This window comes from Haemaphysalis longicornis, unplaced genomic scaffold, assembly GCF_048455015.1.
Source record: "Haemaphysalis longicornis isolate Haplotype H1 unplaced genomic scaffold, Haemaphysalis longicornis Haplotype H1 scaffold_58, whole genome shotgun sequence".
NCBI classification, from domain to species: Eukaryota; Metazoa; Arthropoda; class Arachnida; order Ixodida; family Ixodidae; genus Haemaphysalis; species Haemaphysalis longicornis.
This window is the reverse complement of record NW_027526401.1, coordinates 111,923-256,101: the sequence shown is the minus strand read 5'-3', so window position 1 is coordinate 256,101 and position 144,179 is coordinate 111,923. Positions and strand designations below refer to the sequence as shown.

General features: G+C 48.0%; 4 protein-coding genes and 1 non-coding gene across 8 annotated transcripts; 1 reads left to right on the top strand and 4 right to left on the bottom strand.

Annotated features, from left to right (window-relative positions):
* Positions 1–3,818: 3,818 nt before the first annotated feature.
* On the bottom strand, positions 3,819–3,891 carry Trnat-cgu (transfer RNA threonine (anticodon CGU)). Its single transcript has one exon. It is a non-coding gene; the product is annotated as a tRNA-Thr (tRNA).
* A 33,115-nt stretch (positions 3,892–37,006) lies between these two features.
* LOC144140979 (uncharacterized) lies at positions 37,007–58,854 on the top strand. 2 transcript variants are annotated; one of them, XM_077672464.1, is made up of 2 exons: positions 37,007–37,552; positions 56,525–58,854. In XM_077672464.1, the coding sequence occupies exons 1-2, from the start codon at positions 37,211–37,213 to the stop codon at positions 58,454–58,456; spliced, it is 2,274 nt and encodes a 757-aa protein (XP_077528590.1). In that variant the 5' UTR covers positions 37,007–37,210; the 3' UTR covers positions 58,457–58,854. The 2 variants fall into 2 exon arrangements, with proteins under 2 accessions (XP_077528590.1, XP_077528591.1); XM_077672465.1 differs by lacking the exon at positions 37,007–37,552 and adding an exon at positions 49,091–49,877.
* Positions 49,888–50,487, bottom strand: LOC144140966 (uncharacterized; the record flags this gene model as incomplete). Its single annotated transcript, XM_077672446.1, has 1 exon — positions 49,888–50,487. A coding segment is annotated over exon 1 (552 nt), but the record flags the coding sequence as incomplete, so codon positions are not given.
* Positions 58,855–73,994: 15,140 nt separating the features above from the next.
* Positions 73,995–106,765, bottom strand: LOC144140976 (uncharacterized). Of its 3 annotated transcripts, none has more exons than XM_077672461.1 (13): positions 106,555–106,765; positions 106,331–106,448; positions 100,575–100,670; positions 94,401–94,517; positions 93,945–93,992; positions 93,801–93,848; positions 93,605–93,664; positions 93,442–93,489; positions 86,829–86,861; positions 84,812–84,935; positions 82,728–82,976; positions 80,510–80,628; positions 73,995–74,531 (listed from the first exon to the last, which is right to left on the bottom strand). In XM_077672461.1, exons 1-13 carry the CDS (start codon positions 106,609–106,611, stop codon positions 74,155–74,157), a joined length of 1,494 nt encoding a protein of 497 aa, XP_077528587.1. In that variant the 5' UTR covers positions 106,612–106,765; the 3' UTR covers positions 73,995–74,154. The 3 variants fall into 3 exon arrangements, with proteins under 3 accessions (XP_077528587.1, XP_077528588.1, XP_077528589.1); XM_077672462.1 differs by having other exon boundaries at positions 93,617–93,664; XM_077672463.1 differs by lacking the exons at positions 93,442–93,489; positions 93,605–93,664; positions 93,801–93,848; positions 93,945–93,992 and having other exon boundaries at positions 106,555–106,759.
* Positions 106,766–111,320: 4,555 nt separating this feature from the next.
* LOC144140975 (protein phosphatase Mn(2+)-dependent 1K-like) lies at positions 111,321–143,638 on the bottom strand. The gene is made up of 5 exons (XM_077672460.1): positions 143,050–143,638; positions 139,736–139,944; positions 135,008–135,171; positions 121,845–121,994; positions 111,321–116,734 (listed from the first exon to the last, which is right to left on the bottom strand). Exons 1-5 carry the CDS (start codon positions 143,349–143,351, stop codon positions 116,468–116,470), a joined length of 1,092 nt encoding a protein of 363 aa, XP_077528586.1. The 5' UTR covers positions 143,352–143,638; the 3' UTR covers positions 111,321–116,467.
* Positions 143,639–144,179: the final 541 nt, after the last annotated feature.

Below are 144,179 nucleotides of genomic sequence, written 5' to 3'. Positions count from 1 at the left end.
GGAGTGTCGGAGTGCTTGAACATTTTACGACAAACGAAACAAGTGTAAACAAAGGCTTAACCGTTCGTATTGAATGCAACACGGCCATAACACAACATGGATATTCTCTTACCGGAGTACGTTAAATAAAGAAAGCGTTGAAGCCCCGTGGTAATTCTCTCGTGCAATCGCAGAGAACGCCCTGAGCCGAATGCCCGGGTTTGACGGATACATTTTTTTCCACTTCAAAACAATCCAGAGATGCGTTTAGAACGAACACAACGTGATAACATGCGTTGCAAGTCCGAACCGCGATTGACAGACGATGGGTTGCCTCCTCCTGCCCGTCGTAAATTCGGCACTCACCTCGCGCGCGGTTTGCGGGGACGAACAGCAAGTCACTTAACTCTGGCGCGCAAGCCGAGATGGCTTTTAGCCACGCACACTGCACATACCCCATGCGAGGTTGAGTCGTACGTCGCTCGAGAAAGATAATCCAGACCATGGGAAGCACTATCCACCCGCAGAAGCACAACGTCGCATTTCATCGCGAAACAAAGGCGTCCACAACACACACACCATCGCCTCCTGTAATGCCAAACGCATCTCACACTTCCTAATGAGAGTGAGTGGTACGCCTGCAGTGCCCACATGTCGCGAGGTGGGGCCCCGAGCTGAACCGGGATCACGCAACCGTAACTGACTTCTGGGGCGGTTTGTGCCTTGTTGCCAAGGCAACGGATGTTTGAGATCGTCAAAGAAAGGCGCTCGCTCCAGCGCTAGAAAGCTCAGAGCCGCGCCGGAGCATGTTTTGCCAACGTTGCCGCTCTCCACCACGCGTCGCCACAAGCTTAACTGGTCACATGTTTGAAGCGTTTTGTGCACGGGTTCTGTATCGGTTTAAAATGTCTTTTTCGCATGGCGCCGGCAGGAATTACCACCACCGCAAAATAAGACCCGGCACCAGCGGGGCCACATCTGATACGGCGCTTTTTGGATAAACAGTGCGCTGTGCATGAAAGGGACCGAGCGCAAGATCCTCCCCAGCGGCTGCGAGTTCGCCGCCGATTAAAAGTCACGTGCTGCACTGCAGCAACGCACACCGCGAAAGGGCAAGGCCAGGCCACCGCACACATGCGGCCAGATTTTTCGTTCGCTTATCCATCCTTGAGCGGAGTGCGGAATTCATGGTGTCAACAAAACTTGCCCGTAGCAGACGGCAGTCGGAGGAGCGTAATGCGGAAGTACGTCACCGCTGACTAGCACAGCATCATGGGAGGGAGTGCTCGCGCGCCGTCAACAGTTGAAAAGAGGAGGAAACGCGGCGCGACGATAATGCGCGGTTTTTGATTTACGATTTATCAGCTAATACTCATCGCTTTAACAAAATTCTTGCGGGAGGAGATTGCTAATACATTGTCTTATTTGGTTACATGTACATCCATGCATCGGCGGAAGGTATTTCAGGACCCCTTTTAAAACACCATTTTTAATAAATAGCTGGCTGGATATGAACGCCAACACTCTTAATAAAAAACGTAAAAAAGTGGTAACGGCCGTAATTACCAACCCCTTACAAACCTTACTACCCCGCGGTTTTGTACGTAGACTCTGCCATGTACTAACAACTGCAAGGTTAGGAAACTAACTGAGTGTAGGAAGTAGTATGCACAAGATTAAGGTCGTGCTTGTGACTAGGTTATGCATGCCCACTTAGTAAACGCACGTAGCTCAGAAGAGTGTCAGAAGCTAGGTCTTTACTAGAGGAGGTAGTGGTACTTACTGCCTGCATCAATAAGTAACCCTGACAAGTAATAAATTTACTACTTCCAGTTACTAAGTACCTAGTGTATACTGGGACAAGCAACTTGTTAGTTTTCCATTAGTGAATGCTCCGACCTTTTTTTTTTTTTAAGAGTGAACAGTTGTACATGTTCTGACACGCCTTCGCAAATAGTTTGTTTGGAGTACATTTGCGAGTGAAACATCTGTAGCGCTGAGTTTCATCTTACTGCAATTGTTGACACAAGAAAGTGCAAAGCGGAAATGTGGAGGCACAAATAATTGTTTAGGAAACGCTGCCGTACTTTAATCACTAACAGTTGTCATAAATGCCTTAAAGGAGCCATGAAGAGAAAACACAAGTTTGGTTAATTCAAAAGATTGCCTCTTTAGAAAAATACTGACACCACTTTTAACGTAAACTTCGCTCAAAAAAGCTACATAATTAGGAAAAAAGGGAATGGCCATGCGACCCACTCGCTCATTTCCCGCAACAGAACATATGATCTCATACCAGCCAGCTCTGCGATTGGCGGAGGGCGGCAAAAGCAAACGCAAATTAGGCAGAGCTTATAAGCTGGCTGAACGAGATATTTGCGCTTAAATTTAGGGCACATCCTTTTTAAAGCCGTAAGAATGGTGGGAAAAACAGTAGAAGTTACGAAAGCACACGTAAACATAGAAGTACCGATGCGTACTGCTGTTGGTACTGCGCGCACGGTGCTTGGTTTAGCTGCACAGGACTGCGGGGCTTTGGTGTTGTCTCAGACGACACTGGCCGATTGACGCAAGCAACGGTGTCTTACGTGACCATATTTGTAGAGCGAGCGCTATGTTTCACGTAACGATTATTTTCCCCCTGAACAAAAACAAGCCAGGTGTAAATACGGCCAAAAAAAAAACCAAAGGCAGAAAACGGCTTGCCGCGGTACGGTAGCGCCGTCTAGGTTCACTAACGGCAAACAAGGCTTCCCAACCGGCTGCAGAGCGGTCGGTTCCCGTGATGTCATCGGAGACCACGAAAACGCACGATTTAGCGGGAAAATCAAAATTTTAACTTCAATTAATTAATTACTCAGTGAATAAAGTATCGTTTGCATTCGGACAAGCGCTGGGGGCACTATAAACACGAAATCTTTCGAATAACACAAACTTGTATTTTGTCTTCATGGCTCCTTTAAGCCTTGATTCTCGATAAGCGAAGTCGTTGGAAGTTTATAAAAAATGAAAAAATAGAGCCTAATTTTCCCCTCCTGTATTTTGGAATCCGTTACATTTGCTGACATAGCGCTCGGGACAACTACACTAGTTGTTAGCTGTGAAATCGTCGCAAGAGCTGCCTTATGCGGTATTCCGTTAAGTAAAGGTGGTGCCAATAACGCACTCTACTTTTACGGAACGCAGGGGCCGTGAGACTGTCGGTAGAAAATCCATTCATACACGGCATTCATTTCGTATTCATATTTATTTCATTTTTCTTCACCAGTACCCTCCTCATTTTCACATTTGCTCCGATACTACTACTACTACTTCTACTTGATATTATTTCATTTTTATTGATTTCATTTTATTCATATGCGTAATATTGTCACATAGGCAAGGACGATGCAGGTTTCTTCGAGGAACAAAAGCCTATTGGAGCGGACTACTCCTCCCCTAAGAACTCAAAGAATACACAAGCGGCGACGGAGCAATCAACCACGCGAGATGCACAAACAAGCCTCGCAGAATCGAAAGCCGCGGCATTTGACCTGTATATATTTATGTATGTATGTATGTATGTATGTATGTATGTATGTATGTATGTATGTATGTATGTATGTATGTATGTATGTACGTATGTATGTATGTATGTATGTATGTATGTATGTATGTATGTATGTATGTATGTATGTATGTATTTAGCGAATCAGAATAAGAAATGAGGGGCTCGTTGAAATAAGACAGAAATAAAGGTTGGCACTCAAGAAAACCTCGGAAAGCAAAGAGGAGAATTTGGTAGGTCATTGAAATAGATAAGGAATTTGGAAAGCCAGAAAGAAAGTGGAGAAGAAATGCCCGCCGGGTGGGATCCGAACCCACGACCTCCAGAATACGCGACTGGTGCGATGACCACTACGCTACCAGCGGGGCTATCTTCCCCTCCACTTCCTGGGTATTTATGTTAAGGCATTTTTCTTTCCTGCGCTTCGGGGTGGTAGCCAGCACCACTCGGACTACTCGGGGTGAAGGGAACCTTCTTTTTAACCCTCGGGCCGTGACTCGCGTGTCTACGACATGTCGAGAGCGGTCGACCAGCGTAGAACCCTCTTAGGCTCCCTATGGCACCAAGACTGTCAGAACAGAGGCTCTCGCTATGCATGTAGCGAATCAAAATAGCAAAAGAGGGGCTCGCTGAAATAAGACAGAAATAAGGGTTGGCAGGCAAGAAAACCTCGGAAAGCAAAGGGGAGAATTTGGTAGGTCATTGAAACATAAGGAATTTGGAAAGACAGAAAGGAAGTGGAGAAAAAATGTATGTATGTTCTGTTGTTTTTGTGCTTTTGTGCTTGTATGTAGTATGTAGGTATGTGCATGTATGTATGTATGTATGTATGTATGTATGTGTGTATGTATGTATGTATGTATGTATGTATGTATGTATGTATGTATGTATTTATGTATGTATGTATGTATGTATGTGTGTATGTATGCATGCATGCATGCATGCATGCATGCATGTATGTATGTATGTATGTATGTATGTATGTATGTATGTATGTATGTATGTATGTATGTATGTATGTTTGTATGTATGTATGTATGTATGTATGTATGTATGTATGTATGTATGTATGTACGCACCTATGAAACTGCGTCAGCGGGAGTTCTGTTCTTTTTGTGCTTGCTTTTGCTCCCGCACGTGCCGGCATTGCACTGCCAGTTTTTTTCGCTTACTATCGTGAAAATCAACCCAACGAGCGTTCCTAACTAAATGAATGCGGGCGATTCCGGTTAATTACATATATTTTGCCACAAATGTACCTTTTTCTTTGAGCTAAACAACGGGGAGATGTATGATAAGCGCCAGCTGTTCATAAGTTTAGAACGCTTATGACTGTATAAACCGCTTGGCTTTCAAAGCCTCGGGGTTACGCCGCGACGACAGCCGCTACGACGGAACACTGTGTGCCTCTAGTTGGGTCCAGCGAGCGAGCTATGACGACAAGGCGAGCTCCTAAAGTGTTCTGCACTTAAAAAAAAAAAAACTTCTGAGGGCCTCCATAACTTCACATAAGATGATTATTTTGCCCCTGAAAAGATGTCTTCCACCAATGCCTTTGTCTTTAAATATGAAGCCGAATTTAGCACAGCGCACTCCACTACAACTCTGCCTAGCTGCCCAGATTGTGGTGGAGTGCTGCTGCTGAAGCAGCTTCTGTACTTGTGTGTGTACGTGTGTGACCCCTTTTACATGTGTGCTTTGTCCTTTGTAGATTCATGTGTTGTCTATATCTGTAGTGTTTCTCTGTAATGTTAATTTTCTCAATGTGCAACTCCTTTTTTTCCTCTTATTCCCCTTTTCCTTTTTTCTCTTTTGCGTTTTATATTTACCCTTATTCCCCTTTTTCCCTTTTTTTCTCTTTTGTGTTTTATATTTACCCTTGTGCGTGTTACATGCATTGTAATGTCAACCTTCTCCACTATCCTCCTATTCCTATGTATTCTTTTCTCCCTATCCTCCCCCTCCCCCCCTACACCAGCAGGCGTTCCGGTGTCCGCCCCCTAGGCGAGACAATTTACGCCTGTTGGTGGATTTTCCTTTTCCTAAGAACGATAAATACATACATTTAGGATCGGTGAAAGGTTGATCCTTGTAAGCTGGCTTTCCTAGCTTTCCTATGTTGCGCCGTGAAGCATGGCCTACGCAGGAACTATGGTTACAGCCCCACTTTATAGTCCTCTTCGTTGCCACCGCCTCCTTCCGAAGTCGTGTAACTGCTCGCCACGCGCACATAGTTTATCTCCCCGCCCCCCTTCCATTTTTATGCGTGCTTCCGAGGCAGGGGGGAGGGAGTGCATGCGCATGCAGGTTTCATTCGCTCACCGCTGGCGTACCCGTTCTGCTGGGAAACACAGCCCCATGCTTTTCCCTTTGAGTAAAACTTTATTCTTTCCAAGTTTCACACAGTTAACTAGGTAGGGAGTATTCTTAACCGCAATGTTCAAGCAAACGTTCAAGCAAACTTTATTCTTTCCAAGTTTCATACAGTTAACTAGGTAGGGAGTATTCTTAACCGCAATGTTCAAGCAAACGTGTTTTGTTTCCTGCACCCCTTGCGCTGCGCCCAACTTCCCCTGTCACCCTCCTTCAGAAAGCGAAGCACTGTTTTTTGTTTTTTTTTTGTTATGAAATGACGACAATTCTACGTGAGATTCACACTCTGGATGCGCTTCTTCAGACATATGTTGTTTTCGCTTTACAGTACATTCTATCGTAAAATTACGCGGCAAGATATCGAATAGGCAGCCAGCACTATGCCACCCGTGAACACTTTAAGCCACGTTTCCGTACGCGCGTAGTTTGCTCGAACCCAACAGCGGCGGATTCGGTCGCAACTGATGGCTGAGAACGATAATGTACGCTCTCACGCCCAGTCTGACACGCCAGCAGAGCGACGATTAAACATATCAGACGCGGTGCCGGGCAGGGGCGTAGCCAGGGGTGTTTCGGTGTCATAACACCCCCGAAAATTTCTGAATGCTGCCTTCCCTCCCTACTTTCACGGTTTTTTTGAAATCCCACGTTGTGTGTACACCGCCTGGATAAATTACGATGTAAAAATGAGAAATAGAAGAGCGTTGGCTTCTTGACATGGTTCTTCAGAACTCTGTGCACGCTGGTATTTTTAGTGAACAAAAGAACTAGACTTGTCACTTAAATAAAGTAGAAGAATTTCTAAGATAATGTTTGGGTGCAGGCTGTCTTTCTTTTTATTTTTTTACCTGTGGCGTACAACAGCGCCCGAAAACTTTCTGGCTACGCCACTGGTGGCGGTGGTAGCGGAGTGTTACATTCGGAAAGGCGTCTCCGAACCGGGCTCCGTCGCCTCCTTCATGCGTGGTAGCGCGGTGAAGAGCGGCCAGCAAGAGTTGCTGCCTTTGTGATGACGACAAGAAGCCGAAGGCAAACAACTTGTTTACTGCAAGGTGAAAGATGAGCCGAATCAATACAGGAACAATACCCTTACGGGCGACCTTACAGCTATGCCCGAACAGAGCGACAGCATGGATTCGCTGCTGCAGAACGAAATCGAACTATCCACCGAGAATGTGGGGTTTTATACGCAAAATCTGTAACGGCTGTGCGGCTTTCCCAGTGCTTCTGTGCACACGGCCTTAAAATAGTACAGACACACACAACGCTCTTTCCGAGTTCGTGAGGCCGGCAGTAGCGGCGCTCGCTGTGTATGAGAAATGGGGTAGAGGAGATCTCGGCTGTGGCGCCCGCCCCGCCGGGACATGTCTCTACGTGAACATCCGTTGGATTCGTGTTTTGTAGCTGCAACGACTTGAGTCACCGCCAACGGGCCCCGCGCGGCAGGCTGATGATGATGATGATGATGATGATTTGATGATTTCTATTGGTTTCCCCTTTGTATCGGGGTGATGACATGTCATCTTACCAAAAAGGACTAATATACATATGTTTTACACTTTTGGTTTAATACTAGCGCTGCTTAGGGCAGGCACAAAAAGCTTATTAGGCACAAAATACTTTTTTTTCCTGTTACCGGTGGTAACTGTCCTAGGCAATATTCCCCTCTCTGCTTTTCGCAGAGAGGGAAGGCGCACATGAGAAGTGTAGGCTCTGCCACATAGCACGGGAGTACTGCGTGAAGCTTGCAGTACGCGCGAACAGAGTAGCGGCGCGCGGAATCGTAACAGCTTTGTTGAATAAAATGATTGCGCTAAAAAGGGACACGGACGGAGTGAGGACAGACACACACGGCGCAGACAGACACTCACTCTGTCCGTGTCCCTTTTTAGCGCAATCATTTTATTCAACAATGGAGTACCAACGTGCCCAGGACGCTACACTTAAGTAACAGCTTCTCCGCCGGGAGTCCAAGATCCCTATGGATAAGGGTCTTCAACCATTGTCTGGAGGGATGCTCTCGAAGGGAAATGCTGTGCCGACGCTCGACTAAAGGCCTGGGAAGAACGACACTTTGCTCGCGCTTCACCGGGCCGCTCACGGGACGAATAGTGGCTCCCCGAGAACGTCTCTGGCTTGGTCAGGCAAGCAACAAAACAAAACAAAACACAAAACAAAAAAAACATGACCGCATCGCCATCAAGTGCGAAGACAAATTTACACTGAAGCTCATCCAGGCTCTTAGTTGCGACAAAAATACGCGATTAACTAACTACACTAGTTATATTTTAGCCCAGCAGTACTTTAGCCAAGCGCACGAATCTGAAAGGGTGACATTCCGCGTCAATGGAAATGTCTCACACGGAAAATAAATGTATTCGCAAATGGTTTACTGCATGGAGAAGGGACATGTCTCTACATGAAGATCCGTTCGATTTGTGTTTTGTAGCTGCAACGACTTAAGTCACCGCCAACGGGCTTCGCGCAACAGGCGCACATGAGGAGTGTAGGCTCTGCCACATAGCACAGGAGCACTCCACGTAGCTTGCAGTACTCGTGAACGGAGTAGCGGCGCGCTGAATCGCAACAGCTTCTCCGCCGGGGGTCCGAGATCCCGATGGATAAGGGTCTTCAACCGTTGTCTGGAGGGATGATCTCGAAGGGAAATGCTCTGAGACGCTCGACTCCAGGCCTGGGCCGAACGAAAAAGAAATGTAATCGCGAAGGGCGAAACCTGCTTCAGGAAAAACAAAGCAATCGAGAAAGTCCGGCGTTTACAGGCCACTTCTCACGCTGAGAGCTGCGACTTGAGCTCTCAGCAATGCCCTGAGCTTTCCCCTTTTTGAATCGCACTTTACTGAATCGCTCGTTTTATGAAGGCTGCAGCGACATGTTGAGAAGATGTCGGTCATTCTCCGAGACGCACCTCGAGCTCCCGGAGAAAACAGCCCTAATTTCCGCCGCTCGAGCAACGCGCGCTTTCGTGCTCCTCGGAGGCCCCAAGTTCCGCGGAGGCACGGCGCAATGCGAGCGTACAGCGCCCTGTCGTGCACCGCCTTGTCCCTTACACCTTCGGTAAGCAAACACCGAAGGGTGTTATCGTTCTCTTTTTCGGCTTTCGAGGCTACACTAGATCCGTGTTGTCCGGTCTCGGAAGACTGTACAGCCTCACACGACACGGAAATATTTACGAGCTCCGCTGGCCGTTGCTCGACATCGAGTACCTGATCTGGAGGTAGGGCGCAATCGACTCGGTCAGTCGCGACATCGTCATTACTCCCAGCTACACCACGAAAACCGCTTGGGTTCTCGACTGCCACAACGTCGCTCGAGTCTGAACTCGTCTCCCAAGAAACACCTTCTCTTTCAGCGGACTCGTGCTGCCTCCTTTCGCTAGCCTCACCGTTTACGCTTTCCTGCGAAATGTCGCTATTTCGCGAACTGCGCACGTTCGGGTCGGTAGCCGTTTCCAAATCCTCCCGTGAATCTGAGCAGCCCGAACCCGACCACATTTCCGCTCGGCTCCTTACTCTCAGTTAGAGTTCCTGTATATCGCGTAGCGCAAGAGTTGCACGTCTGATTGCCACATGCCGCGGGTTCCAGTTCTACAGAAAGCCCGCTTTCTGTGCTGCGCACAGTCATTTCTACTCAACTGGACATGGGTGGTTGTGGAAGCGGCGGCAGCGGCGGCCGCTCATCCGATAAGCGGTCCAATATCGTGCGCCAGTTTTAAGTGCGATGCACTTTATAAGCGACCCTGAATCCGCCGTCCGCATTGCTCCTCCTCCTCTCCCCTAGCAACGGCGCGAGGAGCGGAGAGGAGCGTCTGTAGCAACGGCGCAGCGACGTCACACCCCACGTGACCCGCGCGCGCTCCGCCTCCCGCGCCGTGGCTGCGCGCGCCCGCGCCGGCTCCCGCACCGCTCCTCGCGCCGTGACGTCACACTCCCACGTGACCGCGCGCTGGCGCCTTTGCGTCTGCTCCCCCTCTCCTCGCGCCGTGACGTCACATGCTCTGCAGCTGGCGCGCCTCTCCCCCCGTTAGGTTTGCACTCACCCTCGGCGCGCGCCTCTCCCCTCGCCTGACAGCTCCCCCTCGCCGGTACTGCGCCTCTCAAGGCGATGGCAGAATTACTACGCCGTGTACTCTCGGCGCAAGAAATGCATTCGCACTTCCTCACGATTCCCTTCGGGGAGGTGGGGGAAATTTTTTGCCCGTCCGCTCCTCGCCACTCCTCCTCGCCGCTGCCACTGGCGCGGCGGCTACCCGAGAAGGGTGGCGGCTTTCCCGCACGACCTGGAACTCAAGATGGCGGATGGACGCGCAACTCTGCTCCCCTAGGGGAGCTGTATATACAGGAACTCTACTCTCAGTGGACTTACGCTGCCCTCTGTTGTGAGCCCCCGTTAATGCGCCATCTTCGCTATCTCTCTCAATCACCCGTTCCTCTCACAGGTGGCGACACTAGACTTAATACCACGTTTCGCAGCGGGCACAGTGGATTGCTTCCTCGGTAGCGTTTCGAAAATGCAACCGTTCTTGCGCAACAGCTGATCGACCCGTTCGAGAATAGGTATATGTATTCAGTAAGAAGTTGTGGGGATACCACCGCCTGGGCGGCCTGGGTGACCAGTTCACCAAACGGACCTCCGACGCAGACTCTAGCACTCGGCCGGCGCACGTTCCGCGCAGCTGCAATCTGTTTCACCCAAACACTGTGTCCCGTCAGCTGATCCGGTTCAACGTACGATGAGTGGCTCATGTCTACCGTCACCGCGCAGTAGCGAAGAACACGGCACGGTTTACCATTGACTACGAGCTCACGTACGTAGGGCTCCAGAAACTGCCTGACGTCCTCACTCTGGTTTACTACGTCAAATACGAGCTTGCCTTTCTTGCAACTCGCAGAGAAATGTCCCGTATTACCACAGTTGTAACACGTAAACTGTTTTCGCGCTTCAAAAGCATTCTTTCGGCGCTGCTCATGAGCGTCTGCGCACTTCTCATTTTCCGAGCCAATTTCTCTATCCGAGTCCACGACCTTGTTAGCTCCACCGTTTTCCTGGTGAGCTCTGTCTTTTGGCCCTGACTTGTCAGGCCTAGGCCTGAACTTTTTTTGGCCATCTTTCGGCTCATGCGCACCTCGACGTGCGGCGAACTCGTCCGCGAGCTGAGCTGCCCGATCCACAGTATTTACCCCAGACTGGTCCTGTATCCAGTGCCTCATTTTTTCCGGTAGTCAGCGGTAAAACTGTTCTAGACCGAAGCACTCAACCATCTTCCATCTTGTCGTGCTCTCCGAAGGCCTTTGCCTCTTTGAGCAACTCTTCCATGTTAGCCTCAGCTTATAGGTGAACTACGAGTACGACTCACCCTTAGCTCTCTCTCTCTCGGCTTCACAGAATTTTTTGGCGAAACGCATCTGCAGGCAGCTTGTACTTAATTACGCAGGAGGCTCGACTTGACTTTCTTGTAGCTCTCCTGCCTCCTCTTTTGGCAAGCGGGCCATCTTGTCGGATGCCTCAACCAACACTGAGCGTAAGCAGCTTTTGCGGCCATGTGTCTCGGCTAAACTGGGCATTTTCGCACGTACGCTCGAAATTGACCAAAAAATACCGATGTGTTCTCCTAGCCTGTAGGGTCACATTAAGTCACTCATTCGTAATGTAGGCCTCTCAGTCGCCGCAGACTGCACGCTGCTGTCACTCTCACGTCCAGTTCATGACAACTCCAGTTCGAGCTTTTTTAGCTCCATTTTTTCTCGCTCTAGTTGCAGCTCGTGCTGTCGCTTTTTTCCCTCATCCTCGACTAGAAGTGTCTTTCGCTGGCGCTCAGCCTATACAGCCTGACGTGTTGTGGTCTCCCATTCATTGATAAGCTCAATGCACTCAGCTAGCTCATCATCGTCAGCCCCAACAGCGAATATAGACTGTACCAGCTCTGGCTTTCTCTTTTGCAAGCTCCAACAACTGCGGTTTTTTCAACGCTTTCAGATTTACGGCCCGCCAAAGTACTACTTTCCCACTGTACTAAAATATTTTTGCGCGAATAACCCACGTGACAAAACACACGCCTTACCAGCTATCCTCAGAAGCCTAGTAAAACTCGGTGAAGAAAGGTCGCGCACTCACCATTGACCGCAGTGAATTCTGCGAAGTCCGAAGCCGCCTTGACGTCCGTGTTGTTGGATCTCTCACCGGTGGCACCAGTTGTTACATTCTGGAAGGCGTCCCCGAACCGGGCTCTGTCGTCCCCGTCATGCGTGGTAGCGTGGTGAAGAGCAGCCAGCAAAAGATGCTGCCCTGGTGATGACGACAAGAAGCTGAAGGCAAACTTAACTGTTTTACTGCATGGTGAAAGATTATCCGAAGCAATACAAGAGCAATTCCGAGTATCTGTATTTCAGTATTAAAATAAATTTGAAAAATGTATTTGTATCTCAGTAGTAAAATGTTTTACGGTGTATCGAATATATCGGGATACTCTGGCACGCATGAGTATCGCGTTACAAAAGGACGTAGAATGGAGCTAGTTGGGGATGTTTCATATTGAAATACGCTACGTATACTAAGACAAATGGGATGCTAACAGGTCTTCTTGTGCCTCGTCCCAGTACTGTTAGCGTCCCATTTGTCTTTTTATACGTAGCGCAATTCAATATGAAATATCGCGTTACATTTATTTTTGGGGCACAGAAGACGTCCGCTTTTTTTTTTTTGGTTGGAGCCATACCACCTGCTTTCCTGTGCCCTCTCTCAGTTTTACCAGAGTCCTTCAGTGCTTTGAAGGACTCTGGTTTTACATCTCCTGGCTTCCTTCTGTGAATTGTAGTGTAAGGTTTAAATGCCGGATCCGGCGCCGATGAAGCAGCTGGGTAAATAATTGCCACCGCAATGCGCATGTGTTTGTTCTGGCTGTTCTTGGTTCGGTCAGTCACAGAAAGGAAAGCGAGGGACTCGTCCCACCGAAGCGCCAATGGGGCGCATGTCGGCAGGGCAAAGCGCGGTGGCGACCAGTAGCTTGGCGCGCAACTCTTAATGCGTGTTGCACATGCGCCCACTCGCTACATTGAGCCACTTCGTTGAACGGGAGCGGCGAGTGAGTACAAACAGTTTTGTCCCCACTCATTTTGTGTCACTTTGTGCGGCGTTTCGGGCGGTAGCGTGATTCGATTTTGTGTATTTATTGATGTTGAAATACACAGCGCTTCATAAAAATCTATTTTATAACATGAGCTCACCGAAATAAAAAAGACGTATTTCAGTATCTGTACCTGTATCTTTTATCTGTATTCCGGAATACTTTTTTTTTCTGTGCCTGCAAAATTATCTCTGAAATATCCCGTTACGTCAAACTTAAATGCATCTTAGTATCTGTATTTTAGGCGCCCAACGCATATATCGCGATATTTGTATTCCAAAATACTTTTTGGAGTATCTCTGCCCAGTCCTGTGACGAACACGCCTTGGAAGCTGGTACAGTTGTAACTGTCCGCGGCAAGTAGATGTAGAAGAGTTTCAGCGGGATGGCGGCGAGGCAGACGAAGGGCCAAGTACGTGTCGTTTATGCTTAGTGGTGTCGCGGCTAGAACGCGTGGAAACGGATAACTGGGCATTAGCTAAGTAGGTTGCACAACTTGAGGCAGCGCTAGTAACGAACTCGACGGACGCAGGGCCGTCGGGGGAAAGTTAGAAGCAGCTGAGAGGAAGCTAGAAAGGATCGTCATTTCGCCAAAAATGACGAACACTTCGGCCCATGCGGCGGAGCGGAGACATGCACCGAGGTGGCACACACGGCGGAAGGTAGGAAAGGCAACAGCTACTCCCACGTGCTGCATGATAGGCCAGCAAAACCAGTCGACAAGCAGTACAACAGTAAAGAGCAGCACGTGGCAGATAGCTTGGTAATCCTTGCGGGAGATTCGAAAGAAGAGCTGCGCTGCCGTATAGTAACAACGGCAGAGTGGGATAAGCGTGTGAAGGTCGTGTGTTTCCCCGGTCAGACGATGCAGACAGACTGATGGCAAAAGTGAAGGGTCAGCGGGCCTTGTCCAGTAAAACTAGAAACATTGTGGTGATTGCCGCGGGGCTTAACGATGTTCTAGAGGGAGAGGAGGGAAAACTTGGCCAGGAGATAGCGAAGAGGGCAAATGTGCAAATGTGCAAATGCAAATAGGGGCAAATGAGCAAATGTGCTCCTTGCAGTCTGCACCGTGCCTGAGGTGACAAGGCAGGGCGCGCAGATCGAACGGGCAGTACTCGCTGCTCACAGCGAGATTGAGAGGCGCGGCAGGGAACTTGGGCTTGAAGTAATAGACGTGAACAGGGTAGCGGGCAGCATTGGACATAGGCAAGCTTTTCAGTGGGGCGGGATTCACTTCAGCCCCAGGCTAGGAAAAAACGTGAGGTGGCGCTTAGGTGGGAGAGCGGTAGCTTTTTTAGGGGGCCCCGCGAAGCTAAGGAAGGCACACTAGACGACAAATGAGAAGCGAGGGAAGTATGCACACTCAACGCTTGGAGGCAACCACGCCTAGAGCTAATCGAAGAACCTATAGAGACATAGCTGGGAACGTAGACAAAGGTGATTTAAATGGAAAAAATAAAGCGAACAATTTTTGAGAGACAAAACTAAACCCCGTAAGTGGAAAGTGAAAGAAAAAAGAAATGCAATAAATATTTAGTCAGCTACATAAATATGCATGGGAGGCAGAAAGCCTGATAAGTGGGTAGAAATTCAAAACCAACTTGAACGCGAAGAAATAAACGTGTACGCCTTAGCCTAGAATTACCTCCGAGACCTAGAAGCTCCATCAGTCATCGACAATTATGTCTGGGAAGGATGCAACAGGACTGTAGGAATGAAAAGAAAGGTAGGCGTTGGCATACTCATTAAACAAGGGACCGACTGGCAGAGAGTGCACGAAACATGTAAAGAGCATCTATGGGCTAAAAGCATGATAGCGAGGAAAATACATGGTTAGGAGTTGTGTATCTGTGGACCAGAAGCGGAGATAGGGAGGAAAATGAGGAAATGGTAAAGTGTTTGAGAATAAATATAAACGAGTCCAAAGATCTGGGTGAAATAATTTTGGTTGGAGGTATGAATGCCCACATAAAATATTTGGATGGATACACCGATCCCAATGGTTCTCTAGTGGTAGATCTATGTCCGGAAAACCGGCTTGTAATAGAAAACACAGAAAACAACTGTGACAGACAAATAACGTGGGAAAGCGGTAACAGACAGTCCATGGACTACAGTATAGCCTCCGATACAGTATACGAAAGGTTGCGGGAAATGAGGGTAGATGAAAACGGAACAGACAGCTTAGGAAACGACCACAAGCGGCTTACCTTGCACTTGGGAGGCGCAACCAGGACAAATTTAGAAAACGGTACAACCGGAGGAACTAATTTGAACAATGAACAGTCAAAGATAATCGCCGATATGATGGAAGACGAAATCAGTAAGTACCCAGACAAAAATTGGTATTACGACGAAATGATATGATGGATGAAGTCAAGCAACGAAACCGATGGAAAGGGAAGAAAAAGTCGAAAAGCTGGTGGAATAAGGAAATAAGAGAGGCTATTGACTAGTGGAAAAAGGCGTCGAGAGAACATAGAGAGGCAAAAAGAACTGGTATGGAACCGGAGGTAATGAAGAAAAAAATGGGATAGCTACCAAGCACGGTGTAGACACCGTGCTACCGGGGGAAATATTCCTACAACATGCTACCGGGGGGAAAACTAGAAGTGCAGAAAATTGTGCAAGCAAAATAACGCAAAAAACCGAAAAATAGATGACAGAAATAAGGAACAAGGCCAAAAGCGCGTCTAAGAAGCTCTCGAACCATGTAAAATCACTAAGCTTAAAATACGATATCCGTCAAAAATTCTTGATTGATGAGGAGGGGAAACATTTCGATGGAGAGCAGGCGTTGACGAATATTCATCGAGTGATTAGTGAGAAGTTTAAGGAAAGGAAGCCTGCACCGATAACATCAGCGCCACAGAAGACTGCGGAAAGGGAAATAAATTTGGAGCAACCTAGTTTGGAAAAAAGTTGCAGGTTACATCTGCGTTTAGGTCTTAATATGTATGACGCCATAGCTTTTCTTTGACGTGGAGGGGCCGTTTTGGATTTGAGTTCGTGCATTTACTCATTCTTCTTTTCAAGAACTGCAGTTCAGCGACGAGACCTAGAGTAGCAGCAAAGATTTTCAAATCAGTGCGGTACAGGGAAGGCAGAGGCCATTTACGCTTTTGTGGCTTAATATTTGGGCGTGAAAGGTGCCGTTAGCTGACGCTGATCTTGAGGCGACAAGCTGGCCAGGACAGCCTTGTATGTGTCGATGTTAGTGCAATATACAATGTTTGAGTTGTTCACCTCTGAGCATGTCCTTCAATATGAGCAGGTTGCGTAAAGAGTGCGTGTTTCCCTTTAATGTCGAAGGTTTTCCATTCAACATATTCGGCCATGTAGACTTGTGAATATATGTGTTGGTTTGTATCCTGCGCAAAGTTGGCGATTCTTAGGCTTTGAGATCCCCGTGTGGCACGGGGAAAGGTGATGATCCTAGGCGCAGGATTAGGAGATGTTCTCAATATTTTACGGGGAGGGAAAGGGTGGCAGTGGTTGTCAGGAGGGAGCACGGTATGCGAGTTTGAGTGGATCTTCATGGGCTGCGTCGTTCTCTTGAAGACCCTTTTGTCCAGGAGTTGTTGTGATGTGAACTTTGGGTTTTTAAGACTCCTCGTCAAGCGTTTAGGTACTATGCCTGCAGCCAAGAGACTAATGACATTTTGAGCGTGTGTAACGATGTTTAAGCATCTATTTAATTGTTCCACCAGGCGGATCTCCTAGAGGATTTCCGCTTTTCCGTTCCTGTGTGTAGGAGGGTAATGAAGTCACAGCGATTGCCGCGGTTGTCCACTACGACAATTGCTGCCGTCGTCCTCTCGCACGTCCCGGTGTCGGCGTAGACTGTGTTTTCATATTCATGCAGATTTCCTCGACGAAATTTAATCCTAGCTCTTTGCGTATTTTTGGGTGTATGTTTTTTTTTATATAATATGGGGTCTTTTCTGTAGAGCCGCTGGATAGGTGACATATTCATCATGGCGTCCAGACGTTTTCTATCTGGAGGGGCGGCATATATTCCATTGTAAGGCCGGTCCCAATTTTTTTTCCAGTGGCTCCTTTTGTGCTAGGAGAGTTGCCTCTATGATATATTTGAAGTTCTTAAAAGATACAATGTAGAACCTGTGCGGGAATCATGAAGATTGAGAGGTAGGACTGTCCTATATGCTGTTGCGATAACGGGTCTTATTTGGCTGTCTTCAGTGCGCGTGTCTGGTATGGCAGGCTTACCGATATCCGTGTCATGATCTGTGCCTACATAAGTTTTGTCGTTTCCTCTTTTATTACTGCTCTTCCCTTGTATCGGCGTTTTGCAATGTGGGCGAAATTTTCAAATATTCCCTGCATTTTGTCAATTGTTCCATCGGCTCGGCTCTGCCGCTTCTCTGTAGATCGATGTCGAGGATTCTTACTTGACTTTTTTTCTGTGATCACATACTGACCTATTAGGTTTTTTTTTAATTGGCCACAGGATGTCATTCATTGTTTGCCGCACAGAGCTTGCGGCAGTGACAGGGGCGCGAAAAATTAAAAAAATAATTAAATTTTTTTTTGTAATTAGAAGCCGTACACTCGGTTTTATTTTTGCTGGGACACATTTTATTTTGTTCCTGGTGGTAGCGTAGGTATGCCTTGTGGGGATAGTGACTTTCACGCGAACCCCTTTCTGGCTAGCTTCCCATCGCGGCCGGCGTGCACAACGCGCCTCGCTCACGCGACGGGAACCATACGGGAGGCGCCAGCAACCGGACGGTTTGTTGTCGCCCAGGTGGAAGCGTTGAACCTTTTCCCCTCTGCCTTACCCGAGAACCAGTTCTTCCTCGATACTAGCGCCACCAAAAGGCGAGGTCTGGTGGGTTGTCGGAAGACGTGAGGACGGTCTCTTGTCTTGGGGATCCGGTAGCGCGCGGACGTTTCGGCGTGCTGGTCCTGACCTGGGGAACGCGCCACAAAGGACGCGTCCGGACGAGCTGGGAGAAGGCACCCGCACTCGCACGCGCGACGCCCTGCTGCTCCGGTATGCCATCGGTGAGTCGAACCATCTCGATCTCTAGCGTTCTTTAATGCCTCGCTGCCAGTGTTACCGTTATGGCCTACGATTAGTCTGTATGCAGTGTATTTTATTTGCACATTGCAATAAATGCTGCCATTGGTGTTTTGCCCTTGTTGCCCCTGCCTTTGTCTGTCTCCGCAAACAACGGACCCGTCCGCAGCCGGCGCTCGCAAGGCTTGTTTGTTGGGCGCGGATGGCTGCGGGGTGGGAAATCACTAGTGTGTGAAAAGTAGAACCCCACAGCCTGGAATTTTGAGAACCTGGCATTCATCTTTTGCACCCTTTTATGTGAAGGTGACGCAATGTTGGCTATCGCCTCAATAAGTGTCGTTTGGAAAGGAAATTTTCTGGTGGCGTAAGTTGCGAGCACGGCTGGCGACCGTATTTGCCTAGCATGCGACTACCTATGGCACGTAGAGCGAACTTCACCGCGCAGGCGTGACTGCTTAAATCGCTTATATTTTAGGTGCGGAGCACCTTAGGACCGCAACAATGTCCGTCCGCGTCCATACGCATAGCATTTACAATCGCAAAAATTCACACAGGCACCGGCAGGGTTCTAGACTGCGTCTGGTACAGGGAGTACAGGGAGATATGGGCTGGGCGTAGTTTGAAGTTCGAGAAACACAGAGTAAAATATGTTTTGAGACGAGGTTGAGACAAATGGATCAGCGCAGGTAGACAGATAACGCTTTGAGATACCTATACAGGAAAAGCGTAGACACGGAGCGGCTAAGGAAGACTATTTATTAGAAGGCTACGATGAAATACGGAAAGAAAAGTGGAGAATCGAACTTCGAAGACAGCCAAGGTAACCAAAAAAGAAGAAAGGCAGATAGAAACGGATAAATGGAGAGAAAAAAATGGAAACTAAAACGTCGTTAGGGGTGTACAGGGCAGATAAATTGGACATCAGAAAGGAAAATTTTGTGTCAATTCCCAGGGCAGCGCTTTCCTTTTTGAGGCTAGAGCAGGTTGCTTGCGAACTAAGAGCTTTGTGGGGAAGTATTCACAAAATGATGGGGTATGCGTGGTCTCCGGAAAAGAAACAGAAACTATGCGGCACATAGTATTGGAACGCGAGTGTATCCATCCAAATCTACATGAGGGAAATATTCGGCGTCCAGAAGCCCTAGGATCTGAGGGTAGCACAGAGGGAGTTAATTTCAGGGCTGTCAAGGCGACAAAACGAAGATTAGAATGCTAATGGACGAAAAGTAGAAAGGGGCAATATTGCCTAGGACTGCTACCACCTGTAACAGAAAAAAAAAAAATTTTGTGCCTGCCATAAGAGCAGCGCTAGTATAAAACATAGATATCTTAGTTTTCAAGACGAAAGTGTTTTATTCCCGGATACACAAACATTTGAATGACGTCATATCTGTCACGGAAGTGACGCCACTACAACGAAGCAAGCGGCCTGTAAAGAGCGCACCTGTGCACACAGGGTCTTCTTGCGGGGAAGCAACCTTTAGAACCAAAGATTACGTTATACCAGAGTCCTTAAAAGCTTTGACGGAAATGACGCCAGTACACATTTGCTCAAGCGACCAGGACGTCGCTCGCCAAGCACACCCACAAAACAGCCACCGACCCCGCAAATTATGCTCAGCTGCAGATTTCGCTGCACATTTCACTTTCGTGTTTTACCGATTCCTATGACAGAGGAATCAACCACAATTTTATTGATAAGATGACGCGTTGTTACCCCGTTACAAAGAGGATAGCACTAGCAATCATCATCATCATCGGGACAGACTAGGCCTGCGCGCTGCGTGGACGAAGGTAGGCTTTCACGGAATCCGGCAGCATCGGCAGGTTGTTTTCCAGTTTCAGTCGATGTGACTCCTTTGGTCATATTGTGCGGGGACACTCGCCGGAAAGGTCCAAGATTGGCAGCGTACCCGGGATGTCACTCCGGCTACCGAGGTACGAGCGAAAAGGTCTCGTTTTGTTCCCCAAGTGACGCAGATAAGCGCAAGCAGTGGAAACGTGCGATACCGCTACAGGAAGCCTACGCATGTTCGTCCTTGAAAAACATTTTGACGCCAAAGACAGGGACATGTTGCTAGTGCAGAACAGGCTGTTTTCGGAGCACCAAAAAAAAAAAAAAACACGACCGCGAAGGGGGCTGCACTGACCGAAACCCCGATGATGCTGATTGATGATAATTGCTATTGGTTTCCCCTTTGTAGCGGGGTGATGATATGTCATCTTACCAAAAAGGACTAATATGCCTATGTTTTATACTCTTGGTTTAAAGGAGCCATGAAGAGAAAACAAAAGTTTGTTTTATTCGAAAGATTAGGTGTTTCATAGTACCCCAAGCGCTTTCCCGGAAGCAAATGATGCTTTATTCACTGAGAAATAAGGCAATTTAAGCCAAAATTTTAAATCTCCCGCTAAAATTGCACATTTCGTCACGTGAACAATGGCGTCATACGAGCCGGTCCATGAAACAGATACTTAGTATGTCGACTCCATATAGCACCCACACGCGGGATCGACCGAGACGGCGGCCATTTTAAAAATACTAGTAAAACCTAGTGCACCCGCAGCACTAGTCATGGAATCGCCTGATCCGGAGAACAAAACTCTCGCCGAGGAGCTCGGGCTTGCATTCAACAACCTCACACCACTTGAACGCTCAATGCGTCTAAGTGCACGAGCGGCAAGAGTTGTGGGATACGCGGTGGACGGGAAAGCGACCATTCCGCGATAGCCACAACAGACGAACGCCCAGCCGTCGGCACCGCTGCCTCGTCAGCCCTGTCGCGACGAACGAATACAGACTGGTACGTATGTGCCGTATTTTCAATTTCAGTAGCAGTATCGCTTATGCCAGTTGGCCGGTGTCGTGTATGGAAAGCCGTTCGCTCGAGCTCTCTGCTCCGACCGAAAGATTCGAGCGTCAATGCGCGGTGTGTACGGCAATTTTTTTCCCCAAGGTCAGAGCGCTTTGACGAAGTCGGCGACGAGCGCCAGCATGTCCGGGTCCCTGCCGTAATCACTGCCTCGGAAATGAAGCGAGCACACTCGTACTTCCTTTAGCTCTCTTTCTTCTCCGTTTGCAAAGTTCACAAAACGTAGCCACTTGCTTCGCCGAGGTTCGTCGTTGGGCAGCACATGAAAGGAGATCTCACCGGCGGGGATGTCGCACTCCCTCGACAATTTGCCCCTACTACATGGGCATTTCAAAACACAGCAACGAAATTTCATTGTAAAGTACTCGAACAAACTGAAGTTCTCAGTGGTTGTAAACTGTAAACGAGCTCGTAACGACAGCATCAAGCCAACACGACCTCCATACCGAAACCTGTGCGACGAGTGGCACTATCTCGTTGCTGCTCTGTGTTCCTTACTCCCCTTGTTTCTATTTTTACCTTTGCTGGTTGGCGATATGACGGCCAACCTCCTGTGAAGGGATTACGATACCAAGCAAGGTCGCGGCTGTGCGTGCTGGGACGGTTCGTTGGCCCCGAAGAGCCTTGAACCTGAAAATTCGTCTGCGCGACGGTGGCGACGGCGAGATGTCGAGTTCGGCTGGCGGTAGTTTCGTACGCATTGGCATACACGCTTGCGTGTTCGTTCAGAACTTCAACCGTTTACTCCACCGTTCTTTGTCATAAAAAGAATGTGCAGTATGTTTCACGGGCATTTAGCTCGCTATGCAAACTGTAAGCCCTGCCTAACATGCGTTTGCTTTTGCCGGCCTCCGCCAATCGCAGAGCATTCTCGAGTGACATCATAGGTTCTGTTGCGGAAAATGAGCTGGTGGGTCCCATGGTCATTTCCTTTTTTCCTAATTATGTAGCTTATTTGAGCGAAGTTTGCGTTACAAGTGGTGTCGTTATGGTTCTAACGAGGCAATGTTTCGAATGAACCAAACTTGTGTTTTCTCTTCATGGCTCCTTTAATACTAGCGCTGCTTAGGGCAGGCACGAAAAGCTTATTAGGCACAAAATACTTTTTTTTCTGTTACAGGTGGTAACTGTCCTATGCAATATTCCCCTCTCTGCTTTTCGTCCACCAGCATGCTAATCTTCTTTTCGTCGCCTCGACAGCCTTGAAGTTAACTTCCTCTGTGCTACGTTTAAATCCTAGAGTTTCTGGAAGCCGAATATTTCCCTCATGTTGATTTGGATGGATACCCTCACATTCTAACACTATGTGCCCCATAGTTTCTGTTTCTTTTCCGCAAACCACGCATACCCCATGATTTTGTGAATACTTCCCCACAAAACTCTTAGTTCGCAGGCAACCTGCTCTAGCCTCAAAACGCAAAGCACTACCCTGAGAATTACCGTGGAAATTTTCCTTTCTGATGTTCATCTTCTCAGCCCTGTACATCTCTAACGACGTTTTAGCTTCCATTTTTCCTCTCCATTTGTTCGTTTCAGTCTGCCTTGCCTTTTGTTGGGTTACCTTGGCTGTTAAGGATTCTCCACTGTTCTTTCCGTATTTCATTGTTAGCCTTCCAGTCTTCCTTAACCACCGCGTGTCCACGCTTTTCAAGTATAGGTACCTAAAAACCTTAGCTGCCCACCTTCGTTGATCCATTGCTCTCAACCTCATCTCAAAACATATTTTCTCTGTGCTTCTCGAACTTAAAACGACGCCCAGCCGATATCCCCCTGTACCGCTTCGTTAGTTGTTTTTCCAAGCGCGCCTGAGGCCAAACTGCCTAACGTTCTCTGGTTCCCTTCAAGGCCTGACAGAACGTCTGATTTTAGGCAGAGTACAGCATTCGCACATGGGAGACCCAGAACCATTACTCCTTTCCACATTCCTCTCACTACTTCATATTTGTTATACCCCCACAGAGCTCTATGCTTCATTATAGCTGCGTTTCGCTTTCCTTTAACCTTAAGTTGCTCCTCGTGAGTACTTAAGTAGTTATCCCCTTCGTTTATCCACACTCCTAAATATTTATATTCCTTCACTCTAGGTAATTCGCCTTGCTGGATAGACACTACGTCGGTGGTAGCGTCATTGAAAACCATTATTCCCTATTTTTCTGCGGTAAAATTTAACCGGAGGTCGGTGGCTTCCTGGCCGCTCCGTTGCATATCGGTCTGGTTGTCAGCTAAAAGAACAATGTCGTCTGCGTATAAGAATCCCGGGATACGCTGTTGTACCACTTCGCCTTGCAATATATGAGTTAGGCTGAACCCTACTTGACTTTCATCCAGTTTCTTTTCTAACCCTGCCATGTAAAGCATGGACAGTATTGTGCTCAAAAGTGCATCCCTGTTTCAGTCCTCGATGGATGTTGACCTGCTGGGTGCATTTCTGTCCTTCCCATGTAAGGTGCGCTCTATTGTCTTTATAGATCGCTATAATGAACTGTATTAACTCGTCATATATTCCCTGGAGTTTCAGCATTCTACACAGCAGTTCTCTGTTTACGTTGTCATATGCCCCTTTAATGTCCAAGAACGTAATCCATAGTGGTCTATTCTGCGCTTTCGCAATTTCAATGCCCTGCGTTATCACGAACAAATTATTATCCAATCGCCTGTCTTGTCTAAATCCATTCTGCAGTTCCCCAAGTATTTCATTTTCTTCCATCCATGCTTGAATTTCTGATTTTATCGCCTTCATTACGAATCTATACACCACTGACGTTACTGTGAGTGGTCTGTATGAATCAATACTGGCTTTGTTACCCCCGCCTTTATATATTAAATTCATCCTACTTTCTAACCAGTCCTCTGGTATTTGTTTGGTTTGTATCAGCTTATCTATTGCCCTCATAAACGATTCGTTACTTTTAGGTCCAAGCAGTTTTATCAGTTGCATTGGTATTCCGTCCGGGCCCACTTCTGTATGGGGGCAAACCTTTCGATCTGCTTTTTTCCAATCAAAACTGCTCCAACTTATTTCCCTTTCCGCAGTCTTCTGTGGGGCTGATGTTATCGTGCAGGCTTCCCTACCCCTATTGCCCTAAACTTCTCACTAATCACTCGATGAATATGCGCCAACGCGTGCTCTCCTCCTAACTGTTTCTCCTCATCATCAATCAAGAATTTTTTATGGATATCCTTTTTTGAGCTTAGTAATTTTACATGGTTCCAAAACTTCTTAGATGCGCTTGTTTTCCTTCTTCCGTATTTCTGCCATCCATTGTTCGCTTTTGTGCTTGATCTTTACTTGCACCCTTTTCTGCTAGTTTTTTTCCCCGGTAGATATCCCATTTTTCCTTCACTACCTCCGGTTCCATACCAGTTCTTTTTGCTTCTCTACGTTCTCTCGACGCGTTTCTTCGTTGGCCAATAGCCTCTTTTTTTTCCTTATTCCACCAGCTTCTCGGATTTCTCTTCCCTTTCCATCGGTTTTGTTGCTTTGCTTCATTCATCTTACCCTTTATGAACGCAATCATTTCGTCGTAATCCCAATTTTTGTCTGGGTATTTATTGATTTCATCTTCCATTCTATCAGCGATGATCTTTAACTGCTTATTGTTCAAATTAGTTCCTCCGATTGTACCTATTTCTAAATTTGTCCGGGTTGTGCCTCCAAAGTGCAAGGTAAGCCACTTGTGGTCGCTTCCTAAGCTGTCTGTTCCATTTTCATCTATCCTCATTTCCCGCAGCCTTCCGTATACTGTCTCGGATGCAAAACTATAGTCTATGCTGGACTGTCTGTTACCGCTTTCCCACGTTATTTGTCCGTCACACTTGCTTTCCGCCTTTACAAGCCGGTTTTCCTGACATAGATCTATCACTAGAGAACCGTTGTGGTCTGTGCATCCATCAAAACCTTCTATATGGGCATTCATATCCACAACTATGATTATTTCGCCCGAATCTCTGAACTTGTTTATATCTCTCCCCAAACAGTTCACCATTTCCTCATTTTTCTCCCTAGCACTACTTCCGGTCCACAGATACACCACTCCTAACCATGTATTTTTCCCCTTTATGGTGCCTCTAACCCATAGATGCTCTTTACAGCTTTCATGCACTCTCTGCCAGTCGGTCCCTTGTTTAATGAGCATGCCAACACCTCCCCCTCTCTTCATTCTTGTGGTCCTGTTGCAACCTTCCCAGACATAGTTGTCTTTGACAGGTGGGGCTTCTAGGTCTCGGAGGTGAGTCTCGGCTAAAGCGTACACGTTTATTTCTTCCCGTTCAAGTTGCTTTTGGATTTATACCCACTCATCAGGCTTTCTGCCTTCCCGCATATTTATGTAGCTGATTTTGTAGCATTTGTTTTTCGCTTTCCGCTTACGGGGTCTTGACTTTCACAAAATTGTTCGCTCTATTGTTTCCAGCTAAATCGCTTCTGTGAACGTTCTCAGTTACGTCTGTAGGTTCTCCGTTTAGTTCTAGGCCTTGCTGCCTCCCAGCGTTGAGTGTGCATTTTTCCCTCGCTTCCCTTTGTCTCCTAGTTTGTCTTCCTTAGCTGCGCGGGGTCCCCTAAAGAAGCTACCGCCCTCCCACCTGAGAGCCATTCCACCTTGTTTCCTAGCCTGGGGCTGAAGTGCATCCCGTCCCACTGCTTGCCTATGTCCAATGCTGCCCACTACCCTGTTCACGTCTATCACTTCAAGCCCGAGTTCCCTGCCGCGGCTCACGACCTCGCTGTTAGCAGCGAGTACTGCCCGTTCGCAGGCGCGTAGCCAGGACTTTTTTCGTAGGAGAGGGAGGGGGGGGTAAGGTTGTTCTCAAGCCCTCCCCCCCTCCCGCCCCAATCTAAAAAAAATCACGCCATATCCACGGAATGCATGATGATAAGTGGGGCGAAGCTCGAGAGGGGGAGATCATCGGTAACCGTAACTCTCCCGTGAAAGTTCGCCCATTACATCATTAAGAAAGACGTAAGACTGTGTGCGTAGATTGTACAAATCAACTTTTATTTTCGGAGTCAATGCTCCCAGGCCCAGACCTGGTGAAAGACCCCGCGCCATCGAGGACTACCCCGCACCTCCACCACAATTTGTCACGTAGGATGGGACACAACGGTAAAGAAAGAACTTTTATTTAGGGCGAACTTGTGCCCGAACAAGACGAGAGGAAACGAGCAAAGGTCCTTGCGTCTCGTTCGATCTCCGAGAACGACTGCCTGCGTTCGTGGCGTGATCTCTTGCGTGATCTCCCCCTCGCAGTGCACGTGCGCTCGCGCCTCCGTTGGCGAACACAGACAAGCTCGCGCTCCCGGTGCCGAGTTTGCGCTGCCGGTTGCAGCCTGTTCTTGCGCGTGCAACGCGGCCCACTTTGCGACATCTCCGAAAGCATGCGGCGGTCACGTACCACGAGACACAAGGGATGGACAGACCCATGGCTTTAGGAGCTTCGCCCCTAAAAAACGCGGTAGCTTACATGTTTGGTTCATTAAAAAGTCTGCATTGTCCTGACAACAATGATACCAGTTTCTTCAAAGGAATAATCGACATATTAAATAAAACATATAAAGCCGTAGCGAATACCCTCCCACTTTCCGGCGATTTCTGTATGACATCACAGGATCTTGTTCGTACGTTTGGCGCCCAACGACCTAAGCCACCGCCAAGGAACATATTTGCGTGGTTGTGGAGGGGCATCCACTGATCCTATCATTTGAATTCGAACGCGCAGTTATAACACACTCATAACTAGTTTTTAGGGTTGGACTATATACATCAGTACTGCCCATATTACGTCACTGCAGCGCTAAATATGAATTATTGAAATTTGTTGCATTGCTTCGGTTGAACAACGCCTGTGACTGGAAGGGATCCTGATTTTCCAAAGGCTAGTTCTATGATATTGAACAAGGTTGTATTTTGTCTTCATATGACCTCTTTAGGGTCTCTCTCATGATATTGGTGTTGATTATGGTGTTATTTGTGCCAGGTGAAATTGTAAACTGGGTGATAATCCGCAGACCGAGTGGTGTAAATCTGTGCCCGTGATACGGCACGTATTCTGCACGCACGGGTACCTTGTGCAGGCATTGCAGTAGATAGCCATAGTTTCATACGATTACTTGCTTTATTTCAACGTGTAGAGTATGATGAGTATGAGATCCGCAATAAAATGACGTAGGCCGTAAGAATAAGTTTTTGTTAAGTTGTTCTAGTTCAAAATGCAGAAGAAAATTTTTCGCATATACACATTCTACGCTGGTACAGCAGCTTTCAGTGTAAGGCCAATGAAGCTCATTCTGTGCAAGTGATGTGTAGCGCAGGTCTTCTCTTAAAAAAACGACAGGCTTTGAATTATGCCTACAAGAAGCGTTATATCATAAGAGAAAATTTCAGCAAATAGTAACCCTATATAAACACACAGACATCCCGCACACGAACACCGCTGTTAACAGCGAAAATTACACGAACATGGCAGGGTTAGCCCTCACGCAAAGCGGAATAATTTAGCCATCGGTATTTCTTAAACCATGCCAGTTAAAATATCTGCTTATGTTTTTGGTCTCAACGCAGTCCATCTTATAGCTTCTATCAGGACTCCGGGCGTGCATGAGAAGCTGGTGCTTTGTAACCTATACTCGGTGACAACTTAAGAACGTCACCGGAAGTTGCCGCTGTGCCTTATCACCGTAGCCGGATGTATCTCATCGCGGCGCAAGTAGGGCGTTACTGGGAATATTTTGAACATTTGCGTGAGCCGTTCCCGTGATTTTTTGGACTTAATATGCTTATAAACGACTCCAGTGACGACAAACAAACTGCGTGAGACAAGGCAGACGATATCACGCATTCATAGAAAACCCCTTTCAAAACGCGCGCACACTGACGTCACGGGTCCGGCGCTTTGGCGGAGTGATACACTACATGAGGTGGTGCCGTTCTTGAGTTGTAACCGAGTATAGTGAATCTGACTGACATTTCGGCACGGCCCAAATGTCGAGTCTGCTGTAATGAGCTCCCTCATGGTGTTTTGAAATAGTCGCATGATTATCTGTCAAGTATTGAATGCTTCCTGCATAAATGTCTGTCTGAAGGCGTGCACTATCCAGTAACTTTTCTGGGGCGGCTACCCCCTTTAGGTGCAGGTACCACTCCTGGATAAGGTAGGGTAAGTCACTGCAAAGTTCACCATTCAACGCTGTATCCAGCTTCAAATTCAGCAAGAAAAAATAATGACGCAAAGACGGCGGTGTCAGGCCATACTATGTGGTTAAGCATGTTGTGTGCAAGTTGAGCAAAATATTGCTGTGTTTGGAATTTCGTCGTGACATCTGAGGAAGGAGTTATAATGAGGTCCTACCATTTTAATTTCAAACTTTAATAAAAGGAAATACTTTTTAGCTGACTCGTGCGCTGCCAATGTTCAGCCGAGTACACACGACGGGTTTTAAAGCTAAGCGATAAAACAGCCTTTGCAGTGTATGAGCACGGGAGGCTCTGTAATGTATAGGGCGTACAGGAATTTTGTACTTTTCGTTAGAGACGCGGGAAATGTAAATTATATTGGGAAGCTCCTTGGGTCCACCAAAGAATGGAGCATTGGGCAGTTGTACAGAGCCAGCATGACCTTCGGGCGTGGTGCGATAATCGAAACAAGTCAGCATTTTGTTTGCCGGAGTCCACCAAGAAAACATGCGTAATGGCACGGCCTCGCATACATAAACGCTACAGACTACCGTGTTTCAACATGAAACGGACAGTAATGGCACAGTTATAGTATTGCCTTGGTTGACAGCGACCGTGATGTTCCCCTTTCAGGCTACAACATGATAGATTTGCTAAGAATTGCGAGGTTTTTTGCAGTGAAAATACCTCGGTCATACTGGTTATTAAGCAATGCTGACGATTGCTCAAAATTACCTTCATGCGACAATTTAGAATGTATACATAACACTGGCGGATCCAGGCAGAATCACACTAGCGCGCACCCGTATGGGGGGGGGGGGGGGGGGGGGGTATGGGGGGCCGGGAGATGTGCTGGTGCTCTTAGTCGGTCCTGTGGTATGTAGCCTGTTTGTTTAATTACGAAATTCTGTTGTCATGTCATACCGATTGAGCATTGAAAGAACGATACGTCTGCGCACACAAAACTTCAAAAAAGGCCAGGGAGCGCTACAGGAAAATTCTACCGGAACGGCAGGTTCGTTTCTGCGCCGCGATTACGAATGTCCTTCACTTGCGCACGCTGCATGATGATTTTAAAGTTGGGTGTAGCAATAGATGCACACGCTGGTATGAAACGCAGTAGCAAAAGTCTCGAGACAGCGGCTACTTTTCTTGTCGACAGAGGCGACAAGAAAGGCGACGGGAACGACATCGGAAACTACAGACAGGTGTCAATACTTCCTGTATTTTAAAAAGGTCCAGAAAAGGTGATGTGATAGAGAATGTCTCACTTCTGTGATAAGCTGGAATTGCTAACAGATGCTCAATTCGGTTTCAGGAAGCACGGCTCAACAGAGCTTGCACTGTTAGAGCAAAAAAAGTTTATTTTGAATGCTTTTCAAGAAAGGAAGTTGGCTGTTGGGATATACGTGGATTTTACTAAAGCTTTAGACTATTTGGATCCCTCACTGTTACTAAAAAAAAGTTAGAATACTACGGCTTCCACCTTCCGGCGTTCCCGGGAACGCCTGCAATGCTTTTAAAATCTTATTTGAGCAGCCGAATGCATTTTGTTCAGATAACTGAGTAGGCATCCGCCATAAAATCTATCTTATCGCGTGTGCCACAAGGCAGCATATTGGGTCCATTTCTATTTAATATATTCGTGAGCGATATCTCACACAGATAACCAAGTGAAATTTGTCATTTCTGTGGATGACACCCCTTTGTTATTTCCCCTTCATCAGCAAATGAATTAGTATTCAAAGCAAATGAAATCCTTTTCGAACTAGGAAAATGAGCAGATTTTAAGGGACTGAAAATAAATACCAATAAAACTAAAGCTATTGTGTTTCGCAGCAAGAATACGGAACTGAACCGCGTTATGAATTTTGAGCTGTGTGGCGCTAGCATAGAAATAGTACGATCATTTAATAATTAAAATACTACGTGTAATTTTTTCAGACTATGAAATGGAACGAGCAGGTAGAATATGTCGCGTCGAAGTAATCTCGCATTACTGGCCTTACCCTTGTTAACAGACAGATTCTTCCTAGTGCAGTGAAGCTTCTTATTTATAACTCCTTGTTTGCTTCGCACCTAAATTACTGCTGCTTAATCTGGGATTACAAAGGCGCTAAAAATGTACACAAATTACACCTTGCAGAAAAAAATATTAAGAAACGTAGAAAACGTCTCGTATGATTATCTTTCGCCCTTGTTATTTCGAAAATACGGTGTAATGCCCATTTATAATAATGTCGCGAACCATGTATGGGTTTGTTTATTTATTGTTTGTTTTTATTGCCGGGTCACGCCCGGCTGTGTTATCTGCGTTCCAAACGAAGCGCGTCTTACATTCTTTACTTTTATGCCGCACGGGCTATCACATTCAGATAAGCATACTGTTTCGCCCTAACGTCACTAGCCCAGAATAATCTTCTGTGATCTACAATGTTCTCAATGTGAATCGACGGTTCCAGAAAGACTTGCGTCGAAAGATAAAAGCCTGCAGAGCAGACGCCGCGGGATTCCATTCGACGACACTCGCCTGTGCAAGTCACTTTGTTGACCGCTGCTTCGCCGCCTCTCTATTCTTTTGAGTTGTTAGGGGAGCACAAGTTCGCTCCAATAAACTTATTTCTCCTTCAAGACAACTACGTCGTCCTTGGCTTCGTGACATCTCGTGGAGGTGCGGGGTACTAAGCCTTTATGCTCTCTACGACATCTGGAAACCGCCAAGCCAGTCCAACCAGAGAAAGCCGCCGACTGCAAGGATTGCTACACGAGTTCGGTCTTCTGCCAGAAGGGCCCAAGAGAAGGAACGCTGCATCCAACATCATGGTGCAAGAAACAACGTCGCCAATCGTCCTGCAGCAGCCCCGAGAACCGCCATCGTTCCGGGGAGCCCACGCTGAAGACCCCGAAGAATGGTTGGAGAACCTGGAGCGCGTCCACATCTTGAACAGGTGGGACAACGAAGAAACTTTCCGGCATGTCTTCTTTTACTTAGAAGATGCTGCTCGAACTTGGTTCGAGAACCATGAGAGCTCTTTGACCGAGTGGACTCAATTCAAAAGGGAGTTCCTTAAGACCTTCACTACCGTGGTGAGAAAAGAGAGAGCTGCGCTTTTGCTTGAAATTCGAACGCAGCACCCCCAACGAAGGGGTCGTTATCTTCGTTGAGGAGATGAAGCGACTTTTTCGCCGTGCGGACCCCGAAATGGCCGAAGAAAAGAAGCTCGGGTTTCTAATGCGAGGAGTGAAGCAAGAGGTTTTTGCTTGTCTAGTCCGTAACCCGCCGAAGACGGTGGCGGAATTCGCGTCTGAGGCGGCCGCGATGGAGAAGACGCTAGACATTCGAACGAGGCAGTACGACCGCCCTGTCATCGCACTGTTCTCGGAGACCATCGATGCCACAACTGTAAGCTCGGATACATTGCGCGAGACCATCCGAGCAGTGTTCAAGGAGGAGCTTCACAAGCTTTTTCCAACGACGCCGCAACCTCAAGTGGCTTCCCTGACTGACGTCATCCGAAAAGAGGTTCAACAGGCACTGGGGACTTCTACGCCTTCAGAAGCACCCTGTCAGCCCCAAACGATGACGTATACTCCGCAGTTCTTCGTCAACCCCGCCCTGCTCCGACCCGTCGTCAAGAGGCGGAGCCATACCGCCGTCCAATGCCGCCCTCCCGATGCCCTGTAGACCAATACCAGACGCCAAGGAAGACCGACGTGTGGCGGACGCCCGATAATCGCCCACTGTGCTACCACTGCGGAGAGGCCGACCATATCTACCGTCGCTGTCCCTACAAGAGACTCGGTTTTCGAGGGTTCTCCGTCGACGCCCTACGCCCCCGATACGGCCAGCGCCCTGCTGAGATCAAAGAATACCTCTCCAACACCAACCGAGGACCAGCCCGCTTCAACCGTTCACCATCGCCCTACCCGTATCAGTCACCGAACCGCCGCAGCACTGCTGAATTCTCACGTGGAAGGTCCCCCAGCCCACGCGGGGGAAACTAAAAGCAGCAACTTCGGGAGGTAAAGTTGCACAACGGCGAAAAAATGAAAACCCTCCAACGACGCAGCGACTCGCTGAAGACCATTATTCACGACATGCCCCGACCCCGGAGACCCAATCTAACCCTGACGTGACTCCCGAACACGACGACAGCAATACGGCGCGACGTGTACCCGACATGACCGAACCTGCCGATGAGAATACAACGAAGACCACGACGCACAGTGCCCGACCGTCAACACGCAGAAGCCGAGATACGACGCCACGACGCACCCGGAACTCGAAGAAGGCAGCGTCCGACGTTCAGCTGTCCATCGACGCCTTTGAAGTAGTCGCCCTCATAGACACAGGAGCCGACTACTCAGTCATGAGCGGACCTTTTGCGTCTAAGCTGAAGAAAGTTATGACCAGATGGGACGGTCCGCACATTCGCACAGCAGGAGGCCACCTCGTGACGCCAAGTGGAACGTGCACATCGCGCGTCACCATAGACGGCACAACGTATACCCTGCGGCGTTCGTCATTTTGCCTAACTGCTCCCGCGACTCTACAGACCAAGTCCATAACTTTTTCCTCCGACCACTCCATGACGCCGGAACCGAACCCCGAACACCGTGCTGCTTTAAGGATCGCCGATGATCATGTCACACTGCCACCCCGCGCAAGCTTGATGATCACAGTGTACTGTGAAGATGCTGCTTCTGACATCGACGCTATCGTAGAGAGTGATCGAAGGTTGCTTCTCGACGGCGGTGTCTCCGTTGCAAGGAGAATCGCGCGCTTTACGCAACGCCAATCCCAAGTTTTGGTCACTAACTTCAGCGAGGAATACCAGCATTTAAACAGGGGCGCTGCAATTGCGTTCCTCGAAGAAACGCAAGAAGCAAGTGACGTGATCGCGGTTGCCCACTTTGAACGCGCACCCGAAGAGACCTTCAAGCTTCCGAATCCCTTCGACGTGAATCCGGCGTTACCGCAAGAGGAACGGAAGAAATTGTTGGATTTGCTGCATCGCTACAAAGAGTGTTTTTCGTCGAACTCAAAACTACGTCAGCCACCTCTGGCGAAGCACCGAATAATAACCGAAGATGGAGCCCGACCTACCCGACAGCCACCGTACCGCGTCTCCTCACACGAGCGGGAAGCCATTCGGAATCAAGTTGACGACATGCTCAGCGACGACATTATACAACCATCGAAAAGCCCCTGGGCCGCGCCGGTACTAGTGAAGAAAAAAGACGGCACATTAAGGTTTTTCGTTGACTACCGGCGACTGAACAAAATCACCGAAAAGGACGTGTACCCACTCCCCCAAATCGACGACGCCCTCGACCACCTCTGCCACGCGAAGTACTTCTCATCGATGGATCTGAAGACCGGCTACTGGCAAATTGAAGTGGGCGAGAGAGACCGAGAGAAGACTGCATTTATAACCCCGGACGGCCCATACGAGTTCAGGGTGATGCCGTTTGGGTTGTGCACGGCGCCAGCAACGTTTCAACGAGTCATGGACACGGTGCTATCTGGCCTGAAGTTGCACACCTGCCTCGTATACCTCGACGATGTTGTGGTATTCTCTCGGACTTTCGACGAACACTTTGCAAGGTTGCAGTCTGTACTCGAGGCCATCCGTACGTCGGGGTTAACGCTGAAGCCTGAGAAGTGCCGCTTCGCGTACGAGGAACTCAAGTTTTTGGGCCAAGTCGTCAACGCCGCGGGTGTCAGGCCTGACCCGGCGAAAACTTCCGCCATAGCAAACTTCCCAAGACCGAAAGATAAGAAGGGCGTGCGGAGATTTCTCGGACTATGCGCATACTACCGGCGCTTCGTCGCAAACTTCGCCCGCATTGCAGAGCCACTCACGCGCTTTACGAAAGATAGCACCCCTTTCAGCTGGGAAAATGCCCAAGAAAAAGCATTCTGCGAGCTGCAACAATGTCTGCAAAGCCCACCCGTGCTCGCGCATTTCGACGAAAACGCCGAAACGGAAATGCACACGGACGCCAGTGATATAGGCTTGGGTGCTGTTTTCGTACAAAAGCAAAGCGGGTGTGAAAAAGTAATCGCCTATGCCAGCCGGGGTCTGTCCAAGGAAGAAAGAAACTACTCAGCCTCTGAGAAAGAGTGCCTGGCTATCATATGGGCCATTTCAAAATTTCGCCCATACGTGTATGGAAGACCATTCAAGGTTGGGACAGACCACCGTGCGCTGTGTTGGCTCGCCAATTTGAAGGACCCCTCTGGCCGTCTTGGTAGGTGGAGCTTGCGCCTGCAAGAATACGACGTTACAGTAGTCTATAAATCCGGGAGGAAACACTCCGACGCCGACTGCCTGTCCCGTGCCCCCGTCGACCCACCACCACAAGACTCCGATGAAGACAGCGCGTTCTTCGGAGTCGTGACTGAGAGCAACCTGGCCGCCCAGAAGCGTGCCGACCCCGATCTACGCGTCATGGTCGACTACCTCCAAGGATGCAACGTCGCCGTGCCCAGGGCCTTCAAGCGCAACTTACCTGCATTCAGCCTGAAAAACTCCGTCCTCGTGAAGGATTTCAGCCCCGGAACGAGAGCGAACTATCTTCTTGTCATCCCGGCAGATCTTCGTGACGAAATTTTGGAGGCGTGCCACGACGACCCATCTTCCGGACATCTCGGCACAGCTCGCACAATCGGGAAAATCAAGATGAAGTACTACTGGCCCCGCCTTGCATCCGACGTCACACACTACGTCCGGAGCTGCCGTGACTGCCAGCGACGAAAAACGCCACCGACGAGACCCGCCGGACTTCTGCAGCCGATCGGCGTCCCATCCAGGCCCTTCCAACAGACTGGAATGGACCTTCTGGGCCCGTTTCCTACATCCCGATCCGAGAACAAGTCGATTGTTGTAGCGACAGACTACATGACGCGCTACGCAGATACCGCCGCTCTTCCAAGGGGGACTGCACAAGAAGTCGCAAAGTTCTTCATAAGCCAAGTTGTGCTGCGACATGGAGCCCCGGAAGTCCTAATCACGGACCGCGGAACGCCTCTACTGCGGAGCTGATGCAAGGGATATTACGCTACAGCAACACGGATCACCGAAGAACGACGGCGTACCACCCACAAACGAACGGACTAACGGAACGCCTGAACAAGACAATCGCGGATATGCTGTCAATGTACGTCGACGTTGAACATAAGACTTGGGACGAAGTGCTACCGTATGTCACCTTTCCGTACAACACGGCTATCCAGGAAACTACGCAGATGACGCCGTTCGAGCTTGTCTACGGAAGACGGCCGACTACGATGCTCGAAGCCATGCTTCCGCACGTAGAAGACGACGACCTCAACGCCGACGTCCAAGGATACCTTCAGCGTGCGAAGGAGGCCCGCCAGCTGGCTCGAGTTCGTACAACGGACCAGCAGCTGGTGGATGCCGGGCGCTACAACCTCCGACGCCGAGACGCCGAGTACCACCCTGGGGATCGTGTGTGGGTTTGGACTCCCATCCGTCGACGCGGACTAAGTGCGAAGCTTCTGCGACGGTATTTCGGACCCTACCAGATTCTACGACGTGTCGGCCAACTTACCTACGAGGTGATCCCCGATGGTGATTCCGGAACATCACGACGACGCACGCGGCCCGAAGTCGTCCACCTGGTTCGCTTGAAACCTTACTATGCAAGATGACGGCCTTTTTTAAATGCACAGCATTTGTATAACTCACGATGTCACCCGTGCGTCGGTGTCCGAGGAAGCCAGCCTCCCCCTACACTATAAAAAGAAATAACAGTTACCGGCGCCTGATTTCGATCCCACGACCCTGCGGGCGGAACGCAAGGTACATGGTGCTCTACCCACTGCGCCACAAAAGCGACACAGAATCAAAGGCTACGAACGCGCCTTATATCCTTGACTCATTCAAACTACGTCAAGAAGCTGCTGATACAACGCATTCACTACCTGTGGGCGGAACGCGAGGTACATGGTGCTCTTCCCACTGCGCCACAAAACCGACACCGAATCAAAGGCTACGAATTTCTGTAGGCTACGAATTACAAAGGCTACGAATTTCTGTACTATAATTTCTGTACTATTCGAGGACGAGGGAGCACCGTCAAGCTAACCAAATTAGCCTTTTTTCCATCTCTTCCTACATCATTTTGTATGGAAAATACCGCAGCCTCATGGCGAACTTTTCCGCGTCGCAAATACCGCAAACTTTTCCGCGTCGAATTAACCGCCCATATTCCCCAGGTTGTACCTTGGAAATGTGTTCATGTATTTCGATGCTGTTGTATCATTTGTACCTTTTTACTGTATTCTCTTTATGCTGCAATTTGGTGTTGTCGTTATGCCACTTATACTTATTGTACCTCTGTAATATCTTTTGTATTTTTTAAGTTAGTTTTCTTGAAGCTGAGTAATACGTGTCTGCGTCCCTTATGTAATATCCCCAGGCCTTTAAGGCGTAAATAAATGAAATACAATATACACCCAAGTAATCTACTCGATAAATCGGGGAATCTCGGATAGGATGCAGCGGTGATCACGCAGCTGTTTGCACCGGGAAAGAATGTTGCAATAATTATGTATATATGGCCGTTCTCCTGAAATCAGAACGCATGCCCATCTGCTTTAGACTGTGGACAGCCGCTATAACTGATTGCACTGCGTGGGCAGTTTCGTTGTTGTTTTTGTTTACTTAGTTGCGCTTCTTATTAACATCTTTCGCGGCCGAGTACTATACGCGAGCAAGCCCGTCTTGGCGTTGTGTATATGTGCGCGATGACACGTGCCTGGCGCACTGTAATCGACAGGTATCACGCGTGTACCGTGAAGCAACAACGCATGCGTGCAGCTTTTCCATCTTGCGGACAGGTGGCGAATGTGTTTTTTAGCTGAGTACTCCTCCCCTTGTAGGAATGCGTAGCTGCGTAGTGCGGAACGAGTGCTCCGCAGGACGTCGAACTCGAGCGTCATATCAAATTTGAGGGAACACTGCTGTGTGCTGCCTCCGACTAAGCATTTAGTTGGCGCCCACTAGAAGCCTCGGTCAGCGTCGTCAACGCAAGCGGCGGACCTCGGGCGCGATGGCGACGGCAGACCAAGATCACACCCAGACGACGACCCCGGACCTAAGTATGAAGCCGCCCAGAAGAAGACGGATTTGGACATACACGCTATACGGCTTCAGCAGAAGCTTCGACTGGAAAAGCACTCATTTCCTGGCACCACTGCCTGGGAACAGACAGTGCAACTACTGCGGCCTGGTGCCTTCGTCGATAGCGCTACTGCCCTGTTGCCATCTGGTCTGCGGTAGCTGTTACTTCCAGTTCCAGGGTCGAAACTTCTGCAAGCTCGATGGCGAAGCCTTCGCCGAGCATGATGTCGGATGGGCGATGTACACCATCGAGGACCTGGCCATGCGAGACGTAAGTACTGTTTGGCGCGCTTGCGCAATTCGTCCGCTGCTGATCACGCAACTGCCAGCACAACAGGCCGTACTTCTCAAACAAAAGATGGGAGCCTCCGCATATGCGGTATTTCGAAGTGCAATTGTAAATAATGGCCAGATATAACCTAAACTCGAGCCTTCCACAGCGGCATACCGCAACGTGTAGCCTCGGGGCGACAAGCCCCAAGTATACAACTGGAATATTTCATATATGGTATCGGAAGGGCGCATGAAGATATTTGGAGTGGAACGACCGTAAATTCCCAAGCAGCGCTGTTGTCCAATACCACATAGGGCATACAAGTATACTAGCTACCAACGGCCAGTCAACCACTACAGGTACGAAAACCAGTGCTAATTTTGTTCTAGCGCTTCTGCATGTAGCGTGTAGGAGGGACATTCAGGTAATTTCTTCGTCATGCGTTCCAGCTGCTCTTTTTCTGTGTGCGTGTGGAAGAGATAGAATCTCGTGGCGTTGCGTGTCTTGCGAGAAATCTCGAGCCTGCCGTATTTGCGACCTCAAAACAGCACTAATTCTTTAAGCTAACAGGGTGCGTGCTATCTATACCGCGTTGGCGTTTTTGAGACTCCACACTGTGGCCTTAAATTATAGTTCGCAGGCTAGTGTAGCGATAACTTGACCCAGTTTTTTTTTTCCTTCCTATCTTTAGCGATAACTTCACCCAGTTTTTTTTCTTAGTATCTTTAATGCTCCTTGAAAACTGTTTTTTTGTACACCCGCCCAATTTTTTACCAATATCACGGGAGCGCCGACCGTTTGGTCGATCAGCACCGCGTGATGGAGTGGTACGGCAAACTGGACGAGAGTAGCCGCATGCGCACTAAGCAAAGGCCGCTGCTGCCGTCGTCTGCTAGGCTGTTCCAATAGCAGAGGGCAGCCCCCGTATTTTGTTATTCGCTTATCAAACTGCCTGTCGTACTCGAAATTTTTCTTGAAGGCCAGGCACGTGGCGCCAACTGAAAAGAGTAATAAGCGTTTCAGAACGCAAAGTTCGTTCAGCTCAAGGTTCGTTCGGCAACGCTGATTCCTCTGTTTTCAATTGGCGCCACGTGCCTGGCCTTCAAGAAAAATTTCGAGTACGGCAGGCAGTTTGATAAGCGATTAACAAAATACGGGGGTGGCCCTCTGCTCTTGGAACAGCCTAGAAGACGACGGTAGCAGCGGCTTGCGCATGGCGGCTACTCTCGCCGAGTTTGCCGTATCACTCCATCACGCAGCGCTGATCGACCGAACAGTCGGCGCTCCCGTGATATTGGTAAAAAATTGGGCGGGTGTACCTATGCGTATTCTTTCTCAGGTTGTAAACTCCGCTCCAACCTCTCCGGCTGGCAGCGCAGCCTTAATAATTATACTTTCATCAGTGTGTTCTTTGCAGTAGCTTTACAATGGTGCCATCCGGACTTAAACCAAGTGTAACGGACCTGACAAGGGCAACAACTCGCCGAATCGCAGCACGAGGGAGATATAAGGAACCATCGCTGTTTCTGAGGCATTTGCCGTAATACCTCCCTCACACCGGTAAATTGTTTCGTTCCGTGTACATTACGTTCCGCAATTTATTTCAGCTTGGTTCAGTATTCCTAGCTTCATCAAGTTCAAGAGTCTGCAGGAATCGCGGGTCTTTTAAGCGGTAACCTATAGACGTGACCTTTTAGACGTTTTCAAGACAAATATTTTCGGCCTCCTTTAACAGCCAGGATCACAATTAAAGGGGGAGGGGGGGGGGGGGTATTAGTTTTTACAAACTGAATCACCGCTCTCGCTTACCCCGCTATAACAAGACACGCAATTTGACCCTGCCCCCGAAGAAAAGCGGTTTTTATCCCAATCAATTCGCCTTCGGTTAACGGCACTGTCCACACTATCCACACAATTAGGTGCAATTCTTCATTTTCTTCCGTGCATCGCGTTCCTTTGCGGTCACCATAAGGCAGAATGACGATTCGATTTGCACAATTAACGAAGACCTAGCGTGAAATATATACGTGAAATATATATGAAACGACTTTTGGGCTTTGCTTTGAAAGAAGAAATGAAGCCTTTTTAAAACGCGGTCGGGTTTTTGTTGGTTTCTTCAAAAGCGATCGACCCTATTGATCAAATTTCATCTTTGGCAGAAATTGAAGCACTACGAGAACAGAAAGCAAAAGTAAGGTTACAGAACGACACAAACAATGCAAATCACGACTGTTTTTCGACCGATACATATCTGGCAACGGCATTAAACAAATACTGGGGAGGGCAAAACAACACGCACCACATTAAAATTCAAAACTACAGGTTTTCCCGCTCAATATAATTCAATAGCCATGCAATTTAATCTAAGCGCCAGCCAATTGAACCCAAGTGCCCTCTAATTTAATCCAAACGCCATCGAATTTAATTCACGTGCCAACCAATTTAATCCAGCTGTCGGAAGGTTGTTCAGGGGTGTTTTGTGCGGAATTAGGCGCAGCTTTGCGGGCTTTGTTGGGCGTGGTGTGGTGAAAACGTGGTGTTTCCTGATCCATTATGTGCAAAATATGTTACGCGAACAGCTTACCTAATATACATTTACTAACACGCGCACACCGTTGCTGTGAGCTGATCGTCTGCGAGAGTGCCGTCGATAACACACGTCAGAAGTACCGTCTGATCTTCGCGTAACAATGCCTTCAAAAGCTTGATAAAGACACATTACTTAAATGCCCTTTGCATTGTGATTTTCAATAATTGAATGCTTTTCTGCAGCGTTAAGCATTATTTCAGAATTATAATATCGTCTTCGAGATCCTCAGAAATATCGCCTGCTGGCTACATAAGTGTCTGCTCGCGCAAAAATACGCTGACAAATCTGCCGGAGTAACAATACGCGAGCAGACGATACTTCTGACGATCTCGCAGACGATCACCACACGCCACCGACGGATCAAACGAGACCGCTCTCCTGGTCTGCGGGAGTGAGTAAATGTCCATTACGCTGCACGCATATGATATTTTGCACATAAGGCATCGAGGAACACCACGTTTTCTTCACACCACGCGCTGCAAAGGCCGCAAATCTGCGCCTAATTCCGCCCAAAACACCCCTGAACAACCTTCTGACAGCTGGATTAAAGTGGTTGGCACTTGGATTAAGTTATATGCCACTGGGATTAAATTGGCTGGCGCTTGGATTAAATTGTACGGCGATTGGATTAAATTGATCGGGAAAACCTATAGATTGCGATCTACTCTCCACGCCCACACTCGGACGTTTTACCGATACCAGGCAGTCGCGATAAATTCTATCATTTCCTCTTTAGCTGACCCTCGGCACGCTCGCACATTCGTCGTCAGGCGCTTTCATCATACAACCATACGGCAGCGAAAGCTTGGACTGTCAAGTCGTCAAGCTTACAGGCAGCAGGCATCCACGCACTCTTGTTGTTTGTGAAGAGATGATTAAAGAAATGAAGGGAAACAAAGACTAAGGGCTAGGTCCGACGCTCAGCCGAAGCATAGCGGTGCGTGGTGCCATACTTGCATCGTGTTCCACATCGCTTAAAGTTGCGGCTGGAGCGGCCTATCAGGCAAGTTGGTACGACATTACACCAAGTAACAGCGCTAAAAAGGACACAAGGGAAGAGGGCACGAACACGCACTGTGAAAGTTTTTGGAGCTCTTGCTTATGTTGCGCGGCACATGATGTGAAAGTTTTATTTGCAGCGCCACTGACACGTATTAGCATATGTAGAAAAGCAAAGGAAGCTTTCGCAACGAATCGAGTGCCAACAAGCTGTTGTGTGATGTTTCCTTGTCCTGCAGCAGACAGCGCACTCAGCAGGCGGAGAGGTGACCGAACGATTGAATAAAAAAGCACCGTCGTAACTGCGATGCGTTTTCAAGCTCTAGGAAAGTTGGCCTATCACTGCAAGGTATGCAATATATGAAATTGATATCGTCACGAAGCCAAAGACGACGCAGTTGTCTTTAAGGAAAACACATTTATTGGAGCGAACTTGTGCTGCCCTAACAACTCAAAGAATACACATGCGGCGAAGCACCAGTCAACAAAGTGATGTATGCATGCGGGCGAGCGTCGGCAATTCGGATGCCGCGGCGTCTGCTCTGCAGGCTTTTCTTTCAGCGCGAGTGTTTCCGGAACCGTCGATTTACATCCAGAACATTGAAGATCAAATAAGATCTTTCTGGGCTAGTGACGTTAGGGCGAAACAGTCTGCTTATCTGAATGAGATATCCCGTGCGGCATGAAAATAAAGAATAGAAACGCGCTTCGCTTGGGACACAGTTAAAGGAGCCATGAAGACAAAATACAAGTCGGGTTTATTAGAAAGACTACTTAGTCCCGATAACGATGATACCAATAACGATAACGATGATACCAATATCATCGCAATCTTCGAACAAATAACGGAGATATTAAAGAAAACGTGTGAAGCAGTCGCGACCCCCTAGCCAATTTCCCGCAACTTTTCTATGACGTCACAGAACCTTGTTTGTGCGATTGGCGGCCGCCTAACTGACCTGTCGCGACGACACATGACTGGACGTCTGTAATGGGGCCTCTAGTTCCATTTGACCGCATTACTTGAATGCTAACGTGCAGTTAACGCACTGAAAATTATATTTTATTGTTGGCCCGTATGACATCACTCTTGCTCGTAACACGTCACTGTGGCGCAAAATTTGAAAGTTTTTAAATACTTGCTTTTTTTTCGTTAAAAAATATCTTTTGTGGCTGTAATGGAGCTGAGTGAGATACTGAATCCTAGTTTTTTCAAATTACACGAAGTTGTATTTACTCTTCATGGCTCCTTTAACAGAGCCGAGCGTGGCCGGGCAGTAAACAAACAAACAAACAAACCCATACACGGTTCACGGCAATATTCTCTAACTTTGAAAACAAAGATTTTGAAGAGGAAGATAAATGTTCGAAGCATACTCCAGTGTGTGCGCGCGCCAAGGGCCGCGACTGCCTGCTATCAGTAAAACGCTTGAGAGTGCACACGTGGAGAGGGCATCATCATCTGGTTCTGAATTTTCATGTGGGGCGGGCTCTCCCCTCAACCCTTTGTTTCCCTTGCCACATTTTTTTTTCGGGCAAAAAAAGTTGTAAATCTACCGCTTTGTACTGCACGTGTCGTTTCGTAACACCAGACTTGCTTCGTGTTTGATAGCATTTCAGAAAGAGCGTAAATGCGCGCCGCATGCGCTCGGGTTGCCAAGAGAGGCGCGGCGAAGCGACGAGAGAATATATAGTCAACGTATCCCATTCGCCTGAGAGTCGTTAGCACGGTGCAGCGCATTTTACAGCGTAGGTTCCGGTTTATCAGGCCGCGAGAGCCTGCAGGTTCTGGAAGTACGCCGCGCAGGTAGCCGGGGGATGGAACGGTGTCCGGTCTCGGCGCCGATCCAGGTGAGCAGAGAGACTTTGTCCCACTGCTCCGCCGGGTTGACCACGACAGGCCAGGATATCGCCGCACCGTATGTGCAGCCCTCAGTGCTTGCGATAGTCAGTCAGCCACGCCGTCGGGAGCGAGACCGCTCGTTTCGGTCCAGCTCCACCTGCCCCAGTACTTCTGAGGTCGTGGGGGGCATAGACGTGTGAATGCCTGAATTGTTTTCCACCTTCGCCGTACCGCTCGGTGTTCGCAGCATTCTTCAAGGTGGGCGCCGTAAAGATGCCGTGTAGTCGAAACTTGATTGCAACTGTCCGACAATGTCTGCGCCTTCACTGCAGGCCCCAAAACAGCGGCGCCGCACTCGCAACCGCAGTAGAAAAGGAACTCCTCGTGTCACTGCACCAAAATGTAATTCGGGACATGAAGCGAAACATCCGCGCATATGCCCATACCCGTCGCGACCAGCTCGAAAGCTTACTGCCAGCACAAACGTCGTTCGATAGAACTGTATACGAGCCTAAGTAAAATCCTAAGTGATCTGTACGCAATTGAACTCTATAGAAACTTCATGCCACACCCTGCATTTCTGAAAGGCGGCTGTGCTCCCGAGGTGGGGAAGCAATAATCAAACGGCAGAAGTCTGCCCCAAGCCAGGCTCTTGGTCACTCAGTTGCCTTAAATATCCTTAAACTAGTCACAATAACGGCAATGATTGAACAGAACAGAAAAAAAAATAGTTTATTTAATCAAAATGCGTTACAAAAACACGTTGATGAGCTACCTGGATGCATAGCACCCACGGCTAGTATTGAATACAACATCACGAAAGTATTTTCACAAGTACAATCCTGGGCAAAGATGACAGAATGTGGCACACAAGTAAAATAATTGGCAGGATGTTACACGGTTTAGTGTGTGTTCACTATAGTGATTCTTGCATTCAAAATAACGGTTCTGGTTTACTTTGCGGCGAGATCCTGTGACTATACGCCAGTACTTTGGGTTACGTCACCGGCGCTTCTCCATAATCACCCACTATCAGTGCTAGCCCCCCCCCCCCCCCCCCCCCCCCCCCCGATTGGCTCGGTATCATCACCTGAAAATAATCATTACCACAGCTTGGGTCCTTCCTTGGCCCGAGGGTTGAAATAAAGGGTCACGCCAACCGTCGTCTCTCAATACATACGTTTTAGGTGCGGCAAATTATTTGCTAATGTTCTGATAATTTGCTATGTTCTTCCACTTTTTGGCCCCACGAACGGTAAGAGGCGCCGACCATATACACTATGTGCTTTCGGCAGGTTAAGATTATGTTCAGCGTGCCTTGTATATTGCGCTTGGGTGTAATTAGTGTTTAGTGGCACGGCAAGTATTTTGTGAATAATTAGGCCACTTTATAGTCTCTGACTCTATCAAACGGCAATATGTTAAATTCGGTGAATAGCGCAGCTGATGGCTCGTTTCTCGGCGCTGCGGCCATTTTTCTAATGGCTCTTTTCCGAATAACACATAGCGATTTGCAGTAAGGTGTGTAGCTGAGCATGACTAAATGCAGTAAGTAAAATGGCAGAGAAACACAGCAAAGTAAATAAAGCGTAAAACATGGGCGAGAAAGTGTTTGCGTGCCTTTACTAGCGAGAAACAGCCAAATGCGAATTTCTGTGTTAGTTCTACAGGAGCCCAGTGCAACGAATGTAAAGTTATACCTAAACATTTATGGGTGGAAACCTGCTCTATTGTTTCTCCGAGGTTCAAGTTAGATATGCCGCGCTCTACTTTGCGTGTCGACGCCAATACTATAAATCTCGTTCTTTTTTTAGTGTTTAATACGAGCTTATTAGCTCTGAACCACATTAATGTGTTGCGGCCGGAGCTCCTGACTAGCAAGAAGCTCTGCTTCTTGAAAAGATTGCCTGGAGATCATAAGGGGTGTATCATCCGTGTACAAAACAACTTTGGCGTGTTTTAACGAGCTCGCAAAGTAATTGAACGCCCATTCTGGCAGCTTTGAGATTTGCTATCCGCTATTTGGACAAATTGTTTCCAGTCTACAGATAACTGCGGGAGGTGTTAATGGCTGAACCTCGCGTTCTAATTTTCGGTAGTATGTTGTGGTTCAGAGTTGGCCGCTTTTCTGATATCCAGAAGTGTAGTAACAACTATGTCACCATACTGTTAAGGACCTGGTTTACTTCTACTCCAAAGCAGTACGTCTACCCCCCCCCCCCCCCCTCTCTCCCCCTCAGTTTTCATTCCGGTGTGATAGATTTACTCGGCGCCGTTCCGGGGATCCTCCTCACCACCGCTGACACCTCTTTCACAACTATTTTCCGCCTCGCCTCAACCGAAGCTCCTTTGATAAGTTGCGCAGTCGGCAGCCAACAGCGGTATGCGGTTATCAGATGATTGCGAAAAATAAACAAATTGCCCGCTTGGAACGCCGGCGTCAGCCACTATCACTTCTTCAGGGGGCTTTCTGGGGATATTTTCGACGGCGCCTGTCACATCTAAGCACGCGCACATGACTGGTTGCCGGTTTATGCGTGCGCAGGTTTGTAGTGGAGAATAGTGGGAGGGAGGAGGGGAGGCGTGCACGCGCAGCTATGGGTTTCATGCCCGTACTGATGGATGCCATGTCCGTTGTGCTGGTGCGAGATTTAAACGCGGACATTAAACGGCCCAATGGGACCTGTCCGGATTCCTTAGTGGTAGAGCGGATTGGGTTCGTGTGTTACGCTATGTTCAGATTACCGACGCAAAACCCTTATCGTGATCTACGGACGTAAAAAAATGCCATGTCATGCAGCTCGGTTGGCTGAGACGTGAAATGACGTCACTCTTTAAAGTTGTTACGAAAGTTGCGGCAACAGTCTAAAACCGGCCTTACAAAAATAGTAAGATGCTTACGATGCGGGAAGGACACAGGCAGTTCCATGTTTACCTGCAAGAACAAAGCTTGAATCCGTCAGACGTTCATTCAGCTAATTGGCTAGGAAATATGCTCCATCGATAATTACGATAATCGTGTTTTGTTTCGTGCCCTCCGTGGACGGCGTCCAGCTTTGCAGGTCATCCGTCTTCACAGAGTGGAAGTGCACTAATTTTTTTTTCTGTAACTGCGTTAACAGCGCCATTAGCTGAGTAATTATTCCTGAAACCATGTCGGTGTTTCGTTAATGTGGACCTTTTCTAGAAAGTTTCTAACGTGCTTCTGTTGTATCGCCTTGCATGCCCTGCCGACTACGCCGGAGGCACCTCGAAGTAAACCGCATTCGCCGTGCCCCGAACAACACTGAATTTTTATTAGTCCGTGATGAGTATATACAATGCTTGTGCCAGCTGACGTCACAAGGCGCTTGCCTAGCGCCATCTAGATTACATAAACACAACTGTTCAATACAACATTTCCCCCCCTCAAAAAGAGTCACTAACAAGTAAACAACTGGAACTTCTAAGCACTTAATGTTACTGATAGTCTTTAAACCACGATGGTGGTCTTCTTTGCCTTGTCGACCGCCTCAGTTCTGGAACGTCCCTTTCAACTGGTGTCGGAACAGATGGCTGTACCGGTTGTTCCTGGTTTTCCTGCTGAGGCTCGCCAAGCGGTGTTACTGGTTCCGGCGAAGAGGTTCTTGCAACTGGAGGTGGTGTAACTGGTCGAGGGCAGGGTACCAGCCGATTCCGATTCCAGGTGCGGCCATCGTCAAGCTTGTAGGTGTCTTGGCCGCATTAGTCAACAATGGTGAACGGGCTTGAGTAGCTTAAAGCGCCCTTAGGCACGTGACCTGGCAACTTTACTCGAACCAGTTGACCTGCTGCTAGCGGAGAATGCTTCGCAGCTCGTCGACGATCAGTGTAGGTCTTACTTGCTTGTTGCTTCTGTGCTACTCTGCTGCGGACGGATTTCATCGCAGCCTGAGGGTATTGGAAAAACTGTTTGCCTGGCGCTCCCACAAGATCAAGTTTTGTTCTGGGATGACGGCCATGAAGAAGGACGGAAGGCTTTACTCCTGTGGTGGCATGCGGCGTGAAACGGTAGACTCCCAGGTACTCGGTGATAGCTTCCTTCAAAGGCCGACGTTCTCGTGTGCAGACTTGAATGTACTCTTTGAGTACCCGATTGAACCTTTCCACCTGGCCGTTAGCCTGCGGGTGGTAGACTGCTGAATACGCATGGGTGATGCCGCGTTCCTTGAGAAAACTGTCGAACTCGGAGGCTGTAAACTGAGGACCATGGTCTGTCACGATCTCGTCTGGATATCCTTCCCTGCTGAAGATGCTTCGCAGAAAGGAGATGACTGTTGCAGCAGTCACTTTCGCCGAAAAACAAACCTCCGGCCACTTGCTGAAGTAATCGATGGCCGTGATGGCAAAGCAACAATCTGCAGGCACATTGGAAAAAGGGCCCACAATATCGATCCCTAGCTTCTGCCATGGTGCGGATGGGAATGCAACTGGCTGCAGAGGTGGAGTCGACGGTTTTGCAGACTTGTCAACTGATTGGCATACCCCGCAAGATGCAATCAATTGCTCTACTTGCTTGCACAGAGCAGGCCACCAGTATTGTTCACGCAGTCGTTGCTTTGTCCTTGTTATTCCTGGATGGGACTCGTGGGCTGCGTCAAGAAGCCGCGATACGAGGAACGAAGGTAGGACGAACTTGTCTCCTCGCAGCAGGAGGTCTCCAACGACTGAGAGCTCAGTCCGTACCCGGTAGAACGGAATTGCCTCGGCAGGCAACATCTTCACTGCAGGCCATGTCGAAGTCGCCCAATTTTTGACCTGTTGAAGCAGCGGGTCCTGCATGGTTAGAGTGACAAATTCCGCATGAGTAACGCATGTTGAGACCACACAAACGCTCTCCCCGCTCTCGTCCTCCTCCACAGAACCCGGGAGGGGCATCCTTGAAAGAGCATCAGCCACCGTATTCTTATCGCCCTTCTGGAATTCAATCGTAAAGTTGTATGCCAGGAGCCTGGCATGCCACCTTGCAATTCGGAATGGACGACGACCTACTCCCTTTGTACTCAGGAGTGTGACCAGAGCCTGGTGGTCCGTACGTAGTGTGAATGGGCGACCCCAAAGGTATACTCTCCAATGTTCACAAGCCCACAAGCAAGCAAGGGCTTCTAGTTCCCCAACGGAGTACTTTTGTTCCTGTGGTGTAAGCCTGCGAGAAGCAAAATCAATTGTTGCAAGGTCATCGCCTCTTTTCTGTTGCAACACTGCTCCTAAACCAATGGATGAGGCATCCGTAATGACAATGTCACCTGCAGGATCGAATAGCTGTAAACATCCTGCGGCGAAGGAACTTCTTAGCTGCTCAAAACAAGCTTGTCTCGCATCATTCCAAGTGAATGTGGCATTCTTCCGTAGCAACTCGCGAAGAGGCTCGACAAGCACCGCATAATCAGGCACAAACTTTGCGTAATAGCCTACCATGCCCAAAAATGAGCGCAGGGTACTGCTATCTCTTGGTGCTGGCGCAGCCTTGATAGCGTCGATGTTGCTTTGCAAGGGGCGTATCCCGTTGGAACTGATCCTGTGACCAAGGAAGTCTATTTCTTGTACATTGAAAATGCATTTGTCATTCAGCTTCAGTCCCGACTTTGAAATCAAATGCAAAACGTGTTTCACATTCTTGAAGTGTTCCTCTTGTGTGCTTCCATACACGATGACATCGTCGATGTAGCACAAAGTGTTTTTGCAGTTCTGCAAAATAGTGACCATCATTTTCTGGAAAGCTGACGGTGCCGATGCAAGGCCGAAACAGACGCGTTTGAATCTGTACAGTCCACTATCGGTTATGAAGGTAGTCAATTCCCTGCTTTCAGGGCTCAGCAGTACTTGGTGGTATGCGGCTGCTAAATCAATCTTGGAAAAGTACCTTGCACCGTGCAGTTTGTGCAGTAGTTCTTCCGTGTGCGGCAGTGGAAATTTGTCAACAACCGCTTTGTTCGGTTCGCGCAGATCGACACCAATCCTTATCTTGCCGTTTTTCTTTTTAACTGCTACGATTGGCGATATCCATTCAGACGCATCAACCTTTTCTATGACATCATCTTGCTCAAGGCGCTGCAGCTCTTCGCGTACCGGATCTCGCACCGAAAATGGCAATCGTCGTAACTTAGCAGCGACAGGCGTGATGCCTTCTCTTATCTTGACCTTGTGAACAAACTTTGTTGCCAGTCCCAACTTCCCATCGAACAAATGCGAAAATTGGCAAAACAGTTCAGGATCAAGGCCTTGTGGCGCTTGCGCGATGTGAGTGCATTGCAATGACATACCGTCGATATGCAGGCGCAGTGCTTCAATGGCGTCGATGCCGAGGATGTCGGTACCTCCCTTGACGACATAGAAGAGTATCTCGGCATGCCGACCCTGGAAGATGACTGGCGCCGTGAAACAGCCCTCTGTGCTTATTCTGCGGCGAGAAAAATCGTTAAGCGACGCTAATGTCGGCTGCATAGGAGGGCATTTCACCCTTGAATACGTGGTGGTCGACAGAATCGAGACCGCAGAGCCCGTGTCTACGAGAAAACTTATGGGTACATCGAGCACGACGACTTCTCTGTGTATTCCTGCATTGCTCTGCCGGGCGAGAAGCAACACGTTGAGGTCGCCGGCTGTACTGCAGGTATCGACTTCTCGGACAGCGAGGGCCCGCTCGTCTGGCATGCCGCTCCTACAGACACGCTGAAAATGTCCTCGTTTGCCGCATTTACTGCATGTTTTATCACGCGCCTTGCATGACTTGGAATCTGCGAAATGCCGTGAAGACCCGCAACGAAAGCAAGACTTGTGCTGCTCCGGCAGCGGTAATCGTGATTCTGTACGGCATGGCGTCTGACGTTTTTCCACCTTTTGGATGCTCGTAGCCGATGACTGCAGCTCAAGTGAGTATTTCGTAGCTGCTTCGATATTGTTTGCAATAGCCAGCGCACGTTCGAGCGTCAGTGAAGTGCCCTCTAGAAGTAGGCGTTCCCGAAGAACATGGTTGCACGTTTTCGCTACAAGTTGGTCACGAATAAAATCGTCAACTTGCTCACCGAAGGCGCAACTCGATGACAGCTCGCGCAACGCCGTGACGAATGCTGCGGCGGTCTCCCCGGGCAGTTGTGTGCGTTGTCCGAACCGATGCCGCTCCACGACGACGTTCGTTTTGGCCGTGAAATAGGCGTCCAATGCAGCCACCGCAGCCTCGTACTCGTCGCTGGTGCTGCTTTCTTCCTTTTCCGCTGCAGGCGGCGTCGACGGCTTCAGCTCCGGTAATGCGTAGTAAACGCGTTGTCCTTCCACACCCAGACAGTGCAGTAACAAAGCTTTCCGGCGCGTAGGAGTGTGGGCGTCACTCCCCGATGCTAGGAGATAATTCTTGAAAACGCGATGCCACTGCGTCCAAGGAATTGCCGGTTTCCCCGGCGTCGGCAGGAATTCGGGCGGTGGGTGCAGGCTCATAGCTCCCCGCGTTCGGTTACTTCACCACTCGTCGCCAACTGTTGTATCGCCTTGCATGCCCTGCCGACTACGCCGGAGGCACCTCGAAGTAAACCGCATTCGCCGTGCCCCGAACAACCCTGAATTTTTATTAGTCCGTGATGAGTATATACAATGCTTGTGCCAGCTGACGTCACAAGGCGCTTGCCTAGCGCCATCTAGATTACATAAACACAACTGTTCAATACAACAGCTTCGCTACTAATTTTTCAAAAATATTGTTGATGCAGGATACAGTTGTTATGGGACGGTAATTGGCGACGTCATTAGAATAATCTCATTTTTAGATGGGCCCCGCACTTCCAATTTTCAACTGTTCTGGGTAAGTTCCAGAAATAAATGCCTGATTAAACATAGTTGCCAACGCTGGAGCCAGATTTCAATGTTGTTGTTTAGAATGTTAACGCTGATTGTCAAACAGTCATTGGTCATGTCCAATGGCCTTGTTCAATGTCATCGGTCTTGCCGTGCTTACAACTTCCATTATGGATCGCTTATTAACTTCCATTATCGGTTAATGCAGTTGACGAGTTCGATTCCCGGCCGCGGCGGCCGCTTTTCTGATGGAGCCGAAAAGTGAAAATGCCCGTGTGTTCGATATTTCGGCGCACGTTCAAGATCCCCAAGTGGTCAACATTAAATCGGAGCCTTCCACTACGGCGCGCCTCATCGCCTGTGTAACGTTAAACCCCACAATCAATCAACTAATCTCAACTCATCAAGTGATATCTCACTAAATACCAATGAGATTGGTTGCGGGACAGGTTAATTCTTACGATGTTAGCAACAATATGCTCATGACTCGTTAAACATCTCCGCACTCATCACCGCCTATCTGAGCACGCTCGAAATACAGGTTCCTCAGTATACGAACTACTTGAACATTTAATGGTAAATGCACAAGTTCCAAAATGGCGGAAAAAAATCGGTTCTGGTACAGTTCCGGTTCCGGGCAAAACTTCGGGTTCGGTTTCGGTTTTCGGTTCAGTTCCGGTTCGACGCCCTGCGCAAGACTGCTCATATTGTCCCTGAAGAAATGTCTTCCCAGCAATGCATTCGCGTATAGATGTATTGACGACATTAACAGATAATGGTGCACAGCAGTCAAACCAACTCTAGTGAATGCTCTTGGTAACGTGGGCTTTCCCATGTTGTTTTCGTGTATTGCAGTGAAGTTTTACTCCACTAATTGAACCATATAAGAAAGCCTAGGTCTGCATAAGGCCAGAATGCTTACCCGACATGGGAGAATTCCTCATAGAAGCTTCCTTAAGATTTCTTGGGCTACTTCAACGCACACAACTCTCTGCAGGTGTGGATGAAGCGATGTCAGAGGTCATCTTATTGGACCTTTTCTTTCTTCATCAGAAGCTTGTCTACCAAAGAAAAAGCAAGGAGCATATTGTAGTACTGCGCACAACTCGGCTTCAGACTTGGAAACTGTCTCTGGCGTTCTTGCTGTCCGTGTAGTGGGAAAGACACACTAACATTTACGGAAGCGACCATTTCACTGTCGGCCCAAATGTGTAAATAAATTCCTTTAACTGGTGCAGGCGTACTAGGTGAAAATTAAAGAAAAATCTCACCTTTCAGTCACTGCACATGTGTACGATGTTGCCGAAAACTGTTCTCCAGACCCACCGGTACGGCGCGTTTGCTAAGTCCGTTAGAACGCAAAGTTGGGCGAGTTGACACAGATTCATAGTTCCTTAAAAAGCGAGGAAACAAGCGCACAAAAAGGAGACGAAACACCTGATGAAGCGCTGCTCACAGCAAACATTTATTTGGAAGCAAGAAAAGGCGTCATCACAGCAACATTCAGTAGGCAGTGAGTATGCGATCGTCCCCTCTCCAGTGTTCTGAACATGCCAAAACATAGCATATACACTCCCCCCCCTCCTTCATTCCTCCGAGTGGTCACTCTGTATCGGCCACTGCTTGAGCTCTCCTGGTCGTCGTAGTGGGCTCTTGACTAGATAAGGTATTGTTTGAAGCCATTCCACCTGGCCAGTCTTCAGACTGTTGAACACGCAGACATGATTTTTATGTTGTACAGAATGCGTATTGTGACCCATCGTGCCGTATGTAGAGTTTACAGTATTCACCACATCGTCTTGCATGATTTGCTCACATTCTACTAGCACAAACTGCCAAAATTTTATACTCCTGTCCGTTTTGGAGCAATTCTTGCCTCGTGGCGGTCTTATCTATTAAGGCCAAAGCCTTGCATGTCTCGTCGTTCAGTCGACCTTGGCGTCCACGCCTACCGTCACAGTGAATAAAAGCGTGCTATAGCGCACCTCGCGCTATGGAACGCCTTGCAATTCTTCGCCGTCGGTCAGATACACGCCTGGCTTTTAGAAGTTTGCCTCTGAATTGTCAAACACACGCACACACGCGCACGCGCGCACACACGCGCACGCGCGCGCACAAATATCCACAGTTGCCTTCGATGACTTGCTCCCTCTCTCCGCACGAATTCCTTAACGCTTAAAAAACGCGTGGAGCCACTGGACGCCTCTAGTGAGTTAAAGCGAAATATCGGGTATTACATGGCTAAACCAATTAAGGTAAATAAGGTAAAGGTACATAGATTATTAACGTTGCTGATTAAGCTTAGTAATTACAGTGGAGAAATGTCGATGGCAACAAATTTGTGCGAACGTCAATTTGTATGCTTGCCGGCAGACCGCCACGCCAGAAGAGGAAGGTCTGCCGACAGCGGACGGGAAAATAGCTCCGCTAAAGGGAGTACACGTCTACAAATGCGTCAACGTGTGTAGGCACGTGCGAGCCTTGTGCGGAGTCATCGCAGGTCATGAAACTAAATAAAAACTGTCGTTGATTCCTCTCTCATAGGAATCGGTAAAGCACGAAAGTGAAATGTGCAGCGAAATTTGCAGCTGAGCATGATTTGCGTGTCGACGGCTGCCTTGTGGGTGTGCTTGGCGTGCGACGTCCCGCTGCCGGGTCGCTTCGGCAAAGTTGTACTGGCGTCATTTCCGTGACGGATATGACATCAGTGAAATATTGGTGTATCCTAGCCTAAAATACTTCCAGGTTAAAATATACCAGTAAACGAACAAACGAATAACGTACTCGTTAGTACTAAAGGTTGCTTCCCCGCAAGAAGACCGTGTGTGCAGGGGTACACCCTTTACAGGCCGCTTGCTTCGTTGTACTGACGTCCCTTCCGTGACGGATATGACGTCAAAGAAATCTTCGTGTATCCGGGAATAAAACCCTTTCGTGTTAAAAAAAAAAACTACAGCCGCTCTACTCAATGTGAAAGCTGTCGGAAGTGTAGAGCAGTAATTCGCCATAATGGCTGTAGAACCGTTATCCGCGAACTGTTACCACCCAGTGCAAATCAAATTACCCGCCTTTTTTTTCGCTTACGATCGTGAAAAACAACCCAACGAGCGTTCCTAACTAAATGAACGCAGGCGCTGCCGGTTAATTACGTATATTTCGCCTCAAATGTACCTAAAGTTTTCTTTGCGCTAAATAACGGAGAGATGTATGACAACCCAGTCGAAAAAAACGACAGAAATTTCTGTTGTAACGACAAAAATTCTTGTTGTAACGACAAGAATTCTTGTTGTAACGACAAAATATCCGTTGTACGACACAAGCTTTAGTCGTCTCAACAAGATTTGTGTCGCGACGACAGCTGTTTCTGTCACCCTTACAAACCCAGCTGTTGTGTACAACAGCAAATGTGTCATGACGACAGACGACAGGCTCGTAACAACAAGCCCATCTGTCGTTACAACAAACATTCTTGTAGTCACAACAAAATTCAAGTGGACTGACAGGCAATCCTGTCGTCACAACAAAACGTGGCAACAATGCTGTCGTCTGTCGCAACCGTACATTAATTCGCCATTACAACAAATGCCAGTTGTAACAGTACATCTGTCATGGCAGACTCCATTAGCAGTTTCATGGAATACTTTACAAAAGTTCATATAGTAAGCAATGCGATAAAGGGTGCACTCTTTGCATATATAATTTAGATGGATTTTTTAAGTCCGTGAAGGATGCTGATACATATGTACTTTTTGGGTCTATGCACAAAATCTCAATCACAGTTACTAAGAGTTTCGAACGCTTATGACCATATAAATCGTTTGCCTTTCCAAGCCTCTGGGTTACGCCACGACGACAGCGGCTACGACGAAACGTCGGCTCTACTTGGGTACAGCGAGCGAGCTACGACGTCAAGGAGCGGCCCTAAAGTGCTCTGCACTTAATGTCTGCCTTTAATGCATCACGACTCAGTCTTTTCCTTTCAAGTCGAGTTAGGAACAACACAACAGACCCTGTGACTTCTTGGGGGCTATGCGGGAGGATGTATCGCGCGCGTCGAGCAACCAAACAGCGACGCTGGCCCAGACTTCTGTGCATGCTTGTTGCTGCGTGATCCGCCACCATGATCATAACGGGGCCTTCCGCCAGTATAGAGCACTGATGTATAACCGGCCGACGCTGATGTCATAATAAAAATTACATCGGGTAGACGACTGCGCTAAGTTAAAGGGAATCGCTCCTGTGTCCTCACCACAGGCGAGATTACTACAGTCGAACACGGATATATCGAACACGGGTATATCGAATTATTGTCTATATCGAACTCATGAATTATCCCCTTGAAAAGTCTGTGTAAAAGTATAGGAATTCGTACGTTTATATCGAACGGTATTTTTCCCCACATTTGGTATATCGAACACCGCCAAAGCTGGAAGGTGCTCTTCGGCGGTCGCTGCACCCCCGATTTCCGCGGTCGCTTAGTGCCTTCGCCGAAATCCAACAGGGACAGAAGCCGGGGCGTCGGAGCGTCACGCTTGCCTTCTCATGAATGCTCGGCCAACCAAACCACCTGCGAGCTCGACAACATAGAGCTCAAGTTTCTGCCTCCGAACACAACAGCCAGGCTGCAGCCGCTCGACCGCTCGACTAAGTCGTTCAAGGTTGGGTACAGGAGGCGACCCCTCGATATGCTTTTGATGAACCTCCGCGTAGGTACCGAGCTTAAAGTTGACCAGCTGGGGGCCATACACATGATGACGAGGGTCTGGAACAGCTTAAAGCAGAGCGTGGCCAACTGCTTCCGGAAGGCAGGCTTCGTGACGGCCGAACATTCGGAAGCTTGCGAAGACGGCGACGACGACGAATAGGGCAGGGACGACACGTTTCGCGAGCTGTCGTCCCTTTTCCCGGCTGCTGTTCCAGCCGGACTGTCTGCTGGCGACTTCGTGAACGCTGACAGCAATGTTTAGGCTGTTGCGAGCGTCGGTGACGAGGATATCGTAGCTGCGGTTGCAGGAACCCAGGCTGGTAGCTCGAGTGGCGAAGATCGTCCGGACGAGGTTGCGGCTACACGATCGTACTCCGCCGGTGAACTGACAGCTGCGTTCAGCTTGATTCTACGTAGTTGCGGCGACATGGGAGGAACTGGGCTGTCACACCCGGATAGCCTCGAGAAGATCGAGACCAGCGTCTTTAATTCCATGTACAGGACGAAGAAGCAGGCCAAGATCAGCGATTTCTTTTCACGCAAATAAAGCCTCTGTTGCGCCGTTAGTGCGGAATTAGTTGTCATTCTTGGATGCGCCGATCGGTAAGTGGCCGTCCGCCACAGCTGAGGTTTCGGAGCCCATATTTTTTATATCGAATTTTCCATATATCGAACTATTTCGCGATCCCTTTGGAGTTCGATATATCCGTGTTCGACTGTACTAGCCTAACCAGGGCTGCATTTTGGGCTTGCTGTATCCGATGAATTGACCCTTGTTTCTTGACTTTAATTGCATGCATGGTACTGGCTGCTAAAATGTAGGTTATGATTGAATTCATGAGCCTTTCAATAACCTACAGAAACCCTTAGTCGTCTATTCTTATGCCTTATTTCAATTCGCAAGATAATCGGCTTAGAACAGCTTTACAATTCGCCTCGAAATGAAAAAAAAAAAAAAAACAGGTGCAAAAGTTACGGCGATCTTCATCAATACTTAGCAACTTTGCTATTTTGTGACCTTTGCAGATTCTATGCTGGAATGTTGACAATGGCTGCGAGACTTCCGGGCCGTTGCTCGAGGTCCTCGATCACTTCCACTTGGGTTGCTGGTACCAACCCGTGATCTGCCGGCACTGCTACCGAGTGGTCAATAACGGAGACACGGTTGCTCACCTGTCATCATGTTGCGACCGAGCCACAGAAAGAGGTTCCAGTTCACATATATCCGCCTTAAAAGAAATGAAAACGGAACCCCGAATTCCCGAGGGCAGCCTGGAAAGCCAGGCCCCCACGCACCGCCAACAAAGTGGGAGCATCGGGCCTTCGCAATATGCGTCTACTTCATATCAGAGTGGAGCAATTCCGAAACGCCCTCTAGACGCACCAAGCTGCTCCCCAATCCTTGGTCCGAGCACCGGTGCAGCTGAACTGGGGCACGAGTTCCAGGCCGAGCCAGCGGAAGTCTTCGTGGGAGATCGCCCGCAGCCTACAGCTACGCTCTGGGATCGAAGCGAGAACGTCGGCTGCTACCCGGACCCGGGCGTCACGGAGAGACGAGCGCAGTTATCCAAGTACACTGAAACGCTCAGGCAGATCGACGTAGCTTGCGAGTCCATAGATGCGCTAATGATCCAAAGTCAGCAACACGTAGCTGGTCAAGACGGTACAAGTTCCCGAACGATGCATGGCGGGGGCGTCTGCACGCCAGACGTGGCCCGCGAGAATGTGCGCGGGGGACAAACCACCGACCCGGCCGTGGCCGATACTGTGCCGCCCCAACAAAGCGCTGGCGTTGGAGTCCCATCGGCATCTTCGAGAGAGAGTGCGAACGATTTGCAGGGGGAAAGTCGCGCGGTGCCAGGAGTTGGCGTTTCCGATCTAGCCACTCCTCTGGATGACCCAGCCTTGACAGAAAACCCGGCCGTCGTCATCGAAGGCACTGAAATTGAGGATGTGGTAAAGGCCGGTATTTCTGCGATTATGACGCCAACAGTGGGCAGTGAAGACAAGCCATTAACTGCAGATACCAAGCCTGCCAGCTCAGAGGGACCAGTGAAAGAATGCCATGCTTCAAACATCGACCCCCCTGAAGCTGGGAGGGCCAACGGCGCGGGGGGAAGAGGCGGAATTCCTGCTGGCCCGAGCCAGCCCAGTCTATCCCTTCTTCGTGCCCAACAGGACGCTATTGGCCAATGTCTGCGCATAATCGTCGCCGGAATGGAAGACGTGAAGGAGCTTCTTCATAAGATTGTCGCGGAAGACCTTCCCCGTCATGCCGCCAGTTGCGGGGAGCTCCAAGCGCGCATGAGCGCGCACGCCACCGCGTGGGGTGCGCTGAGGCAAGAACTTAAAGAAGGGATGCGCAATATGGCGCTCACTTTGGTACAAGGCAGCGGAGCTCGAACCATCCGCGATGAAGACGCCGAAGTCATTGCGCCGGACAGGCTGACCCAGAAGATCGATCTCCTGTTACACGCCGCAAGGTTCTTCATAAAGGAAGTTCTTCGCACTTCACGTCCCGTTGAATGGACTATAGACAATTGGTCCGAACTCAGGGCAAAAGGTGTCGCCGAGGGTACGGCTGTGTACCTCTACTACGTACCGATTGTCTGCCTATTTTACGGGTACAGCATCGCTCCCGGCATCAAGGTCGACAGCACGGAAGGGCTGCCTCGAGTTTATATGTCGTTCTGCTTGCGCAAGGGCGACTACGATGATTTCGTTGACTGGCCCATGCAAAAAGAGCTCGTGCTGAGCATTCTTCACCCGACAGACAGAGGAAAAGTGCGAACATTAGTCGTAGACACGAGGCAAGGTAAAGTTAAGAATTACGAGAAGCCCGGCGACGACGATGAAAGAGGCCCTTTCTTTGGTCCTAAGAGTATCAAAACCGTGTACTTTGACGATCAAGGATACACTGCCGCAGACAAACTTTTGTTAAAGTTTGAGGTGAAGTAGACTAGTTCCTGAAGTGCGAACAATTCTTTGCCGCGTGTGTTGCTTCTGTCTTGTGTGGTGGCCTTCGCTTCGCCGTATTGTCTTCTGCTGGGAAATGATGGCTAATACTCTGAACCCTTTACTTTTTTTATTCCGCTTTAATTTTTTGTTCAAAATATGGACGAACGAATAAGTGCTGTTTAAGTGACGCGACTTTTCGGAGGGAAATTTTAGAATGCATGAACATGCCGTTTATTTTAAATGGTCATATTACTTCATTTTGTTTCGTTCTACCGGGTTCTTGAAGCTGGAGTGTTGTTTCATTGGGCTTCTATTTATTAAGTGGGTGCACAACGTTGTCTTGTTGACATTCCGCTTCCCTTGTGTATGTATAAAGAGAAATAAAGCGTGGAATCTGTGGTTTGAACCCTTTTTTAATGAATGGGGTAACTGAAAACTTTCTCTGATAGTTTCGAGTGAAAAGGGCGTACAAGACGAAAAACCTACTTGGTGCCCTTTGCCCCGCTAGGCAAAGTACTATTTCCCAGGCAGCTCTGAAATTTTGGTCTCTGGTGATGGTGGTGGTGGTGGTTTAATAGGTGAAGAGAAAAGAACTGGGGATTTTGTTGAACTCAACCCTCATACAACCCAGTACAGGGAAGGGAAAGAGGGGTTTCAAAGGATAGGAAGAGATAGGGAAGGAGGATGTGAGTGGGGAACAGTCTGTCGCGTTCGTATCTCTCACCTGAACCAGACCAAAAACAAACGCAAAAGGTTTGACTACGCCATAGTTACCAGGCAATCTATCGAACGCCGTTTTATCGAGCGACGTTTTCTCGAACCCCTACGTCCGTTTTATCGAAAGTGTGATTTTGCGGCTTTTATTGTAATTTTCGGGGAATATTTTGTTTAACTGGCCATCGCAACAACCTATAGCATGCAGTTAGCTTCATTCTACATTGTCTCCTTCGTGCGTTACCTACAGAAACCTGCTTATATATGTTGACGCGTCTTTCCCATGTTTTCGATCACCTTTGAGAATTTTTTTTTGCGTCGTCATTGATTGTGCAAGCATGTATGTCCCCCTTGTATAATTACAGAATTTGCCACTATAGTAGCAACACTAACTCCGTGCGCAATATTCCTTAGATGTGCATCGGTGTATTCAGGTTGATGCCAAATATATGACTTGCGTCATGGTTCATCATTACGTGATCTAAAGTCTTGTCCTTTCCAATTTTTCCACTCACGTGGTTTGCACGCCACTCCTACTCGGACCATATGGTCACATTGTTTGCATCTGGAGAAGTATCGTGCCAAGAACTTCGGAAAGATTACTGCTATATGAATGGAACAGGGGGGTTCCGTCAGTAAAAGTGTGGCCCCAACCGAGGTGGTGGAATCTAGGACTCGTCACTAGCGAACCCTTCACAGCCAACTCGTCGTAGGTGAACTCGTCAAGTAGGACCAGTCGTCATAGGTCATCTCGCACTACGGAAACTTGTAACCTAGGACAACTGGACAATCGCCCATCCCGTCACAATTCGTTTTTCGTTAATCGTGCTCAAACAAAGAAATACAGGATTTCATATAATTCTCTACTTATGCGTCAACCCTCTTACGCCCCTCCTTCGATTCACCAAGCTCACGTTTCCTTGTGGCCTTGGAGGAACACGCCAGACCAGACAGCGCATCTTGTTGGTTTCTTGTGTGCTTTGTTTACCTAATCGCATGGGTCATATTAGATTTTGTTTCCTCGTTCTCAATTTTTTTTCAATTTTACATTTATTTCCAGGTAATCGGGTGACGGCGCTGTATTGAGTAGACCTACACGATTTCTCTATTTTTCATGTTTACTATTTTGATCTTGCCGTTTTTAATGCCTTATGATAAATAATAAAAAGGTAAGCGTATGGGCTAAACACCCTATACATGCTGGGGTGCAACGAGGTGGGGAGAGATGAAAACGAACCAACCTGTAGTATGGTGACTAATTTCGTAACCAACTTTTTTCTCGTTAGTTCTAAGCACGACATAGAGAACAGTAGGACAAGGCTTGGTAACCTCTTAGAACTGAACTCGGTGCCCATTAAGAACTAGGAGTGCAAAAATCGGGAAAGACTTTTGCTTGCGTTCCAGTTAGGTTTTTGACATTGGACTTACGAGCGCCAAGAAGTACCTTATGTAGGACATACCCGGCGAAATAATTAGATTGCGTGTCGACACAAAAGCGGTGCACACAAAAAAGTACGAAGCATACCGAGGCATTCTATAGTCTATACGCCACAATGCCGTGATATGCTTCGGATCAGAGGTGGGACTAGAGACACAAGAAGATTCGTTATGGCAGTACCACCTGCGCAACGAACAGAAAAAATTGCGGAGCCAAATTTCGCGAATCACAAGAACAGAGAGAGAGAGAGAGAGAGAGAGAGAGAGAGAGAGAGAGAGAGAGAGAGAGAGAGAGAGAGAGAACGATCTTTAATTAAACTGGCGATGTCAGCCGAGCTAAGCTGCCTGGCTCACTACGCCAGATGAATGCGATGACGATGACGATTATAATGAAGAAGAGGAATACATACGATTTTAACTATTTACAAAGTCTGATCAAGACTTGTCTTTTAGGTACGCCAATAAGGCTTTCGTAGCACGAGCGGCACGTTTGGAAGAATTCCAAGGACCTAATACGTCTCTCAGTTCTAGTCCTACGGAGAGCGGCCGGCCCAGAGACACTGCGAGACACACTCTTTGTTTACAAAAGCGCGCACAATCACAAATGAGGTGTTGCCGATCTTCACGCACACCACACTATGGGCACAGAGGCGAGGTGGACTGGTGGGTCTTGTAACAGAAATATCGCGTGTAAGCGACATTCAACCGCATACGGTGGAGTACCGCTTCATCATGCTCGGATAGTCCAGGTGGCATCTTAAAGTTACAATGCGAGTCGATGGAGTAGAGGGGCGCGTAACGACGGGAAGCGTCTGCCCAAATCGATCGCCGTATGCTCCATGCCACACTGGATGCAAGGGCTGAAGCATCTTTCCGAGAAAATGGCACCGGTATTTTTTATCTACGTTGGTCATGCGCTGTGGATGCTGCAACGTCTGCCTTCACGTTTCCAGTTATCCCTCAATGGGCAGGGAGCCACTGGAGTGCTATTTGATGGTGCGCTTGCACAGCTTGAAGATGCAAAGCTTGTACATCAAGCGCAAGCTGATCTTTGGGGAAAGACGCCAGACATTGCAGTGCAGCCCGAGAGTCCGCGAAGATGGCCCACACGCGTGTCGGCTGCTCGATGATGTGAGCCAAGGCCATCCGCAGAGCTGCAAGTTCGGCAGCAGTAGATGATGTTTTGTGGCTGAGTATGGCACTGAGGGTGGTGCGTGATGAAGGTATCCACACTGCAACCGTGGATGATGTGGATGACACCGATCCGTCAGTGAACAGATGTGTATGACCTCCGTATGTGTTGTAGATATATTCGAGAGCAAAAAACCGTAGAGCGGCAGGTGGAATATGCTCCTTGCGTGTAATTCCGGGCACCGTGGTCACTATTTTCATGGGCGGGAACATCCAGGGCGGGTGGAGAGGAAGTGCTGGCGGCTGGTAATGCTGCGGCAGGAAGTCACACACTTCATTGATCGAACTTGGCGCTAAAGGCCTTGTCACAATCCGCAGTCGCACGCGAAGAAGCTCCTGCGTGCCGAGAGCTAAGGGTGACAGCCGTCGGCATTCCGTCAGTGTTCCAACAGTAGAGGTAGTTTTCTGGACACCAATGCAAATCCTCAAGATCTGTGCTTGCATAGCCTTGATCGTTCCTTCAGAAAGAGGGACCCAAACGGCGATGCTGTAGCGTATGAGGCCAACGCAGAGCGCTTCGTACAGCCGAAGGAGAGAGTTAACGGAGCAACCGCCGGAGTTTCTGGAGAGCATACCCCTATAGCAAAAACCAGTGCCTTTTCAGCACTGGGAGGCACTAGATAAACTGGTAATGGCACTAGAAGCGCTGGAACTAGGCTCAAGCGCACTGGCAGAGGCACTAAAAACGACGACGCTAGGCTGAGAGCCACTGGTCGAGGCACTACATTGAAACTAGGTTAAGCACCAATGGTGGTGGCACCTGAAACGCTTGTCTCACTAGGGACACTGAAATTCACCCAGTGGCGAATTGCCACTGGGTATACGGAGTGGCACTGTGCCTAGCGAGTAGTTCACTCTTTTTCGGCGTGGGATGGCCCTAAAACTGCCAAAACCTGCAGTGGCCGCAGGCTCGAGTAATTAATTTTTCTTTTGTCTCTGATGCCTCAACGTTCGCCTACTCGTGTGCCTAGCCTGCTATGCTCGGCTTAATGCTTGGGGCGCGACGCTGGGACCCGTGGGAACATTGCGAGCAGGCCTGAACAGCTATTTTTTATCGTTTCTTGCCCCCCAGATGTCGGCCGAGGGAAATATGTAACTGCGTTTGAATGCAGGCATTACATTACTGTATGTTCCGCGCCACGACCTACAGATAGCAGAGCTGTAGGTGGTGAATAGGAATGTAAGTACCTAACTTCGTGTACACGAGAAATTTGTCAGAACCCATGCCGCAGAGCGACGGCAATAGCGCACGATTTTCTGTACTCAGAGAAGGCCAGTCACTTTTCGGGGTTTGTTTTTTCTGCTGAACTTCATTAAGCGTTTTACACACTCATTCAACCCCTCCCTTCCGCCCCCCCCCCCCTCCTGTTTTGTGTACTACTCGAAAGGTTTTTGAATAAATACCCACAGCGTGCCAGTATAGCGCTAACGTCACAGAGTTTTAGAATTGCGGAAAGCACCAGGCTAACTGTCGCGTAACGAGGCGCTATCCGTTTGCGATTGCGGCGCGCAAACGTTGCAGATACCCGTGCTTGATCTCTGCGTTAGATTGTATTTATCTCAATCGCTCAGCGGAGGTACGTGCTCGCTCTTCGAATCAGATTAGAAATAGAGTTGTTCGTTGCGCTGCGTCCTGCCTACTCGATATCCCTTCTCCCTCCTGGACTATAATTAGGCTGAAAGTAGCCTTCAACACAAAATGAGACCGCAACACAATAACAGGGTAGGCAATTATTCCTACTGGAAACAAAAATGGTTGCTGACTCACTTCTTCCCTTCCCTTTTTTTGCTGGAGGGCTATGCTTGCAGTTGAAAAGTGCAGTGCTAGTAAAACAAAAAGCCTTAAAAAACTAAAAACTAAAAAGTAAGCTGCACACTCAAGGGTACAACTCCCAGCAGTTTGATCAGAATCAGATGGGAACTATGGTGTAGGCTATTCAAAGCATGAAGCATGGGCGGTTAGCAGTGCATGAATAGGTAGTCTCTTTTCCGAAGAGGACATTCGAAGTAGAGTGAGGACATATTTTTGCCTGATGTCTATCAAATGAACATACTCGTTCGATACTGACTAACTTTTTTCTAAACGAGGACTGGAGGAGACGAGATGTGCATTTGGGTGATTTAAACGTGGAAGGTATGTCCCTTGGTCCTGTTGTAACTGCAACTGTCAGCATCTCAGGTTTGGAGTGACAGCCATGTTTGCTAGAAAATTTGCATATTATAGCGTATATTTTTGGTAGTCAGTCGCAACTCCATAACATGGAGTGGCTGCTTCAATTTGATGTCTTTCTTTTTTTTAGGCAATCCAAAGAGGATGCTGTGGGACGCTACAGGAGGTGCAGGAAAGAAGCACATGCCTTTAGTGTAAAATAAAATGCTTTTTCTCATCAACCAACTGCATTGATTAATGTGGAAGTCAGGAGGTACACAATTAACCCGACACACAGAGGTTAGTCTGCTAAGAAAGCTTACCTTTTTATTAAGGGGGGACACTGATCTTAAAACAACTTCTCTTAATTTTCGAAAAACTTGTCAGTCTTGTTGCTTTTTTCCCACTGATTTCAAACATGCGATTATTTTTTCATTTGGTCTATTAGCTTTCGGCATAATGTTAGATAATTCGACATTTTTAGTCAAGCAATGGACAAAACAGTGTTGGTCATAAAACTGTAATCTTTACATTTTCCAATACTGTGAACCCTGGTGAATGCAGTAATCGAAGCAGTTTTCTGATGCATCACCTGGAACTAATTTTACAGCTCGTTAAACTTCATTGTTTGAAATGCACGCTGCAAATGGTTCCTTGCCACTGGTGCCACCAAAGTTCAAATAGCCGCAGAATTAGTTACAAGCGGTGCATCAAAAAACTGCTTTGATTAGGGCATTCAACAGAGTTCATAGAATTGAAAAATGTAAAGATTCCAGTTTTATAACCAATACTGTTTTGTCTATTGTTTTGACTAAAAATGGCTATTTATATCTAATTATCTCGGAAACTAATTGACCGACTGAAAAAATAATGGCATATTTGATATCAGTGGGGAAAAAGCAGCAAGACACAAGTTTCACAAAGTTTACTAAAAAATTAAAAGAAGTTGTTTTAAGACCAGTGTCCCCCCTTAAGCCTAGCGAGGCCAGCCTTTCTAGTGAGGCAAGTCTTTCTAGCGTGAGGCTTGTTTCTCTAATTTCTCTAGTGAGGCTAGTTTCTCTAGTGACTCTAGTGTTGCACACTGGTCCGGAAATACGATATGTTTCGCACTAGGCCCCAGTGCACTGGTTTTTGCAACAGGGACTGATTATGCGAGCGATTGATGTAAGCTTCTCCTTGAGATGGCGGACATGGATGACCAGGTGAGTGACCTGTTGAATGTCACCCCCAGAAACATAGGGTACGTATGGGATGACATTGCCTCCAACAGTGAGCCCGTAGTGCGTGAGGTCTTCGTAAAAGCCAGCGCAGCACATTTGCTTGCCGAAATTTTCAGTCCTCGTGCTGCTAAGAACGATGCAATGGAGTTGATTACTCGCAGCAGTCTCGACCGTAGCACACGTCTGTTGCGGCCAGAGCTCCATATGCAGATGTCGTCCGCGTACAAGGTTTCAACCGAGTCCGACTGTGGCAAGCATTTTTCCAGGCCTATAACAGAGATGTTGAACAGCGTGGGGTTTATCACCCCGCCCTGGGGAACACCTCGAGTCACTCTGTACAGTGCTCAGTCACCGCTGTTTGTTGACATGTATACATACCTATCGAAAGATAGTCTGATAGCCATGCATACATGCGGCCTCCTATACCTGAAGACTTCATAGCCGAGCGAGTAGCATCATGCGTTACGCAATCATAGGCTGATTTGATGTCCAGGAACACGGCAATTATGATGTTCCGCCGATACTTAGGTTGTTTGATGCTGGTTGCAAGCGCAATAGCATTATCGATGCTGCTAAGGAACTTTCGGAAGCCAGACATCTGTGCCGGGTATACATTTCTGACTGTTAGATCCCATTCCAAGCGATAAAGCACCATCTTCTCCATCAGTTTGCCGACACAGCTCAGGAGGGCTATGGGACGGTAAGACTCTATTGCCGTTGGAATTTTCCCTGGCTTTAGAACTGGCGCAATGCGGGCGTGTTTCCATTTTGGCTCTAGATGGCCGGTCTCCCATGAGCGGTTGAAAACGTTTAGAAGGCATATCCTTTCCCCTTTTCGTCTAAATGTGAAAGGATTGTGTAGCTGGCGTCGTCCGGACCTGGGCACTTTGATTTTTTGATGGAGGCCAGTGCAGCCAGCAGTTCTGCCATTGAGAATGGCACGTCCATGGCAGACGACATCGCTGGGGAATCCTCGCTCTGGGGCGAAGATTATGGTGGTACAGGTGTCGGCGCCGTGGTAATTTTCCTACAGAAGGCGTTAGCAACGTGTAGGTCAGTCGTGTTTGTGCTGAGTGCAATGGAGCTAAAGGGGTGCAGTTGACTTGGTGGGGCCCGCAGGCTTCGAACCAGGCGCCATATTCTGGAAAGCGGCTTCCTCGGGTACAGCTTCGAGCAGGACTCCCATTCGCGCTTGGCAAGCTTGGCCATATGCCTCGGGACCACCCTCTGAGCACGCCTGGAAGCTCGGATATCCTCAGGCGCTAGCCTCCGACAGGCTCGTCTTTCGGCTCGTCGACGCACTGCTTGAAGCCTCTCGAACTGCGTCAGCAGTGCTGTATTTAGGTGGCAACCTCAGCACTTTTATGCCAGACTTACGAGCTCTTGACATTGTCTCTACGAAGGAGTGATATCAGCTCACTGAGTCTACACACTCCATGGAGGAAGAAAAATGTTAGGAGGGAGCATGACGTCAGGCGGCCCAGCTTCGGCAAGCCAACCTCCTCTGAAGCCGCTTTCTCCTCTCCTCGGGCTCCTCCCGCGCAATGCATTATGGAAAATCCACCACGCTCAGGCCCGCGGTAGCATTTAGTGGCTCCGGCTGGCTGCCGGTGGAGATGGAGGCGAGCGCCGTCGCCGAAGGCGCCGTACAAGATTGTTCGCCAGCGTTCCGCTCCAAGCTTCGTATCGTGGAAGTACTGCCGCTGTCGCTGTTCAAAGCAAGGCGAGACTTCGATCGCATTCTTAAGAAGCACCCACACGAGCTGCTAGCCGAATTTCACTTCTGACGTTGGATCGCTCGAACGCGCCGCCGTAAACATTCACAAGCATGGAGCGGCCTACAGCTGCGCGGTGTTTGCCAGGTGTGCTGTGACGTTTGCGTTTGGCATTCTGCTGAGTTATCGCGCGTAACGAGTGTCGTGTCGGCAGGGAGGTAGAGAGACTAGCTTTGGTTTCGCTCGCGCGCGCTTTTGCATACGTTCGCCTTTTCGGTGCTCCGGCGTGGTGGTACGTTTTTATCTACTTCAGTGCACTGGAAAACAAAGGGTTCAGAACCCTTATGTTGGGTGTGACCACCTCGCGTCGCAAGCAGTACGCCGGCTGTTTGTCCGCTGAGGACCGCTCGATCGGTGCGATACGTATATGAAAAAAAAAAAAAAAAAAACGAATGCTAGATTACGCCTGGGATGGACCTTGCTGAATTGTGGACTGACTGCGCCTTGGCAATAAATGGTTAAAGAAAGGGTTGAAATAGTTGATCTTTTCAACTTTGCCTGAGCGGCAAAGTTGAAAAGATCATCTCCACTTCTGCACGCGGCGGCGGCACACAACTCTCCGACTGCGGCGTGAACTTCGACGGGTCCGAAAGCTCAGTAAACAAAGATGTTTTCTGCCTCTCCCGTCCGACCACCTTGCCCGCACGATCAGGCCGCTGCGCGTTTCGGGTTGCAGGCAGAGCTGCGCGCAACCACTCGTCGCCGAAACTCGAATACGCGGACGGCCCGGCAACCAAACGGATAGACGCACGCACACAGCGTCGGCGAAGGGCCACACGAGGCGCAAAGAACTACCGCTTGCCTGTCACGTGAATAGAACATCTCCCATCAGTCTTTCCTTTTTATTTTTTATGACTAGGCTTCACGATTGTCACGTGATGCTCCCTCCTAAACTTTTCTTTCCTCCATGGCACACTCCTCCATCACAGTTGTGAATGGTTCCCAGTTTGAACAGCGAATTACACGCTGTTGGCGGATACCTGTAAGACAATCCACTGAAATGTAGGTCGGCACGTGATCACTACCATGCCCTTCAATATCCGCTGTCCAGCTCGTCCTAGCAATAAGTTGCGATGAGACGACCGTGACGTCAAGGGCGCATGATACCTTGCCCTGGAAGGAAGTCGGCTCTCCAGTGTTGACGACGTAGTACATGTCATGCCTTTGAGCAGTGCCAAGGAGGCGCCGCCCTTTGACTGTCGTTTTTATACTGCCCCAGGAGGGGTGGTGAGCGTTGAAATCTCCAGTCAAAATGTGCGGGGCTGGTGTGGCGCTGATGATGCTTTCTAGGCGGTTTGTATTTAATGCCACGCCAGGCAGAATGTAAGCAGGAATTATTGTGAAGGACAGACCTGCGCCCCGCACAGTTGCTGCCGCGTATTCATTCGATGCGTCTGGTGGTAAACTATGCACCACTGTGGTGAGGTCGTTTCTTAGGGCCATTAAAACTCTTGATATTTCTACGCCAGTTTTCGACTGCACAACTGTATACCCGGAAAGGCGTATATCGCACGACAACCGTGATTTCGAAACAGCAATCACGGGAAATTTGTGCTTTATAACGAGTTTACGTAGGTCTTAGAGGCGCCGTTTGAGTCCGCAGGCATTCCACTGGAAAACTGTCGCTTTGTCACGAATTTCGTTAATTCGGGGTTGTCACCACACGAGTCGTAGCAGCTACCGCCATCGTGCAAGAAAAGGAGAGACAATTCAGGAGCGTCAAGAGCGCCAAGGCTACGGGGGACGTGAGGGGGGCGAGAAAAATGCGAACAGCCTCCACAAGAGAGGACAGCACAGAACACCAGCCCCCGGTTGGTGTTCTGTTGAACACCAACCAGCAGTTGACCGAAGTATACTTCGGTCAACTGCACGCTGCGCTGGCATAGACGTCCGACGGGCAGATTTTGAAGACTGTGCAGCTGAATTAGGAGTCTTAGCTGGTGGTGGATGAGGCGCTGCTGTCGATGCAGGCGATGACGCATCTTTTGAAGAAGACTCGGGGGTTGCTCTTGGATCCCGCTCTGGTAGAGCTTCTGCAGCAGAATGCTGCAGCTGCGGCTCGCGCCGCAGGACCGGTAGAGCCGGGAAGTCCTCATCGACGTTGGTGGAGATGAGACCCGCAGGTGGCTGTTCTGGCTTTTCCGAGTCCTTGCCCCCAGTGTGACGCCGTTCTAGTAGGGCTGATATTGCTGGTTTGCAGTCCTGAATTTCAAAATCGCCTTCTGATCGCGGCGGACGGAGCAGTGAACAAATGTGGATTCGTGAGTTTTGCTGCAGTTAGGGCATTTTAGCTTGTCAGAAGAAGAGGACGCACGATCATGACTGTCACCGCACTTGTAACAGCGAAGCGAGAATTTGCAGACTTCTGCCACGTGCCCGAACCGCTGGCACTTTTTGCATTGCCGAGATGTTTCCACGTAGTCGTACACACGATAGCGCGTGTAACCGATGGCGTCCTCAGGTATAATTCCTGTAGAGAAAACGATTTGGGCACTCTTTGAAGCTTTGCCTAGTCTTCGAGCGGACTGAACTGGCACTCTGAGGCGCAACGCGGTGAGGATTTCAGGATCGGAGAGGCCCTTGGCAACACCCCTGATTACACCCACGCCGCAGTTGCTGGGCCGTGGCTCATACGCCTCCACGGGAATACCAGCAATAGAAGAGATTTTCAACAGACGCTCGGTGGCGTCGGCATTGCGTGTCTATTGCGAGAAGGTTGAGGCGGTAGTTTGGACGCACTTGCAGCCCTCCATTTGGAGCCAGTGGCTCCAATCCGTCTTTGACAGCAAGGGGATTGTACCGCGTAATGATTTTGGACGCATCAACTGGATTTATTACTGCGACGACGCCATGCCTCAAGGGGCTCGGGATTGAGCTGAGATCAAGAGGCCTGTAGGAACGTTTAGAGGCACGACAGCGCTTCGGGGGTTGCACAAGCTGAAATGGCTCAGTTTCCTCTGCTACCGGAGTGGTCATTAACGTAGATGACAGTTTCGGAAGCAGAGTCGGTGAGCTCTGACTGTCATCCATGTCATCCGGCAGAGGTTGATCAGCGGGATTCATCACAGGACTCGCTGGTCCCGGGGGAAGCAATGACCCAAGATGGGTGCTGCAGGGGCCTTGCTGCGGGTGGTTCTGAAGAGGCCGCGAACAGCGAAGCGGCAGAGAAACCCGGCCCCATGCTTGGGCCTGATGATTCACCAGGTGGTTGTTCCGTGAGCGACGTTGACGGCGGAAAACACGAAGCTGCGCCCGTCACAGGGAGCATATCCGACGCTTGAAATACCGCGTAACTTGACGACAGGCTCAACAAATGCCCAGCAAGACGAAAATAACAGAGATGAACGAACTGAGCTCAGCTAACTCTTCGTCTTCTTTTTCCACAAAAACAGAAATAAGTCAACTAGTACAAAGACTACACATTCTGTTGAATAGGCTCGCTGTGGAGACATTTGCAAATAACATGGCGGAAAGGAAACTGAAAAACGTATCGCAAATTTCGTTACACGAAAAGGACGGGAAAAACACTTTCGATAAAACGTCCGTCGATAAACTGTCCGGACCCCCTATGCAATTGTATACCCTTCTATTGTATGCGATTGTATACCCTTCGATTGTAACGTATGCGATTGTAACTCAATTGTATACCCTTCTGTGTGTTGTAGAATGGCCTTTCAATGAGAGTGTGCTTTCCGGAACGCATATAATAGCCACATGTGTACGTGAAAGCGTCCATCCGAGTGCGCGCACTTAGAGCATCGAGCCGAGCGCTTATCTAGGAATACGATGGGAGCTTCGCGTCAACTTGCAGGCACGCAAGAAGAGCGCGGAGAGCTCAGGGGCTCAGGTACAAAAGGTTAACTTCTACCACATGTGCGTCATCTTCCCCAGCGCCGCAGGTCAGCCCCGCGCACGGAGCGAAAGCATCGGCCGCCCGCAAAGCAGCCGAAACGAGGCATGGCCTCCGAGATTCGGAGGCCATGAACGAGGGGGGAAGAAAAAAATCTCTCACCTCCCCTCGCGGGAACCCCTGTGTAGATGCGACGCATAGTGGGTTCACGTTGCAGCGTTGGACAGCGGAGGAGCGGCGCTGGAACGATGGAGCGGAGCGGCGCAGGCACCGCGTTTTATAGCGCGCATAACGGTGAGGGGACGCGCCGGCGCCAGTGCGTCTGCCGCGGCTATGACGCAACACAATTCAACACAATCAACTTTAATCCAATCCAATCCAATCCAATCCAGCCAAGCCAATCCATTTGAATCCAATCCAATGCCCCTCGCGAGAGTGTGTTCGCTATCGGAGAGGAGAGGGGGTGAGCGGCGGAGAGCGCAGCTCACGCGGCGAGGAGAATGGGGGAGGGGCGGACGCCGACAACAACGCCGACGCCGGATGCAGGGACAAGGCGAGTGAATGAGATGCAGTCGCATCTAAAAATCCACGTCGCATGAAATCGCGCACATAGTGACGTCACGGTGCCGCGTCGCTGCTTGGGGGGGGGGGGGGGGGGGGGGTGGTCGGCCTGGGCCCCTACGGGAAATGGTTTGGGAATACGCGGTGCGGCGTAATGCCGCTCTAGCCCGGCCGTGGCTCAACGAGGAAGGTGGCTCGCTCGGTCGCGCATGGCCGTGAGGTCGACGCGGAAGTTTTAAAACAGCCGCGTCAAACGAGTATCGAACTGCGCGGAATATTTCACGCACCATGGTCGGTTTCTTTTTTCTTTGCGTGCGTGCGAGTAGTTCGTCATATTCATCAATATAGTTCGTCATATCCATTGAGACCCATTTTACTTCGTTACAACGAAGTTTCAAATGCATGGTTCTCTATGGAGATTTCAAGGGGAATTTCATTTACTTCGCCATATCCCGTTTCGTTGTAACAAGTGCATTGCATTCCTCGCGAGCACCAACTGGGGAAGCTCCACGGTACGGCCTGCTCCTCAAAGCGTATGTTGACGACTAGTCTCCCCGTCCTGCAGCAACTGTCATGGCCACAAGCCAGAAACAGCTGGAAGCGGCAGGGAGTCACTCACTGCCTCTGCAAAAGCTCGTCACATTCCTAACGGTCTTCCTAAAGGCTCGTCACAATCTGGGACCTTTGCTGAAGCCTGCTGTTTACCTTTAGATGCTTTAAGAAACACTACGCAGTCATTTGAGGCACAGAACCCATCTGCTAGCCCGTATCGCAGGTCAAAATAACTGAGGCTTGACCTCAGTTCCAGCTCAAGCAGGAGCACAGACGATGCCGATGGGCTTCCCGCCTAGACTCTGTCGCCCCTGCGCAAAAGCAATTGACACCTGGAATCAACAAATTTTACTGTCCTACGACCCATATTTTTGCAGGTGGATTGTGCAGTTCCTCGGCAATTTTCATTACGTCAGATGACCAGCACTATCACACGGGCTTGAGCTATCAACTTCGTTTAACGGGCTGAGCTTCATGGAATCAAATAAGCCATCTGACACATTCTTCCCCAGCCACCGAAGCAGTAGACCACTTGATCCAATTCAAAAGCAGCTTCGCAGAGCCTGCGACGCGGTAGCTTCTTCAGCATCCACGAACGGGCCCAGTGCGACGTGAACTATCTGCACCATCTACCGCGCTCATCCATCCTAGACTACGACTTAGCGCAGCGCTTACCTCCTCCTCATATCGTATAGGCAAGACTTCAGGCCCATATTGTTACAATTGCAGATTACAGGAAACTGAACAAGTGTTGCTAGTGCTGTTTCAGCAAAATATTGAATGCATCCACCCTAGAATAATTAGAACCACGGCACTCCCTCTCCCTTGTTTAGGATATACGCGCACTAAACGTTTTTACGCCCTTTTTTGTCCGAAAAGGTGTATCTAGATAATCGCCCTGGAAAGTCAAAATTTCACCAGGTTCACAGCTAGGGCCCCCCCTTAGCTGCCACGAGCTTTTTTGGCTTTTGCTGCCCTTATTTTCTTGCAATGTTTTGTCCCACCCATCGAATGGTGCTTATCCACCTCCACACGGCACTAGCCATTGGCACAACATGGCCAGGTTTAATGCATGCTTCCAACTATCTAACGTACTTCTGTTGCCACTATTGAAATGTCAAAGTAGGATGGACATGCTCACGAGGCCATCTTGGGCAACTGAGGCCAGTTGTGCAAAAACAGATCAGGTTTGCATACCTAAGGGTCAGCCTGCACCTCTTGAACCAGTTCACAGTGGTGCAAAGCCAGTCTCACCATCCTAAATAATCAGAGGAACCAGACCTGCACTTTCATCGCCTGCTTGCACACCTCCTCGGCAGGGAGTGTGGGCAAAGCCATCAACTCACCCTGCACCAGTTGGCCCCAACGAAACCAACGGCATGGCACGGTTCAGGAGCCGCGAGCTACACCACTGAAACATACAGTGAAGTGCTGCACCACTGGTACCCATGGCGCAGGTGAAACAAATGGACCCTATAATTCTATGACCTTGCAGTAAAGGTTCCCGCAGCGGCACTTCACAATTGTTCCAGTTCCCAAGCTCTGCAGCACTCTCGGATACCTTCACGTCCACATGGTCTTCGGTTCCAGCATTCACTGTGTACCCATTATAACAGAACTTTTACTTGAGTTACATTTTTAGCCTGGACTTATTGTTACCAAGAATATAAAAATGACGAGCTCGGTAGCATTCACAGCGGCAGCATAAGGTGCGTGCAAAGTGAAGAGAAGCCTGTAGGGTGATTTGAGCAACGTTAAGAAAAAGGAAGCCTTACAAATGGTCTTTCACGTATAAGACAGAGACGGCAGAAAAATTTCAATATAGAGTAGTATGCCACTGATATTCGCTGCGATATCAATTTGTTACCACACCACTTTAGTTTCGGTTTCAGAACAATTCACCAGCTGTTAGAAAATGGGCTATAACTTGAATTAAGATAAGAACACGATTCTTTCTGCAGAACATTTGTGAATGTTAAGGGGTTTTCAAAATTAAACAAAAAAAATGGCATTTCAAACTTAACACCTGCGAAGGCCTCTTGCCTGCATCTCCCCACTCATTCCCCACCTCCCACTTGCCACAAATCAATTAACGACTCTGACAAACACTTTTATTTGACGTCAGAATGATGGGAAAAATTACATGTTGCACAATGACGCCAAACACGTGAAAATGTAACCTGCAAATTCCCCCCTTCAGCTCCCCCCCGCCCCTTGGTGAATGAATTAAAAAAAAAGGTTAATTTCCCCTAAGCTTTGCCCGGAGTGCCTTTTGGAGTTCTCTTCTGGAAGGGCGTTCCCTTGTTTGTGCTTTTCGGAGTAGCAGCCCCACCCTTGGCTTGGCCGGGGGTCTTGGGCCCCTTCTGGTTTCCTGGAGTCTTGGGTCCCTTCTGGTTCCCTGGAGTCTTGGGACTGGCTTTCTTGGCAGAAGACTGAGGGCTTCCTTTCTGACCGGGGGACTTGCCCTTCTGCTGCTGGGGCGTCTTGGGAGAGCCCTTGGGTCCGGGAGTGCCCCTCTGGCCCGGGCTTCGGCCGCTCGCAGACTTCCTAGCACGGCCCCTCTTTTGAACAGCCCCTCTCTGGGTGCTGGGCGGCGGCTTCTTGGCCGCACGGCGCTTGGGCTCTTCTGCAAAGCAAAAATCGGTAGAAGTGCGATTTTAGGATCTGCAGCAGCTACATGCTTTTTGCTCACATCCACACATGGGTGGTGAATCCTCACTGCTCATGAACACTACATCTCAACTTCGGCCATGAATATATCTCCAAGTCAAATTAAATCTGGCACAGTGCAAAGGCTACATAAATGGCAACAATTTTGGTACAGGCTTCAGGCGAAGCGCATACGCAAAGTTTGACCTCTTTGTGCCCAGTGGAAACCAACCAGTCCCATTTAAGACAGCAGTTCCATTTCAAAGGAACTACGTGTCTGCTAGAATGTGTGGAAAACTAGTTGAACAATGGGAGACACTGTGCAAATTGATATCCTCCTTTGCACCTCAGGGAGCATGCCAAATTTCACTGGCCAGAAGTGGAATTTGTACACCAACACATTACTAAATTTTTATTTCTGCCGCTTTCTGTCAAGGCACTGCATAGAGGGATACCTTACATGGGACAGAAAACTCAAACAGAAAGGCTCTCTAGGACAAACGGCACCCCCCACGACAAAAGCACCTGGCCACCCTGGTGTGGTGTTCAGCCAAAACCACCTCCCAAATGTACCTGCAGAGGTACATTTGGGAGGTGGTGCAGAAATGCAGAGCGTTTAATAGGGTGTCTACCAAGTTGACATTTTCAAATTCCCAGTTTTCCCAGTCTTTTTGATCGATTGATTGTAGGGTTTAACGGGCCGACACAACGCAGGCGATGAGGCGCGCCATAGCGGAGGGCTCCGGATTAATTTGACCACCTGGGGATCTTTAACGTGTGCAAAATCTCGAGCACACGGGCATTTTTGCTTTTCGCCTCCATCAGAAAAGCAGCCACCACGACTGCAAATCGAACCCGTGACCTCGTACTCAGCAGCGCAACGCCTTAACCACTGCGGCGGATCAGTCTTTTTGATAAATTCTTTGAGTGACACAGAAATTTTTTTTTTACGTCAACACGGGCTGACACCACTTCACCAGTTGCTGTCACTTTCTAAAAAGCACCTTATAAAATGACATAATATGAATGCTAACCAGCAACTTTTATCTCAAATTCGGTGAATGAAATATGGAAAAAAAAAGTAAAACCGTAATGTCATGTTCTCAGCTCACACTCAATGCCTCAGCGCTGTATTTCACTGCTTCAAAGAGTTTATTTTGGTTCGTATGAGCAACACCTGCATCTTAAACACTCACGTGAGGTGCCCTTAAACGCCGCCGTACTTCTAGCATCAAAGGATTGCGCAGGATGAGCAGGATTTGGGATTCACAGTGGAAATTAGAAACACCTCACCTACACCCCGCTATGGTGATTCCACGTAAAGTTGTTTTGGTGTGCAGCGAAAGCTACGGAGATGAAACATGCTCTGTATTTCTACGCAGCGGAATATAGTGCCGGCTTGCAGTTAAAAGTAATTTTTAAAACGGGGTACAATGTCCATATTTGATACTTGAAGTATTTGAACACAGCTACGAACTTTAAAGTTGAAAATTAAGAGAAATGTGTTTTTATTTTTGAATTAGATCTCAAAGAATACTCTAGTGACGACAGTGCAAAACCCTCCCTATCAAATAAGGTAGCCTGTGCGGCAAACAAAAGAAAGAGAAGGGAACATGTGCCTTGCTTCGGGAACAGATAAGACAGCCAGGCACGGCCAGACGTCAGCCAAAACAGAAGGCATGCTTTGCAGCAATGCACACTTTGAATGTGCGTTAGCTAAACAAAGCTATCTGACAAGGCACAAATCACACTGCTGAAGTGAAACTTGTGCTCTAACTGGTCCCTTGCACCCAACATTTTGCCTACCCGTTTGCAACTGCCAGAGTTATTAAAGGTTCGAGTATTATTCAAACACAGCCAATAATTACACAATACCAGCAGCACTTCAAACTGCACACTGAATATTTCAGTGGGCCCAGATGATCTTCACAGAACCAGAAATTACTCAAGCCAGTTAGCAACGCTCCTAAAATGCCACAGCCCTCAAAGGAGTACTGACACCAAATTTTTGTGTCATGTTTTTATTGCTTAGATCGATGCCGACGGGGCTAACTATCATGAAACAGTAGTTTAAATACATCAGCGGACGATAAACGAGGAACTATAACGCAGCAAAAACCGCCGTCAACGGCTGCCGTTTCAAAAAGCCCGGAGTTCGCAGGCGGCCAAAAGTACGCAAGGACGTCACAGTTTCCGCTGAACAGGGCCGGCGTTACCACGTGGGTATGCGAAAACCTGTGACGCTCCATCCATGCGCCAGACGGTTGCGCCTTTCCATTACCCGGGTGGACGTCACGAAGTAGGGGAGCATGCGGCTACGTCACCTCGTTAGCTCCACCACACCCCGATGTCACACGATGTCTATTTCGGTGGAAGCCTCCCGCACACCAGTCTCATCGGAGCTACATTTGCAATCAATTTAGGATATGTTCCATGTGACGCATGCTGTTCATACTTTATGCAGGGTATCCTGGTGGGTAAAGGAAACAAACTGTACAATAATATCAGCATCGAAAATTGGTGTCAGTACCCCTTTAAGGGGGCAGACTGGTCTTAGAGCTATATTTTTTATTTACCAACCAATTTTAATGAAACTGCACTGCGTTATAGTTTTTTGTGCTGATTTTAAATCTCCTATTAGATTTTTTGTAAGCTGATTATATTGAGTTAATGATTAATTGCCATTATTTTGGGACACAGTTACAAAATAACCACTCCATGCAGAATGGCAATTACCACGTGGCTAGGCAGACAAATGACTAAAGAATACAACATAGGAAGAACTTTTTTGATTCAGCTATTTTTGGTCGTTTTACAACACAGGGAACTTTGCTTCTCCCGCGCTCTGCCAGAAATGGCTCGCAGGTGGTGCCACTTGAACACAATAATAATTTTCCAAAGCCTCCGTTTAAAAAATTTGTTTCCTATATTGTATTCTCCACACATTTTGGTATCAGAAGCAAAAAGAATTAAAGTTGTACCTGTTCTGGGTGCCAAGATATCTGAGGATGAAATGCTAGCTTTGCATTGCAAGAAAAGTGCCGTTTCACCATCGAATTCTGCGCTAACTGAGCAGTAGAGTGCACTTTAAAATGCTATTATAATATAATAACAAAATATGATGCCCTTTGATGAGGAAATTCAGAGACTGTTAGAAAAATGGCCGTGGAGGCCAGAAATTCCATTTTTGAGAAAACGCTTTTTTTGACCGTTTTTGGGTTCCAAAGACCCAACTGCCCCCTTAACCCATTATTGCCCCACGTTGCATATATGCAACGCCGAGTTTAAATACACGCAGAGCTCGTGTCGACTGATGGATTAGAAAAAAGTTGTCCGTACTCTACGCTGTAGGAGTTTTACAATTAAAATAGTTCGCATTTTCCCCACTTGGGGGCCGCTAGTGCCCTTCAATCCTCTTTCAAAAATGGCGGCGGCCGCGGGAAGCGGCGACTCCTCGGAAAAGGTGTGTATAATGACTTCTCACTTCCGAAATGATTACCTCACATGCCTGAAACTGCGCAAATATGTTCTTTGTGTACTTCGGCATAACATATTTAAATTATGGGCACAGAGCACCGCTATTCTTTGCAGTACACGCCGTGCACTGGGACTGTTGCATATATGCAACAGTGGGCAGTACTGTTGACCACCCCAGATGTTGCACATCTGCAACATCGTTAGCATTCGTTCCCTAGTGATTCGCTGTAGCTATTTTCACAAAATTTTGGTTAATTCTCGTGAACTGTTTCGTTCGTGGAGTTTTCACCGGCATGTTTATTTTCTACAGGGTCTTCCTGCTATTCTGCCTTCAACGTTTTACGCTGTTCCCCGAAGCCGACCGAAGCGGAATTTCCAAACGCGTTAGACGCAATCGACACCAACGAAAGTGACTTCTCTTGTGACGACGCAAGCGACGAGGAATTCTTTCCTAATTCTCAGGACAGTAGCACTGAAGGCGACGAGGAAGGTTGTGCTGACGGTGGTGGTAGTACAAGTGAGGAGGAAGACGACCGAGAGACGGTCACCGCTGGTGACCTGAAAAAAAAATACTCCAATGGCCGGTTCACTTGGCGAAAAACAACTTTGGAACAGCCGCCAATGAAGTTTGACGACGACTTTCCAGTCCCACCAGCCGAGCCCCTGACGGCAAAGCAATACTTTGATCTGTTTGTTTCTCGAACCATGCTGAAACAAGTCGTTGAAGAAACAAACACGTACTATATGCAGAAGAATGGAACTCCTCTCGGTCTCACTGTAGAAGAGCTCACCTCTGTCTTAGGAATGTTTTTCCGCATGGGGCTTGTGAATATGCACCGAGTCCGTGCGTACTGGGAGACTGGAAGCAGGTACGAGCTAGTTTCTCAAGTGATGTCGAGGAACAGGTTTGAGAAAATCACCAGTCACTTGCACTTCACAGACAATGACCGAGCCACGGACGAGCTGAAGCAAGACAAATGTTGGAAGGTGCGTCCGTGGCTTTCCTCACTGCGGCAAAACATGCTGTCGGTAGCCCAAGAAAAGAAATCTGCCGTAGACGAAATTTTAATTCCATTTCGTGGCCGCTGCAACATAAGGCAGTATATGCCGAGCAAGCCAAAAAGTAAGTGGGGCATAAAGGTCTGGGCTCGGGCTGGTGAGTCGGGGATTTCTTACGACTTCGACGTTTACCAGCGCTGCAACAAGGGTGTGTATGGTTACCAAGAGGGGTACCAGCTGGGCCTCGGTGCTGGTGTGGTACTGCAACTGTGTACCAGCCTCCCAGACCGTGCTGACAACTTGATTGTTGCAGACAATTTCTTCACCAGCCCCCAACTTGTTTGTGAACTGACGACGAAAGGGATATCTTTTGTTGGTACGGTCCGCGAGAACAGACTTCAATCTTGTAAGCTGATGGATGAAAAGCCAATGAAGAAAAGGGGCCGAGGAACGCATGATTTTTCGGTGACATCATGCGGAGATAAGTCACTAATTGCAGTGAAGTGGTTTGATAACCGAAGTGTCACCTTGTTGTCAAATTGCTGTGGCATTGAACCAGTTGTATCTGTTAGAAGATGGGACAAGAAGGCGAAGGATCACGTACTTGTGGACTGCCCCGCAATCATCCCAACATACAACAGCTCCATGGGTGGTGTGGATTTGCTGGATAAAATGTGCTTTAGCTATCGCTTTGCCTTGCGCTCCAAACGGTGGTACATGTATCTGTTTTGGCACACCGTCAAGATAGCCGCCGTGAACGCTTGGTTTCTTCACAAGAGAATAGCGCAGCAGCAAAGGCAGCCGTCGGTACCTCTGAGAGTATTTCTCGAGGAATTGGCTTCTAGCTTGGTGCTGTTCCAGAAGCGACCAGCAGGCAGACAGTCAGGAGAGCACCTCCCGCCAGCTAAGAAGCTAGCGACGTCGATACCACGAGACGTAAGGGGGGATGAAACTGCCCACTGGCCAGTGTGGAACACGAAGCGCAGCCGCTGCAAGATGTGCACAAGTGGCTACACCTTCATTGCGTGCTCCAAGTGTAACATGAGCCTGTGCCTCAACAAAGACCGGAACTGTTTTGTTGCTTTTCATCGATAATCCGACTGTGTCATCAACTGAATCCTTGCATTTTATCTTTGTGACTTGTTTTTGTATTCCTTACATGTTATCTTTGTGAATCGTTTTATACAAAAACTGTTTCCTGCACGCCTCAGTTCAATATAATAAAATTCTCGACTACCAGCGTTCCCGTTGATTCATTGCCTTCACTGCCCAGTGTTGCATATATGCAACAAGCCATATTTCCTACAGCAAGCAATATTTTTATCAAATCATAGTTTAGAGTACTTCCAGGTGGTCTTGAGAGAGCATCGTAAAAATATTTCTGGGTTTTAATAACGTTTTCTTGTACTGGGTAATAATGGGTTAAAACATTCCCAGTGATATTGCCAACCCGCTAATTAGCAGCACACCGATACTCACTGTCCTTGAAGTTAAGCGCGATGGCGAGGCGCAGTTGAGTGTTGCCAACAGTGCGGCCACTGGGTGCCTTGACTGCCTTGATGAGAGCATCTGAAGAGGGGAATCGCACCTGCGCATAGCTGAAACAAAAGGAACACACGGTCAGGAGAAAAGCACACCACCACCACCCCCATAATGCACCGAGGGTTGGGAATTAAAGGGGTTGTGAAGAGAAAATGCATTTGTCTTTGCTTAATTTTGTCTGCTTGAACGACCTTTTAAGAACATAAATCCCAAATATTTTCACAATTCATTGCTTCTGGAATTTAGGAGGCGCCGTTGAAATTGACGTTTTGAGGCGCATCGCAAGCGACCATGCGCGCACCGGCGGTCGGCAGCGCAACTAGAATGACGTCATGTGAAGTACATTCGAGAGTTCAACGCGGTTCAATGTTCTTTGTGTATAATATTCTCCAAAGCTGCAAGCCCGATATTTTAAAAATAATGCATCCTTTATTCGTTGCCAAAAAACAGTTTTCTATCCACGTGAGCGGTGTCGTGACCGCTTCAGTTGTCTGGCAACCATTGCAGCAGAACATGCCTACTGGGTGTTTGTACAGTTTGTAGCAAGTTTCCCTGCTGAATTTCACGTTCTTTTCCCGAATTCTTTTTGGAATCTTATCTTTTTTTGTGTGTGAAATGGCCCAAGATCGCTCAAGCAAAAAAAAAAAAGTGCCCCGTGTGCGATTCGAACTTGCGGCCTCCGGGCCAGCCCAACGTTACGGCCAGCCTAGTCGGACACTTTATCCACTACACTATCGACGTGGGAAGCGCGCGCGTCGAAAAACTGCTGTATAAAAGCCTCCCCACATTTATAACCCAGAAGTCTGTGGTGTTTTCATAAATTCTAATCTACGCAGAGCTTTAACCGCGAACTTACTGTTGAGCGCTTCTGCAATAAGCCAAAGCGGAGCGTATACAATCAACAAAACCGCGTTAACAGATTGTTTATTGCAGGAAACAGGAAAGCAATCGTCGAACTGCGTGATGTTGGGACTCGGCGCTGCATCGCTGCTTCTCGCTAGTTATTTTTGCGCTTGATGAGTGAATAATGGATGGGTTTTAAGTTCTGACTACTCGAAGTTCCTTCGATAAAAGTGTTTATGTAATAAACTCTCATTTTAAGCGTTCGGTCATGTAAGCGTTCGGTGATGTATCTCGTCAGGTCAGAAGTTTCACGTTCGCGCAATCCACATTACAGGCTACGTGAGACAGACGTCGGCAAACTTGTGCAAGAATATCGGCTAGCAAAACTACAGTTTAGACTCGTGGAAACAGCGTAAACTGTTTACGAATGCCCAGTATAGATTAAACGTGGTTACCACTGCCTGCGCATCTCGCCGGTGTTGTTGACTGAAAGTTGGACCATGTTGATCAGTCGTATCAGAGATAAGACGTCTCCCGTTCAGTTGCAGGGCGAGTTTCATCATGGCGCCAATGTTGTAACTTTATCTGACCCTTTGCAAGCCCGCTCTATGCCGACATATTGTGCAGACGAGGGAGAACTGTGATTGGCTTCTTACTGACTTACTGAAACGTCACTTCACGAGTTGAGGAGGAAAGCCTCGGTGAAACCGTAACTGCATTTGTTTACCTATTTGCCGATATCGGGCGACGAAACGGGTATGCTTTGTTTGTTTATCAAGGTTCCACAGTTATAAGCGCACACACAACACAGTTTTTTTGAAAATCTCTTCACGACCCCTTTAGTGCAGCCCACTCTGCAGGCTGACTACACCCAAATGTTGCTGCTGCGCTGCTTGGCACGCATTTCCCCTTCTGCCCTCTTCAGTTTACTCCCAAGCAGAAATCTGTGCTTCATGTCCCATGCAACTGTGAAATAGCCCTCGACAGAGAAGAACTGGTGCGTTTCAGACATGGCCAGTGGCTCACCAATCACAGGGCAACTGTTACTGCTGTGTGCAAAAAAGACATCAGGTGAGGGGGTTTCAGAGTCTTTGCCAAAAATGTTAGCTGGTGTCCTAAAAATTTAGTCATTCTTCCATAGAATATTTTGTCAAATTTTTCAAATAGCTTTACAACAGAAGCAATATGTGCACAATGCAATACTGCGTGTATCTCGGAGCTCAAGAGCCATGACAGGTGTCTCTTGATAGTCTTGCTCAGGGCTAATGACAACAACAGCAAGCTTTAGTGCCGAGCAAAAGTGCCACCTTACCCATCCCTGAACACCTTGACCACCTGACCAGTGGGGTACAAGGCGGCAAGCTTCTTCTTGTCCTGGAGCGGCTTGGGCAGCCCGCGCACATCCAGCACGTTGCTCAGCTGCTGGGGGCGAGTGGCCGGGTCGGTCCACCGGGTGCCACAGTACTGGACGGTGAAGGGCTGCCCTTTCAGCTTGGCCCCCTTCAATGCCTGCACGGCAGCCGTGGCCTTGTCCTTGTCGCCATACCGCACAAAGGCACAACTGCACAGCAGCAAAAGGCAGGCCACGTGTTACGCAGGGAATGTCCCACAACCCCTCCAGTTTAGAAAAGCCCAGCAGCACATGTAGCAAAGTGGTTCCTCCCTTGCAGATGGGCCACAAGCGAAGATAGCTTTGCAAACTTTTGTAGCACCTTGAGAGCTGGGCCCGAGGCACTGCAGACCTACAAGGCACTGTGCAGTCTCGGTGCTTGCAGCTGCCTTATGAGCGCATACAATCAAATGCTGCCCCTCGACGACATGATTATCACCTTTTGTTGCCACCTCCACAACCCCACGCACGCTCTCATCACACTTGACACTGCAATCAGAGATAATCCGCCACAGCAGCTGGGGCTACGAACATTGCGTAACTGACAAACATTAAGGGGGCCGTGCAGACAAAATACAAGCTTGTTTTATTCAAAAGATTTGGTGATTTACAGTGCCCCCAGCGCTTGTCCGGCAAAGTTTGATCCTCCCGCCAAATCACGTGTTACATGACATCTGCGATGACGTAACAAGGACAGGTCTTCAAGCGAATGTCAGTGTGCTGTTTAACTCTGCAGCATACGCTCTTTTTACTGTTAGTCCTAGATGGTGCCACCGTACTGCGCAGGGCTGCTGTGTACTTTTGCTTTTTTTCTCACTGTATTTGCATCGGGATTGTTTTTGTTGCTGTAGCTAGTAATTGTTGTGAAACATAGGGTAGGCTTGACAAACAGGGTCACATAAGACAATGTCTCTTACACTAATTGGCCGGGGTGGTGCGAGAACCCCAAAGTGTCGCACTGCTGTGCAGCATAGTGTGTGCAGTACTAACAGCAGTACGACTGGTGCTTCTATGTTATCGTGCACTTTTGTGCGTAACTTCCATTGTTTATCCCACCATTCTTACTGGTATAAAATGAATTTGCATTACAGTTAAGCGAAAATAGCTTGTTCTGCAACCTTACCAGCGCTGCGTAACTTGCGTTTGCTTTTGCCGGCCGCAGCCAACTGCACACCTTTGCATATTATGCTGCAGTTTCTATTGCGGAAAACGAGCTAGTGAGTCGCATGGCCATTACCTTGTTCCTAATTATATAGCTTGTGAGCAAAGTTTGAGTTGAAAGTGGTATCAGTGCTATTTTAACAAAGCAATCTTTCAAATGGACTAAAATAGTGCTTTGTCTGCACAGCCTTTTTAAAGTAAATTCCATAAAAACATGCCCCCATACAGATGGTTAACCAGCAAAGCTATAACGTGCAGTCAGTGTTGACTTGTGTGTTACTCGTTATGGTTCGTTAAAATTTTGATTACTACACACTCTGTGGTTGTATTTTCCGTTTGTCCCATTCCTGCTTGTGGCGTCGCCGATTGTAAGCTGCCTGCTCCTCGGAAGTACGGAAGTACGTACGACTCGTGGCTTACCCATTTGAATGTAACATGCGCACGGTATTTGCCTTTGTCCCGTTGACGTAGCTTATCCCGCACTGCCGCCTGCCTGCCTTTACCGCTTGACCTGCGCTTCATGCAGCAGCTCACTGAGCGTGCACTCAGCAGCGATACAAAGCCAGCCACACTCCCTCCCCTTACTTCTAATTCCTGTCCATGCTTTTTTCATGCATGCTTACTGGGTTTTGCTGGAGGAGTTTTGCGCATACAAAGGACTGCTGAATTTTCCTTTCACCTAGCCATATAAAGCGTTGCTTTAGAAGAACCTATTAAACCCTAAGAGCATGCCCAAACATAGACAAGGCAAATACCCCCCCCCCCCCCCCTCAAAGTGAATGACACAAGGATCAGCCTCTAAAGAGAATCCTGGGAAGAAAAGCCTGTAGTGGGGCACCACTCACCTCAGCTTCTTCTGGAACTGCTTGGAGCGAACTTCAACAGAATCCTTGCAGAGGTTCTTCACATCCTCCACAGTCACACCGGCAGCAAAGTCGGACAGCTTCACATCGCACATGTCTCGTGCCTCTGCAAATCAACAAGTTCGCAGACCGTGAGAACACGCAGAGGGCTCCAGCAACTCTGATAAGATGGGGCAAAGACACCGCCAGAAGGAGGGGGGAACGACACACTGACAGTGCAATTCCCATTTTCCACATAAAAAGTGAACAGTGCCCTGACCTTATCAATCCAGTACTAACCACACTGCCGAACGCCCATTTTTAGCACGATGAAACGCAATGCATGGAAAACAAGGTTGATTTATAAAACCTTACAGTTGTGCCTCATGGCTTAGTGGGAGGGGAGAGAGGAGCCTCCAGTTCCGTTTATGCATATCACTCGAGAGCTAACTTGCATCAAATGTCACCTTGGCCAGGTTTACTTTGAACGTACAGTACGTGCCATCAAACCAAATGGGACATGACGGGTAGCCCGGTGAAATGCGCTATTAGTTAGAGACGTTTAAAATAGCGCTGTCGCAGGCAATGGCGCACCTGCCAGCAGATTGCGCCAACAGCCATGAAGAGGAAGTGACACTGCAGCCGGCCCTGCGCTTTTTCCTATAACCAGTTAGGAGAACCAGTCAAGCACAGCTGGACGCGCTTCTCCTCGGACTGCGGCAAAGGCGAAGCGTTGCACGCAGGATTGCCCCGGCCGGCTATGTGCCGCCGGTCATTTGCGCCGCGAATCCGGAATTTCGGCAGTCACATTTTGTATGTGCAGTTTTTTTTAGGCACACTATACGAAAATAACATTTTGAAGAGGTTGAAATTTTGAGTGCAGTTGGCCTTTAACACAGTGACAGCTATGTTTTTAGTGCTGGCCCATATTACACTGCAGTGCAAAGTTTCAGTGTTTCAAATGCAAGTTTTCTTGCATTTTTTTTTTCATGCTGAAAGTAGTAGCCTTCATGAGCCCTTTCAACATAGTAGTTAAAAATGTAATGAAATGGTTGATAGCTCACTACTTTTTTCACCGCCCACCTGGGTTTCCCGATCCAAGGGCGCTCACTTCCAGTCCCCAAGCATTGCTCCTATCCCCCTCTGTCCCATGGCTCGCTGAGCTTAGCCAAGTTTTCTTTCCACATGTATAGCGAGGAGGCACGTTTCTGTACCATGTGCCATTAATGGCAATATGTGTTGGCAGTACGCCAGTGACAGAGGTGGCGTAGTGCTCATTACTTGAACGCTTCAGCCCTGTGTCCTTGCAATCGGATATCCTGAACTGTCAGCGCTAGCCCAAGGGTGCACCAGCAACTAGTGCAGTTGGTTTGCAGAGAAAAAAAGAAAAAATTCCCCTTCCTTTGAATGCTTTGCTAGCGCAGTAGCAACGCATAAGCAACACTGTGCATGCTATTTTGTGGTTATTAAGGTGCTATTACATTTTATGCTGTTTTCTTTTTTTCCATCTTTTCTGTTGGTATTAGGTTATGGTTTGTGCGTTTTGTGTTCTGCATTTTATTAAGTTTACGCTCTTATGTTCTCAGTGTTGACGATGGTTCTGTTACCTGTTTTTGTTTTGGCATTATGTCTGTCCATTGTACTAGCGTAGTCCACTGTGATACTGTTTGAATTAATACTGTTTATCATTGTTTATGTAATGCCCCTCCTGCCAGGGCCAAAGAATTGGCCTGCAGTATTCCTAAATAAATAAACTGTCAAGAAGCCTCCACACGGGCCTTCCCGGGCAATAGACTATGCCCATTCGAGAGTGCATCATCGAATACCCAAACTGTCAAATTGTCTTCAGTGGCAATCAGCGGCCAAAATCTAATACTGCCCAAGAGCACAACAATATACAGCAAGCAGGTGCACACCCAAGGCAACATGCAGGCCTTGCTGCATGCATTAACACTGCACAGACCTGTATAACGCTACTAACTTTGCACACGGAGGAGGGAATAAAAAGGCCGAAACTCACCGTAGTCGATGACATGATCAGCTGGAATGTGCTCTGGAATAGGAAAGTAAAATCAGATGTGTGCTCTTACAAAACATGATGTAACAGCCAACCCCTTCGACACTGTACACACACATACATGCAGGATCTTCCAACAGCCTGAGCAAAGTTTTAAAATTGGCAAAAGCCCATTGGCATGCATAAAAGGACTCTTAAGCCTCTAGCATGTTAGTTTCCCCCCCATTTTGATACACTAGTAAGACTATGTACCATGTTAGTAAAACTCTTAGTAGCCCGAGTGAAGTTTCAAAATTGTAAAAAGCCCAATCGGCATGCAGAAAGACTTCTAAGTGCAAACCCCTAGCATGTTAGTTTTCCCCATTTTGATACACTCAGGAATGCAGAAGAGCTATTCACAAGGGCAAATATCTAGAATGTTAGTTTGATTGTTAAGAATACCTAGCAATCTACTGACTAGGCAATTAGTGCAACTTCATACTGAGCAAATTATTTTTCCACAGCTTTTTAAGAATCACAAACGCAGTGCTTGCATGAAGATTGGGGAATTAGATTTACCTGATACTAAGAATGCATGCTTGCATAGGCTGTACCACTGGTCATGGCAATATCCCACCACACATGCACAGCCGCAGGCTATTCATGAGCGGTTGCACCTGTGTTGTTGCCCTATTACAGCAGTGTGGTATACTTTGCTTTGTTCTGCCCAGCTACCATTCATTCCACTCGAACCACTTGCAGTCGCACGTTATCTCCCAACATGGTGACCTCACAATTTTCTTCAGTTCCAAACAAATTGGCTCTAACTGTCCCAAGGCTTACAATCGAGGAGGGAAAGTAGGCAGGTTATCAAAAGAACTAACGAACACAAACCATTTCCACATACACATGTTTGACATGCCCTGACAGCGACAACCGCCAAGCACCCCTGCACTTTTTACGCGATGTTCGAGGTACTGATTGATTGAACCTATTCGATGGCAACGCATCTGGCGGCAGTGCATTGCACATTCACAGAAACATCTGGGTTCATGAAAGTGAAGCAGCCTTCTGCAGCAACAAGGGGCTAAAGGATACAGCCATTGCTTCCTGCAAATACATTAAACTTTCTCTCTTCACACACCACCACTAACGGACTAATTTACAAATTTCAGTCGAAGACAAAGGCTAAGCAAAGCAGCAGGGTGCCTTCAAAACAATTGATTTGATACCTGCCCAGCAAGATGCCTGCTAAGAAGTTCAGGCCACAGCAAACAAAAAAAGCACAGCACATCACTCTTGGCTGAAGCCATTTTGAACAAGCACACAATGCCTGCTACAAGTTTTCTGAAGTGATTAGAAGTACGGGAAGGGGCACAAGTAGGACAAGAGAATTGAAAAGCTTGCCAAAGATGCAGGGCACGCGACAAGGGGGAGAAGTGTAACAAGGAGAGTGCAACAAGGAAGATTAGTAGTGCAGCAAGAGGGATAAGTGCAATAAGAAGGACTGCAGCAGCAAAATGGGACAAAGGACCAGATTTTAGGAACATCCTTCACATAGCAGTTGAATCCCACAAAGAAATTGATGGGACATGCCAAAAATTTTGAAGCGAAAATTCGCTGAGGCAAAATGCGCCCCAACACACCTCAGAGGGCAAGAAAAGTAGCCCCGTCTATTATCCAGAACACTTACCGCCTAATGCAACATTTATAAAAAGGGGCGATGCACAATTGTTCATTCAGACAACAAATGTACGAATATTAATCTGGTCTTCACCCGCACGTAAAGAGTGCGTTACAAGGGGGGAAAATGCAGTCACAAAACGTATTGCTATAGAGCAAGGCATACTACCGAGCTGATTACTTGCACATAGCTGCTGGGCCGTCAAAAGCCTTCAGGCAGGAGCAGCACCAATTATTTCATCCTTCCACTGGGCACGGCGGCATCAGACACGCTTGCATTTATCACGAATGCGTGGTCGCAATGGATCTTTTTTTAGTACCGGTCCTCGGATCACACTTAAACTGCACACAAAGGTCGCATTTTGTGGTCTATTTTGTTTGAGACCGGGAACAATGATGGTACTTACCTGTTTATTCTAAAAATAAGATTTTCACCTATGAGAACATGGCGGCCAATTTGAATGTGCGAGCCAGGGCAAGCTGACCTTGGAACGATGGCGCCACCTAGGGTATGCAGAGCGAAACGGACGATGGGGATTCACGCTCCCTCCACGGCAGGAAGGAGCCAAATGGAGTAGCAGACGATCCGAAAATGTGAAAGCAGGTTTTCCTACCAGCTCGTACCTCATAATGAGGTAGCAAGCTATCAGAAAATGTGAAAGCAGGCGAGGAAACAAATCCAACGTGCCGGCAATGATGAGCCGTGGGAACATTTATTATGATTGGTATTAGCTTTATGCAATTATTTGTGATCATTGTAAACTAGGGGCGAGTTTTTCTAATCGTCTGCTACCTTACTTGGCTCCTTCCTACCGTGAATTCCCATCATCCGTGTCGCTCTGCATACTAGGTGGCACCCTCGTCACAAGATCAGTTGCACTGGCTTGCACATCCAAATCGGATGCCATTTTCCCATTGGCAAAAATAGTTAATTTTTGCCAACAGGTAAGCACCGCCGTTGTTCCCAGTGTCAAACAGAATAGATCACAAAATGCGACCTTCGTGTGAAGTTTGAGTTAAATTGTTCTAATTATCGTCAACACCCTGTACGTTGACTTTCCTTACACTTCTGCCCTCTGTGCATTTGTTATTCCAAATTTTACCATTCAAGACTGCAGTCGCTTTTGTTGCCGACAGGCAAAGTGCCGGAAAGTAGCTGCAAGTTTTCATTGAAACTGGCATGAGCATTATTCCAACAGGATAATGGTCACAATGAAGCTAAGCTGCATGTTTTTTTCATGGTCTCTTGATTGCTGCTACGTATGCCATGCAATATGGCATTAAAATGCTAACATGTGCCAAGATTACTTCGGCCTCAAAGGAATGCAAGACCCCAGAAAGCATTACATTACACTGCTGGTCAGGAGACATAAGTTGACAGCTGTTGGCAAGCAAAATTTGAGTACTAGTGCCCTACTACACAGCAGTATGCAAGCCTTTCATATTTGCTGCTGGCTTTTTCTTGCAAAAGCTTGACGAGGGAGAGTTGGTTCGACATGAGTGAAAGGGTTCAAAGGTGCAAAAACCTTGCCCATAATGTTCTTGCAACTGGTGATGTTTCAACTAAGCCTCCTGTTTAAGGAATAAAAAAATCCCCACAACATGGAGGGAAAAAGCTTGATGTCGCATAGGGAGAAGTCACGGTGCTATTTCACGCTGTTAGGAAGCCCCTGGCTACAGCAAATAGCAATGGGGGCAAAAGGCCAAATCAAAGGTCCTACATCCCGCTTGTGCAGTATCCAATGGTTGACAGAAGCAGATGACTGGGAAGCGAGTAAAAGCCGAGGGGAGGGTGAGTGTGCCAAATACAAGAAGGAAAGGAGACCTCATAAAATGGAGTTTCCAGCTTTACCAGACATGATATTAGAGTATCCCCTCAGCTTTTTTTTCCTCCACGCCCCAGAAACAGTGACTGATTGAAATTCTGTTATTTCCATGATATTTTATGATGCCTGATCACCGTGGGCTCACGCCCAGACAGTCTCAAGAATAATATGCTCTCCCATGACTGCATAGCACATTACAGCCAATACTCGCCATACCGACCACGTAGAAACGACAAAACTTGCATGCGACCAAACGCAGCAGTAAACGATTTACACGTCAGTAGGGGCACTACCTTGTGTGCCTGCAGCATATTACCTGCAGCACACCGGCGATTTTAACGTGTATATGCCATGATGCCAGATCAGCCAGGCAGTCTCCGCAATCAGCTATGTCGCCACACTAGCCAGCCATGGTGTTAACGAGATCAATAGCCTGCAACAGGACCTACACGAGGTGCTGTCTGCAGTGGCACCTGCCTAGATCACCCCCTTTTAGGGGTGAAGCCTTCGGCTGTCGGCGTCTCTAGTCTTCGCCCTTTCATGTAGTCACGATACTAAAACACTGGGACACCCGTTTTCCAATGCCTTGACACATACTAACAGAACACACCGGGACACTCGTTTTCCAATGCCTCGCGCTAGAACGCTTCGTGCTTCAAAGACACAAAACTTTTACAGCAAAGCTGTATACCACACCCCCAACGATTTCATATCCATGGGCAAAAACGCCAAGAACACACTTATACAACACTGCAGGCTTCGTCCCTCCCCAGATGTCACATTAGTGGAGATGGCCCGGGACTTTTTTTTCATTGGGCATTTCATTCCTGGCTATTGGACGAGTTGGTTTCGTGCTGTGAAGGCGGAAAACGTGAAGAAATGGACAACACATTTGCGATGAAGCTCGACATATTAAATGCAGCGAGAAAAATTTTTAAAAAAGGTCTGCCTTCGCAAACACGCCTACATCATTTCCCGAAGCCCTTTGAGTAACTTGAAGTCAACGGATGAAATCAGGAAGACGGACAGACCAGAGCAAACACTCCGGTGCACAGTGTGCACAGGCCTTCAAAGATGTAAGAACTCTGCTGAGTGGTTTTGGATGTAACAGCCCACAACATTGCGGTGTCTGGATGCTGCAGCAGGAAGATAAGGACATTGCCTTAATTCTTGGCGCAATGATCTTCCCTAGTAGTGGGTGGCTGCAGCGCCTAGAGGCGCATCACAGCATTGTCGGGAAGAGCACCTTGAACAAAAGCAAGGACAAAATGTGGAAAAACAAATGGCTCAAAGAAGAGTTGCTCCATACTCTAGCATGGTATAACGCCAATGAGACCAGCCTATTCTGCTAGACACTACCAAGGCAGATCCTTGACCTGCAGGGTGACTGGGGCCATGTGGAAAAAAAAAAAAGCAAGGCAAGGATTACAGTTTTGGCTGCCAACTAGGATGGAAGAAACACAACCTCCTGTGATCAGCACGTACAAAACAGAGCTTTGCATGAGCGCCGCAGCACAGAATAATTAATAATACACAATCTGCACATCAAATGGAGAACAGACTGGCAGAACTAGCAGAGCGTGCCCGCCTTTATAAAAGCCTGAATTCCTGTGGTCAAGTGCACGGCCATTTACAAACAGCATGATCAACACAATGCTTGCCAAACTTGTAGCACGGGATAACGTGAAACTGCTTCCAACACAAACGTCGAGGATCTCGCTCAGCAAGGTGGTGATGAGGACAACCCCGAGCCATTACTCCGCCAGGTGAACAAAACATGGTGCAACTTTTAGTCAGAGCAACTTTTTAGTCAGAGCGACATGCCAGAAAGCCAGACGATACATGACTGTAGGTGATGATGCGACTGGTACCGTGGAAGTAGTGACAGACCTTGAGAATGCTATGGAGGTTGCCCGCAAGTGGATTATCCACAAACTTGCCAATGTCGATCCTTACAACACCAAGGTCAATCCACCTGTGGCTTTGGGCGAAGCTATAGCCTGTATTCAATAGCGAGGCGCACATGCAGGCAACCATGTGAATGCGCCGTCACTGGTCACGTCGAGCTCCGCGAGATGGCAGTACTTGTCCGTGCTAAGCGCATGATATGGGTTGGACATTCCAAGCTCTAGCCCGCCGAACGCCAAGTATTGCCTCGACTCCAATGCGAGTGCGATTAATAACAACTCTTGACACCACCGTTGAGAATCGGGTTGAAACGGAGCAGACGACGCACGCCGGTGTAATTTTTTTCTTCAGCGTGCAGCCGCAGTGGCATAAGCCGCACCATGCTTGTGGCCCTTTGGCCATGTTCGTGGCCATTTTCAGTGTTGCCAAGCGAAGAAATCGACAGCTAAACTTTTCAAAGAATACCACCTATAGATGCTGTGGCTGCCCTGCACCACTAGCGAATTGGAACAGAGGGCAGTGGACTTACACGTGCACTGCCTGGAGGCCAAGAAACAGGCTGTCATAAGGCACACTATCAGCATGAAAATGCAGACCACTTACGCAGTGCTCTTCAAACTCGCAAATTATTTCAAACACACTGCAGCTTGTTTTTTGTCCCAGTAATTCGATATTAATGACACAAGTGTTCACTCATTCATCAGGTGCTTCCATCTTGTTATACACTAATATAAGGAATGTCAACTATATCAAACTAATTTGCAATTTTCATGGAGCTCATATCAAGGTTTGACAATGTCTTGCAACTGTATGACAAATGCTATAAATTAATAGCAGGACAGCGTAAAAATTTACCTAAAGAGTAAGAATTCCTCTTGTTGCATTACAATGCATATAAAGTTGGCAGAAAAACCACTTTAGAATGACTTTTAGACCAAATAATTTTCGGCACTAAGATTTACTCGTACTTCCAGCTTATTCTGGCAGAAAAACCCCCACCTCTGACCAAGAGGTTACATTTATTCACAGGTGCAACTTTCTCCCAGACAACTTTTTCAGCCACTGCTTAGCTGTCTATAAAAAAAATCAGGCAAGATAAAAACCCCGGAGAGGAGGCATGGAATAAGCAAGCAGGCAATGTGCTCATGCAGGGACACACAGGGAGACAGGCAGGAAAGGTGACACAGACAGGCATAGGCAATACAAACGGTGCAGCGTACGCTGAGGCACATGGGGAGGGGCCGGCCCGAGGTTCATTCTCACTCGCACTGAACAAAGAGAGGGAAGGAAGGAATCTTGTAAGCAAGCAGTGCAGGAGCAGTGTGTGTGCTCATGCAGGGGCACACAGATGGAGAGAAGGCTCAGGATATAGGCGATACAAACGGTGCAGTGTACGTGGGGGCACATGTCGAGGGGCCGACTCGAAGACCACATTCACTCGCACTGAACAGAAGGGGGGAGGAAGGGAGGGAGGGAAAGAGGGAAGGAAGGAAGGAAAGCAATGCATGAGCAACCAGAAAGCAGGGCGTGTGCTCATGCAGGGGCACATGGGTGTATAGGCAGTACAAACGGAGCGTACACAGGGGCACACGTGGACGGGCCAGCTCTGAGAAGACGTTCACTTGAACTGAACGGAGAGAAGGGATGGTGAAGGCATGTAAGCAAGCAGTGCACAGGAAAGAAGACAGCTCAAGGCATAGGCAATACAAACAGTGCAGCGTACTCTGAGACACATGCGGAGAGTCGGGCTCGAAGTCAACTTCCACTTGAACTGTGCGGGGAGAAAGAAGGGACAGTGCTTAGCTGTGGGGCAGCACGAATCCCCCCCCCCCCCTATTCTAGCACGAATAGCTGCATACAAGAACGGTAAGGGACAATACGGGCAGAGCGGTAGCATAGCACCCGAGCCTGCAACTGACTGCCCACTGAGCTAAGTGCTGGTTTCCCTATCCTAGATGCACACTGCCCGTTATGAAAACAAAAAGTGCACACAACAGTGGCCAGGAAGGTAACAGGGGGTCCCTGGGAGCAGCACTGCTGAAGCAGGCTATAAAGGTGCAAAGACACAAGGACAGATTAGAAGTGCAAAGCAAGCCAGTGCAGTGCACAAGGAATAACAGGGTACAAAGCAAGGCAATACAGAAAAGAAGGCACCCAGCTGAAACCTTGCCCCACCTACCCTGCAGGCAGACCCTCTTGGAAGACGAAGGTCCCAGCTGGTCGTCAGCCTTGCGCTTCCCGTTCACAGCTGCCTTGGCGGGAGTGCCTTGCTGTCCACGGGCTGTGCCAGCTGGAGCTGCCGGGAGGCCACAACACACGACGTCACGGATAGCTTTTCTCAGCATACTGTGTTTTCTGGTACACAAAACACCCCAAATCCTGATGGCCCTTTATTAACTACAGAGCCCACTTTAAACCTTCCAGGGTAAATGACATACATGTACGTCCCCTGCAAACACATTCAAAATGGTCAGTGACGTACATCCCGAATATAGTTTCGGTTTAGTCCTCCAGGCGCTTCCCGCTTACTGCGCCAGCGAAACTGATGCGCTTCTGCCCCTTCGTGGGAGCACGAAATTTAAATTTTTCTTGTGTTACTGATTAATTAATTGTGTATGTAACAACAATTTTGCCACTTTATGATGTGGGGGCCCGTGTTCCCCTACGCCTCGCCTGCACATGTTTCCGCGAGCTGGGAGCCGCCATTTTGGGTAGCCGGCGCGTCACGTAGGTCGTGTCCTCTTCATGACCCCGCGCGACGCGCCGAACCGGCTTGCCGCGAACGTGTGCGCGAGCGCGCGAGGGGAGGAGGACCAGTTTGTCACCTTCCTTGGCGCCACCCTCTCCCCGACCTGGGGAAGACCTCCTCTCCCCTCCGAGCTGACCTGCGGGACGAACGAGCGCTCCGCCGGGAGTCGACTGGGCGATTTGGTCAGAGTCGGTTGGCTCGGCTGTGCCTACGCCGAATGCCCCGATGACGGTGAACCCAGTTGGCTCCACGGACTCTGCCGAGAGATTCTGCCCTGATCGGTCGCCTCGGGATGCCTCCCCTGCTCCCGCGGCCGTGATGACGGATATCGAGGTCTGAGCCCAGCGGCTAGAGCGAGCGACAGGAGCCACTGTCTCCCCGCGAGCGATAGTCGTGTTGTCTGGTGTACGCACTGTATCTGCCAGGCAATAAAGCCTCACTTTGGATTGCCGGAGCCTGTCTACCGCATGTGAGTACTCGAACCCGTGCGTGAGTCTTCGGATTCCGCAGGGCTAGTGTACGGCGCGTAGCGTTCTCTAGCAAAGCTAGCCGGGATCCTCTGCTTTCCCGTACGTTAGCCCACATTGGCGCCCAACCAAGGTTTTTTGCGATGACAGGGCGGCACCCCCGCTTCTCGTTGCTTGATTCCGAAGTTCAGGGCTGGTTGTCGGACGAGATTGCTTGTGGTAACGGCTTGCGGGACGCCACTGTCGACCCGCTGCTGTCCGCCACCGTGCTTACGCCAGAGCTTTGTCGAGGCGGCGCCGATCTCCCCGATAACCGACGCGCCGCGCAGGAGAGTTACGGGAGCCATCCCACTTCTGCCGGCGTGAGGCACTCCGACAGCGCGAGGGATGATTACCCAGTCCCGCGCCTGTCGGCCGCCACCACTACGCCCAGGCCCCTCTGGGGCCCAGGCAGCGCTATCCTAGCAGGCAACCAAAGCGCCGCGCGGGAGAGTCACGGGAGCTATCATCCCACTCCTGCCGGCGTGCCGCACGGTGTCGGCGGGCGGAACGCTTCTTGCGACCACCTGCCGTCACCACGGGCTGCAACGAGATCATGCCCTCCGGGCCTTGGTCGTAGCAACCCAGCGGATATGTTTGCAAAGGAGGAGCTGCGCCGCAGCGCTAGCGCACCCGACCCCGCCGTGTACGAGCCTCCCGGCTCTAGCGGTGCGGCGGTCGCCTCGTTCGCCGGCGCGTTTGCGCCACGAACGTACCCCACCACGCAGACCTCGCAAGCGGTTACGGCTAGGGCGCACGTCGCCTGCCTTACGCCAGCGTTGTCTCGCGAGGAACCACCCCTGCCTTCGGCAGCAGTCGATCTTGCACAAGCCCTGATCAACGCGGTGCGCGCACAACCGAGCGTCAGGCCTAACAGCTCGCTCGGTAGCCTCAGAATACCCGAGTACGGCGGTTACTCTGACCGCATGAGTGCTACGGAGTACCTCGAGGCGCTGCACCGCTATCAGGAGGCGTCGGGTATGGACGACAGCGTGATTATAGGACGTGTTCTGCCTATATCGCTGACCGCCCAGGCTGCACGGTGGTACCGGCTGGTGGGACGCGACGCTCGTACGATGGGCGAATTTGAAGCGCTCTTTCGCAGCGAATTCCTGCCCCCAGATTACGAGCGCCGCATGTTGAACGAGCTAGAGATGCGAACTCAACACCGAGATGAGTCTCTGCTCGAATACGTCAGGGCAATGCAGGAGCTGTTTTTGCTTGCAAAGCCCATGGCGTCTGAGGCGGAAAAGGTTGAGAGGGTGACGAGACAAGCCCACCCAACTTTTGCAGCGTACCTTCGAGGCAGTCAGTTTGCCAACCTCAATGAACTGGCCAGCGAAGCAAAACGCATCCAAGCCGATATACTAGCTGCTCGCAGCTATCGGCCGCCTCCCCCAGCCCACGCCACGCTGGAGCCAAGGTGCGCATGGCAGGGTGCGTCCCCACCGCCCATGCTGCGCGCCGCGGCAACAGCAGCGTACGCGGAGAGCACGGAAATAGAGCCGCGCGATGTGTCGGAGCGCGCGCTCGACCCGTACTCGTACGCCATGCGGGCGCGTTCTGACGCCCAGCAAGGCATGCCGCGGCACGGCTACGGCCGGGGACAAAACGCGCATGAGGAACCCAACAGCTACGCCCGTGTGGAAAGCTCGAGGGGACCGAACGCGCAGCGCGACAGTCAGGGAGCAGTAGCGCACTCGGAACCCAACCGCTACGCCCAAGTGGCAAGCCAAGGGAACCCGCCAGCGTTGCGCGGACAGCGGCCTCAGGCTGCGCAGTCGCATCGCGGCATCGTCTGCTACAAGTGCCGCGCAACGGGCCACTATGCCCGCGCGTGCACCGCTCCCTGCCCGGCGCCGGAAAGGCAGCGCAATTCGGGAAACGCCAGCCGCCGTCGGTGAGCACTTCGTCGCCGACGGCTATGGCTACATTAGGTGGTGAGCCTGAGCCCCTAATCCCGATGGCGTGCAGGGTGAAATGCCCCAACGCACTAGCGCCTTTCATCGCCCTTACGATCGCTGGTCGAAAGTTTGCGGCGTTGCTGGACAGCGGAGCGTCTGCGACGCTGTTCGGCGATGATGTCCTCGCTCATTTGCATCGGAGAGCTATTCGATTGCGAGCTTGCGACATCACTTTCCACCTAGCGAGCGGGAAAGCCAACTCAGGCGGCTCGGCGAGGTTGGTGGTCCGATGGGAGAAACGAGTGCGACGCCACAGATTCGTACATCTCCCGGGCCTCACAGTGCCTGTAATTCTCGGCCGTGATTTTCTGGCTCGTACAGGCATTGTGATTGACATTGCCAACGGCGGGTATAGGCAAGGCGTTCATGCAGCCCTGCTCCCGTTTGCAAAGCTGGCCGAGGTATCGGAAGCGCGCTCCGCTCCGAATATCTCGCGCGCGCGCGGCAAAAACGCAATGCTGCCGGAGACGCTTTGCACTCCGGAGGCCGCGCGAGCGGGCAGGGAAGCCATGTCTCCCACCCGCGCAGCCGCCGCCGCGACGGTAGCTCGACGAGCGCGCCTTGCGCTTCCGAGAGCTCGCGCGGGCGCTCACCGCATCTCGCGGCGCCCCACGCACCCTCCCATCGCGCAGCAAGGGAGCCCCGAAGGGACGGCTGCCATCCCGCGCCGAATCCCGGGCAACCCCCCCTTACCGCCCATGCCGGCAGTAGCCCCTGCCTACAATTCCGGTACGGCGTTCAGCAGCGAAGAGTTCCTTAAGGGTGAGCAGAACTATCCGTTTTGTAAATAGCCTGTATATTATAGGGATATATTGTTTTTTTGTTGTTGTTGTTGTCTTTGTTGGGCTCAGGGAAGAGCCGTGCTCTGAGATGGAGCGGGGTGGCGCGGCCACCGGGTGTCCGGTAACAGCTGGTATTGCTGTCGGCACCAAGTTGTAAATATTTGTGAACCCGAATCATTGACAGGCCAGGAAGAGCCGAAAGTCTGAGGAGGGGGGCGGCGCGGCCGCCGTGGCGTCCGCTAACAGCTGGTATTGCTGTCGGCGCCGAGCGCAAAGCAGTTCGCATTGCTGCAGGCGCGTTTATTTGTTTGTTCGATTGTTTTGCTTTGTTTGTTTTCGGGTTGTTCTTTTTCTGGTAGGTTACGTTTCTGCTCAACCTAAGGGGAACTTCTGCTGATATACATCCCATCAAAGGAGGCCTCTGACCCCTTCAAGGTGGTTATCCCGCGCAGTCGGCGAAGAGCGGTTTATGAGCTCTTTATGCGACTCGCGGGCGGCCGGTCACGAGTGGGGCCAAAGGCTTACATTTTAAGTTCTGCCACACCGTGACTTCGCTTGATAACCTCGAATGTAGTGTGTGATACCGGGGCGGCCTTCTGCCCTGAGCACACGAAATTCCGGGTTATCCAACCGCTGCACCTGCGTTAGGGTTCCCTTTTTGGCCCTAGCCTGGCCCGAGCACACTGTTTCGCTTTCCCACTCGGAGAGCAGAAGCAGGGAAGTTGGGCGTTGTTTTGCCGTCACTCCCGACTTGTTTCTGCAGCCCGTCCCCCCTGGCGTTTGCCCCCGGTCTGGTCATGTCGCCCGCAGCCACACCACACGCGACCGGTTCCAGCAGCCGCTGGTGCCTACCCGTCCTCAAGACCGCAGCCCGCTTGACGCGGTTCAGCGACGATCGAGATGCGGCCTCCTGTCAGGCACACCTGGCGCCTTTCCAAGGCACCTGCCACGGGCGCTTCACTGGCAGCACACGAGCACTCCAAAAGCTGCTCTTCTGGGCTGGTCCCTGGCGGGCCCGGCCTGTACACTGTCGAGGCCACGACCCCGTGTCGACTGGCTCTTCTTGTGCCCTCACAACCATGGCGGCCGTCTCTGGGGCGGAAGCTGGTGGTCTTGCCGGACGAACGACTGGCTTAAGAGGCCCCTCCCGTCTGATGAGACGTCGGCCCGCCTGCTGCCTCGGCCTGCGGTTTACACCTGCCGCTCTCGCCTGCTGTTTACATCTGCTGCCTTGACCTACTGTTCCTGGGCTGCCCCACCTCCGGTGACTACAAGACGCGCTGGACTGAAGGTGTGTCGTGGACTGTGCGTGTGGTGTGGTGCTGCTTCGAGATGGGAGAACTGTTAGGAACTTTGCGGACCTTTGTTGACCGGGGGCGAGTGCTGTTAATTTCGGGGTGTGTTGTACTTTTGCTCGGCAGCGGTTGTCCAAGCGGTGCAGGCTCGGTCTTGAGGAGGGGGGGATTGTGGGGGCCCGTGTTCCCCTACGCCTCGCCTGCACATGTTTCCGCGAGCTGGGAGCCGCCATTTTGGGTAGCCGGCGCGTCACGTAGGTCGTGTCCTCTTCATGACCCCGCGCGACGCGCCGAACCGGCTTGCCGCGAACGTGTGCGCGAGCGCGCGAGGGGAGGAGGACCAGTTTGTCACCTTCCTTGGCGCCACCCTCTCCCCGACCTGGGGAAGACCTCCTCTCCCCTCCGAGCTGACCTGCGGGACGAACGAGCGCTCCGCCGGGAGTCGACTGGGCGATTTGGTCAGAGTCGGTTGGCTCGGCTGTGCCTACGCCGAATGCCCCAATGACGGTGAACCCAGTTGGCTCCACGGACTCTGCCGAGAGATTCTGCCCTGATCGGTCGCCTCGGGATGCCTCCCCTGCTCCCGCGGCCGTGATGACGGATATCGAGGTCTGAGCCCAGCGGCTAGAGCGAGCGACAGGAGCCACTGTCTCCCCGCGAGCGATAGTCGTGTTGTCTGGTGTACGCACTGTATCTGCCAGGCAATAAAGCCTCACTTTGGATTGCCGGAGCCTGTCTACCGCATGTGAGTACTCGAACCCGTGCGTGAGTCTTCGGATTCCGCAGGGCTAGTGTACGGCGCGTAGCGTTCTCTAGCAAAGCTAGCCGGGATCCTCTGCTTTCCCGTACGTTAGCCCACAATGATCACCCTAAAAATATTGCGACCATTTTTTTCTCAAAATATTCGTGCAAAGAATTTAAATCAGCAATAAAAAAAAGTCGACTCCGGGGGGGCCACATTTGGCAAAAAAATTGCATTCTCGAAGGGTTAACTACAGGTCAAAAATTGTGGCCCACATACCAAACATAGCAATGCCTCCGGCAAACAGCAACTCACCCTCCTCATCTTCAGACCCTTCTTCATCTTCGTCGTCATCTTCCTCATCATCCAATTCTTCATCGTCAAGCTCCTCATCATCTAGGTCTTCATCAGCTGCATGCATAAAAGCAAATGAAATTCCATAAATTCTGCAATGCAATCCCTAGGCAATACAAAAAATGTTAGCACTTCACGGTAAACTTCACATTGGCAGCTAAAGCCATGTTCCGTGGTGGAACAGACTACTTGGAGCACCTGAGGATTTGGAGCCCTTTCCAGCTTTTGGAGCAGGTTGTTTTGGACCACTTAATTGTCTTATAAGAACTAACTAGAGCCACACAATTCCCCAACATCGAACTAGACTGCAGAAAAAGAGAACCATGTGGACCATAAAAGCACCAAACGAAGCTTTTAGCTGGTTTATTAACGAATTTATTTCAAGTATGAAAACACCAGTTCAAGAGAACAAACCCTGTAAAAGCAAAACGTAAGCCTAATAATTATCTGCCTGATGGGTTTATGACTTCAGAAGACTCTGGCCACTTTGCACAACAGCGAAGCACTTTTTGTACGTGCCTATAGAGATGAGATGAGCATTGTTCAACATCTTAGCTGAATTGATTTCGGCCTTCAATGCTTGTTTGCCAGCCTTGCTTGTAGCACTGGAATCACCTGGCTTTGACTTCTTCAGATTGACGTCAGAGAGCCCTTCACAGCTCTGATGACCTCTCCACTCAGGGGCACTGCTGCTGCATTGCAGCTAAATCTTTCTGAGAACAACATTATAGACTGAAGGCCGTTGAGCCTTTCTACATCTGTGTTTCCATGCGAGAGGCTTAACAGCCCTTTTACAAATGCTCCCAGTAATGGGTACCTTAGAGTACCATCACCTAGCTATAGCTCAAAGATCTTTTGCCAGAACTTGTCCAGTCAATCAAAAGGGCTATAGTCAATGTTTTATGTCGGAAAAAGGCTGAATTCATCCATTAACTCTTTAGCTACCACGCCTATACAAATCGATCACCAGTGATCGATGATTTTATTGCCTTTTTCGACATGTTGTATTTGTTTCTCGTACACCTAATGCGGCCAGTGGTTAGTCTAGGCACTGCGCTTTTAGAATCAGTTTAAATTTTCCTGCTCCGGCGACACTGAGATTTTTGACGAAGTTTTCCGGATGCTTAAGCGGGATTCACACGACGGAGGAACCCTCTCACGGAGGCGGACGGATATGTGACGTCAACAGCACGTGACCGGATTATCCGGCCTGGCGGCGCATCCACACGTGCGGAGCTACGCGGAGCGAGTAGCAGACGACAGCGCCGAGGAACAGGTTTTATTCCCCTCCGAGGGCCACCGCCGTCGAGCGAAAACACGCGGAGGCATTTTCTTTCGCGGAGCCACCGCGTGCTATCCCCACCGAGGGGCGGAGCCTAAAACCGGTCACGTGAGCGGGTCCCGCGGGCCAAAAAGAGAGGGTTTCTCCGTTGTGTGAATCCCGCTTTAGGTGCACGTGTTTTCGCAAAAGAGGGTAGGCTGATGAACTTGACAAAAAAGCATGCCACTCTTGATTAGGCCACATTACCTTAATTTTTTTTTATCAAAAGGTTCCTGGCAACTCAAATACCAAATAATGTCAGCTTTGTAATCCGACAGTGTTGAGAGGCGATAATTACTTGATAATGACACCAGCTATTCACTAGTGATCTTTGGTTCAGAGAAAGGGCAGCTTTATTCTGCCAAAGCTTATTTCTGATGGTCCCCACATGTCTAGCAAGTGTGCCTGGCACTTTCAGCCAGTTTCCAGCAGTTTCACTTTCTTTTTTGCTTTGTAAAATTCATATCTAGGAATATCTAACAGCCTTACTTGAGTCAGTACAGAACAAAGCGGCTCGGTTTATTCTTTCGCCTTATTCCCGCTATACCAGTGTTTCAGCAATAAAAGCGTCCCTCAAACTTCCGCCTCTTGCAATTTGAAGAAAATACCATCACTTATTTTGTCATGCTTTTTATCACAATGGTTTATTGCCTTCAAGCAGTCATGTTCATCCAGCTACTTACGTATCAGCATGCATCGATCACGCGCATAAAGTCAGGCCCATATTTGTGAAAACTAACAGATACTAAAATTCACCATTACCGCTTAGCATTACTGAGTGGAATATGTTGCCTGCCAGTGTGGCATACCTAATCAAGCTGTCCTCGTTCCGTGTTTTTAGAAAATGAAAAACCACTCTTGTTCTGTACCCATATTCTTTTGTGCTTTTTTTTACACCCTTTATGTATGTACTGGCTTTTCACCCTGCAATCATTTGACATATGTAACTTGTATGCAATTTTTTTTTATGTGCAATCACCCCACTATGTAATGCCGTCTTGGCCCTTAGGGTATCCCAATAAATATTTGGTGCTACTACGCAGTTACCCAACTTCAAGCTGATTTGCCATGGCGCCTCCATTGCCCGCTACTGTTCCTCGATTCAAGCATGCCACTCGTGATTCCACTTCACCCATGCCTTACTCTTGCAATAACAGTCAGCTGAAATTCGAAAGATAGCAACCAGTCATCGGATATCAGTTCAGACGAGAACGCTTCCAATCAGCCTTGAACACGCCAGCTGTTTAGCGGCCAGTTTCGTTTCCATGCGAGGGTATTTCTGGGGGTCTGTGTCGCTTCTTAGAACTATATTCTAACATCTCTAACAGGCTTGTAATTGTTTCTTTTTGAAATTGTTAGGTGGCGCTGCAATTAGTAGGCTCGTAGTGCTGAACTCACTTCATAGCACAACAGCGACTTGGTGAAAGCTTGCTGGGCGCGATTCTAGCGTATCGCACGTTATTCCTGCAAGCAGGGCTACCATAGCGAGCCAGAACATAACGGCAAATGAAAGTTCTGACTGATCAGTGATGATCAGCATCAGTCAACAAGCATCCGTCAACAGGCAGATTTTTTCACATCACTTGCTTGCCAAGGTGTTTGTACATCACATGGGGACTAATTGGGGCCTTTAATAACGTCAAAACCACGAGATTTCTTCAAGAAAACCATCTAAAACAGCAAAATTTGAAGTTGAGGTTGGGCTTCACCGCAAGGCACGGGCAACACACGTGCCAACATTTTTATCTGACAAATTGTACCGCGCAACTCAATTTTTATTCTAGGACGGGTTTTTGAAATGTATATTCCAAATTTTTTTTACTACTGGTGGTTTATTATACACAACTTCCTTTTTTCTATTTTCTTAGATGCCTGGACAAAAATTGTAAATTCGATTATTTTTTCCACAATCATTTACAAAAACATTAAAACTGGTGTCATAGGAAAGCGCACAGAATCATCTGCATTTTAGGTCACTGCAATGCGTACCTAATCAATATGTATATAGCACAGAAGAAATGTTTTGTTAGACCCCTCAAAATCGCTCAATTTCGTGTGGTAACGAAAGAGTTGGGAGGTGCAATTATTGGAGAAGCTCATAGCAAAGCTCCTCATGGATGCAGTAGAACCTCCTACACTGAAAAGGCTTGCTGATGCAGCTGAAGACCCTCAGCACAGATTTTCAAAGTGGATACCTGGGGAGCAAGTATCCAGCGGCCTTTAAGTAGAAGCTCCCACTTAGAACTGTTTCTTTTCAAGCGGTGCCCTTCAGCGCGGGCAGCTTCAGTATCTGTGCAGATTTTAACGTGCTCCTTCCAGCTCAATGGTAGATCAATTTCAAAAACTTCTCCGGACTTTTCTTCTAAGGACCTTGATCAAAATTCCATCTCAGAAAGGAGGTTGTGCAGCAGTGGCTCTGTACGAATCCGTACAGTTGCGCAAGAAAAGTGCCTTGGACTTTTCATCTGCGCCAGACAGATTCAGGCGGTTGCACACCACCACGAGCATTTCAGCCGAACAGCACCACTTCTTTTACTACTGGCAGCTGTTGAATGAGTCGGGCCAAATGCCAGCCAATGCGAGCTCATGGGTCAAAGAGGAACATTCTCAGGTACATGCAGGGCATTCCAGCCAAGTTTCAGACGCTCACTTTGTGATGCAGTTTCTGAAGAAGCAATAAGTATCCAGAAGGGTCACTCCTACATCACTGCCCGATGCAGCCCGTGCACTTTGTGCCGCGCATGCTCCCCCATATCGAGAAGGGCAGGGCTGACATGTTTTTTCAGCAGTCTTTTCAGGCTACTACATTATTCCTACATATTTCCTGTGTAATCCAAAGGAAAAAAAAAACAATGAAAAACCAATACAGCCCAAAGCCACCAGTAAAGAATTGCCATTCTAGCACTAAAGATCACTCCGCTCTCCGTAACCCTCAGAACTAGGGTTCGATTCATGTCCCATAGGAGCAAAAATTTTACAATTTGCAAAAAAAAAAAAACAATGGAAAACCAATACAGCCCAAAGCCACCAGTAAAGAATTGCCATTCTAGCACTAAAGATCACTCCGCTCTCCGTAACCCTCAGAACTAGGGTTCGATTCATGTCCCATAGGAGCAAAAATTTTACAATTTGCAAAAAAAAAAAAAAACCCAAGTCCACAGTCCAACCCATTCACCCAAACTCGCACAGTCCAACCCATCAAGCACAGAAACAACATAGGGCCAAGCACTGCAACAGTAAACCGACAGCCTTCCTGGCTCAGTTGTAAAAGTGCAGGCAAATGCTATCTACAGATCTGATATTTATCACTACCGATGAAAAAAAAAAAAAAAAAAAGAACAGCTGACATGAACACCGCAGCAGCAAAAGAAAATGAACCTCCACTTTGACATGGAAATCAAGCATACTTGTGCATCGTGCTGGGCAGATTATGCAAAAAACTTTGAAATTAGTTTTCATTGCCACTCAGTGGTGCGCGGCAGCTCTCCTGCTCACAACCGCATGCCCTGTCATAAAACACCGTGTGTAGTGTGGCAGGGCAGCAGGCAAACAATGAGCAACACCGCTGCCGATGTTGCCGTCTAGCAAAACAGCCTGAACATAACGCATGTGCAGACTGCGCCGAGGAAAAAACGTTCAGAAATGTTTTTCATAACTAGCACAAAGAATGTTGTAATGAAGGTAGCAATTCACGGGTGGTGAAACAAACGCCAAATGGTATTGTTACAATAGATCCGACGCAGAGCGAGACCGCATTTTTAGGCACCCGTTACCTTATCTTTCGCTTTCAGCACCACAGCTCGCTTACTCAGGTATGCGCTTTGTTACGGCTCCACGTGGTCCGCTCGCAAGTCACCGGGAGGGTGTTCGATTTTCAAACACTACGACCACGTCATCATTAAACATCCGACCATTAAAATTAACTCCGAAAAACCAGCAGAAAACGCGCGCACAGCGTACTTAAGCTTGTTTATATGTTGCAGAACAGTTTGCAAACACGGTGACGGCCCGCCAAAACTGACATGACCACACTGACACCCCAGCGTTATGACAGACATCAATTTCATACAAGCTTCCAAACGCCGTCAACAGGAAAAATAAACTCGATTACAACATGGCATAAGAGGTACGCAGACCACGCTGAACTACACCATTGCGAACCTTGGCAACACGTGCCGGCCGGCCTCGCAACATGGCGTGTGACACAACGCGTGCCATTTTCCGGCCACGCTATGACTTAAGCCTTACTGGCCTTACAGCGGTGCCACATTACAGTGGAAACTGTGAATAGGTCTCCAGAGACACGGCGGCCAACACAATTTGGAGGCTTCCGCGCCAGCTAAGCAATGAAGTCAATAATCAGTGCGCACCGGTCGAACTGACGCGGCGTGCTCACCTCCACTGAGATCAGAATCGTCGTTGAAGTCCAGATCATCATCGTCCTCCTCATCAAGATCATCGTCCTCAAGGTCATCGAGCGACGGGTTCTTCTGTGGAGAAGTCTTTTTTCCAGCCTGCGCGAAGCAGCAGTTGGCAATTTCAGGCCCGCCACACACAGATCCAACCAGAATCAGAAACACGTGGTCACAACCGAAAACGACGAAAAGTAGATTTTCTTACCACCGGCCCCTTGGCTTTTCCTTTCTGAGCTTGTGGGGTACCCTTCTTAAAAGCCATCTCGAGATGTTTTCCTCACAAACTAAACTTCTAGAGGCTTAAAGGCTAGACAGAGAGTACCAAGAGAAAGCGTCCGCCACCTCGAAAGCCCACCGAACAAAAATGTGGCTGATGGTGGGTCAATGCCGGCCAATGCCAGGTTGCCAGACGACCAGACGAGAAGCAGTTGCGTGAGCCGCAAGTGCGTGCCCTGGTGCCCTCTCGTCGTTACCTGGCTTCGAACGGTGAAACCTTCGGACACTTTTTTTTTTTTTAATCAACACAAATATTATTCTGTTAAAGATTCTGAACCAATTTGACGTCAAAACGTTTTACAGTAAAGCTGTTAGCATCTCGTTGGTCGGAAAATTCCCAAAATTCCTTCTTCATGACGCCGAGCGCATAAGGTCCCTTACTGCCCTTACCCTTACGAGCATGGAGTGCTTACGAGCGCATGCGTCAAGCTAGGCAGGACGTAGCATTTGCCGCCAGAGAAGCCGTGATAAGGCGCCTGTGAACAACGGGGACCTTCTTACGTGTTCCTGGTAACAGAGTTTCTCACTAGGAACTCTATGCCTGGTAAAGGCTAGGTGGTGGTGGTGGTGGCCCGAAAAATGGCGCATACCCACTTAGGGGGATTGGCCAAGAAGAGTTATGTTTTCATTAGAACAAATCAAGCGAGGCAAAATAATGGAGCAGAAGAAAGAAGGCTAGGTTTGCAGCTGCTCGCGAAAAGGGGGTCATTTCTTTTTTGTACATGCTTATGTACAAAAAATTTCCCTCTTGTTTATTTTAAATGGTTTATAGAGGTTTCAAGCTTTTAATAAAAATAATTAACAGAACTAAGTTATTTGTGAAAGAAAGTCTGATAGTCGGGCATGAAATTCTTGGCTGCTGCATGTTATTTTAACCATAACAAGAGCTGTAACCTTGCCGAAACTGCCAAAATCATGCCCTTGATAAAGCGGCACTTATAAACGCGGTATGCATGCGATGCATGTCCAAACGCCCAAACCGCCAAACTACGCATGCACAAGAGAAGCCAAAACAAATCGTTTTTTTTTTGTAGGATAGATGTAGGGCAAAATCACTACTACTCTTAAAAAAAAAAAAAGAAAACAGCGTGGGCAACGGGGACAAGACGAAGAGCAAACACAAAAACACAGTGCTCGTGTTGTTCACTCTTCGCCTTGTTCCGATTACCTGCACTGTTTTTTGCTACCAAAGTATGGACCAACTTTCCCAAATCTACCCTACCTCACGTAAAGTTCTGTTTCAGTTGGAGCGGTACGTAAAGTGCAGTGGAACGTTCATACAACCAGGTTGTGGTGACAATGCTATGTTGGGTTCATTTCGTTCTCTTGAGTGTGGAAATTTGGTTGATGAAAGTGTGGTGGAAGCTACGAGGTATGGGTTGAGAGACGGGACCGAGTCAGCGGGAAGTGGGCGATGCCAAGGGGGTAGAGGAGCTGGGATGGCAGGTAGCTCTGGAAATTGTTGAAGGTGCCAAGACACATGATATCGGTTCCTCGGTGGTGTCACAAATAAATGTGAAGTACCCAGGACTTAAGAAAAAAAAATTAGCAGTGGCTTAGCTCGGCTATGCCAGGATATACGTAGCGTGAGGTAAGGTTCAGCTGGTTATTCTTAGCTTAGCAGGAACGACAGAAATGTTCATTTAAGGGGGAACACTGGTCTTGAGGACCGAAAATTTGCCAAAAAAATAATTTTCTGTATTAATTTTATTTGCAGTCTACAGGCTTCAAATAATGCACCTGCAAAATATTATAGCTGTACTATAAGTATTTACAAAGCTGTCGCCCTTTGAATTTGCCTAAATGACCGTTTTCACGTTTCCAAACTTCGTTGTTTTCTCAGGACCAACTTTTTTCCCGCGAGATCAACTGTTGTGTACAATATCTTGGGATGTACAGGTTATATTTGTATCATTTTTGCTGCATTAGAAAGCATATTAACTGAACGGTGCAATAAAACCAATTTTTTATGCAGTTCATTTTACAAACACTGTGATAATTGATGACATGGCAGAAACAATGCTAAAATTACTGCTGTGGTACACAGTACCCGACCATTTTTTTCGGACTCCAAAACTTCGGACTTGCTGGATACTTTGGACTTTCCCGAAGAACCGCCGCCAGTTGTCCCATAGGAGTAATGACTCACAGATTTTTCGGACTGCTCTTTTATTCGGTCTATTTTTCGTTCCCCTCCAGGTCCGAAAAATCGGTTAGCTACTTAGTTGCCCTCTCTGGTCCTTCCAGAGAACAAAGGGATAAAAAGTATTCGAGTATTCCATAGGTAGATAATGAAAAAATTGCCTGAAATAGAACGGCATAACATGCCGTGCAACTCTGAACTTACACCACGTAGATACTGACTGCATATTTGTGCTCAGGATGTTAAAATACACTTAATGTGTAAATCTCAGGCACATAGGTTAAAAAATAACAAAAATGTCCTCAAGACCAGTGTTCCAGAAAGACCATACACATTTTAAAACATAATTGAAGTTTTCCTATTCTAGAAGAAAATTTCCTGCTATAGTCAAACCCAGTTATAGCGAACTGCAATATGCGCCATGATTAGTTCGATATAATCGAATAGTTCGATATTCCCGAACCCGCCTATAACGAGGTTAGTGTTACGAGTTCGCAATACACGGGAATTCTTTTGCCATCCCTGCATGCAGAAACCAACAAAATAAAGTATGTCATTAGCGTACACAAAACAATCGATTTATTTCAAATATTAAAAGCTACTTTCTGCCATAACACCTTAACTGCCTACTTGCAAAAAGAGCGGTGATTTTTGTTTTCCCTTTCAGCGTCAACTAGCACAGCATTCTTTACACGAGACATTGTTTGCACCAGTTCGAGTCCGTGTCCTTCAATATCGAAGTCTCCTCGGTGCTTTTCATCAGCATTACGACGGTACTGCTGACGGTGCCCACGTTCGAGGGGCTTACAGTGACGGCAGCGTCGTCGTTGTCGACACTTACAAAATCTTTGAAGGACACTCCTTTCGGCACAGCATCGGGAAGGCTGGCGAGCTGCCGTCTTGGTCCGGACTCACTGACTGGGCGGGTTCCGTCGTGAGTTCCGCGCGCCGGAAACAGTTACGGAAAGTGTCGGGCGTCATGTCACTCCATACGAGGCACAATGTCTCAGTCGCGGCCTTTGCTCAGTGGTCGCAGCCAATCAACATCTCAATCGCTGCTCCGAGACCATGCATTGTGGCGGCCATTCTAGGCACGCCGAGTTCGATATATCAGATGTGAAGTTCGTTATGAGGAATATGTTTCGCGTGTATTTTCGTAACTGATTTATTTTTATTCGATATATAGCATAATTTGCTCTATCCGGGTTCGTTATAGTCGGGTTTGACTGTATACAACTACATACATAAAAAGAAATCACAAATAAACCACAAAGTTTAGTTGTTTCTTTAGGTTTTGTGGATAATCAGATCTGGCAGTCAAAGAGTGAAAACCTACTTTGACCACGTAAGAAGAACACACCTGTGACTATGTGTGCAAGTTCGTGGTAAAGCTTTACAGCCACTGATGGGCAATTTTGAGTTGCCAACGTAAAACACCATTTTTTGTGAACAACTTAGACAAGTGCTTTGAAATGCAGTGTGCTTATACAATGCCATTTTACATACATTATAGACTATAAACAGGCCCCCAGCCGGTTATTAAAGGGACCCTGCAACACTTGTTATCGACTACTAGTAATGTATTTTGGGATAAAGTCTATTGTCCCAGAAATCTCCTCCCGCAAGAATTATGAAAATCCGTTCACAATTAACGAAACTACGCGCGATGAGAAATCGCGCATAATCGTTCCCTCTCAACTCGACCGCGGGCAACGCGACGAAAGCTGCGCGCTCTCTCCCGGAGACGGGGGGGCGGCTCGCGGCGTTCTCTTCGGCGGCCTTCGATATATCACATGCCGGGCAGTTTTCTCCTTTTCTCCGCCACGCGGAGGGGCCTATTTCCAGTCTGGTGCCACAAAAAAGCAGGCATGGGTGCCTGCTCGCAAGTGCGCGCTCGGGCTGGTAGGGCGTTTTTGAAGCAATAAACGTTTGAAGTCGAGTGGTCCCGTTGAAAGGGAAGTATTGAGCTCATCACTCAAACTCCGCGCGCACTCAAAACACAAAAGAAACGGCAAAACTGTGCCTACAGGTTCAGGCATAGAAGAGGTTCGTACACAGCGATGACGACGACGGAAATGGGAGAATCTACCCGCGAAGTTGACCAGTGACAGCCGATCGGGCAGCCATGGCCTATGTGACGTCCCTCAGGCCATGCATAATGAGGACAACTGAAGAGAGAGCGGTTTGTTTTTCCGCGTCTTTCACATCGATTTGCGCGCTCACCGCTTCACGTGCACGTGTAATATTTGGCTCAGGTATTCCTGGCAGTGTAATCTAAACGTTGCGCAGGTTTTCTTGCACTGTTCAAAGAGTGTTGCAGGGTCCCTTTAAGATTATTAGTTCATGGTGGTACCGGAACCTCATTTTAAGTTACCACTGCTGCTGCAGTGATTCAGGGACTTAAGTTACGTTGAAAACATCTGTAGGCACATGTTAAAAACGTTCATGGCACAAGGCAGCTCACCCTGTTATGCTTTAAACAAATACGCATTATAACAGCTTGTGCAAAAGCAGCAACAGGACTGCATGGTAAGCGATAAATAGACCACTGCTTGTAACAGTTTTTTTATTGCTTTTGCTAGTGTAAAACAACGATAAAAACTGCCATACTAAATGAACACAATAAAGCTTAACAACTGCCCAAGAATAAATAGTCGGTTCACTTCACCGAGACCTGCATGCACATACAAGCACTGTGTCCAGCAATACGACTAAAACCCTCGAGAAATACCCAATTATAGATAAGAAATATGTAACTTTTGACCACATGAAAGCAGGTGCCAGACATTCAACTTACAGGGTAGCACAATGGCTCAGAAATATTTTGCTATAGTAGCAATTGCCCTTTTCTCCTCACCCCCCTATAAAACTTAAAAAAAAAAAAAAAACGTAACTTCGGAAACTCCAGTGGCCAAGACCATAAATTTGTTCCTGTTCTATACTTATGATCACGGAGAAGTAACTAAGCTACCAGAAACTCATGAAGTAGTACTTTAACAAGCATGTGTAAAAATGACTCACAGGCCCACAAAATGCACGGGTCAACACAGCCCATACACACAAAATGCATGAATGCAATTCGCACACCTCCACGGCCGATAGCCCCTGCTTACTGCTTATGAGAAGTGACTCCAATCAGCCATGCCTCACTAAAATGCATACACGATCCTTGCATGTAAATTGCAGACACCAGCGTACAAGCACTCACAGTTTTACTTGCTCGTTTCTGTTCGTTGCTACTATTAGCAGTGGACACTCACAAAAGCGCATTCAACTGCTCCTCTACAAATGCAGGTACTTTCAGTCAAACAACACTACTGACCTTGAGCTATGCTGCTCATAAAGTGACAATATGTCTTCCCTAGTCCATTCTGATGCCTTTATATTAACAAGACTGCACACCCCACGGGCGCAAAGTGGTAATGCCCAAGTAGAATGATGCACAGTGCAAACAATACAGCACACTATTCTGTGATGGCCCGTGACAGCCTATTGCAGGCACAGTGAACTGGTTAGACCGCAGAGTCTGCACTAAGCCTGCAACTGCATTGTGCACGACTCGTGCATAATGGCCTATACAGCTCACAGACAAGGTATCCACACGGACAAAGAAACGTCAGGCCTGAAATCAGTCAGTTTGCCAACCACTTAATCAGTGAATTCAGTAATCTGAAATACGTTTTTTTAACCTCGATAATCGCTTAGAAGTGGGCCTTGTAAAACAGAAACCAATAGTTTTGTCACAACTGCTGCGGGTATCTGTAAAGTCTTCACATTAGGCAAGCGTATGTGCAGGGCCTAGATTACTGATGGATTGATTTTATACACGGCTTGCTGGAATGGCGAAAGTAAAAATCCTATTGCAGCAAATTGTGCAAAGATGGCAGCACAGCTTTGAAAGTGTTACAGCTGCTAAGCGCTCCACATAAAAGTAGTCAGATGATTGTCACATCAATTCTTCTTTCTTTCTATTTTTTAACGTTATGTTGGTACTGGTCCCAACAGCAGGAACAAAGCTCTGTGCTACTGTTTTTGCTAGTCCTCCTCTCGATTTCCTTTTCCATGCATCATTTCTACTATGGTATTTCTAGGAGTGTACATATACCATCACGCTTAGACATAAACGAATCACCACATACAGACTTTAACATCTTGGTTTGCGCTTCCTTCTCATTTCACGCATTACCTGCCTACAAAACAAAATGGAACTCCACAAAACAAGAGAACTAAGAAGCACTTCTGTAATTTAACGCAAATCTCTGTGATCACCAGTTTCATTTGAGAAATGCTACCATGAATATATATTGACATAATTCACTTCATCAAGACGTCATGTCCCCCTCCAGCAGTGATGGGTATGAGGCATTGAATGGAACCTATTTAGAAACAATTTTGACTGCCATGGTCTCAACTGTGTGTAATGGCGAAATTTTCTGTGGGTCAAATGTGAAGAGCTCTGTGCCGTCGCCACTTGCAATATGCACATGCCGGAAACTGGACCATCGTATGGGTTCTTGAGGCAATTCAAACAAAAATAGCAAAAATAATAACAACACTGGCCTTCTTTTGTCCCCTCTTTGCCCCTTGCCCTTTGCCAATCCCACTGCTTTCAGACTGTCTGTGGAGGAACGAATGGGACAGGCATTCATGAATGTTTACTTTCAAGGCCCATACCAAGGCTAGCGTCTTGCTTCGACACAAGACAGTGGCATGGCAGGTGATGAACCCCCCCTTCTCTTCTTCCCTTCTGGGCTCTCTGCGATCAAAGACAAAACTGATTGATGCAAATGAATGGAGCTCTATGCTTTCTGCAACCCACCAGCCAGTCTTGGCTAGTGATTTATGGTTTACGGGCAAGTAGAGACTTGTAAGGCAAAAATTAGAACACCAAATTTCGGCTTCAGTACTACTATGAAGACAACAATTTGACAGTAATTCCTGCTCAACAGCTCTCAGGTTAAAAGCACTGATACTTAGCTAGAATCTCACATCCACATTTGAGGAGGTAGTTTTTGATGCTGTCACAGCCCTATGGCCCACCTTGATGAACATTTGTAGAAGCAAGCCCTTTAAAGGCACAGACCACCAATTTTTGTCGAATATATTCTCTTTATTCTAAATGAAAGGGCATCACTCTGAAACACCTTAACCCGAAACGATTTTGCTGATAGCATTCTAGAGCTTATGAAATCGCAATTTTTGGATCTACCAGCCATTTGTGTCCCGCCAAAAGTAATGGCGGAAACTACGACAGTGAGCTGTGCTGCAACATACTTATAACTGCACGCAAGATTAAAAGAGGTGTTTAAAAATGTGTCCTTGGCTAAAACAACAATATGCAACCTTTTCTATTCCTTTGCGAAGTTTTTGAATCACGCATTGAAATCGATGGAATTGTTTTGCATGTAAGGTAGTGTCTTGTTAAGCCACATGTTGCCACCTTCCAGACTCCTGATATTTTAGTGCAAAATTAAAATTATTTCTGCCTGTTTATTTATAAATCCGTTGTAGTTACCATAGTATATAAAATGCTGGCTTTCACATGAGCTGGAGGACATGCACTTCGCAAAATTCGGTCGCCTGTCCCTTTAAGATGATGGCGACAAAGTGACAGCTACAGGACTTTTGGCTGTTAACCAAAAGTGGAAAGAAAGCTAGTGCACTGAAGTGGCTATCAGCTACAGCTCTTACCGCCTTCTAACTCATATGCGACACTGACCCTAAGCAGTGCCTTTGCAGCATAGGGGAAAAACGACTGTGCACTGCATTGGTCCAATATTGCAAATTGCTAAAAACAGCAAGAAGAAAATCCCGCCTGCTTGACCAAATTTTACACATGCAACCAGTAAGAGAATTGGGAACCTGTTTACACAGCTTTGCAGCTAAGCCTACTAAGACCAACCACCTTAGGCAACTTGATAGAACAATTCAGATTTTCTAGACCTCCCTCGCCACAAGCTTGAGATCTGGTTACACCTCATTTACCCAAAACCTATCTAAGCAGCTTTCTCGCCCAGGTCACTAAACATGCTTATAGCTGAAACATGGGTGTGGCCAATAAGCACTTGCCCGAGATCGCCCTAGCTCTCCTCAGCAATAAACATAGCCGAGTGCTATGGAAGCAAGCAAATCATTCGACATTTGCACAATACACAAACCCAGTTCAGATTAACAATGTTAATTTTAGAACACCTGCCTCTCTAGTTTGGATGTGGTGTGAAAAATGCTACACGAGGGAACTGCGCACTATGTACTACTACCGCCAAGTGTATGCGAAGGAAGAGAAAATAACTGTAACGCTCGGGTACACGCGGTCCGCTTCATACGACGGACGCTGGTGTGGATAAAGAGGCATTTTTCCCACCTTTTACGCCACTTTGCCAACTCATACCGACCTTTATTTTAAGAAATAAAGGTTGCAAAGGCCCAACCACTTATTGAACAGACTCAAGCAAGCAGGAGGGTACTGGTGGGCGGGAGCTAACCTCTGACGGCCCCAAGCAACAGCACAGTGCCAGCGTACGAACCGCGAAAAGTCAAAGTCCAGGTGGCTGGCGGGCTGTCAATGTGAAGCTCCCATCAAGCCGACGAATTTGAAAACACACATGCAGTGGTGACCGAACTCCCGCTTTCCTCGCCCGCTTTCAGTGTTTTTCAGAGCCACATTGTCACTTTGCTCCTTTTTTTCTCGCCTTTTTGTCCATTGCCTCGTCGTACTGTTGTTAGTTTGGCTTCCCCTTCCGCCAACACTAGGTTGCGGCCTTGGCAATGTCACACTCTTGCCTTTTCCTCTCTCAATTTGCTCAGCCACATCAGCCTTCCCAGCTTATCTCGCATGTGCAAGGCACAGGGCTGGCAGGCTAGCACTGGACGGCATAGGGGTCGTGTGGTGCATCGCGCACGGCTGGCGGGAGAAGGGCACAAAATAGGCTTTTTTTTTTTCAGAGAATTGGGATTTCAGCTAGGGGTTTGCAAATTACGTGAGAATGCTCAAAATATAGTAGTTTAAGTAAGTTCTTAGCCCACCTATTGTGTGAGACCGTCTACTAGGGCAGCATTTACCCGTACCCCAATCATACAACACCCTGGTCATACAACGCTTCTGCGCGGTTCCTTGAAAGTTGTATTACCGGGGTTCCACTGTATTTCTTTTTTTATTGTCATGCGTTGTGATTTTCATGTGCACTCAAATTTAAGTAACTTACTCGCAGCACAACTGCCAAGCAGAGATATAACGATGCTGAAATTGTGAGCCTTTTGTTCTTTTGTTCTGTCTTTGCCCCTAATGCTACACACAGGCAGGGCAACAGTGAAAGTGAAATGCAACATTAACACTGTTGTTTTCAAAAGAATGAGTTGCTTTTTGCCGACCACGTTTGCAACCACTTTATTCATCCGTTACAACTTGGAAAAATTTCCATGACGCGGGACTTTAGTTGGGAAGCATGTACTATTTCATTTTCCAGGCAGTTTTTCTTGTGTTTGTTTTGACCTCTAGCAAGGGAAGCATAAAAACAAAACTGAACAAACGCCACATGATGCCTGCCACTGAGCCCACGAGTACAATACCCTTGTTGTGCAAGGAGGTGAACAGTCCAGCAAATGCAAAATGTAAACGAGCCAAGGAGACAACTCAATTCAATGACCACGCATGGGACTAAACCTAATAAAGCCATCCTGGACAAAACAAGGGTACAGCCTAGAACCTGCGGCTAAACTGCAGCTGACGGCCAAAGCTGTTGGCCACCCCGCCACTGTTCCGGTATTTCCCCCAGGCTCCGAAGGGCATGACAACCGCCGTGGCATTGTCCTGGGAGGCAAAGTGCATGGCCTGGTCGGTGACGAAACCCGCTGCCTCGGCGGGCGAGTTGCAGCTGTTGATGGCGTCCACAATCTCCTGGTCGGACATGGCACAGTTCACGCCATCGGTGGTGAGAATCACAAAGGCATCCTTCCCATGTTTGACCTGCGTGAAACAGCACGCAAGTTGTCAAAGCTGCACGCCAGTACACAATAAAAACGTTTTTAATGCGATAGCTTAAATTAGTGTCTGTTTCGACAAATGTGCAGCAAGCTACACTATGGATAGTGTGTGACGACACGCATGGACAGTGTGTGATGACCGTCTAATTATGTGAACAGCAGTGTTGGATGCACAGCACAGAGTCTGTTTCACTTCATACTATCATGTTTGTCCCCACTCTCCTCTTCCCCGTCTCATGCCTTGAACGCAGGTGCACATCCAGGGGGACATCTGGATGTTCCAAGACCGCCCCTTCAAACTTTCCCTCTGTGCCACGCCTCGTATCCAAAATATGACAGTCGGGAAACCCTAGCTCGAAGTTAGAATAAGCCATTACATGATTCATGAATAACCCCACTTGCCGAGGCCATTGCTGAGATATGATCATGACCCAAGGTACCTACGGAGTGCACACACTTTGGCTGCCTGGAGCAAAATTCAAAAATCTGTATGACGGGTCACAACAACAGCATAGGTAGAATACAACACAAATACCAGTGCAAGTTCGATGCCATGATTTTACATGTCACGTTATTGCGCTATTTTGTACAATTATTTAAGATGTGCCTTCGAGGTCTTAAACCTTTGCAGTCCGGAACTTTTACACACTTTTTTCAGCCGTTCTAGTCCGCAACTATTTTGCCAGTTTCTGGCGCCGCAAAGAAAAACACACACTGTGCAACAAAAATCTTACAGGATGTTTTTTTTTTTTTTCTAGCATTCTGCTTGCAACCCCCTTACCTATGTTTGAGCAGCGCGTGAAACCACTTGAAGCATTCTCCTGGGTGCAGGCTAGGGTTATTACTGCAGGTTTTGCAGAAAAACAGAGTTTCCCTCCTGCCTCCTTTTGTTTTTCTATCGCTACACACAGCACAGTCCTTGCTGCTTCAGCCTGGGAGCTTGTAGATGAAATGGCTCGTCCCATCTAGCCTTTCCTCGCACTCCATACGAGCAGACGGGCCCCGCTTTTTGGCTCAAACCCACAGATCACCCTCCGGCTGTTGGATGGGGTCGCGGTGGTACTGCAGGTTTCACTGCTTTCCTTGCCATGATTCTGCAACTGTGCGCACCTCCAAATAAAACTATTGACAATGGAAACCTCTAGATGCCAGGTAAAAAAGGCTGTGCCACCATTTCCTTGCCTTTCAACAAAATGTGTAGCTCACAGAGTAAGGATCCTCATGGTGCTGTCTTCACCACCGTCGCGGTCTTCGTCGCTGTCGAATCACTGCCATCACTAACTGATGGAAGCACGCACACCTTTTCCTCACTGAAACCATCGGTTTCGCTAAGTGCACCATCGTAGAACACATGCAATGAGATAGCAGAGATGCTTCTCAGTGAACAGGCGTACGTGAAAACGCTCTGGAATCCGGAAGGCCTGTGCTGAACATTGTGCAAAAAGAAGAAAACTTCGACAAACAAAGTTCACTCATCCCTCAAGAGGTGGCGCATCATGTATGCAAAGAATGCGGGCGCATCGCAGTGAGAGAAACCATTAAATTTAATCTTGAACACCCAAGTCGGGCGTGCCCCGACGGCGGACCGCTACGGTCGTGTTGCGTTTACAACGGACCACAAAGGGTTAACGGTGTGTCAGTGCAAATGGCAAGCAGCACGCACCGATCTGAACTAGCTATTCGAATAAGTTATCTTAGGCCCACTAAATGTTGATCCTATTAAAGCCAACATGATGCAACAATGCGCTAGGCCTTTTTGGGCACAAGATGCCAACACTAAACAAGGCAAAACCATTGCCATTTAAAAGAAACGAATGAGAAGGTGCCTGCATAGTCTTTTGTCTGCATATTTAATGCAAACTATGCTTGACTGCTCACTGTAATAGCAGAAAGCCACTCAAATTCGTGTGTAACCCGAGTTAAAATTTTGCATGCTGAAATTAAAAAAAAAAGAATTTTACATTACACAAAGTCTTTCTACCATTTATCACTGAAATGCCAAAAGCACCATTTATTATAGGGCCATTTAAAATAAAACTGTGTTAAGACTACTGGACTCTGAAAGCTTGAACACAACTTAATTAAGGTAAAATGAATAAATAAATGTTTTATTACATTGTGTTCACAAGACCTCAAAACACTGGTTCTGAGGAAGGCTTAAGGGACACTAAAGGACGGGTGAAATTTTGCCTCAACTGAAAAATTGTGCGTTCCGTATCCCAATCAGCTTTTGTTCAAATACGAACGATGCCTCGTTTGCTAAGAAATAAATAATTAGAGTCGCCATTTCCCTCTGACGTTTCCCTTCAATTTTTCGTGACGTTTCCAAGCGCATCACAAAGCGGTCGGAGCGAGCCGGGCCCAATATTACTTGACCGTTGCCATCTTTCTGAAAGCCTGTCCTCACTGGCTTTCAATTTCGTTGCAGCCAATCAGGAAGTGTTCATTTGATGCCATCTTGGTGTGGTGGCGTACAGAAAAGTCGGCCGCCAATCCCCCAATCTTTATTGGTGGATTTGAATATTTTTGAATATGAATATTTTCAAATATCTTTGCTACAGTGTGTAGAAGCGTAAGGGGGGACACTGGTCTTGAGGACCGAAAATTTGCCAAAAAATCAATTTTCTGTATTAATTTTATTTGCAGTCTACAGGCCCCAAGGATGTACCTGCAAAATATCATAGCTGCATCATAAGTATTCACAAAGCTGTCGGCCTTTGAAGTTGCCTAAATGACCATTTTTGCCTATGTTTGCAAACTTCGTGCCCTGTTTTCTCAGAACCAATTTTTTCCCCCACATTTGGTCAGCTGTCGGGTGCAATATCTTGGGATGTACTGGTTCGATTTACATCATTTTTGCTGCCTTCAAAAGCTTATGAACGGAACAGTCCAATAAAAAAAGAATTTATTTTTGCTGGCACAAGATTTTATGCAGTTAGCTTTACAAAAACATTGTAAATTGATGACCTGACATTTACGAATTTTACAGCGTTTGCAGAAACCATGCTAAAATTACTGCAGTGGTATAGTTGCACTCCCTGGTCCTTCTAGAGCACAAAGGGATAAAAGCTATTTGAGTATTTCATAGGTACATAATGAAAAAATTGCCCGAAACGGAGTGACATAACATGTTGCACAACTCTAAACTTACACCTCGTAGATGAAAACTGACTGCATATTCGTGCTCAGGATGTTAAAATGCACTCAATGTGCAAATGTCAAGCACATAGGTTAAAAAATAACAAAAATGTCCTCAAGACCAGTGTCCCCCTTAACTAGTAAAACATATACAAAATAAAAAGATAGCTTTGTGTGTTCATGTATTAGTGATTGATAAGAAAACATTACAAAAAATTTAAAGATTACACCAAGGTGACAAAACAGTGGAACAAAACTTTGGCATATGTTGCCACAAAGAAATGCGTATTTCTCAACATGCTGTGAACACAGGAACAACAGCTGAGTGGCTGCAGTCCCTACAGTCATAGAAATGAGGCCTTTGCTAGGCATGGCAGTGGCTGATATGACCCGAACCTTACTGCGAGCACTGTGAAAAAGTGATAACTATTGATTCCTCACTCATGCCATTATACTGACAGGAAACTTCTTTTTGGCTTATATAAATTTTACACAAGTGGCGTTTCACTTAGGCTTACACTAGAGGTAGCCGACATGTTTTGCACAAGACTTACATGCGTTAGGCTCTTTTCACAAAGCTTTGGCGTCGTGCAGAAAAGCCAACCCAAGGGGACATGCCATGCAGTGAAGCTTACTTCGTGCACAGTCTTCAAAGGGTAAAACTTTGCTGTGAATCGAATAGCAAACACTATTCTCAAGTAGACAACATTTTGGATATTACACAGCTTTAGTACCTAGGCATCACAGCTTGAAAGTATATCCAAAAAATCCAAATTTTATCGGGACATTTTGAGAAAAATTTGCACCCCGTCTTTCAGCGAAACGAAGCACATTTTTTTCGAAATAAGCCAGATCCACGTAACGCGAATTTCAGAAATAAGGGGAAGTTTGTTGCAGGACCTAAATGCAACGCCGTCAAAGCTTACGTGTTTTTTTACGTCATATTTTACGTGTTGGCGAGGGGAAGTTTATGGCCACAAGTAATTAAAAATTATGCCATGAATATGAGCAATATTAGGGTGATAAGCTTGGATTTGGCTCATATTGAATTGGAACATTCAAGCTGATGTGGCATTCTTATGAAAACTTATTTAAATTGACTTTCAAGCAAGGTGCGATTCAGTTTTGGTGGAAAAGGCATTAAAGATATGCAACAGGGCTTCAAGAACAGTCGAACTACACATGGAGAACAGGTGAGTCCTCTTGGCCCCATTAGCAGCTCTTTTTGAATTCTTCCCTAGGGTAATTTTCTTGGGCACGCCTGAAGGCACTCACGAAGTAATAAGCAAGCTCTTCATTGCTTTGCCATGAATTTTAAATACTTCACAAGAAGGCTGCTCATTTCTTCTTCTTCTTCTTAATGAATTGGTTCGTACTCTAGGAGAGGGGGGGAGGGGTGAATTTGTCTGGGCTTATAAGTGGCGGCTATTTAGTTAAGTACTAAAATGGAAAATATGGCAGCAAAAACAATAAATATAACCAGAGTTGTTTCGTAGGGTAGGGTGAGACGAAATTAAATCATTGTTTCACATCTCTCTTTCATTTCGTTCACTTCGTCGCTGACATCTGGGGACAGAGCTTTCGCTGATCTCCTAATTGCCATCTGAATTCATAATAAGCTAGTTCCGGGGAAAAAAAAAAGGGAAGCACCTTTTAAAAATACCCCCAAAACAGTCTGAACAGTCAAGCCAAAAGCAAACACCTATTGGGCAAATGGATATGGCTCATTTTGATCCGTGAAGCAGCAGGATCTCACTGATCTTCGATACGAACTACGATCTGCGTACACGTATTCAGGGCGTTACCTCAACTATTTTATTGGCACCCCATTTTTAGGGGAAAGTTGCCGAGTTTTTCTTGTCACTGCAGTTTTATTCGACTTAGTTTCTGTTTCTGGATCTGGCTCATTTCGAGGAGAAAAAAAAAAAAAAAGCCTCACGTGCATATGATCTCACCTCAATCGACCTGATGTCTGGCAAGGCAACGACGCCAAATGGCTTAAGGTCCAAGTCACCCAGACTCCGGGTCATGGCTAGGCGTCCATTCACCAGGTGACGTCCATGACTGTCGGTGATAAGCCGACCGCCCGACATTTTAATCCTCTCCTGGTGACAAGAGCAAAGTAAAAGAGGACTTAGATGAGTTGGCAAGTTGTCAGATCTCAGCACTTTGAAAGATACACTTCTCGTATGCACAATGACAAACAGCATCCTTCCTCTTTTGTATTAGCAAAGCTGCCATGGGCACTAGCTTACTAACTGTGCTTTTTCTTATTTGTGAAATTGATGCACACCTCCCTGATTGTTTTTCTTTTCCTTCTCGATGGAAAGAAAAATACTTTCCCTTATTTAGTTCTTTTGCAACTTTTGTGAGGCATACATGTGGTGGTGTACTGTGACCCTGCGTGGCAGTGTGGGGTTGACGCAGGAAGAGGAAGAGAAAAACTGTGTGCGCTCGAGCCTGGGCTCTTTGGAATCGTGTCAAGGCGGGTGTGGTGCGTGGTGTGCCACGTTCCGGAGTCCTGAACAGGCCGAGTACCCGGCCTGTTTTAGTGGCTCCTGCCGGGGTGCCCCAGGAAGCCTTGGCCGTTCCGTTCCTGTCTTAAAGGTGGCTCGCGGTGTAGGCCCAAGGTGAGACACGGAACTTCACCGAGCTGCCAAGGCCTGACGTGGGGCGTGTCCAACAACGCCAGAGCACCAGAAAAGCACTTTCCCACGCGACCGTAGTGCATCGTCAACGGGTCAATGGCGACCCCTCGCAGCGCGGGCCTGAGTCGCCACAGCAGGCACCCAAGATCTCGCCGCGAGTCCCTTCAGCTCTCCCGCCACCGACATGAGTGGCTGGTGTGGCAGACGGACATCAAACGTAGTGGGACCAACGCCTTGACTTTCCCGTAGAGTGGGAATTGTCTGCAAATGCTATTTAAGTTTGTGTTGATCTTGCGTTGCCTTCTGCGCACCTTCTGTCTCACGGTTCCTCTTGTTTCTATTGTTGCCTTATTCTCGCTTGAGAAATGTATACGTGCGACGTGCTGCACCCGATATTCTCGCTCGAGCAAAGCGTTTTTTTCTGAACAAGTTTTTCTGGGGGATAAAAAAACATGGCTGTTTTGACCAAAATGCTTACAACACGCAAGGCACAGCCTGGAGTTCCATCCCAAGGCAAAGGTATACAAATCAGGCTATCAGCACGATGATTGTGAATGAACGTTAGCAAACATGTTAGGAACAAAGTACTTCTCCGCATTCTTATTATGTGCACCACTGATGGAGGTAGAAGTGAGCTATTCTGTTTCAAACTCAAAGTGGCAAGATATGGCATTTTCATGTTGCATTCTTTTGCTGTTAGCTGTTGCCCACCAGCCCAACAGCCATAGCATGGCAAGTTAAACAGACGATTGCAGCATAAACAATAATTCACAGCCTCATTTATTTGAATCAGTATCTGTTTAAAAGAGACCAGCACTAGGGTGGCCGCCATAATAAGAGAACACACTCAAGACATCCCTGTTCTTGATAGGGACACCCACACCATATGACGTCAGTTTTGATTGATTGATTGTAGGGTTTTACGCGCCGATGCAACGCAGGGGATGAGGCGCGCCGTAGTGGAGGGCTCCGGATGAATTTTGACCACCTGAGGATCTTCTACACACCAGCGTTTTTGCTTTTCGCCTCCATCAGAAAAGCGGCGGCGGCAGCCGGGAATCGAACCCGCGACCTCGTGCTCAGCAGCGCAACGCCTTAGCCACTGAGCCACCGCGGCGGGTACATGATGTCAGTTTCAAACCTGTGATGTGCTTAGTGAGCTGCAAAGGCATTTTCGGTATGCAAAAATGTGGTCTGCATACGGCAACGCACAGATGCAGCCCCAGATACCAACCACATGATATGCGGTGCTGGTGGAAACCTTTGAACAATGCAGGTAGCTCCAGCTACAGCTCATTACTGCTGGCCAGAATGGAACTCAGAACCTCAATATGGAAATGGCACGTTTTTTTTTTTTGAATTTTGAAGACTTTGCAGCGCAATGAAAATGTGGCTAAGCCAGAAAGAGAAGAGCTGCAATCTAGTGGTTTGTGTGCTACTGGCCCAACAGGGCGGCCTGGTCATACAGAGCAGCAACCTCCAAAACAAGAAAAATAATGCATTTCAATTATCCCCAAAAGTTCTACATTAATACCAATCCGCACAAATGATTCTGCACAAAAGCTGCAAGACCAAAACTGGAAGTTAAACACACAAGTGTTGAATTGCGTATCTCAGTTTGAACACCCCATGTTATGAGTCGGGTTTTTTTTTCTTGTGAATTTCTACAAAAGTACTTTCACTGTAGCTAACGAATAGTGGGTGCACTAAAGCTACAACACTGTGAACACACCAGATAAAAGCAGTCTGCAACAAAGACATGGTGGTTGATTTGATTTGATTGTGAGATTTAACGCGCCGACGCTTCACAGGCAATGAGGTGCGCCGTAGTGGAGGGCCCCGGATCAATTTTGACCGTCTTTAGCGTGCGCCAAAATCTCGAAAACACTGGCGTTTTTGCTTTTCACCTCCATCAGAAAAGCGGCCGTCGCGGTCGGGAATCGAACCCGCGCCCTCGTGCTCAGTAGCACAATGCCAAAAGAGATGGTTGTTTCTAAGCCTTTCCGACTAGTGAGAGATAGCAAGAACCTAGTTAAAAAAATTAATTTATGTTTAAACATAAAACTTGATCTAATTTTATTGTAATCATCCTCCTGCCCCAAGTTGGCTGGAGCAGAAGGACCTTGATTTGGAGCAGAAGGATGACATTTATTTTGTCACCTTAGGAGCCTAAAAATCAAATTTTTGGCAACGAGGGGGTTGGAGGGGAAGTGCACTTTCTAATCGGTTTTGAACGTACATAACACTGAAACAGTCTTTCAATACAGTTTTTTCTACCAGAGTATCACAAGGTATGAACTGCACTACCTTTTTATATACCATTTTTAAATTCTTAGGCTCTATGCATGGATAGCGTGGAGGCCCGTTCAAAATACTGAATTGAAAAACTAAGCAATCGTAAGGCATTTTTACTATCATGTGATCGCCGAAATTATTATTTTTGCAATCGCAGACGCAGCTTTACGTACAAGTGCAGAGCCATGGCAAAAGTTGCACAAAACGAGGTGACAGCCTTCACACCCCACCAGCCCTCCCATTTCAATCACCATGGTGCACGCTCCCTAGGATAGTAATTTGAGTAACGGTATGTTTATCCACCTCCCTTTGTGAACCATTATTACTAGCGTGCAATAATAGCCCGTCCCGCTAACAGACACTGCTTGATCATTTTGCGGAGATGTAGCCTGCGCCGCTACTTCTGTAGTGTTGATCGTGCCATTCACGCCGCTCACAAGCCCGCTGTCAAAGACAGCAATAACTCCCCATTTTATAACACCGCAATAAGTCCGAAGTTTCACTTCAAGCACGCACCGCACCTCACACTCAAGGCCAAAACACGGGGAATTCGCGGGCACCAGGTAGTATTTGATGAACTCCAGTGTTTCGAGTCGCACAGCTTTCCGCAACAAATCAAGCGACTGAATGCAAACCCGGCCACCCCCATAACCAAAACCACAGTAGAAATTGGCGAAGGGCACTTTGTCGGAACCACGAGCAACTGCTTCGCCCGGCTGCCATGTTTTTCAATCTTTACCACACCAAGATTACAGTGAACTAGAAGGCTCTAGTTCACTGTACCCAGATGGTGGCGCCCGGTGATGTTGTTCCGGAGATATGGTGCTCCGAAAATTACCGTTTTTTCATCAACTTGCACAAGTAGTTTGTTGCCTCAGTACACATAAGTATTTTTTTCTACAGGACTTTGTAGTGGTTTTCGATAGGAAAACTTTAAAACCTCGCAGAATATAACATGTGCAACCCGACATGGTAAGTTTAAAAAAATATATATCTCAGGGACAATTTTATGCGGCGTTTTATTGAACGACCAAATTTTTACAAACAGCATCACCTTGGGGGTGCTGGAAAATTAGGCCGTCAGTAAGCATTTTTTCCCACTAAACTGGCGGGAGCATTAATATCCTTGGCTCTCAGACTTTTTTGGAGGAGTTTGGCGCAATTTTCGAAATTCTCAAGCTTTAGGAGCAGCCTGGCGCAGGAAAACAAATTTGTATCAAAACTGCGTAATATTCACAGCTGTCTCACCCCCGAGAATTTTTTAGGAGAATATGCCTTGTTTTTCTTTTTGACCCTGTCTACCCACATTTTCAATAACCTATATTCAACATCACTGACACCAGCATATTTTGCCATTTCCCATGTCAGTGATATATTTAGTATACTCCTATACAGGTACCTAATATCATTTTTATAGGCTTAAAGAAACATGAAGACAAAACAGGTTTAGTTTATTTGAAGCAGTCGTGGACAGTAACTAGTTACTAGTAACACGTTACCGGTAACTAGTTACTTTTAAGTTAGAGGAACTTGTAACTGTAACACTGTTACTTTTTTACAGAGTAATTATAACAGGAAATACCGTTACAGTTACTTTTTTTTATAGAAAACTATCCATTAGGTACACACATTAAAGGCCGACGTACAGATTGCGCTTGCTCCTTTTTTGGACTTTTTTTTCCCTCTACCTTCACTTTTCCGCAACATGGCTGCTTTTGCAGTTTAGCAGAGAAGGTCGCTAGGAGGATGGATTATCTTTCCTGCAGAAGACCGAGGTCGGAGGTCAGTCTTAGAGGGGATGTCTAATACTATTCCTTCGTCTTGAGCAAGCAAAAAGAAAAAGAAAAAAAGAAAAAAGAAGAAAAAAAAACCCCGCCCGCATCTTCCCACAGGGGGAACTCGAGTAAATGCGTCGCAGAGTGGTGGGGGTATCGCGTGAATGTTGGGTAATTGGGTATGGTTTGGGAATGCTTAATTGTTATTTCGTCTTTATTATTCTTATTTATTGAATGAAGGAGAAGCGAAGGCAAGGAGTGTAAAGTTAAAGTCTGTCTTTATTGCTTGGTGCTGTCAAGCAAAGCGTCAAGTCAAGCAAAAGCCAAGCAAAGACGCCCTTGACTGAATTCCGAACGCGCGCTCCGCCGCTTATATACACACCGCCCGCGTTCGAGGGAGAGGAGTACGGGGGAGAGACGCGCATGCGCACACTTCCGTACACAAGCGCGCGAACTTTCCACGCACCCACCACGCCGTTATCACGTGTACACGCCCTGCCGCCGTTACTGTTGAGCGCAACGCAGCGCACGGGTAGCTACGACGCATGCGCGCACAGACGCGCTCCCCCCGCACCGCCGCAGCTGTTGTTGAGAGCGACGGAGCGCACGCGGTACACGCGCTCCTCCCGCACCGCCGCACCTGTTGTTGAGAGCGAGGAGGGTACGGGGGAGAGACTCGCACCTGCGCCTCGACGCGACGCGCATGCGCAGTGAGCGTGTGGACAGCGCCGACAACATCGACGAGTGACATCGCGAGCCTAAGAAATGCTCCGCATTTAAAATAGAAAGTAGACCCCTGGAAAGAAGGAAGCTCTCAGTGCCAACTTTGAGAAAGAACTCATCCTAAGTTAGAGTGAGTTTTGAAAAAATATTCCCCGACACTAAGGGTGCACAAGCAAAAGAGGTTGATGCAACAAAATGAGGCGTGCAGAACGATTGTTGGTGTTGGGCTTGAGTACGCCCCTTTTAGGTTACTTTCGTCTGGGGTTTCACCACGTGCACTTTTGACTACCTGCACTCCTTCGTATGTTAATACTAAATAAACCCTATCATTTGTTTTGCGATCTATTACTTAGTTTTATACAGTAACGGAGGAGCAATGACGTTACTTTTCCACAGTAGCTGTAACTGTAACAAGTTACTTTTAAAAATTCTGTAACTGTAACTGTAACAGCGTTACTTTTTTGGCTTTGGTAACTAACTGTAGCACTTACGTTTTGCTGGTAACGTGCCCATGACTGATTTGAAGGATTGGTACAATAGAATAACAATTATGCCAATTTAATGAAAACTGCAAACAATCATGCTATTTAATAAAAACAGCGAAAGAGTGGTGACTTACCAGCCACTTTTTCACACTCCCTACTAATGATGTCCCAAGTTTGTGACATCATAGGAAGGGATTGCGAGATCATAAAGAGGTATTTGAAATAAAAATATTTGAAATATTTGAAGAGGCATTTTCGTTTTTGTTTTGTACACTTGACTGAAAGTGTGCAATATAATATACTGTGCCCGCACGCTACCTGCCACCAGGAGCAGGGGCCCTTGTCAGGCTACAAGCCTTTAGCCTCTGCTCCCCTTTCTGTGCGGAAAGAAACAATAAAGAAGAAGAAACAATAAATTATTTATTCCAAATACCTACAGCAACCGATGGACATTATTGTGAGGGGGAGAACAGCACATCACCAATAAGCACGATTGCATCATCATGATGGCACCTCCGGTTCTGCTTGGTTGCACCACTTTTAATGCTATCAGGGAGTTAACACACTGATTACTCGTCTTTTGATACCTCCCCAAACAAGGCACCACCGAAGTTGCGTAGCAAGAAATTTGGAAGCGTATCGCCTTTGCGCACATTGTTCTAAGTTGTGTTGTAGTTCAACTTACCACAGGACCATTCGTGAACAGTTTACAACACTTTCAATTTCGTTTCTGCATCGCGAAATTCATATTTGGCACTACTACGCAGTTACCCAACTTCAAGCCTACCTGCCATGGCGCGTTGAGCATCCGTGACTGATCCTCGAAAAAAAGCATGCCGCTCCTGATTTCACCCAACCCTAACCCGATTTCTGCAATAAGAACTTCCGATGCAAGTCAAAAGATAACACCCTGTCGCCAGATATCTGTTCCGACGGGGAGAGCGCTTCAAACTGGCCTTACACACCGCCAGCTGTTTGCCTGCCAGTTTCATTTCCATACGAGGGTATCTTCGGGGGTCTAATGTTGCTTCTTAGTTGAACTGTCTATTCGGACGGAGTCTCCAATAAGTTTTGTGCTGTTTCATTTCGAAAATGTTAGGTGGCGCTGCAATGCAGGAGGCTTGTGGTGCTGATCTTGTTTATCGGGCAACAGCTACTCGGCCAAAGATCGCAGGGCACGATTCTAGCGCATCACACCTCATTCCTGCAAGCAAGGCTACAATAGCGAGTCAGAAGATGATAATAAAGCGCAACTTTACGTTTTGTGAGATAACTGACAAAGAACGTCAACAAGCATCGACCACGAAGTTCCGTTTTCAACTTCATGCATGTTTTTCCGCATCGCGTGCTTGTCCCAAATATTGTGCAGGCCGTAAATGAAAAGTCAGTCATTGACAAGATGTTTTTACGTTACGTGGGGGCGAATTGCCTCTGATAATGTCAAACCGCCAGATTTCTTTCAGGGAACCACCTGAAATTGCACATTTTGAAATGGAGGTTGGGCTTCACCGCACGGCACGAGCACCACGCATGCTAACGTTTCTTTTTCATACCCTATCTAACAAACTGTTCCGCTCAAGTCAAAATTTTTTATAGGGCGTGCTTTTGAAATGTTTCCCTACAAAATGTATATTCTATTTTTTTTTCAACTACGGCAATTTGTTATACTTTTTATACTACGGCGGTTTGTTATAATTTTTTTAGCAAAAAAAATGTTTTCTTGGACCCCTAAAAATCGATCAATTTTCCTGTGTTCATGAAAGAGTTAATTGCTGAGAAATCACTAGTGAAATGCTGATCAAACGTGACGCAAACAGCAAACAGCGTCTGCAGGCACTGTTTGCGTTTTGATAATCCGCAAGCAAGTGAGGCAGTGGTGATGACGTACCAAGCAGTTTGGTCAGTTTCAGCTAAATCATTCGTGCTTTCACGAACTCCGACATCCTTTGCAGCTTCGCATCACTAAGCAAAATGTTTCTTCATGGTACCCGTGATCAGTATTGACGCTTCGTTGAAGAGAAAACATATTGTCCTTTTGAGGCCCCACAACTGCTGGGGTCGAACCAACCGCTTGTGCGTAGCTCGCACATTTCCTACACTGACGTGCACTGCCGCTTCGCTGTTTCCCAGTTTTCTGGGCAAACTTTTGAATTAGGCAGGAGTGTAATCTAAGCTTTATTAACCTTTTATTTTATTGAGTTGCCTCTTTCAGCCATAATGCTACTGTGTTTTTAAGTGATTCCCTAAAACGACTCCTAGATACTAGAGATTCGCTACTCGAGCCCGTGGCTACTGCATTGCCTTCACAAAGTAGTCTGGGATGGCCATGTCAACCAGCGCTCTGTGCTCCTTACGTGAAGCAATGGGCTAAAAAAATATGGAGGTGCCCCAACTTCCTGATCCATTAGAAAATTTATAAGACGGCAATGCTCTGTGTTCCCAAAATGTCTTGCTCGTTTTCCAATCAACATTGCGGGCTATGACGATAGCTTAGCTAAGTATGTAGATTTCGCGTGTCGTTAGCAAGAAATGAATTCCGCTGGAAAGCATGAAGTGTTTTCTACACGCGGAGGCACTCTGCACACCTGCTGGCCGTGCATGCCCGTACGGCCCACGAAGCGGCTCGAACCGGTGAAGGACGCGGCAGCAACCGATTGTTGCTGCTGTCCAGAATCAAAGTAACCACGAAAAAGTAGGTAAACATGCAAGACAGTGGATGATAGTGTGGTGAAAGTTGTGCTAGGGACTGTCATCCGAGGTGATTTTGAAAACGGTGATCAAATTTGTGCCGCAATTCTAGGCCTACACTTCTGTACGCTGAGCGGCTGCGGAGACCAGTGGGCAATGCAGCACATGCACAAGCACGCGATGCGGCGAGGGGCCGAAGGATGGTGCTACCTGCGCGAAGAATGAACACAGCACCGACCGCTTTTTAAAATGGAAATCAGTACCGTGAAAGTAATGTTCCCCGTAAGAGAAAGGGGATGACAGTGTGGTGAAAAACTGTGTTAGGGATGGTCATGCGCAATTAGAGTGATAGCAGCGACCAAATATCTGCCTCGATGCTAAGCCTAAAGTTCCCAACATCTGAGCTGATCCGAGCAACCGAAGCCGGCTTCGAGCTGTTGGGGAAGACGCTCTTCTGAAACTCTTGAGCGCCCCCAACGCTCGATTCCCCTATTCTAACACTGTGTATGTGCCGCAATGCCAAGCCTAATGTTCTCTACGCTGACCGGCCACAAAGTGACCCAACACCAGCACCTCTGCGCGACGCGGTGACCGGCGGCCGCATAGCTGCTGCACACATTTTGTTGCCACCTGTCCAAACATAAAAAACAAAGTTACACATGTGAAAAAGAGCATGATGATGTGCTGAAAAATTGTGCTAGGAACAGTGGAAGTGATAATTCACTATGCAAGAAATCGAAGTAGACCGTGAGTCGTGGGGGGAAGACCCCTTTCTAAAGTTCCTCGCGAGCGAACTTGTTGCATTTACGCTTCCCTCAGGCTCCCCTATACTAAAAAAAATTGTGTGTGCCTTCCAACTTTCTGGCCCATATGTGAATGGGAACAAAATGATCTCCTCATGACGAGTGGTCACCGCAGCGCTGGCACTTCCGAATATGATGTCATCTACCACCGGCCAATCGCGAAAGACAGGCAGAGCTCTCATCGCCCGCGGTGGCTGCTTTTCTGGTGAAGGCGACAAGCGAAAACACCTGTGTGTTCAAGATTTCAGCACATGTTAAAGATCCCCAAGTGGTCAAAATTAATCCGGAGCCCTCCACTATGCCGCGCCTCATCGCCTGTGTAGCCCCGGCACATTAAACCTGGTAATCAATCAAGCTCTGATCGCGCCCTTGGGAAGGGGTCGTTTGTTTTGGCAAAAAAGGTGGTTTGGGTGTATTTACACATAAAATAAACATATTTTTCGAATTCAGCGTGAAGAAAAGTATACAGTAATGCCCTCAACAAATTTTTTTTTTTTGAAAAGCTAATCAGCAGCCCTTTAACGCCAACTGCAGCGAAAACTTCGACTTCTTGAAAACCTTATTTTTGTATAGTCCTATTGAAAGTACCGCAAAGTACAAAATGTGACATCTGAAATATGCAAGTGCATGTGGCAAGAGACCAGCAAGAATAGGTAGTTTTGTAACAGAAATTGAGAGAAGCCCAGCCACAACAGCCATGCAAAAGTGACATCACAGTTGGCCAAGCAGTTGAAAGTGTGGGTCCTGAAGCACCCTCAGGTCAGTTAAGGGTGCTTCAGAACCCAAGCATTATCAAGGTAGAAGTTCTGCCTATATATCGTATTTACCCGCGTAATGAACACACTTTTTTTCCCATAAAACAGAAGCAAAAGTGGGGGTGCATTTATTATGCAGGGTAATTTTCCGGAAAATTTTTTTGGAGTGACGAAAGAAGACCGCAACAAAAAAAAACAGCGCATTCAATAACCTACCTTTTGCGGTAAATATACGAGTACACAACTGGCAAACAAACTGCGTCTTTATTGAACTACGCTCATCTTCGTTTGTCAAGGCTTCACTTCATCAATTCCGAAATGTCTACTGGCAGCACGGTTCCGATGCCCAACTGCTTACTCTACAGCCTTTAACTTAAAACCAGCCGTGTAACTGACATTTCGGCCCATCGTCGACTGAAAAGCGCAAGACGAGCAGAAAAGCAAGCAAGTAACAAAGCTATCACCAAAAAAAAAGTAAAACTGAGACGCTCAGCAGCCTGAGCTGACTGAGTGCCGTTGCGATTGGCTGTCCCACGATGCTGCGCCGGAGTGTTTGTTTGTTTTTACTCCGAGAGATGGCTCTAGGCTGCATTGCGTCGGGACTTGGTTTCACGCTGCCCTATTCTGAAGATGGAATCCCACAAATGTGGGCACTTCCGGGGCTGGTCTTCGCCGATAACCTTGTCCTGCTCGCTCTGGAAGTATGGCTGAGCTATAGGGACTTGTCACCGCCTCGGCTGAGCATCTGTCAACACTGGGACTGGCCTTCAACACGCGCAAGTCAGCGGTCCTGTGCTTCTCCGACCCAGAGGACAAAGCTCGCATTGTGCTGCTGCCTGGCGGTGAAGAGGTTCCATCGATGCACAGCTATTGTTACCTTGGCATCACTTTCAGCACCACTGGCGACAAGTATTCTATACACGAGGCACTACTGAAAGAAAAGTCGAGACACGCCAGCTGTATCCTGCGCAGACGGTGCTTATGGGGGTGCAACCGATACCCGTTGGTCCGTGACCTGTGGAAGTCGGTGCACGTCCCATGTCTCACCTTCGCGAACGCTGTGGTGTGTGTGTCGGCGCCAACACGGGGGTGGCTCGAGCGTGGTCAGCGAGAGGTGGGCCGCCTTGCCTTGGGCTGCCATGGCCGAGTGGCTGTGGAGGCCATACAAGGTGACTTGGGATGGTCAACATTTGAGGCTCGCGAGGCCACCAGCAAGATTGCATTCGAAGAGCGACTCCGAGTCATGAACGATGAACGCTGGGTGCGGCGACTGTTCCGCTACATGGCATTGAAGGGTGTACGCACACAGTGGTGCAACCGCCCCTACAACCTCCGTCGAAAATTCGGCTTCACTACCAACCCGATCGAGGTGGGCCCGCCGCACAAGATCACGGAAAAGGTGCGCTCCAGAGTGAAAGAGGAGGAACGCGCTCACTGGCAGACCGCAATGCACCAAAAGTCTACCCTGGAACTATACCGCAGCCACAGGCAAGATATAGGCCGGATGCGTGTCTACGACAACAGCAGCGGCAGCACACTCCTCTTCGAGGCCCGTGCGGGGGCACTGCGCACGCTGCTGTACTGCCGGCACTACGACAGCACACCAGAGGTACAAGCAGCAAAGTGCAGGGCATGCGGCGACCATGAGGAAAGCATGGAGCACCTGGTGCTGCACTGCCACAAGCTGCGCCCACCCGCCAGAGTCAACGCCACTGTACAACAGGCGCTAGGGTTCGAGGACGGCGTCGACAATGCCATGGACGTACACATGACGAAAGAACAACTGCAACTCTGGCAGCGATTGGTTCGGCTGGGTGCGGCTCTGGTGACGGTGCAGTGAATGCACGAGTGAACTGCAGTGAATGGTGACAGTGCAGTGGACGTACGTACGCATGCAGTGTACCACATGCACAAGACTGCAGGCAAACTGCTACCTTTAGTTTTCTCGCTGGTGGGGACGGTGCAATGACTTTAGGCATTCAGCCGTTTTTTTTCTTTTTTTTTCTTTTTTCTTTTTTCCCCCCATTTTTTTATACGTATTTTGTTAACTTTTCACCTGGCTTGGACATTTCGGTGTCCGCCCGATACAAAGGGTTTCTGGCCACAACGATCATCATCATCATCGATCAACATCAGCTGGAGCGAGTGAAGTGGGAAAGCTACAGTACGGCCATTCGTGGGACTGCAGGGTTGGAAAGTAGGACTTGCGTTTATTACGCGGGGGAAAAAAAAGAAACCTAATTTTGACTACTAAAGTTGAGGGTGCGTTCATTATGTGAGCATGTTCATTACGCGAGTAAATACGATAATTGAATAATGGAAGAAGTGGATGATCATCATTATACTGAGACAGCTGCCAGTGCCGATCCTAACCATGAGGAAGAAGTTGGGCACACAACGTTAGTATAGGCTGGGGTGCATTTGGGAAGCCCTCTCAAGCAATAAACAATGGGCCACTTCCGTCAATAAAAGAGAACAGTATATGGCCACTGTGTACCTCCGTTGTTAACAGCGCTGTTGTTAACAACCATGTTGTTAATAGGGTTGTTACCCAACAAGAATCTTACTAAACATCTTCAAAGAATACTTGGGCCAGCTTGACAAGCTACGCAAAAAAAGATGATAGCCAAAAGAACAGTTGGAAGTACGGGTCATAGGGAGCAAACTCCCCTAGAAGCATCCCAGCCCAAAATTGATACAAAAGCATGCAAGTGGACCACTGGAGCACCCGAATCGAGATAACCAAAGCGCTGACAAAGAGCGTGAAAGAGAGAGATGGGATACGGGAGCTCAGGGGACCAAAAAATGAATGATACTCGTGAGTAGCAGTTGAGAGTCTACGGAAGAGGCGGCCTTTGTCCCGCAGCGGACACTGGGCAGCTGGTGGGGATAATGCCAGCTACACTGCGTCAACTAACCACGGTGCTATCAGACCATCCCCCTCACCTCTTCCAGCTTGAGGCCGGCCGTGTGGTCGGTGGTGAGGCGTCGCGACTCCCCACTGCGGCACAGCAGGGCCCGGCTGTCCCCCACATGGGCGACACACAGCTCCGTGCTGCTCCTCAGGAGGCACACCGTGGCAGTTGTCCCAGACGAGGCCTCCTCACCGTCTGTCACGCACACGGGCCTTTCGTTAGGCCCAGCTCCTCTCGGGCGTGCCACCAGGCACTCCATCAGAGACAGCAGAGCTGACTCAAATGGGCATCATTCATGTTGTGGCAGCAAAGCACCAAGCATGCGGCCTATTCCGGGCCCCCACTTACAACACTCGTTTGACCACGACAGCATGGCCACCACATCTCATTTGCTGCATTCATCCAAGCAGTGGAAATGATGCGAGGCTTCTGCCGAGTTTTTGAGGAGCCTGGCATCACTCGGCAATGGTGTTGGAAAGAGCTCACTTGGACAGGCTGCTTGCCTGTGCAACGAGTGAAAGTGCTAGCAGTGCAAGGACAAACGTAATGGTGTGGCAATGAATTTGGCAAAATCAAGCCCACTTTGAAAAGAAGAAAATAACGTTGATTTGAAAGACCTTTGCTATTTGACCTTAATGCTTGACCCATAATTACACTGTCGTTTTGAATGTGAATCGAATGATGACAAAGCAAGCAATTCAATGTGAAGTTAATTCTAAATTCACGACTGCCTGCTAATATCAATATTGATAAATCTGCAACACCTGTTGCCGGCCTAATCTGCCAGAAGTACGTCAGACTGACTCGTAAAAACAAAACAGCCCAGCACTATTATTACAAAATTTTAGCTTTTTGTTTAAGCACAGCCGTTTCATTAGCAAAGTATACAGACCCCCACTACCCAAAACGTTGTTATGGCTTAATGGGGCCATGCAGATGAAACACAAGTTTGGTTCATTCAAAAGATTGCCTCGTTAGAATCATACTGACACCACTTTTAACATAAACGTCACTCAAACAAACTACACAATTAGGAAAAAAAGGAATGGCCATGGAACTCACTAGCTCATTTCCCCCAATAGAACCTATGACGTCATATGCACAACCGTGCGATTGGCTGAGGCCGGCAAAAGCAAACACAAGTTAGGCAGGGCTTATACATAAGGCGTGCAGAACACACTATTTTCGCTTAAGTGTAATGCACACTCATTTTATAGCAGTAAGAATGGTGGGGTGAAACAATAGAAGTTATGAAAGTACACGTAAACTTCCTAACTTCCATTGTTTCACCCCACCATTATTACTGCTCTAAAATGAGTATGCATTACACTTAATTAATTTTAAGCGAAAATAGTGCATTCTGAAAACTTATAAGCCCTGCCTAACTTGCGTTTGCTTTTGCTGGCCTCAGCCAATCGCATCGCTGTGCATATGACGTCATAGGTTCTAGTGCAGGAAATGAGCTAGTAAGTCTAGTCACAGCAGCATGCACTGGTACTTTTAAAAGTACCAGTGCTTTATTCCTGTTTCCTCAGCAGGCTAACGGACTGTCAGACTTATAGAAATAGGACTATCAGACTGTCAGACTTATAGAAGAAGGCCATCAGACTTATAAAAGTACCAGTCCGTGCTGCTGTTGGTACTGCGCGCACTATGCTTGTTTTAGCTGGACAGCAGTGCGGCGCTTTAAGGTTTCTAAGACGACACTTACCGATTAGCATAAGTGACATTGTCTTACGTGCCCTATCTGTCGCACATACTCCATGTTTCACGAAACGATTACTACCTACCGTAACAAAAACAAGCCAGGTACAAATACGGTCAAAAACAAAGCAAAGGAGGATAGCGGTGTGGAGCAATATGGTGGCGCCATCTAGGCGGATTGATGGTAAACAAAGCTCCGCAGTCCTCTGCAGACTGAAAGGCACACTTGATGTTTGCTTGAAGACCTGTCAATGTGATGTCGCGGCAGACGTCATGAAACACGATTTGGCGGCAGAATCAAAATTTTAACTTAAATTGACTAATTTCTCAGTGAATAAAGCATCACTTGCTGCTGGAAAAGCGCTGGGGGCACAAAAAACACCAAATGTTCCGAATGTATTTTGCCTGCATGGCCCCTTTAAGCAATGTCTATATATACCACATCTGATGCTTGCATTAATATGCTCGTCCCACTGCCTCCTTCACCTTTTGTGATGTGCACAGGCAAACCAAAGGGTTACCCTAAAATTCACGGTTCAAGTCTTTCTTGAAGAGATTGGCCAGAAAGCAGAACACGAACACAGGCCAATTGATAAACACCCCCCCCCCCCCCGTCCCCCTTCTCTGTCGGCTGGCTCGTCACGTGAGTGAGGATGGCCCTCGCTCCTCTGCCGCACTTGCAAGGAGCAGGGTGAACCACCCCTGCCTCCCATTAATCCACACCCCCACGTGAGCGAGAGTGACAAACAAGTCACCCCTCATCTACCGAAAAGCACATCACAAAGATTGCGATGAACTGCCACATACATACACATGTCCCAATGGATAAATTTTTAAGCTTCTCCTCAAGAACATGTAAGATAGATTCATAAAAAAAAACTGTTGCCTTTTTTTTCTTTTTCAATTACATTACAATAAAATTGCAATTTTTTTCATTGCTTAGCTGCTGCTTTATATAATTTCCATCCCTGCAATAATCGTTACGATGCCCCTTCTCTTATACTCTGGCCTTGTAACATAATCAAAAATTTACTACATTTTTGTTGTTGAATTCATCCTTTAATGAATATCTGTGAGCTGAATTTGCATTCTGTTCTTCATAGTAATTATCCCTTTGCCCTGTAAATCATTATCCTAAGCCAGCAGTTCTCAAATGGGGGTCTGCAGACCCCAGGGGTTCTGCAAGGCCATTTCTAGGGTCCACAAACCCCTCACCTGCAGAAAAAGATTTTTTTCTTGAAATTCGCCCACCCTTTGGAGTTCAGTCAGGCTATGACAAATTCACAGCTCAGCTGCAATCCCCACAAGGTTGTTTCTGTCTACCCCTACCTCTCTTTTTCCCACAACAGGTGAGGGAGGCACCTCTGTAAAAAGCTTCAAGGTTCCTTGAGCCAACTGAGACAGGGATAAGTATTCTCCTTTTAACCGGCTACGGGGTAATATATGTGAGTGGCAGTGCCACAAATGGGCCGTCTCAGCACACAGAGTAGTCACATCAAGGACTACTTCCCAGAATCTGTACCAGATGCATGAAGTGTGAGTGGCCTCTTTTGAAGCTACCGTAAATTTCATTGCACATAAGCATGCCGGAGCTCAAGATGCATTGATGGAGCTCCAGGAAAACACAGTGATGAAGGCATAGTTTACCACTGTGGGCCTTCGGCATCTGGGTTTGAACTGCCGAACTGTTACCCCTTCTCCAAGAGACGGCTGTAAAGCTTCTGTTGGTTTTCTGCAACGCACGCGTGGGAGCATGCCTTACCCAGGATCGCATACCATCATTGTAATGGAAATATCAAAACATGTTGAATGTGGCTGCACATATGCAACTCTGTTTAGGGCGACTGTGTGACGTCTTGATGAACCCTTTAAAATAAAGTGATGTAGCACTTTTGTAAATTAAATGGCCTATTCATACCCCAGTTGTATTTCGTAAATTTACACATACCCCCCCCACCAAAGGGTCCCCCATCACTTCCACCAGTTCACAAGGGGTCCTCATCACACCCATGGCTGAGAACTACTGCGCTAAGCCAGCTCACAAGTATTGCTAGGTAATGGTTAACACTACTTCATTACGTAGTGTCTTCTAAGATTCCTTGCAAAAGTTATGGGAGAGAAAACAAACCACCTAGCCAAAAGTGCTGTAACATTTACTAGGTTGCAAAACCCTGTCGAATGCACACAGCATGCAGGTAGTACCTAAGAAAGGCCACTGCTTAGTCGAAAAACATGATAGCTCAGGGCTATTATGTAAGAAAGCACAGTATCTGGTGTAGATAGTACTATAAATTTAGCGCTCAAATCTTTAGCAAAAAGGGCAACACATAACTCTTTCGTGTGTCACATGACACCAGCATGTTGGCAAGTCTCCGTTCAAAAATTCCCGCCCTGATGTAAAGACTATGGAAGCTCTTTTTTTTTTCCCACGCTTTCTCAGCTAAGCCCGCTAATAGCGGCAAAACTGCATTCTTTGTGCCCCTAATGTTTCTGGGATGGCAGGCCGTGCCACACCTACGGCTGGCAAAGGTTAATAAAGTAGTGGCTCTTCGGGCTGACTAGTATGACCCAAGCTCTGAACCATAAAGGAGTTTTCAGAATGGAAGAAATGGAATACTGAAAGAAATGCAATGCACCATGCGCACTGTGCAGTCAATTGCATATCTAAGGGCAGAAATACAAAGCAAGAGCTGACTGAACTTTCTATTTGCTTTGTTTGAGTATTTTTCTTTTTCGTACATTTAGCAAGAATAAAATGGTCTGTTTGTTCCGTTGCACCCCTAAGAAAAAAAAAGGACACTGGCAGTACTTTGCTGCCCAAAGGGCTGACAACAAAAGGATTGAAAGGAGCATAAATCAACTGAGCGAAATCGAAACAAGCCTGAGACAGTGGCCCAGTGATGCCAGATGAGCTCATCACTTTCAACACTGTAAGCAAGAGACTTGTCACACTGCAAATGCAGTTGGGCAGTTTGACAAGTCTTCGCTGCAAGGTGTTGTCCTGCCTGCCCCCCATCTTTCCAGAGAGCCATTTCCCGCAATGAGCAGTAGTCACCTGGCCAGTTGAAGGCGACGTATTTGGCGAAGGAGTTGTTGATGTCGATGAAGGCCGACTGGAGAAGTGCCTGCAGGTCTGTCTGGCCCCTCCGCAGCCAGTACATGATGTGCACCTCCATGTGCTCCGCGCAGTAGTCGGCACACGCAGAGCCCCCGTGCCCATCAAACACCGCAAAGTACAGGATGTCCGGGGTGAGCTCCTTGACTCTGCAACAAACGCAACCAACCAAAGGGCAGAATGACGTGTGTGGGACATGCAGGAAACAACCTTTTGTGGCAAAGACCGGGATGTGTAAAACAGATACATTTTAAACTGATGTTGAAGCCTACACTTTTTGAAGTTACATCCGGCAAATAATACTACATTTATGAAGAAAATTCCCCATACACACTAATTTTTCAGGCAGTTTACGAACACTGCTATTGGAAACCATTGCCTGCGAGATTTTTAATGAAGCTATGCAGCCTCTTTGCTTATAACAAGAAACGGATGTATTAAAATACTGTAAGAGCCTCTTTGCTTATAACAAGAAACGGATGTATTAAAATACCGTAAGCGCTAGTGACAAACTCTAAGCCGAGCTTCCGTCATGGTTCCCCCTCCACTTATTTGCCATCAGGGCATCTTCTTCGCCCTCTTATCCCACTCATTCATCATCAGCGCATCATCATTTGAATGCGCAATGCTTCATGATCATCATCGTGGTCCGAGGTCTCTTCTCGGTTTCGGGATAGTGCTTGCCAAATAACGGGCCTTCTCGTCTTCAACCAAGCCTTCTCGTCGGAGCATTTCAGTACTTTGTTCCTAGGAAATAAAAGTGCCTCACTTTCAATTGCGGCTACCCAGACTCATGCCTAAAAGACTCATGGTGTGAATCAAACGCCGAGAACAGGGTGCCGAGACTCAAATTGAAAAACCAAGTATCATGTTCGTGGGTTTGAAGGGGCACCTTAGTACAACTTCTGCAAACGCAAAATTGATAGCTAATTCAGCTTAGGTTGAAATAGCTTTTAACTTTCAAAAACTAGGAGCCTGAAGAAAGCACTGTCTAGTTTTCAAGGGCACACGTGATAAAAACCACAGTGTGTGTGGTGACTACGTGTCGAAAAAGTTTGCTTCGAGTTCATATTCCCGCTCAGTGCTAAGATTTTGCACTTAAATGCATAAGAAATGTTGCCACCTTGCTATGGTAATAATACCATGGCCAAGAGTTTGAAATGGCTCCGCATGCACTCATAAATTATACATATTCTGGCCTTTCAGGAGGAAATTTTAAATTGTGCATGTAATGCAAGCGTGTCAGCTAGTTGCGAAGCAATGCACAACACATACTGTGCTACCATTGCTCACTCTTGCAACAAAAATTTAAAGGGGCCATTAAGACAAAATGAAAGTTTGATACAAAAGATTGCCTCGTTGGAATAGCACTGAGACCCATTTTAATGCGAACTTCATACAAATACCGTATTTATTCAAATATAAGGCGAGGTTTTTTTCCAAAAATCGTAGTCTCAAAGTCATACCCTGCCTTATAATCAAAGCTCAGTATATATATATATGATTTTTTTTACTCTCCAAACTGCACCCTCGTTTTATAATTGAATAAATACAGTAATCTGTATAATGAGGAAAACAGAGAATGCGCATGCGACACCCTAGCCACTTTTCAGCACTGAACCTATGGCGTATTACGGGCAGTTTACTGCAATTGGCTGGGGCTGACAAAATCTAATGCAAATTAAACAGGGGTTATAAGTTTGCAGAACAACCTATTCGCACTTAAATTTAGTGCAGTCCTTTTTTCAACAGTAAGAATGTTGGGCTGAGTAATGAAATTTACGAATGAACACGTAAACATAGCACTAGTGCATATGGCACGCATTGTACCGGCCGACACTGCACAGCCATGGAGCACGTTGGGCTTGTCTGACACGAAACTGGTCACCTGGCATAAGCGACACTGCCACTTGTGTGACCTTTCCCGTCGATTCATACACAATAGGTCCTGTGGGTGGCCATGACGTATTGGGCATTCATTAAACAGAATTTAAATTCCAGAAACAAGTTGACAGACTTCCTTTAGCGTATTTCTGACTGACCATTGCAGTCCCGAAACTGCAAATTTATATTCCACGTCAAAGATATTCACGATCGTGTGGTTTGCATTTTGACGACACAAGTCACGCGGTTTGAACCTCAACGCATCACTGGGGTGTCGGAGCTATGTGAACTTTCTAGAGGAAATATGTCTGAGAGTCTTTGTAGTGGAAGCCATAAGGTGGCCATGAACATTGTGTATAACTGTTTTGTGACTGCACTCCATCAATCGCCCCAAGATTCACCAACACATTTACTGACAGCTAAAATCCTCTGCGGGGAGCCCTTGATCATGCAGTAGATCAGTGAATGTCTTTGTTGTCTCCAGCGATTAGAGTTGTGTTGAACTGTGCTGTAGACATTGGTGTCACCCGTAGTAGTGCCGCACACCGTTAGGCACGCAGAAGCAGTGGACCAGGACCCGGTCGCACAATAAAGAGGCCCCTATCTCATACAACTGTTCTTGTTTACAAACTCTGTCAGGCTATTCGTGCCACAAAGGGCTTCGAATGTAGCAGTGCCGTCACACCGATGTCCATTTGAACAAGGTTCTGAACTCTTGGACACTGCGAAATCAGAAATCGACAGTGGAATTAAGGAACGGGGGTTGTTATGTGGCCAAACGGTACCGTTTCGACACCGTTTGGATTGGAGCAAGTAGTCGTTTACTGTTGGCCTGCACTGTCTGCACGAGTTCAGCGCAGGTGCCACCCCTGCAGAACCGGTCCTGTACTTTTTCGTCTGCTTCTGCACCTCCCCTCTGGTAAATGCAGGGAAAGCCGTGAACTGATATTGCAATATCTGCACCTTGGGTAAATTGAAGAGGCGACTGCTGTACTGCCTGAATGGGTTCAGCGAGTGCAGCCAAATCGAAGTCACCCAATGCGTCCACGAAAGGTGATGGTCATCGAGGAGAGGAATCGCAGCACCTTTCAGCGAGGGTCGTGTCAACTGCTTCTCAATGGAATGCATTTTGCCTACATCGGCGACGCATTCCAGCCAAGGTAGCATGGACAGATGGGGACAAAATGGGGCTCGACAGATTACTGAGACCCCTTCTTGTCTGCTTCGATTGGACGGCTTTGCATAACGTACTGGCGACTGTAAATCGACGATTTTATTTTCCCTCAGACCGGCCACCTCGCCAGCTGCAAGCCCGTCAGAGCAGAACAATAGACGGTCGTGCACAACACACACTGGACGAGCACCAGTACCTGTATCGGTCTTCATTGTAGGTCCTACGGCCGAGAATCGTCGCACAGCCCGCATGTTCGTCCGATATCTTGGGCACGGGCTTTCCAACCTTGATGCTCTGCTGTAGAAGCAGCGGCAAATCGATCCGATTGTCCCACGTTCCTAAGGTGTCAAAGTTGATGTGCTGCTGGCGCTCTCCGATGTTCTCCGGATCCGATAGGACCTGCTTCTCGCGGATGGGTTGGCGAAATAACGGCTTCACGACATCTCTGTTCAGGCGGGACACCCGCGGCAGGTTCAACCTTAGGAGCGACAGAGACATGCAAAAGACGCTGAAGGGAAACCACGGAGAACAAATTTGTTGTCGCGCGCGGAGCTATGCCAAAGGAATTTCGCTTTCGGAGGAAAAACACGGCGACCTTCGAACGCCGAGTACAGCAAGTTTCAGTGTGTTGAAATGAAAATGACGTCCCCACAGCACCGCTGGAAGAAAACAAGGGCAACACCATGGAGGAAAGACGGGTACTGGCTACTCTGCTGGCTTCTTGGTCACTTTGTTTTGGATTCGGCGTCTGCTGTGCTCTGCGCGGTCACGCGGTCTGCTCGTTCCTTACAAATGCAGCCTACACGCCCAAAGTATGTCGAAATGGCATAGAGTTCGAAATGAAATGCCTCACAACTGCCCCCACGATGCCTTCACCGCCTTTACTGCCATACCAAAAAAGTTGCTGAGGGATTTTTGGAAGAGCTGCTGCATTCACCATACATACCCTCCAAGCGCAGGTCAACCGAAAGAGCGCGATTTTCAAAGTGAGTTTAAGCATTATCGTTTTAAGAATTATAGTTTTGATGTCTGTGGACAAAAAACAAACAAAAAGAAAACGAGCGTCCCGGTGAGTGCATTCACGTGTAATAGAGAGTAGAGAGTTTTAACATTCTGTGAGTACCCGGACCTGACTGAGCATGTGCGCATTCGTTCCGGCGCCGCCGGTTCCGGTAGATTCCGCTGACGGGCGGCCCCCGGCCCCATAGAGTTTCATACATGAAACTCTATGCCCGGCCCCCGCCTCGCCGTACGTGCGCATTCGTTCCGGTGAGGGGTGACTTTTTTCTCCGTGCCCGCGCGTGCATGCGCAGTCGGGTCCCGGTA

What these genes read in the sequence shown, in the direction of transcription:
- LOC144140979 (XM_077672464.1), top strand. Translation starts at nt 37,211, where the DNA reads ATGGCGACGGCAGACCAAGATCACACCCAGACGACGACCCCGGACCTA. An exon ending in AGGACCTGGCCATGCGAGAC is followed by an intron (nt 37,553 to 56,524) that starts GTAAGTACTGTT and finishes TGACCTTTGCAG; the next exon opens with ATTCTATGCTGGAATGTTGA.
- LOC144140976 (XM_077672461.1), bottom strand. Translation starts at nt 106,611, where the DNA reads ATGGCTTTTAAGAAGGGTACCCCACAAGCTCAGAAAGGAAAAGCCAAG. An exon ending in GCCCCCACGTACACTGCACC is followed by an intron (nt 93,490 to 93,604) that starts GTTTGTATCGCC and finishes CTCTTTGTTCAG; the next exon opens with TGCGAGTGAGAATGAACCTC. An exon ending in TGATCATGTCATCGACTACG is followed by an intron (nt 84,936 to 86,828) that starts GTGAGTTTCGGC and finishes GTTGATTTGCAG; the next exon opens with AGGCACGAGACATGTGCGAT.
- LOC144140975 (XM_077672460.1), bottom strand. Translation starts at nt 143,351, where the DNA reads ATGTCTCTGTCGCTCCTAAGGTTGAACCTGCCGCGGGTGTCCCGCCTG. An exon ending in CGTCGCCTTCAACTGGCCAG is followed by an intron (nt 135,172 to 139,735) that starts GTGACTACTGCT and finishes TGTGCGTGACAG; the next exon opens with ACGGTGAGGAGGCCTCGTCT. An exon ending in CAGACATCAGGTCGATTGAG is followed by an intron (nt 116,735 to 121,844) that starts GTGAGATCATAT and finishes TGTTTCACGCAG; the next exon opens with GTCAAACATGGGAAGGATGC.